The 140204-nt window shown below is 47.3% G+C and overlaps 5 protein-coding genes across 10 annotated transcripts; 3 read left to right on the top strand and 2 right to left on the bottom strand.

The window, feature by feature from the left end:
* The first annotated feature begins 27078 nt into the window (after positions 1-27078).
* Positions 27079-50397, top strand: RLF (RLF zinc finger). Its single transcript, XM_065041587.1, has 8 exons — positions 27079-27271; positions 30694-30848; positions 32749-32830; positions 36310-36442; positions 39460-39662; positions 41773-41909; positions 44068-44209; positions 45168-50397. Exons 1-8 carry the CDS (start codon positions 27116-27118, stop codon positions 49839-49841), a joined length of 5682 nt encoding a protein of 1893 aa, XP_064897659.1. The 5' UTR covers positions 27079-27115; the 3' UTR covers positions 49842-50397.
* Positions 50398-61881: 11484 nt separating this feature from the next.
* Positions 61882-72359, top strand: ZMPSTE24 (zinc metallopeptidase STE24). Of its 2 annotated transcripts, XM_065041586.1 has the most exons (11): positions 61916-62051; positions 63858-64004; positions 64098-64180; positions 65835-65921; positions 66286-66402; positions 68559-68711; positions 69250-69391; positions 69981-70141; positions 70457-70561; positions 70640-70783; positions 70917-72359. In XM_065041586.1, exons 3-11 carry the CDS (start codon positions 64100-64102, stop codon positions 71139-71141), a joined length of 1215 nt encoding a protein of 404 aa, XP_064897658.1. In that variant the 5' UTR covers positions 61916-62051; positions 63858-64004; positions 64098-64099; the 3' UTR covers positions 71142-72359. The 2 variants fall into 2 exon arrangements, with proteins under 2 accessions (XP_064897657.1, XP_064897658.1); XM_065041585.1 differs by lacking the exon at positions 64098-64180 and having other exon boundaries at positions 61882-62051.
* Positions 72360-74552: 2193 nt separating this feature from the next.
* KDM1A (lysine demethylase 1A) lies at positions 74553-98941 on the top strand. 2 transcript variants are annotated; one of them, XM_065041583.1, is made up of 20 exons: positions 74553-74881; positions 77232-77397; positions 80653-80712; positions 83256-83389; positions 84382-84460; positions 84972-85064; positions 85451-85557; positions 86024-86105; positions 86267-86361; positions 87568-87710; positions 88193-88283; positions 90467-90601; positions 90927-91000; positions 91250-91361; positions 91556-91688; positions 92823-93010; positions 93267-93381; positions 94254-94381; positions 96122-96268; positions 96737-98941. In XM_065041583.1, exons 1-20 carry the CDS (start codon positions 74591-74593, stop codon positions 96920-96922), a joined length of 2559 nt encoding a protein of 852 aa, XP_064897655.1. In that variant the 5' UTR covers positions 74553-74590; the 3' UTR covers positions 96923-98941. The 2 variants fall into 2 exon arrangements, with proteins under 2 accessions (XP_064897655.1, XP_064897656.1); XM_065041584.1 differs by lacking the exon at positions 80653-80712.
* Positions 98942-101197: 2256 nt separating this feature from the next.
* LUZP1 (leucine zipper protein 1) lies at positions 101198-122512 on the bottom strand. Of its 2 annotated transcripts, none has more exons than XM_065041581.1 (4): positions 122375-122512; positions 106482-109650; positions 104344-104508; positions 101198-103811 (listed from the first exon to the last, which is right to left on the bottom strand). In XM_065041581.1, exons 2-4 carry the CDS (start codon positions 109551-109553, stop codon positions 103776-103778), a joined length of 3273 nt encoding a protein of 1090 aa, XP_064897653.1. In that variant the 5' UTR covers positions 109554-109650; positions 122375-122512; the 3' UTR covers positions 101198-103775. The 2 variants fall into 2 exon arrangements, with proteins under 2 accessions (XP_064897653.1, XP_064897654.1); XM_065041582.1 differs by lacking the exon at positions 122375-122512 and adding an exon at positions 119252-119360.
* A 6395-nt stretch (positions 122513-128907) lies between these two features.
* HTR1D (5-hydroxytryptamine receptor 1D) lies at positions 128908-139026 on the bottom strand. 3 transcript variants are annotated; one of them, XM_065041579.1, is made up of 4 exons: positions 138140-139026; positions 135513-137429; positions 132201-132241; positions 128908-131338 (listed from the first exon to the last, which is right to left on the bottom strand). In XM_065041579.1, exon 4 carries the CDS (start codon positions 130531-130533, stop codon positions 129406-129408), a length of 1128 nt encoding a protein of 375 aa, XP_064897651.1. In that variant the 5' UTR covers positions 130534-131338; positions 132201-132241; positions 135513-137429; positions 138140-139026; the 3' UTR covers positions 128908-129405. The 3 variants fall into 3 exon arrangements, with proteins under 3 accessions (XP_064897651.1, XP_064897650.1, XP_021137333.2); XM_065041578.1 differs by lacking the exon at positions 135513-137429; XM_021281658.2 differs by lacking the exon at positions 138140-139026 and having other exon boundaries at positions 135513-138100.
* Positions 139027-140204: the final 1178 nt, after the last annotated feature.

Raw genomic sequence — 140204 nt, 5'->3', positions numbered from 1 at the left:
TATGTGTTGCCCCGAGATCAGATAAGAACCATGAAAAACTCAAGCAAAATTAGACCTATGCAATGTAACAGCTATAGATCATTTAGGACAGAACTATGGGGATTCGTTGAAAGGGGCAGGTATCCCCCAACTCTTGGAAGAGACACTAATTGACACACCACAGTTACAGGCATGATTAATTTCTGAAATCCTGAGGCAGTCAGCAGACCTTTCATATCAAACTATGATAGAGATGCCTGAAACCAACACAGCAGCCAAATTAAATTAATTAAAATGTTTGATGTATTTGGAGTTAATAGAGTCAATCTCCCTAAAGAACATGGTCCTCCTTTTATGTAGGAAGGAATTCCTTGCCAAGCTCTATCTCCACAAATTAGAAAAATTCCTGGGGGTAATTTCAAAGGAATGTTGGTAGCCCTAGATACATTTGGACTGGTGTAACTACACCAAAAACTCTGGTTGTGATATACAGATGATGAAGCGTTTACCACTTGCACAAGAGAGATGTTTTTTCCTGAATAATTGAAATACAGACAAAAATCCATTTTTACTGATCCTAGTAACTCAATTTCATGAGGTTCAAAACCTCCTTGTGGTAGGTCTACAACCCAGATGTCCCAATTATCTGTCACATCTTTACCACCAACCAATTGTTTCTTGTTTCCAGGAACAAGCCAGGTATCTAGTGGAACTCCAACCAAGCATGTTGAAAAAGGATTGGTCGCAGATGCCGTAGCTGAACAGATTGAGTCTTGACCTGTCATGTTGGCTAAGGTTATCCAAATGTTAGTCTTTGGCTGAGAAGGAAGCCAAAAAGCATCTCTTATGTTTAGCACTATTAGAGTAATGCCTACTATGCATTGCAAAATCCATAACATCATTGAACTCTGTATGAATAATCAAAGCAGTTATATTATCCCAACAGGTTAGAACTAGTCAGTCTTAATTTTCCCCCTCTATGTTACTAATTGTATGTTAGGTATCTAATCAGTTTCACCACTAGATAACCGCTGCTTCTGCTTCTCGCGTCTCGTTGCTGTTTCTGACTTCTGTGCTCTGAGCAGTGTTTTCTAGCCAGGGTTTGATCCACTTTGCCGGAATCCAGTGCGATCGTGACGCATATCCCCATCCCCATGTTACCAAGTTCCATGGACCTTCCCATTGTCCTGTATCTCCATTTTTTACCCAAACTTTTGCTTGTCCCTTTTTGACTTGCTCTAAACCTCCCGTTAAACCTGCACCATGAGTTACCATGGGAGGAACCTTTTCTCCCCTGGGTAACCTAAGGTAGTTCATAACATATATTGCTTTTTGTAATCACTCTTGAGGTGCTAGGCCAACCTCCCCCTTCTTTTTGCAACAGCTGTTTCAAGGTGTGATGTGTACGTTCCACAATAGCTTGCCCCGTTGGTTGATGCAGTGTCGCTGTCGTATGGGTAACGCCCCATAACGATAAAAATTGAGTGGTAGCCCGAGCAGTATAGCCAGGACCTTATCTGTTTTGATTTCTTTTGGGATACCAAGAGCTGCAAAAGCTGCCCTTAAATGTTTTTGAACATATTTGCTAGACTCTCCTGCCTGAGCAGTATCCCAGATAACGTGAGAAAAGGCATCAACCGAAACATGAACAAACTTGAGACGTCCAAATTCTGCAAAGTGTGTGACATCCATTTGCCAAATCTCTAAAGGCCCAAGACCTCGTGTGTTAACACCTCCTGAAAGCCCACCAGAGCAATTTTGACAATCAGCACAGGACAAAACAATGTTTCGTGCATCAATCTCAGGAACATGAAATTGTTTCTGTAGGACGCTAGCTGACTGAGGGAAAATATCATGTGAGCGACGAGCTTGAGCAAACCTGTCTACAGAAGGACCCGTCCAAGCAGGTGCAACTGATTTATCTGCGCGCTGATTACCTTCGGCTAAGCTACTAGCAATGCCTGTATGACTTCTGATATGAGCGATAAAGTAACGATGTGTTCACTGATCCAGTAAATCCCATAAAATTTTAAATAATCTGTACTGTACTAAAGTATCAACATTCTTCAAAACTGCTCTTTCTAACCGCAGTACAACCCCTACAACATAAAGTGAATCACATACTACATTTACAGGTTGTTTGTCCCACATCTTAAAGACTTGAATTACTTCTTGTAGTTCTAAGAGTTGAACTGAACCTTCTAGATCAGCTAGCACAAGGTACTTCCATTCTCCCTTTTCCTGCCATGTTATTGCAGCTTTCTGTGCACAACCTCCCGCATCTGTAAAAACAGTGACACCTCTTACCGGATTCAGAGACAGAAGAGGCATCTGTTCTATTTGAAACGTTGCTAACCACCCCATAAGCTTATGTGGAGGGTAATGCACTCTAATTGGTCCTGAGTAATCTAACATTGCAGACTATAGAGCTATAGAATTCTGTAATGCCCATTGCAAATATTCAGCTGACAAAGGTATGACTACATAATCTGGTTCTTTCCCACTTATTTCTACTATACAAGATCGACCTTTTATTATCAATTGTGCAAATGTTTCTGTTCTCGTAACTACTGACCGTTTGGGTTGAATTGAGAGGAACAGCCACTCCAAAATTCTGAGTGGGTCAGATTCTTTCAAAGCAAAAGGATGTGCAGAGTTATTAATAATCATTAATCCTATTTCTTGTTCTGGATCCCATCTGTATGCATAATGATTGGAAATTTTTTGCATCATGTTCACTAATGCTCGCTGTACTTCAGCATTTGCTGAGCGTGGAGCACCAACCCCACCTCCTCCCTGCAGTGATTTGGCAATTGGCAGTAAATCATCATTTGTAATACCACAACAGGTACGAATCCAATCCAAATCATCCATCATTTTTTGAACATCATTTAAAGTCTGAATGTTACCCCTGATAGTCAATTTTTGTGGATGAACCGCAGCCTTAGTAATTTCCCAGCCTAAATATTTCCAAGGCTGTGTTTGTTGAATTTTTTCTGGTGCAATTTTTAAACCTCTGGTCCCTAATTCTTTTTCTAGTTCTGCAACTATCAATTCAATTTGAAGTGATTTTCCAGTAATCAAAATATCATCCATGTAATGATATATCATCAATTCTCTGTGTTTGTCACGTAGAGGCACCAATGCCCAAGCAACATATGACTGACACACAGAAGGTGAGTTTTTCATGCCCTGGGGTAAAACAACCCAATGATATCTTTTCACAGGTTCTTGCTTATTAACTGATGGAACTGAGAAAGCAAATTTTTCATAATCATCCTCATGTAACGGAATGGTAAAGAAACAGTCTTTCAGATCTATTACTAACACATCCCATTCTTGTGGAATCACGTTAGGGGATGGTAAGCCAGGCTGTAGTGTTCCCTTGTTTTCCATTACTTCATTAACTTTTCTGAGGTCATGCAAAAGATGCCATTTTCCACTCTTTTTTGGAATTGTAAAAATCAGCGTGTTCCACGGACTCGTGGAAGGTTGAATATGTCCTAATTGTAACTGTTCTGAAACTAAGTCATTAATTCGGGCGATCTTTTCACTTGATAGTGGCCACTGATCAACCCACACTGGAGTCTCTGTTTTCCATTTTAATTTTAGGATTGGTCGCCCTTCAGTGACCGCTATCAAAATTTTTTTGTCCCAGTTGTAATTATTGCTCCTAACTGGCTAAGAACATCCCTTCCTAATAGACAAATAGGAAGTGGCAGGGTCATACAGTGCAATGGCTGCCATCCTCTAACATCACCTGAATAGCCTTTGCACTCACTTTGGTAGCTTGCACACCACCCACACCCATGACTGGTAAGCTTGGATTGTCTAATTCCCAATTAGAAGGTCATTGTTCTAGGCTGACAACAGTAACATCTGCACCAGTGTCTATACACATTGACAGACAAAGTTTTCCTCCATCAGGATGTGACAATGTCACCTGTTATGTAGGTTTTTTCTTCTGAATTTCCAATGCCAAATAGAGTTCAGGAGGTCCAGTAGAACCAAAACCTCCCTCACCACGTTCCTTGTGTTGAACTTTTGGAACTGCCAAATAAAAAGGAATTAACTGTCCAATTTTTCACCCTTTTGGAATATGAACTGGAGGAAAAAGTGTCCGTGCCATAATAGAAATCACTCCGGTAAAATCAGCATCTATTATTCCCGGTAAAACAAAAACTCCTTTTCTGGATGTAGAAGATCTCCCCAGCAGTAGCGCACTTAACCCTCGACCCAAAGGTCCACGCATGTCAGTAGGAATGCAGCAAACCTGTGAATCCACCAGAGTTGTCTCCACTGCTGTTGGGACATCCAGTCCTGCACTCCCTGCGGCGGCGGCGGCGCTGCTGTCCAAACAGCCTGCCTGTGAGGGCTGCTGCTCTGGGCCATGGCGCTGCCCTCCCCGCGCTCAGTGACCCGTTTAAAGGTCTGCCATCCTTAGTAGATCTTGATCTGCAATCCACAGCCCTGTGTCCAAACTTTCGACAGCGAGTACAGACACCTGTGCTAGCACTACTTGATTCCTTTCTCAGTTGTTTCGGCTTACTTGCTTTACACTGCGCTTTTATGTGACCCGATTTTCCACAATTATAACACAAAGGTCCTGATTCCTGTTTGCCTTTTTGAATTAATGGCTTTATGGCTGCTGCAAAAGCACTAGCCATATAACCAGCATGCTCTTCTGGTGTACCCACCCTTGAACCTGTCTCTAGCATATCAACTGAAGTCAAATTCTTTGGCATCGCCTGTAAAATACGCTTACAAGCAGGATTAGCATTGTCCACTGCTAAGGTCACAAGCAGTGATTCACGAACTGGATCAGTTAACTGCGACCTTTCCAGTACTTCACGTAAACGCTCTAAAAATGACATGTAGGACTCATTTTGACCCTGTTTAACAGTAGTATATGGAGGTATAACTTTTCCATCTTGGGGCAGCGTTTTTAATGCTTCTCTAGCTAAGTTCATTGATTGAGGTAATATTGGTGCAAGCAATCTAGCTTGTCTTTGTACATCAGCAAAGTCTCCCTGACCTAAGAGCATATCAACTGTCACTGTTTTCAGTGGATCTCCATCCCCCCTTTCTAGATTTTGTATTGCTGCTTGCTGTACCAAATCATACCAGTGTGTTCGCCAGAGTAGCTGCTGAATTGGTGTTAGTATCATTTGCATCAATGTACGCGAATCTGAAGGAGTCATAAGATTAGTAGTAAAAATATTGTCAATAAATGCTTGAGTATAAGGTGACTGTAACCCATGTCCTTTTACCGATTTCCTCGCCTCCTTAATTATTCCCCAAGGAAAAGAAGCCCAGTAATTAGGTTTCTGTTTCCCGTCATTCCCTGTACCCCCCAATATCACAGGATACATGGACGGTAAAATTTCCCCTTCAAGCAATGCATTTTTTATAACACCCTGCCACCTCGTGGTAGGATTGCCACCCACAGCACCCTCCGCAGCTCCCGTACCCCCCACCGCCCCCCCAGAATGCTTATCAGAAATGTTCTGTTCCAGTCTATGCATTATCATGTCTTCTCTGTTCAGCTGATCTTCTAAATAAGCTTGTTGAATCTGTTGTTGTCTCTCCAAACCTTCCAGTTTCCGAATAAGCTCTTGGGCCCATTTAGGCTTATCAGGAAACCCAGGATGAACTGGAGGTTCAGGAGCAGGCGGTGTAGACGTCGGCAGAGGAGGATAAAACAGTTTCTTCTTCGTTGAGTCGGTCGGTGCTTTTTGATCTATTTCCACGTCCTCGGTATGCTGGCTCTGTTTTTTCGGTGATTCTTCTTCCAGGGGAGGTGCAGACTGTTGCTCTATCGGCACTTCCTCTGGGAGTGAATACCGTGTTGGATCACGAGCAAAAACTTACAACTTAGTTGGCATTTGAGCTGGAAATGCCTGTTTTGAGTCACTAAGGCTTATAACAGTCTTTTCTTCTTTTATAGGACTTAATGGTGCAAATGCACCTTGGGTAACAGTCTTTTCAGCTTTTAACTGTTTCAGTGTGGTAATTATCAGTTGTCAGGCAGTTACAAGGCCAAGAATATCTTTTTCTCCGCGACCGATCACCTCCCACAATGCAGTTCCCACTTTTTCCCAAGTCTCTATTTGAAAAGCTCCTGACGGATCGGCAGGAAATCCATTGGCCCTGCACCAAATTAATAGTCTTGTGAGGTTACTCTCCTCATATTTCACCCCTCTCCTAGAGAGGATATGCGAGAGGAGACGCAGTATTGCTGCTTCTTTAGATACGTTCTGCGCCATCTCCGCTCGCCCCCAGCTGCTCACCTCTTCGGGTGTCTGTTGCAACGATGTCGGGTCCTCTATTCCTTCTCTGCTGCTCCTGCAGCGATCAATCGGGAGGCACACAGCCCACATCCCGGCCACGGTCCGGCTGCGCCGACTCCAGCCAGGGCTCGTTCCTCTCAGCAGTCGTCCCCTCGCAGCAAATTCTCCTTGCGGATCACGTCGGGGTCACCACTTGCAAGGGCGAAGAATCATGGACTCCACACAATCCAATGTGAATTTAAGCGAAGCCGTTTATTACTTGTTATAACTCTCCTTAAATATCTTTTGACCTGTCCACGCGCTGTCCACGCATCAGAAGGCTGCTTGTAATAAGTCAATAGCTACTGTTCCTGCACTGCAAGCTAATAGGTGATTGGATTATACAATTCTAAACAAGCTCTAATATTAAACAAAATGTATCTATATTACAGCCCGGACATGTTCCTGTGCGACCTCACCTGGGCGTTCCTGCTCCAGCAGGGGGATTGGACTGGATGATCTTTTGAGGTCCCTTCCAATCCCAAACATACTGTGATACTGTGATACTGTGACTTGCCGACTCTTTTCTTCACTAGACAGTCTTTCTTTTGTTTTACCCAAGGTTGTACAGAGTCACGTAAGACATGTAGGCTGCTCGACTCTTGCTCTCTTGCTGTCTTGCTGGATACAAAGGCCTCAGAGGCCTGTTCAGTTCAATTCCATACAATGTCCATTAACTTCAAGAAAATCACTCAAATCTCCCACAGCGTCTCACTACAATCGAGGAAGAGCCTGGAGCGGCGCAGCCGGAGGCAGATCAGCTGGACTGAGATCCAGGCACAGGCGTACGGACGTTCCGCGGACAAATTTGTCGAAGAAATCACCGGGAAAGGTGAGCGGCTGGGGCAGGAGGAGGGAAGAGCGAAGCTCCTCCTGATATTCTCTCTCTGAGAGGACTTAAATATGAAGAAAGTAACTTATGTAGACTGGTGGTTTGCTGTAGAACTAACGGCTACCTGGCAGAAACCAAGAAGGCTTTTAAACTTGAACTTTGGGACGATATAGGGCAGATATTACGGTATAAGGTCAGCAATGGAGATGAAGAAGCTTTGGGGCGCTGTCGGTAACCACAGCATATGCTCCAAGACTCACCGCTGCTCTCCAGCGGGGTAACTGTCCTCGCTTTGTGCTCCCCGGGCTCCATCACAGGCAGAATTGGGGATGCAGGGTTTGGGAGCGCAAGGTTTCTGGGGGCAGGATTTCGGGTGAAGGGTTTTGGGGTGCAGGATGTGAGGGTGCAGGGTTTGGGGTGCAGGATCTGGGGATGCATTATTTGGGGAACAGGACCTGGGGTGCAGGATTGGGTGGTCCAGGGTTTCGGGGTGCAAGTTTTTGGAGGACAGGATTTAAGGCTGAAGAGTTTTGGCTGGCAGGGTATTGGGGTGCAGGGTTGGGGGGGCAGAAATTGGGGTGCAGATTTGGAGAGCTACAGGGGTCGGGGGGTGGGATTTTGGGGTGCAGGGCTAGAAAGTGGAGGATATTGGGGTGCAGGGTTTAGGGTGCAAGTTTGGTGGTGCAGGATTTGGGGGGCAGAATTTGGGGGTGCACGTTTGGAGCGTTGGGGATTTTGGGGAGCGCAGTTTGACAGCAGAATTGGGGCTGCAGGATTTACAGGTTCAGGGTTTAGGGGAGCAGGATCCTGGGGTGTAGGATCTGGGGGTGCGGGGTTTGGTGCTGCAGGATTTGTGGGTTCAGGACATGGGGTTGGAGGATTTGGGGGTGCAGGGTTTGGGGGTTCAGGGTTGAATGCAGCAGGATCTTGAAGTGCAGGGTTTGAGGTGAAGGGTTTGAGAGGGAAGGATCTGGGTGTTCAGGGATTGGGGGTGCAGGGCTTTGGGGTGAGGGTTTGGGGGTGCAGGTTTCAAGTCTTTAGGAACTGGAGGTGCAGGATTACAGGGAGCAGGGTTGAGGGGGGCAAGGTTCTGGAGTGCTGGGTTTTGGGGGGCAAGATTTGGGGGTTCCAGGGTTTTGGGGTGCACTGTTAGGGGATGGAGTATTAGTGGGTGCAGAGTTTAGGGGTACAGGGTCTGGGGGCGCAGGATTTGGGTGTTGATGACGTGGGGGTGGAGGATTTGGGGGTGCGGGTTTGGGGGGGGCAGGTTTTGGGGTGACGGATCCTGGGGTCCAGGATTTGGGGGTTGCAAGATCTGGGGGTGTACAGTTTAGGGGTGTAGTGTTTTGGCTGAAGGATTTTCCAGAGCAGGATCTGGGGGTGCAGGGTTGGGGGGGCAGGTTTTGGGGTGCAGGATTTGGGGTTTGAAGGTTTGGGGTGAAGGGTGATTGGGTGGGTAGGGTTTTGGGTGCAGGATTTGGGAGGGAAGGATCTGGGAGTGCAAGATTTGGGGTTGCTTGGTTTGGGGCTTAAGAGTTTTGGGAGTGCAGAATTTTTGGGTGCAAGGGTTGGAAGTGCATTGTTTGGGGTGCAGGATCACAGTATCACAGTATCACAGTATGTTTGGGATTGGAAGGGACCTCAAAAGATCACCCCTCAGTCTCCTCTTCTCCAAACTAAAGAGCCCCAGCTCCCTCAGCCTTTCCTCACACAGGAGATGCTCCACTCCCTCCAGCATCTTGGTGGCTGCGCTGGACTCTCTCCGGCAGTTCCCTGTCCTGCTGGAACTGAGGGGCCACAGCTGGACACAAGATTCCAGGTGTGGTCTCCCCAGGGCAGAGCAGAGGGGCAGGAGAACCTCTCTGACCTACTGACCACCCCCTTCTAACCCACCCCAGGTACCATTGGCTTCCTGGCCACAAGGGCCCAGTGCTGGCTCATGGTCACCCTGCTGTCCCCAGGACCCCCAGGTCCCTTTCCCCTACACTGCTCTCTAACAGGTCATTCCCCAACTTATACTGGAACCTGGGGTTGTTCCTGCCCAGATGCAGGACTCTACACTTGCCCTTGTTAAATTTCATCAGGTTATTCCCCGCCCAGCTCTCCAGCCTGTCCAGGTCTCTGATGGCAGCACAGCTTCCAGTGTCACCACTCCTCCCAGCTTGGTGTCACCAGCAAACTTGCTGACAGTCACTCTATTCCCTCGTCTAAATCGTTAATGAATATATTGAATAATATTGGCCCCAGTACTGACCCCTGAGGCACTCCACTAGATACTGGCCTCCAACTGGACTCCGCACCATTGACTACCACTCTCTGGCTTCTCTCCTTAAGCCAGTTTGCAACCCACCTCACTACTCTATTGTCCAGACCACACCTCCTCAACTGAGCTGTGAGGATGCTGTGGGAGACTGGGTCAAAGGCTTTGCTGAAGTCAAGGTAGACCAGTCCACCGCTCTGCCATCATCCATCCACCTTGTTACCTTCTCATAAAAGGCTATGAGGTTGGTCAAGCATGACTTACCCTTGGTAAAGCCATGCTGACTGCCCCTAATAACCCTCTTATCCTTGATATGCCTTGAGATGGCACCAAGGAGAAGCTGTTCCATTACTTTCCCAGGACAGAGGTGAGGATCTGGGGGTACAGGATTTATGAGTGCAGGGCTTAAGGGGGCAGGATTTGGGGATGCAAGGTTTGGTAGTCCAGGGTTCTGGGGTGCAGGGTTGTGGGGTGCAGGATATTGGGGTAAAGGGCTTTGGGGTGAGGGTTTTGGAGTACAGGGTTTGCATGTTCAGCAACTGGGGGTGCAGGATTTTGGGGCACAGGGTTTGAGAGTGCAGGGTTTGGGTGTTCAGAACGTGGGGGTACAGGGTTTGGGGGTGCAGGGACTGAGGGGAAGGATTTGGGTTGCAGGTTTAGGGGGTGCAGGATATGGTGGTACAGGATTTAGGGTGTAGGGTTTGGGTGTGAAGGGTTTTGGGGTGCCGGGTTTGGAGGGGAAGGAACTAGGGGTGCAAGATTTAAGAATTTAGGGTGTGGGGGTGCAAGTTTTTGAGGGCCAGGGTTTTGGGGTGCAGGGATTTAGGGGGCAGGATCTGGGGTAAGAGGAGTTGGGGGTATAGAGTTTTGGGGTGCAGGATTTTGAATGCAGGGTTTGGAGTTTCACTGTTTAGAGTAGCAGGATCTTGGGGTGCAGGACTATGGGGGTGCCGTGTTTTGAGGGTGCAGCATTTATTTGGGGGTGCAGGTTTTGGGGGTGCAGTGTTGTGGGGAGATGGATCAAGGTGCAGAGTTATGTGGGTGCAGGATTTGGAGGTTCAGGAAGGATTTGGGGTGCAGGGTTTGGGGGTCAGGATTTGTGGGTGCAGGGGTCTGTGGTGCAGCATTTGGGGGTGCAGATTTCAGAGTGCAGGGTTTTAAGGTGCAAGTATTGGGGGGGCTGGATTTTGGGTGTGGGGCTTGGGGGACAGTATTTTGAGGTGAAGGGTTTGAGGGTTCAGGGGTTTTGGGAACAGAATTGTGGGGGCAGGGTCTGGGAGTGTGGAATTTGGGGGTGCAGGGTTGGAGGGTGCAGGGTTAGGGGGTGGAGGATTAGGAGGTGCAGGGTTTAGGGGTGCAGGATCTGGGGTGCAGATCTGGAGGTTCAAGAAAGATTTTTGATGCAGGGTTTTTGGGGGGTGGGATTTGGGGGTACAGGGTTTAGGGTAGCAGGATCTGGGGTGCAGGATTTGGGGGTGCAGGCTTTGGGGTGAGGGTATGAGGGTGCAGAGTTCTGGGATGCCAGGTCTAGGATTTCAGGATTTGGGGCTGCAGGGTTGGGGGGTTCCCGGAATGAGGGTGCAGGAGTTTGGGGTGCAGGGTTATGTGTTGCAAGGTTTTGGGGTGCCGCATTTGGGGATGACGGCTTTTGAGGTGAAGGGTTTGGGGTTCAGGACCTGGCGGTGCAGAATTTGGGGCTGCAGGGTTGAGGGTAGAAGGATTTTGGGGTGCAGGGTTTGGGGGTGCACTGTTTGTGGGTGCAGGATTTGGGGTTGCAGGGTTTGGAGGTTCAGGAAATGGGTTGAAGGATTTGGTGGTCCAGGGTTTTGAAGTGCAGCATTTGGGGTGCAGGGTTTTTGGGTACAGGATATTGGGAGGCAGGATTTGTGGGGCAGTTTCAGGGGGAAGGATCTAGTGGTGCAGGATCTGGGGATACAGAGATTTGAGGTGCAGTGTTTGGAGAAGGCCCCCGGGCTGAAGGATTTGGGGGTAGAAGATTTGAGGGGTGCAGGGTTTGAGGGGTTTAGGATCTGGGGGCAAAAAATTTTGGGGGTCCGGGGTTTAGGGTGCAGTGTTATTGGAGTGCAGGTTATTAGGAGTACAGGACTTTTGGGGAGCAGGGTTTGCAGCTGCAGAGTTTTGGGGGTGCAAAATCTGGGGGTGTTTACGGTTTTGGGGTGTAGGATTTGGGGGTGCAGATTTTGGAGGTGCAGAGTTTGAGGGACAGGATTTGGGGTGCAGGTTTCACGTGTTCAGGAACTGAGAGCACAGGATTTGGGGGTGCAGGCTTTTAGGGAGGGGTTTGGAGGGGCAGGATTTGGGGGTTCAGCGTTTTGCGGTGAAGGATTTGGGGATGCAAGGTTTAGGGGTCAGGGATTGGGGGTAGAGGGTTTGGTTGGTAGGGCTTGGGGGTCAGGATTTGGCGGTGCAGTGTTTGGGGGGGCAGAGTTTGTGGGTGCACGGTTTTGAGTGCAAGTTTATGGGGACTTGAGTTCGCGGCACAGGGTTTGGAGGGGGCAGAATTTTGGGGAGCAGGATTTTGGGGTTCTGAACCTGGGGGTGCAGGGTCTTGGAGTGCAGGATCTGGCAGTGCAGGATTTGTGGGTGCCGGGTTTTGGGGGTGCATTGTTTGCAGTGGCAGCCTTTGTGGGTGCAGGGTTTAGAGGTGCAGGGTTTGGGGTGCAGGGTTTCATGATGGAGGATCTAGGGGTGCGGGATTAGGGGGGGGATGGTTTGGGGTGCACGGTTTGAGGTTTCAGGGTTTAGGGTTGCAGGATCTGGGGGTTCAGGATGTGGGGGTGGAGGAATTGGGGGTTCAGGGTTTAGTGTAGAAGGATCTTGGGGTGAAGGGTTTGGTAGGGTAGGTTTTGGGTAGGTTTTATTCTCTCCATCTTTTCTCTTTTTGTTCCCATCAACTCTTGACACAGACCTGACCCCCTGAGAATGTTCCAGAACATGCTGACACAAACCCCGGGGTGACCCTTGGGTTCTATGACAATGTGAAAATTGAGTGTGCAACAGAATATGACAATCACTGTGCTTGGAAAACACCTTGAAAACACTTTGGGGTGACGGTTTTTCCAGAGCAGGATCTGGGGGTGCAGGGTTAGGGGGGCAGGTTTGGGGGAGCAGGGTTTAGGGCTTGAAGGTTTCGGGGTGCAGTGTTTGGGGGGCAGGATGAGGAGGTGCAGGATTTAGGGTTGCAGGGGTTTGTTGGCAAGATTTGGGGGTGCAAAGTTTGGGAGATCAGGGGTTGGGGGTGCAGGGCTTTGCGGGGGGAATTGAAGGTTGCAGAGTGTGGGTTGCATTTGTTTTGGCGCAAAGGATTTGGGGGTGTGGGGTTTGGTGGCCAGGATCTGGGCATGAGATATTTGGGGTGCTGGGTTTTGGGGGTGAAGGATCTGGGGTGCAGGGTTTGGGGGTTGAGGATTTGGGGGCTCAAATTGGTGGGGGACAGAATTTCGAGGTGCAGGGTTTTGGGGTGTAGGGTTTGGGGCTGCAGGATGTAGGAGGGCAGGATCTGGGGGTGCAGGACTATGGGGGCAGGGTTTGGGGTTCAGGATTTCGGGGTTCAAGGTTTTAGGAGGACAGGATTTGGGGGTGCAAGATCTTGGGGTGTAGGAGCTTTGGGTGTGGGATTTGAAGGAAAATGCTTTGGGGGTGCAGGGATTGGGGGTGTAGTGTTTTAGGGTTGCTGGTTTTGGAGATTGGGGCCATGGGGGTGCAAGGTTTGGGTGCAGGATTTGGGGCTGCAGTGTTTTGAAGTGCAGGGCTAAAGGGGGCAGGATTTGGAGGAGCAAGATTTGGTGGCTGGGGGTACTGGGGTGCAGGGTTTTGGGGTGAGGGATTTGGGGGTCGTGCTGTGCGAGTGGAGGATTTGAGGGTGCGTGCTTTTGGGGTGCAGAGTTGGGGGGGACAGATTTGGGGGGTGCAGAGTTTGAAGGCGCAGCGTTTGTGGGGCAAGGATCTGGGGGTACGGGGTTTGGGGGTGTAGGGATTAGAGGTGCAGGGTTGGTGGGTTCAGGATGTGGAGGAGGAGATTTGGGGGGCAGGGATTGGGTGTGCAGGGTTTAGGGGTGCAGGCTTTTGGGGGGACAGAGTTTGCAGGTGCAGGATTTGGGGGTGCAGGGTCTTGGGGTGAAGGGGTTTGGGGCAAAGGGTTGGGTAGGGCAGGATTTGGGGGTGCAGGGTTTGGGACTGCAGGAATTGGGGGTGCAGGGTTTGGGGGGATGGATTTGTGGGTGCAAGTTTTCGGGTCAAGGGTACTGGGGTGCACGGTTTTGGGGTGGAGGATTTGGGGGTAGATAGTTTGAGAGTGCAGGGTGTTGGGAGAGGATCTGTTCGTTCAAGATCTGCGGGTGCGGGATTTAGGGGTGTAGGGTTGGGGGGTGAATGGTTTGGGGGACAGAATTTTGAGGTGAAGGGTTTGATGTGCAGGATCTAGGGGTGCAGGATTTGGGTTTCAGGGTTTGGGGGTGCAAGATATGAGGGTGTGGGGTTTGGGCGTTCAAGATTTAGGGGAGCAGGATCTTGCAGAGCAGGGTTTGAGGGCTGCAGGGGTTTGGGGTAAGGGATTTGGGGTTCAGGTTTTGGGGGTGCAGGGAGTTGGGGAAAGGACTTGGGGTTGCAATAGTTGGGCGTGCAGGGGTGGCAGGTGGAGTGTTTCAGGCATCAGGTTTGGGGGTTAGAATTTTGGGTGCAGGATTTGTGGTAGCAAGATTGTGGGGCGCAGGGTTTTGGGGTGAGGGGTTTGGTAGGGCAGGATTTGGGGACGCAGGGTTGTAGGGTTTGGGGGACAGAATTTCAAGGCGAAGGGTTGGGGGTGAAGGATCTGGGGGTACTGGGTTTCGGTCAGCAGTATCTGGGGTGCAGGATTTGGGGGTGCAGGCTTTGGGGTGAGGGTATGGGGGTGCAGAATTCTGGGGTGCCGGGTTTTGGGGTACAGGATTTGGGGGTGCACATTTGGAGTGATGGGGATTTTGGGGAGCGCAGTTTGACAGCAGAATTGGGGGTGCAGGATTTGGACATTCAGGGTTTACGGGAGCAGGATCTGGGGGTGCAGGGCTTGAGGGTTCAGGACATGGGGTTGGAGGATTTGGGGGTGCGGGGTTTGGGGGTAAGGATCTGGGGCTGAGATATTTGGGGTGCTGGGTTTTGAGGGTGAAGGGTTTGGGGGGAAAGACCTGAGGTGCAAGATTAGGGGTTGAGGGTTTGGGGGTTCAAGTTTGTGGGGGACAGAAATTCGGGGTGCAGGGTTTTGGGGTGTAGGGTTTGGGGGTGCAGGCTTGAGGGGCAGATTTTGGGGGAGCAAGGTTGGGGCAGAAGGGTTTGGATGAGCATGATCTAGGGGTTCAGAGTTTTGGGGTGCAAGATCTAGGAGGACAGGATTTGGGGGTGCAGGATTCAGGGGTCAGGATTTGAGGGTGCAGGGTCTTGGGGTGAAGGGGTTTGGGGTGAAGGGTTGGATAGGGCAGGATTTGGGAGTGCAGGATTTTGGAATGCAGGGTTTGGGGGTTCAAGGTTTTGGGGGTGCAGGGTTGGGTAGGGCAGGAATCGGGGTGCAGGGTTCGGGCAGATGGATTTGTTGGTGCTGGTTTTCGGGTCAAGGGTTTTGGGGTGCACAGTTTCAGAGTGGAGGATTTAGGGGTAGAGGGTTTGGGGATGCACGGTGTTGGGGAAGGATCTGTTGGTTCAAGATCTGGGGGTGGAGGGTTGTGGGGTTTGGGGGACAGAATTTCAAGGTGCAGGGTTTGGGGTGAAGGATATGGGGGTACAGGGTTTAGGGTAGCAGGATCTGGGGTGCAGGATTTGGGGGTGCAGGATTTGGAGTGAGGATATGGGGGTGCAGAGTTTTGGGGTGCAGGGCTTTGAGGGGAAGGATTTGAGGGTGCAGTGTCAGGGGGTGAAAATGAGGGGGTTCAGGGCTTGGGACGTGACAGGATTGGTGGCTGCAGGGTTTAGGATTTCAGGATTTGGGGTGCAGGATTTTGGGATGCAGGATCTAGAGGCTCAGGATTTGGGGGTGCAGGGTTTGGGGGGCAGAGTTTGGGGCACAGGGTTTGGAGAGGGCAGAATTTTGGGGAGCAGGATTTTGGGTTTCAGAACCTGGGGGTGCAGGATTTTGGGGTGCAGGATCTGGCAGTGCAGAATTTATGGGTGCCGGGTTTTGGGGGTGCATTGTTTGGGGTGGCAGGATTTGTGGGTGCAGGGTTTAGAGGTGCAGGGTTTGGGGTGCAGGGTTTCATGATGGAGGATCTAGGGGTGCGGGATTAGGGTGGGGAATGGTTTGGGGTGCACGGTTTGAGGTTTCAGGGTTTAGGGTTGCAGGATCTGGGGGTTCAGGATGTGGGGGTGGAGGAATTGGGGGTTCAGGGTTTAGTGTAGAAGGATCTGGGGTGCAGGGTTTGGGGTTTGAGGATTTGGGGGCTCAAATTGGTGGGGGACAGAATTTCGAGGTGCAGGGTTTTGGGGTGTAGGGTTTGGGGCTGCAGGATGTAGGAGGGCAGGATCTGGGGGTGCAGGACTATGGGGGCAGGGTTTGGGGTTCAGGATTTCGGGGTTCAAGGTTTTGGGAAGACAGAATTTGGGGGTGCAAGATCTTGGGGTGTAGGGCTTTGGGTGTGGGATTAGAAGGAAAATGCTTTGGGGGTGCAGGGTTTGGGGGTGCAGGTTTCAGGTGTTTAAGAACCTGGGGTTGCAGGATTTGGGGTGCAGGGTTTGGGGGTGCACTGTTTGGGGGAGCAGGATTTGGGCTTGCAGGTTTGGAGGTTCAGGAAAGGGGTTGAAGGATTTGGGGGTGAAGGGGTTTGAAGTACAGGATTTTGGGGTTTAGAACCTGGGGGTGCAGGGTTTTGGGGTGCAGGATTTGTGGGTGAAGGGGTTTTGGGGGTGCATTGTTTGCGGTGGCAGCCTTTGTGGGTGCAGGGTTTAGAGGTGCAGGGTTTGGGGTGCAGGTTTTCATGATGGAGGATCTAGGGGTGCGGGATTAGGGGGGGGATGGTTTGGGGTGCACGGTTTGAGGTTTCAGGGTTTAGGGTTGCAGGATCTGGGGGTTCAGGATGTGGGGGTGGAGGAATTGGGGGTTCAGGGTTTAGTGTAGAAGGATCTTGGGGTGAAGGGTTTGGTAGGGTAGGTTTTGGGTAGGTTTTATTCTCTCCATCTTCTCTCTTTTCGTTCCCATCAACTCTTGACACAGACCTGACCCCCTGAGAATGTTCCAGAACATGCTGACACAAACCCCGGGGTGACCCTTGGGTTCTATGACAATGTGAAAATTGAGTGTGCAACAGAATATGACAATCATTTTGCTTGGAAAACACCTTGAAGCTCAACAAGTCCAACCATAAGCCCCTTGGCACTGCCCCATGTCCCTCAGGAGCTCAAGTGCAAACCCCTCCAGGGATGGCGACCAGCACTGCCCTGGGCAGCCTGTTCAGTGCCCAACAGCCCTTGCTGTGAGGAAAAGTTTCCAGTCTCCAGTCAGAACCTCACCTGGTACCATTGGGGCCGTTTCCTCTCATCCTGTCCCTTGTTCCTGGGGAAGAGTCACAGAACCCTGTTCTCTTGGCACTTTGTGGTGTGGCCCCAGGCCCCGTGTGCCCCACAGGCCTGGCTCCTGCCCATCCCGCAGGCCCGCAGCTGGTCCCGCACACGGCGCTGCCACCGCTGCCCCCGGCACTCCCGCTCTGTCCCACGCCCGAAGGCTCAGGCGGGAACGGCCGCGGCGTCACCACGGCGACCGGACGCATTCCCGCGCTGCGGCACACGGTGCCCGGCCAACCAATCGCTGCTCGCTGCCTCAGCCCCGCGCACGGCCGGCCGTTGGCCCCGCCCCCTCATCCCGTCATCCCCTCAGGGGAGGAACTTGACACTGTTATTAGTTAATTCCAAGTTCATCACGCAAATGTATCCACAGTACACTATAAAATTCTGTGTGTGCACACAAAGCACCTAAAAACATCCAACTTCACGCTTTTTCTATGGATAAACAACGTTTAATCCAATTCCTTGTATTCCTTAAACACGTGTTCATTAGAGCATAAGCAAAACAGCGCTGGGTGCGCGGGGGATTCGCTCTGCCCAGCATGCACACCTTGAAACAATAAGAGGTGTGCTTAAATACAGTAAGGTGTTACATATTCATAATGACCCCAGGAACGCCTGTACATATTCATAACCTTTCCCGCTTCTTATTAAAATGAGTCTCAGAGAACCATTTCCATAGTCTCCTCCTTGACCCTCCCCTGTTGCGCCTGCGCAGTGTCACTTGGTGAATTTGAGGAGGGGTCTTTGGATGAAGCTCCTTCAGCTTTGTCGCTGAACTTTTTACCTTTGCCTCATTATGTTGAATTGACTGGGACCCAAACTGCCAAGTCGATTGAAACCGGACTGGCGCCCCCTTTTTCTGTAAATCTTCGTTATGTTGTCTCCTCAAGTTTACAGCTCGGTGCAGTAAAACTTCTTATCTTGGCATTCAATGGGGGTCTGTTCTTCCTAACCTAAAGCTCTAAACTAAGCATTTATTGTGTGGCTAAGCCTTAAAGTGTTAGTTCATTAGTAGGCACCCATTATATGTTTAGTTAACCCTTAAAATGTTAGTTCCCTCTGTCAATATAACTTCATAAGCAAGTTTCAGAACTTTTCACATAGAACTTAACCACCTTTTCCTTTTTCCAGGTTCAGAGTCTGTGCCTCATTTGGTTATATCTGTAAACATCAAACATCTTAGCATGAATCACAACTGCATTTCGCACATTCTGCAACTTCTGGATTTTTTTTTCTCGCGAGAATGTGGGGTTTTGGGGGGGGCGGGCGGTGCTTTGTTTTGTTTATATTTTTGTTTTGCTTAGATTTTTGTTTGTTTTTTTTTTTTGTGAAAGTTTGCTGGGGTGGGGGGAATTACTAAAGGTTTTATGCAGGTTGGAGGCTGGAGAGTGTTTTTGGACAGTGTCTCCAGCCAGACTTCAACTGGCCACACTGTTCCTGACGCAAGCCAGGATGCTCTTGGCCACCTGGGCACACGCTGGCTCATGTTCAGCCGCTGGCACCAACACCCCCAGGTCCTTTTCCTTTTCCAGCCGCTCTTCCCCAGCCTGGAGCGTCCATGGGGTTGTTGTGACCCAAGTGCAGGACCCGGCACTTGGCCTTGGCGAACCTCAAAGAAGCGAAAAACATATGACTCACAAATAACCTAAAAAAGTCTAAAAAACGCATGCAAAAACAACCAGTTGTAAACAACGAAGCTCAAATAACAACCAGCCTCAAGCAACATAAACCAAATAACCTAAACCAACCTCAAACAAACCAAACGACCTAAACTAAAACAGCCTGAACCAACCAAACTCAACGAACCAACCTCAACCAACAATCCAGAAGCCATAACATGGAAATAACAAACCTGAAACCACCTACAAACAATCCAAATGGCAAAGGAGGCATCTTTGGACATCTCCAGGGACACTGGTGATAAAAAGAAGAGCGAGGGTCCTCTGCAGCCAGAAATGGAGACCTGGTTGCCCGCGACATGGAGCAGGCTGGGGACTCAATGGCTACACGGCTCAAGTGCCTGGGACCTGGGACCCTTCTTTTGAGTAGATTCCCAATCACAATGCAATTTTATTCTGGTAGCCGAAGCATTTTGTTTCTCTCCTGTCCACAACAAGGCTGCTTCACACATATCTCTTACAGAGGTGTGAAGAGTCATCGAGGTTTGTTCTTCCCCTGTCATGAGCGCTCTCCAGCTTACTTGTGAAAAATCTCATAGCTTACTTGTGAAAAATGAACAGGCTTAGCTGAATTTGAATTGACCTGGACAGGCTGGAGAGTTGGGCGGGGAATAACCTGATGAAATTTAACAAGGGCAAGTGTAGAGTCCTGCATCTGGGCAGGAACAACCCCAGGTTCCAGTATAGGTTGGGAAATTACATATTAGAGAGCAGTGTAGGGGAAAGGGACCTGGAGGTCCTGGTGGACAACAGGATGACTGTGAGCCAGCACTGTGCCCTTGTGGCCAGGAAGGCCAATGGCATCCTGGGGTGTATTAGAAGGGGGGTGGCTAGTAGATCGAGAGAGGTCCTCCTTCCCCTCTACTCCGCCCTGGTGAGACCACACCTGGAATATTGTGTCCAGTTCTGGGCCCCTCAGTTCCAGCAGGACAGGGAACTGCTGGAGAGAGTCCAGCGCAGCCACCAAGATGCTGGAGGGAGTGGAGCATCTCCCGTGTGAGGAAAGGCTGAGGGAGCTGGGGCTCTTTAGTTTGGAGAAGAGGAGACTAAGGGGGGACCTCATTAATGTTCATAAATATATAAAGGGTGAGTGCCATGAGGATGGAGCCAGGCTCTTCTCGGTGGCAAACAATGATAGGACAAGGGGTAATGGGATCAAGCTGGAACACAAGAGGTTCTGCTTAAATTTGAGGAAAAACTTCTTCTCAGTAAGGGTGACAGAGCACTGAACAGGCTGCCCAGGGGGGTTGTGGAGTCTCCTTCTCTGCAGACATTCAAAACCCGCCTGGACATGTTCCTGTGCGACCTCACTTAGGTGTTCCTGCTCCAGCAGGGGGATTGGACTAGATGATCTTTTGAGGTCCCTTCCAATCCCAAACATACCGTGATACTGTGATACTGTGTAATTTGAAATCAAATGCCCTTTGGGTCCCAAATCCCAATAATGTAAATTTCTACTGTTCTGACATGCTGGTGCCTCTAATTTACAGGGGACCAGTACAAATTTCAAACATCTCCTGTGGTTCCTCTAGATACCTGCATGTTGGAATGTCAGCAGGGAGTTTCAGAGCAGAATTGTGACTCACATCTTGCTGTTCAAGGCCCAGAATGGAAATAAAAGTTAAATTGCCTTCAACTTGATTGTCCAGCTGGAATCATCAGCCTCAAGTTTTGGGGATCCCCCGAGCCTGAGCCGGGATCCCCTTGTGATCTCCAATCTGGGCTTTACTCAGCATTTCTCAGAGCATCAAGTGATTTGGATGAAGAGCACGTTTCATCCTTGATTTATGTCTGGTTCAAGGATTTGGCTTTTGGATTAATTGTGTTTTGATTATTAGAACTAATTTTAACTTCTGTTTGGGAAGGTTTGATTCTTTTATTCATTAATTGTTTGTGATGCCCTGCACTGATATTATCCCATTCATCCATCGCCCCTCCTTGTTGATTATTTTCATTTATCATCACCGTTGTTTACTACTCTAATTCTTTGTTCTCAACTGAGAGCGAATTCTTAATTATTGTCCGATTGGACGGTTCCGTTCCCCACCCAGAGCTCATTCTCAGGAAAGTAATTCTTTATTAACATGACCTTCTGTGGAATAATTACTGAGAGGGCAAATTATTGAAACTAAATACCAAGGATGCACTTATTGAGAATAAAGCTCTATCCACATCTTCAGCATGTGACGCAGAGGAGAAGAAATCTGTCCAGCTTCACAGGACTTGTGGGACCAGTCGACAGGCTGAGCCTGGGATCAAATAGGTCGAGCTTATCTTCCCCACCCCCAGGAGGGCGCTCTTGGGTAAGATTTGTGCACATAGTTACACCAAGTTTAGATTTCAAGCTTGTATTTTGGAATTATTAACAGTGCTATGTAGTCAGTTTAGAATTTATGTATATATAAACCAACCCTAAAGAACCTTCCCAAAGCAGCATAGAACGAATAGCCCAAGGAAAAAAAGGCAAAAACAAACCGCCTACAGAAAACAACACAAATCAACCTTCACAGAATGACGTAAACCAGCCTAAACCAAGCAACCTAAACTAAAGAACCTAAAGGAAGCTCACCCAACAAACCTCAACCAAGTGACCTAAGACAACCAAGCTAAAACAAACCACCAACAGAATCCAACCAGCCTTAAGTGACCTGCAAACAACCTACAAGTCACCTATAAACAAACTAATTCAGCACAAAACAACCAACCAAAAAGTCACCCCTCAACCAACCAGCCTAAAAAAACCCCACCCAAAACCAACTAATATAAATGGAGCATAAATACAGCGTGAAACAACCAAACTCAACCAACTTAAATCAATCAACCTAAACAAAACCACCCTGAACCAACCAACCTAAACCAGCCTCAACTACCTAAACCAAATGACCTAAACAAACCACAACCAAATGAAGTAAACCAACCTACACCATACTACCTAAACCAGCTTAAAGCAAACGACCTAAACTGACATCAACCAACCAACCTAAACCACCCTAAACCAAACAACCTAAACCAACCAAACTAAAAAAATCTAAACAGCCTAAACTGACCAACTTAAACCAACCAAACTAAACTAACATAAAACAAGCAGCCTAACAACCTAAACCGACCAGCATTAAACAGCCAAAATGAAATAACAGGAATGAAACAACCTAAACCAAGCTAAACCAACCTAAGCCAACTTAAAGCAACCTAAGCCAACCTAGGCCAACCTAAGCCAACCTAAGCCAACCTAAACGAACCTAAGCCAACCTAAGTCAACCTAAACCAACCTAAGCCAACCTAGGCCAACCTAAGCCAACCTAAGCCAACCTAAACGAACCTAAGCCAACCTAAGCCAACCTAAACCAACCTAAGCCAACCTAGGCCAACCTAAGCCAACCTAAGCCAACCTAAATGAACCTAAGCCAACCTAAGCCAACCTAAACCAACCTAAGCCAACCTAGGCCAACCTAAACCAACCTAAGCCAACCCAGGCCAACCTAAACCAACCTAAGCCAACCTAGGCCAGCTTAAACCAACCTAAACCAACCTAGGCCAACCTAAACCAATCTAAGCCAACCTAAACCAACCTGAGCCGACCAGCATAAAAAACCTAAACCAACCAACTTTAAATGTCAACTAACCTAAGCGAGCCGAAATTAAACAAAACCTAAATCCAGGTTTTGGGGTGCTCTTAGGGTGCTCTTGGGGTTCTGGGGTGCCCTTGGATTTTTTTGAGGGTGCCCCTGGGTGCTATTAGGGTGTGCAGAGGGGTTTTGGGGTACAAATGGGTGGCCCTGGGATTCTGGGGTGCCCATGGGGTGTTCTTAGGGTGCTCAGGGGTGCTCATGGGGGGTTGGGGTGCCCAGAGGGGGTTTGGGGCACACATGGGATGCACATGGGTGCCTCTAGGACTTTGGGGTGCCCATGGAGAGTTCTTAGGGTGCTCAGGGGTTTTGGGGTGCCCAGAGGGGTTTTGGGATGCCCATGGGTGTCCCTGGGTGCTTATGGGACCCTTGGGGTGCCCAGAGCGGGTTTAGGGTGCTCACGGGGTTCCCCTGAAAGTTTGGGGTGCCTGTGGGCTGTTCTTAGGGTGCTCATGGGGGTTTAGGTGCCTCTGGAGTTTTGGGGTCCCCTGGGTGCTTTGGGGTGCCCATAGGGGGCCCTTGGGTTTTTGGGGTGTTGTGGGTGCTCTTGGGCACCCAGAAGAAATGTTGGGGTGCCCCTGTTTTCCCCACAGGTGCATTTGCGTGCCCCATCTCCCCCCAAAAATTGCTTCCTCCCCCCAAAGAATGGGACCCAAATTGGGTGCTACCCCCTGCAAAATGAGCCTGAAAATTGTTTTTTTCCCCCACAAAATTGGGTGTCACCCCCAAACAATGGCTGCACAAACTAAAAAATGGCCCCCAACGTGGGTGTTTCCCCCCAAAAAATAGGCCCCAAACTTTTTTTTTTCCCCAAAACCATGTGTTTCCTCCAAAAAATGGGTGATTCACCCCAAAAAATTGTGTTAGAAATTGTTTTTCCCCTAAATTGAGTGTTTTGCCTTAAAAAATGGGCAACAAAAATGGTTTGTTTCCTCCCCAAAATTAGGTTTCCCACCAAAATTGTTTTCCCGCCAAAAATGGACCTCAAATAATCGTGTTTTTCCCCCAAAAATTGTGTTCCCTCCAAAAAACGTGTCTTTTTCTCCCCAAACTGGGTGCTACCCCCGAAAAATAGGACTAGAAATGGGTGTTTCATTCCAAAAATGGGTCCAAAAAAAGGGGTTTTCCCCCAAAATGGAGTGTTTTCCTCAAAAAAACGTGTGCACTTTGCAAAAATGGGTCAAAAAATTGGTGTTTCTCCCTAAATATGGCCCCAAAATTGAGGTTTTCTCACCAAAATTGATTTTTTTTCTAAAAAAATGTGTTTCTCCCCCAAAACGGGCCCTACCCTGCAAAACAGGTCAAAAAATTAGTGTTTCCACCCCAAAAGCTTATACATTTTTTTTCAAGATTTGCCAAGTTTGGGCAAAACTACCCATTTTCTTGTCAAGATTTGCAGATTTTTGCACAAAATTGCAAAGGTTTGGGGCGAGATTTGCAATTTTTGGGGAGGGCCAATTGGTATTTTGAGGCAAGATTTGCACATTTTATGGTTAAAATACAAATTTATTTGCAAGATTTTGGAAGATTTGTGATTTCTTTTTGGCAAAATGTCCTGGTTTTGTTGAAAACAAGTTTCTCTTTTGGTGAATGTGCCTGTCAGCTCAAGCTTCACATCAGCTGCATTTTCCTGGAGAACCAGACCCATGTGTTGGTAACACAGCAATGGAATGTGAGGTTATGGATGAGCACGGATGGACATCTGGAGAGAGGGGCAACGAGAAACCGGTGACCAGAAACCGACCAACGAGTGTAACATCCCATTCACGTGATACTTCAGATAAAAGTGGGAGAGCACGAGGATCTCGTCCCTTTTCCCTATGGCGACATTAGCAGAGGACCTTGCGAGTCGTCCCTGCGAACCGAGGCCAGTGACAGGCTGAATCCAGCTCCGGTTGGCTGCAGAGTCCAGTCCAGGACTTCGGGTGCCGGCTCTGCAGTTGCCGGGACTTTCAATATTGGTTTTGTATATTTTGTATTATTTTCTCTATTTTTATCATTAACATTAGTAAAACATTGTTAATTTTCCAACTCTCTTCTCTCTGTCCTTCTTTCCCTCCCGATCGCCTGTGCTGAGTGGGAAGGGGGAGAGGAGGTTAACAATACACCTGCCATGGTTTATTGTCACCTCGCAATCTAAACCCTCGACACAAAATAACAAAGTTTTGGGGAATTCCTGTGCAAGATCTGTAAATGCTTTTCAAAGTTACCCATTTTTATGCAAGATTTTTCAAGATTTGCACATTTTTGGTGAAATTGCACTTTTGGGGCAAGATTTGACACGATTTGCCAATATTTTTTGCAAGATTGGAACTAATGCAATTGCAAATCACCAATTTTTTGCAACATCACACATTTTTTTTGGAGGATTTTCAAATATTGGCAAGATTGCAATTTTCACAATGACAAAGGTTTTTGCAAGATTTTTACAATATTTGCCCCTTTTTTTCCAAATCGTAATTTTTTTACACATGATCTTGCAAGAGTTGCAATATTTTTTAGTGCAAGACTGACAATTTTTGTGTGAGATCGCCAAATTTTGTAACAAACCACCCATTTTGGGGGGTGAGATATTCCATTTTTTCACACGCTTTTCCAATTTGTTGCAAAATCTCAAATTTTGGGGGCAGGAGTTTGCAAAATCTCCAATTTTGGAGGCCAAAATTTGCTGGTTTTTTGCAATGCTTCCAATTTTTTTGCAAAATCTCAAATTTTTTGCCCAAATTCCCCTGATGCTCCCCATTTTTCCAGCCACTGAGGTCCATGTCCAGACTGTGTCCCCCCTCCATGCCTGCAATGTCACCTCCTTTGGGTTTTGTGTGGTGGCATCTCCATGGGGTTCACCCAGCACTGGGTTTTGGTTGGTGACACCCCCTCAAGGTTGTCCCCAAGTTGTTTTTTGTGTGGTGGCATCTCCATAGTGTTCACCCCACACTGGTTTTTGAGGTCACCACCTGCTTGTCTTGACCCCACGTCACTCCAGGGCTGGTTACACCTCCCCGAGGTTGTCCCCGCGTTGGCTTTGAGGTGGTGCCATCTCCAGGGAGTTCCCTCCCTGTTGGTTTTCAAGTGGTGGCATCTCCTTGGGTTGACCCAACGTTGAGTTTCGGGGTCACCACCCCCTTGTTTTGACCCCACATCGCTCATGGGGTGGTGACACCTCCTCAAGCTTGCTGTCCCCATCACTTTCCCCCCACTCCACCAATTCCCCTATTTCCTCCCCATTTCCCCCATTTCTCCACATTCCCCCCATTTCCTTCCCATCTCTTCTCCCCCCACCCCATTTCCCCCTATTTCCCCCCATTTCTCCACATTTTCCCCCATTTCCTCCCCATTTCCCCCGCTTTGCCTCAGTGTGGCCCCACCCCCCATCCCTGGTTGAAAGGGTAGGGGTGAATAAAGGAGATGATAGTTCCTGTGGTTGGTTGAGTGGTTGAGAAGATGCTGGGGTGGTTCATTGGGTGGCTGGTTGAGAAGACAGTTGTTGGTTGGTCGGTTGGTTGGTTGATTGCTCGGCTGGTGGTTGGTTGGTTGATTGCTCGGTTGGTTGTTGGTTGGCTGGTCAGTTGGTTGGTTTATTGATTTGTGGCCCAAACAACCTAAACTACCCTAAACCATCCCAACCTAAAGCAACGCAACCTAAACCAACCCATCATAAAACCCAAGAGCCGAAACAGAAACACTTAAACCATCCTAAACAATGTAAATCCAACCACCCTAAATCAAGCCTAAAACCACGTACATACACCAACCTACCTAAACCGCCTACTGAAATGAACCAGCCTAAAATAACCAACCTGAAAATAGCCTAAATGACCTAAATCTAATGACCTAAAGCGAATGACCTAAACCAAAATAATCAGAACAGCCTCAAGAAAACCAACTTGAAATATCCCACCTAAAACAACCAACATCAAACAACCTAAGCCACAGATGAACTCAAGTACCAACCTTAATGAACCAGCCCCTGATAACCACTCTCAAACCACCTGCTTCAAAAAACCCATCTCAAAAAACCAACCTGAACTGAGCTATCTAAACCAAAAACCCAAACCAAGCAACACAACCGACCCTAAAGAACCTTCATAAAACAGCATAGACCAAATAGCCTAAGAAAAACAAGGAAAAAAGAACAACCTAAAGCAAACAACTCAAATCTATCTTCAGAAAATGGCGCAAAACAACCTAAACCGAGTATCCTGAGACAAGCAGCATACACTTGGGAAGAGAAAAACTGCCAGCAAAGCTTAACTGTGTTTCTTCTCTAAAATAAGCATTTTTTGAAGCTAAATGGCCATGCCTGACGACAGAAGTACAGAAATGAAATTCTGGTTAGAATCACAGAATCATTTTGGCTGGAAGAGACCCTCGGGATCATCGAGTGCAACCACAACCTGAGTCCAGACTAACCCATGTCCCTGAGAACTGGCAGTTTTCCTGAGTGTATGCTGCTTGTCTTGGGCTACTCGGTTTAGGTTGGTTTACGTCATTTTGTGAATGCTGATTTATGTAGTTCAGTTTTGGTGGTTTGTTTTCCCTTGGTCTTATTCGGCCATTTGGTTTCCGTTGTTTTATGGAGGGCAAAAACCCCCAACCTGCTCCTCATGAAGAAGTCAGGGACGCCCCTGAGCCAAATTCTCAAATTAAAAAGACTAAAAGACGAAAGACTTTTAAAAGACTAAAACCAAAGTAATTTTTCGTTTCGCCTCTCCCGCCCGCGCAGGCGCCTCGGGGCCGGAGGAGCGCGCTTTCCGCCCGCGTCACGTGACGCCACTCGCCACAACCCGCTCTGCCCCGGATGGCGCCGGCGTCACGTGCGTGCGGGTCACGTGAGCGCTGCCTACGCGCAGCGGGGCCGGGCGCAGATGGCGGACGCTGAGGCCGAGGCGGCGGCTCCGCGGCCCGAGATGCCGCGGCTGGTGGCGGCGCTCCGGGCCCGCCTCTGGCAGCTGCAGGCGGAGCTGCGGGACCAGGAGGTGTCGGAGGCTTCGTCCCGGGCTTACTGCCGGGGATTCTGCCAGGTAAAGGGCCGGGTGAAGCGGGTTGGGCCGCGGCGCGGGCCGCAGGCCCTAGTGCCGGGCAGGGCCGGGCCCGCCGGCCGCTCTCGCAGCGCTGCCGGCTCGGGGGCTCCGCTCGCTGCCGGGGCCAGGCCTGCTGCCCTGGGGGCTGCTCCTGGGCGGCTGGCTCGGCTGGGGACGAGGGTGGCCGTGGTGATGGTAATGGCTGAATCGCAGGGACAGTCACAACCATTTTGGGAATCCCTCCCCGGGAGAGGGGACACACGCTGCAGGGAGGTGACTGCACCGTGTGCTGAGGGCACAGGGGACGTGAGAGAAGTTCTGCCCCTCTGTTCTGCCCCGCTGACACCGCATCTGGAATATTGTGTCCAGTTGTGGCCCCTCAGTTCCAGCAGGACAGGGAACTGCTGGAGAGAGTCCAGCGCAGCCACCAAGATGCTGGAGGGAGTGGAGCATCTCCCGTGTGAGGAAAGGCTGAGGGAGCTGGGGCTCTGGAGCTGGACAAGAGGAGACTGAGGGGGGACCTCATTAATGTTCATAAATATATAAAGCTTTGGTGAGTGTCAGGAGGATGGAGCCAGGCTCTTCTCAGTGACAACCAGTGACAGGACAAGGGGCAATGGGTGCAAACTGGAACACAGGAGGTTCCGCTTGAATTTGAGAAGAAACTTCTTCTCAGTGAGGGTGGCAGAGCCTGGCCCAGGCTGCCCAGGGGGTTGTGGAGTCTCCTTCTGTGCAGACATTCCAACCCGCCTGGACACCTTCCTGTGTAACCTCATCTGGGTGTTCCTGCTCCATGGGGGGATTGCACTGCATGAGCTTTCCAGGGCCCTTCAGCCCCTCACATTCTGGGATGCTGTGATCGACAGCATTGAGCATCCCCAAGCCTAGAGGTAAACTTCCTTACTGAACAGCCGCAACCCCATCACTCCCAGAGCTCTGTGCTCCAGGTGTTTACTGTGACCACCCAACTCAGCATCTGTGGTGGAAGTACCATTTGATGGGATTGTGTAGGAAATCTACAATTTAGTTATTAAAGAACAACGCACGGTAGCAATTGACCTGGGCAGCTCCAACTCAGTGCATCAAAACATTTTCCTGAACTTTGTAGCTTTACTTGCTGGTGACCCAGGACAAGGCACTTCACCCATTTCTCTTCTGTAAAATGAGCATGTACTTATCTCCTTCATTGAGACATATCATGAATCCCCATTTGAGAGCTATTTTTTAGCTCTACGCATGAAAAAAAAAGAAAAAGCACACGTCATCTCAGGGACACCTGCCCCAAAAATCAGTTCAACTCCAAACCTCTCTAGTGACTGCCGGGGCAGAAGGAAGAGAGACAAGACCAAGAGCATCTCTCCTGGGGAGCTGCTCCCCGTGAGCCCTCGCCTGGGGGTTCTGTGGAGCGGGCGGGTTTGCTCAGCGCAGCTTTTCTGTCCTTCACCTGGGATCCAAACTGCGTGTTTTGCCTGGGGTGGGATCTGCCGCACAATGCATCACTGAATGAGCTTCTGTGCCCTCTTGGTCTCGTCTGAACACTTGCTTGGTGACACTAAGGATCAGCAGGGTCTGAATCGAGCCACTATCGTCCGGAAGAACTCAAATCAAGTCACAGTGATGGAAATAACTTGTCCTTAAATAAGTTATTTCAGTTGCCAATTGGTTTTTTTGCATCACCCACGACATCATTTATCACGAGCTATAAGTTTGAATAACTGTCAGGTTACTGGGTTGCAGAGCTGTCCCTGTTGAATTTCAAGAGATTGTGGTTTCTAAGATAAAAGTAAAAATAAGAAAATCTGGTTTACAAGCTGGTTTACCCCTCAGCACATCCAGCTGCTGTCTCTGAATGGCAAAATCAGCTGCCAAATGACACAAAACCCTGTTGGTTCCTTTCAAGTGGTACTGGCCTTCACATTCTCCCATGTTCCATCCACAGGTCGTGCACTTTGCCATATGATTCTGGGAGGATGTTTAGCTCTTCACCTACTGAAACAAGACAAGGAGTTCGTTTGTTAGGTTGCAAATCTCTGTTCAAACTGCAGGTGCTGCTCTAGGCTGTTGAGATCCGTGATCTCGCTGTCACCTGCGTGACTCTCCACGTTTCAGGTTTTACTAAGATTATTCCCAGTGGCATTCGTTCATCAGGTCATTGAAATAAATATTTGGTAGAGGTTGCCAAGGTGATCAATATGTAGAGAGAGGTCCAGTCACCCAGGTTTGTTTGGTACAGATAAAGCTTCATAATGGAGTTTGATAGAAAACAGTTGCTACCTAAAAATACCAAAAGCAAACTGAAACCCGTCTCACAAAAAACATAGACCTGTTTAGGTCTTAGTGCTGTTATTGAATGGTGGTTTCATTTTAGAATACTGTGATGAAAACAAAATGGTCTGTCTTGAGTTGCCATCTCTTTGGGACAATTCTGATTGTCATGGAAACATGAAACTGAAAACATGGAACTGATGGAGAACGTGAAACTGGAAAACATAAACCTGATGGTCTGTTACGCAGCAACTTCAATGGACTGTGAATTTGTGATGTTATTGTGCAGTCAGGAACTAATTTTGCATCTTGGTTTCTCCTCCTGTCTGGAGATGTTTGTGTGTGTTGCACAGAGCTTGAGCAAAGGTCTGCCCTTGAGTGAAATTGAAGGAATTCAACTTAATTTTGTATTAACAATTACCACTGATGTCTTGTCTTAAGCTTATTAAGCTACAGCAGAACATGTGTAGAGAGAAGCTGAATTTTCCTTGGCCTAAATATGATCTTGGGAAGGAGCTGCAGCTGAAATATTTGGGGACAGCGATGGATTTGCTGTCCCGTGTGTACATCAGTGATGTTCACAGTGATCTATTTCTTATAAGTTTAAAATGTTCTGATTTTATCTTGTACAGAGACTGCCAGGAGACGTCTGTACTAGACAACTAAAACTTGTACTCAATACCAGATTGTTTGTGATCTAAGTGTCCATCAAAACAGTCGAGTGCTGAATCTGGCTCTTTAACTAGATGGGTTTTTTAACGGGTGTATTTTTAGAAAATACTTGTGTGTTTGATCTTCCATTAATGTAGTCTCTGGGTTGACTAAACAGATGATTTGTTGTAGTCATTGAGTATCTCTAGGGATTGCATCTTGACATCTTAATGCTTCCAATGCCATATCTAATTTCAGTTATATTATCAAATCTTTCATGAATCTGTTAGAGAAGCACTTGAACTGTTTAGTTGTATGGTTGATAAATGAAAATATTTTGAATAAACAGGGGAACTGTTGAGGAGAAAATCTACCGTTTTTAAATAGCCGCCAGAGTCGAAACTTATCACTTCCAGAATCCTTCCACTGTGTATGTTTGATGCTGCATATTGATATTTGGTTTTTTAGACAAAAAGAAATACTAACACTATCTCGTTTTCCTGCAGACCCTGCTCCAGTACGCGGGCAGCCGGGGCGCCTCGGAACATATTTTACCTTTTTTGGAAGTCTATCGAATCTCCATCCAAAGTTTTGCAAACGCGCGACCTTACTTGACCACAGAATGTGAAGATGTTCTTCTGGTACTCGGCAGACTCGTGCTGTAAGTTTTCAGTCGGTATATTAACGTTTTTTACAGTTGTTGCTTTGTTATTAGTTTTGCTTTGTGGTCTGGAGTCAAGTGTTCTTTTCCAGATGGATTTTGCAATAAGCTCCTTGCTCAAATGCTTCTTTTTTTTTGCGATGTACTAAATTGCAATATAGGTCAACAGCTTCTGCTAATATAATTTCTTCCACTTTTAGGTGTGAGGAGGTAATTTGGATATTCAGAAAACTTTGTGGCAGAGGAAAGCCATAAAAAGAGAAACGAGATCTCGGTGTCATCTGGTCTAAGCAGCAAAACTGGATTTGACTGATAAAACCGGTCGATCTCAAAAATGTAGGGCTGTGCCTCACCTGCTGGTTGTACCCACTGTGTGTAATTAGTCGTTTCGGTAACTCTAAGAAGCTTAAAATAAGGAAAGTTTTGGAATACAACCCAAAGATGAACAGAATTCTGAAAGCTTTTAAAGTTTAATTTTTGAAATTTCTGTCTTAACAGCGAATGAGGTATCAAGCGATTACAGAATAATGTTGATTTTTGCCTCAAGCTTTTCCTTCCAAAATAAGAAACTCAAGCAGAGGAGACCTTCTCCTGGAAGATGTTTTGAAGTTGAGTGTTCAAGATGAATTTATTTTTTAATAATGGAAGCGTTCCAGCACCTGTTACAGTTTATTTGCAAAAATTGTGAAGTAGGTAGGATTGGTTGAGTTTAAATCTGGAAATGAGGTGTGCATCGAAAGGTTTTTCAAAAGCTCATTGGCTGTGAAGCTTGCAAATGTTTTATTTGATGGAGAGAGTCATGCATGAAAGTTGCACACACATCTAGTTGGTTGGGGTTGTTTGGTGGTTCTTTTGTTGTTGTTTTTCTGGTTTGGGTGGGGGTTTTGTTTTGTTTTTCTTATGTTAAAAGAGTTCAGCTGCTGTGAGACTTTGTAAAGTTGGTTTTTTACAACCATCTGGGTCTGGACAGCTGATGAATTAACTTGTATTGCCGAGCTTGAGCACAAGGGAAAAGTCAGTCCTGATTATTTTATGATGTTGAGACCTCTGACAGTTGGAATATCTGGTGATCCTGCTGCCCACGTGTTCATGGGCATATTAACGATTGAGATTCTAGTGCCTGACAATGCGATTAATTACTGCGTGACAGTGATGAAAGTATCTATCAAAAGTCGGGAGGAAGGGGGAAGGGAATTGAAGAATTAAGGAATTGGGTACCATGCGGTTTTGAAACTGACATTTGCTTTATGGTCATCTGTTTGTTTTCCCCAAGCTAATTTCTTCTTTCTATGGGAAGGCTGAATATGTTGTCCTGTCATTCTTCTATTTAATATTTGAGCGTGGAAGTTTAGAAGAAAAAATAGCACAATTTGGAGCTATCTAACAATGAAGATGTAGCTCATAGCATTTGTGTGGAGTCTTAGACCAGTTTTGTTTCCTTATATTGTCAGAATTAACGAGAACAATTTTGCTGTGTGTGAATCTTGTGGATCCCTAGACAGAGTGTCATAGTTAACACATTTAGTCTGATGAGGTCGTGTTGTTCTGTGCAGAAGAAATAAGGGGATGTTTCATACCTGTGTTGTGTAGATAACTGAGCTACACAAACACAGGAGCTCCTGGAATTAATGAACTGGGAATTTTACACTCTGGTCTGTTTAACTCTGACTTTAATTTGAACATCTTTGTGTTTAACAATGCAGTTGAGGGTTTTTTTGTTTATTGAGCTCTTGAGTTTGCACCGTAGGTATTTGAATGTTCTCCTCCCACGTTATGAAACATGCTTCAATGTTACCGTCATTTCTTCTCTGAATGCAAAGTAATATGTGCCACGGATGTTATTTAACCTAACAGCAGAACGTGTTCAGATAACTTGCTTACTTACCTCTTACTTTTCCAGGAGTTGTTTTGAGCTGCTGCTTTCAATTCCTGAAAGTGAATTGCCGCATGAGGTGTGGTTGGGATTCCATCAGTCCATACAGGTGAGTGTTCCGAATTTCTTTTCCAATTTTCTTTTTTTTTTTAAAAAAGAAAAGGATTGGAAGGACCTCAAGGATCACCTGGTCCAGCCTTGGCACAGGCCTGGTCTAGACAAGCTGGCCCAGCTGAACCTTCAAAGTGTCCAGCGTTGGGGAATCCATCACTCCCCTTTAGAGATTTTTCCAGTTTTTCTCATTGTGAAAAATTTCCCTCTTGTGTCTGGTTGGAATTCCCTCAGGAGCAACTTGTGCTGGTTGCCCCTCGCCTTTTCCACGGGACTCCCTGTAAAACAGTCACATCTTCACCCAGAGCCCCGTCCAGCCTGGCCTGGGATGTCTCCAGGGATGGTTCATCTACCCCGTCTCTGGCCAACCTGGGCCAGGCTCTCACCACCCTCAGGGCAACAATTCCTCCTCATGTCTGACCTGAATCTCCCTCCTTTAGTTTAAACCATCACCCCTTGTCCTGTCAGGACAAGAGGTGTCTTTATTCAGGCTGAATATGTTGGAAACTGTTAAATTCCAGGGGTAGAAGAGTGACACCAGCCCACATCTCTCATAGAATTCCAGGTGTGGTTACAGCAGATGTGGGACAGGGGGATTTCTTTCAGATCTTCCTGCTCTATAACAATATGCACGGGTAGTGAGAGGCAATGAAACTTCAAATAAACTTTCATCCCAGGACTGAAAAAGTTAAGGGCTTGGATTCCAAAGCAGCAAGGTGTATGGACTATTCTAAAGCTGCATACGGAGAACTTTTGTGACACTGTAGTAGCTGCTGATTGCTTTAAATGGACTGAAAAATCCTGGTGTCTTCAGTAAACTGTTGCAATGAGTATTTTCTCCTTAACTTTGCCCATAGGCTCTGACTGTATTATCCTTTCCCTGACGTCATCTACAATGAAACGCATTGTGTCTTCAGGGCCTCTTTATGTTGTCCTATATACTTCAACTTTGCATTAGATTTCTTCAAAGTATTTGTAGTAGATTTTTGTCAATATTTCACAGAACGGCTGAGGTTGGCAGGGACCTCTGGAGATCATCCAGTCCAACCCCTCTTCTAAAGTGGGAACACTGAGATTGCATCCAGGCAGGTTTTGTGAATCTCCAGAGAAGGAGACTCCATTATTATCATCATCATCATCATCATCATCATTATATTCTTCAGTAGGTCCAATAATGAAAGGGTCAGCTAAGCATCTAGAATAGGGTGTATTGTCGCTAGATAGCTACTAATACATAGTTTTTCCTATTTGGTATTCCAGATGTCCTGCAGTACATTTCAGTATATTAGAAGACTGTTAATTTGAGAAGTGATTTGTTTTCTTATGTTTGTTAAACTTTTTCTCAACAGTAAGAGTGGGGAATGTCTGAGTTATGGGCTTTTATTCAAACGATCCACTCCAAACCCCGTAAAAAGAGTATAGTCATTTTAATCATAGCATCGTGATTCTGTGATTAAAATTATTATCCTCTTTTTCATTGTTATTGTTTTATTAAACCTGGTTTAATTTGCCAACCCATAAGTTTTAGGCATTAGGTCTCTCATTCACCTGCCTTATTCTGCTGATGTGCCATTGAGCTGGGTGTGTCAACGCTTTAATTTTAAAAATATTGATGATGCTTTAATTTTTAAAAACAACCCCCACCACCCCTCCCCTGAGGTTCTTTGTACTGCGTTTGGTTTCCTGGCCCAGCTTGGGACCAACAACTGCGTTGCTGTTCGGATGTTTTTTGATAACTTCAATAATTGAAAGAATGGAGGTTGCACAAACTTCAGGTAGTCCTTTCAAAGTGAGGGTGTTTCAGACAGCTTCCCACAAACATGTTTTACAGAATTTCTCTTCTATGGGAGTTGTCTGTTGACTCACTCACTGCACAGGAAGAAGAGTCCAGCTCCAACTGGACAAAGGTGAAGGCAGTTCTCAAATTTCCCTCTTCACCCTCTCGTCCTACGGTTTAACAGGTTCTCTGGTGGCCTTTGCTGGACTTGCTCCACTGTGGCAAATCCACACGCTGAGCGTTGGGCTCCAGCGGAGCCTCCAAAGTACCACATAGAGGGGAATAAACACTTCACCAACCTCCCGGTAATGCTCTGATTGAAGCTGTTCGGCATAGTTTGCAGTAAGGGCTCCCTGCCGACCTGCGCTTAAATTACAGGCCAAACTGGAAGGTAGCGACACGTTTCTGGCCTCTGCTGGTACTTGGGGTTGGGCCACGTGCAACACTTTGCGCTTGCACATGTTGAATTTCAGCGAGTTCAGCGACGTTTTGCAGCCTCTTGAACGTTTTTCTGACATTCCCTGCAAGTGCCATCCAAGTTGTGTATGAGCTGTGGATTGGCGGAGAATGGGCTTTGTCCAGTTGTTCAGACAATGAATGAAGTGTTGACCCCTGAGAAATGCTACTAGGAAACAGCTACCAGTTGGGTTTTGTACAAAGGGTTGCAAGACTTCCAAGCGTGGCAGCTGAGGTGATTCTTTTTCACTTGCATTATTGTCCACTTTTCCATACTTTAATAATTTGGTTTTCAAGATACTACGGGAGACTGTGAAACCTTGCGAAGTCTGACCGCTCTAATGTCATCTGCAGCCTGGCATCTCCTCGCAGAAGGTAGTCAGGCTGATAAAATGTGACTTGTACTTGGCAAATCCTGACTGTTCCAAATCACATTTTTGTTCTTTGGGGTTTCCAGGAGCATTTGTCTTTCTGGGAACAAGTTACACTGATGGGCCTGTAGTTCCCCAGGGTCTTCTGCTCCGCAATGCCCCGTCCTGTTGAGCTGTTCTCGCGCGTTCCTTGGCTTGTCTTTTGCTTTCAGTCTTGCAAAGCGGTGGAGAAAGCCAGGTGGATACTGGTGTCCTTCAGTTCTGGCTCATCCTCTCCAATTTCACAGCTCATTGTTTTCTAGAGGAGCAGGCAGGGAGGTGGTTGAAATAACCAGCTTTGTAGGAGTATATGCGTCTTTTTGTGGTCCTGTGATTCTCAGAGAGGTGAATTTACTGGCTCATCTCACTCATGTTAATGCCAAATGTAAAATTTTACGCTCTCGGCTTTTTGTTATTAGCTTTGAAAACTATTCAGTCTTCGTTCTGATTTCTTCCATGGCACTAAATGCTTTGATATAAAATCATCCTTTGTGTTTTATACAGTAATCTCTGTAATTTTGCTTATATGTACACATGTACATGGAGAAACATAAAAATTGTGGAAGAGTTACAACTGCAGAAGAGGCTTTTTGAGTTACACCATTTCAGTGAACTGAGTACTTAAACGTTGTGAAGTTTTGCTGTAGGATTAGAGAAGTGACAGGATGTTGTACTGTTAAATTCCCAATTCAAACATGTCAAAACATTCAGAAGAGTGGTGCGAAATTGTTAGAACATGGTCAAAGATTAGGACATAATGTAAAGTGACATTGGTTTAATTTTTAGCAAAGACTTGGAATGACTGGTGTGTGTTTGGTTTTCCATGTTTTGTAGGATTCACATGATGCTTTACTAGAATTTGGCAACAACAACCTCCAAATACTGGTGGACATCACAAGGGAAGGCGTATGGAAAAATCCAGTTCTTCTTAAAATTCTATCCCAGCAACCAGTAGAAACTGAGGAAGGTAAGAAGGTGATTTTAGAGATTATATGTGGTTATTAAGCAATTACTCAGTGCAGTTTTGGTGGGGAAGTGGTAATTTGAAGTCAGAGGAGAGTTGTATTTTAAATTGCATTGCACAGTAGTATTTGTATGTTGCTAAGTGACGTTTCTGATGAAACTTTCTCACTGGCACTCTGAATAATGTGTCCTTGCTGATGCATCTCTGCTTGGGCTATACTATCCATCAGTTTGAGTCTTTGAAACTCCTTTTTTAAAAATTTATTTCTTCTTTCTTCATCATAAAAGATACAGAAATTTTGCTCCCTGGGGCGGTTTATTCTTCGTAACTCCGTCCTTTTAACTGTTTTCCTGAATGCTTCACAGAGCAGGAATTGTGTGTGTCCCCACCTTTCGGAGGCATCAAAGATGCATGTGGGGGGATTAAACAATCTTGAACCTGACTCCGGAACCCCTTATTGGACTAGTCTGTCAGAGGAAGGTTTCTCAAGTTCAATCGTAACATAAGGAGTTAGACAGTTTAAATAAAGGGCAGCTCAAAGAAGCCAAATATCTGCCGGGAATGTTGCTTTTTACTGAGCATCTTGCTTTTGTGGCAGTCTTGGAAACCTTGGTTTGGGTTGTTTTTTCGCTTGTGTTCAGGCTGTCAGAAGAGGTAACGCTTCAGTAGTTAAATAATTCTGTGTCCTTACATTACAGAGGATGGAGGGGGTTTTTGTTTGGTTGGTTTTGTTGCTTTGAGCCTCTTGGGAGACCGAAAGCGTGCTGAACAGCTATTGAAGGTTTGCAGGGGATTGTAGGAGAGAACATAGTGCTGGGAAGGACAACACGGGGCACAGGTGGCAAACGCAAAACCCACGGCCCGAATCCTAAAATTACATTTGGCCTTTTGAAGGCAACCGTGAGGCTGATGTGGCCCCTGGTGAAAATTAGTTTGACACCCCTGATGTAGGGCATAGGATTCAATCTCCTGTGTTGTTGCCAGCTATTCAGTAACCTTCCAGAGAAATCAAAATAACGCATATCGTGAGCCGCTGAGTCATAAAACTCTAAAATGTTACAGAAAGAGAGAAGTAGATTGAGGGCGTATGTAAAGTTGTCTCTTTTCTCAGAAGGCAAGAGGCAAGTGCCGGGTTTGTTCACCCTGCGCTCTGGTGCAAAGCAAAATGAAAACTTAAAGACATCCTGTGCTCTATACCACAAATGATGGCATGGAAAATCTTCAGGCTCCTAAATTGTGCTACTAATGTAACTGGTTTATCCTCTTGACGTCATCAGACAAGTGTAATTCGGTGACTACAGAAGTTACTTCTGAAGTACCAACTGATCTATGAAGCTGCACCGTACCATGCGTTGTGATCAGTCAAATCTCGTTGACTGGGTTTCCCTTCAATTTCTTTGTTCAGTCCCTTCTTTTCTCTGTGCCAGGAAGTCAGATGCTTCTGTAATATCTCACTAGCTAGATGTCTACTGGATTAACTTAGTTGTTTTTTGCCTTCAGAATCAGATCGAGTAAATAATAGAATCATTTTGGTTGGAAGAGACACTTAAGATCATTGAGTCCAACCATAACGTAAATCTAGCACTAACCCCTGTCCCTCATGTTCATCTGTCCAGCCCTCCAGGGCTGGTGACTCCAGCACTGCCCTGGGCAGCCTGTTCCAATGCCCCACAGCCCTTTGGGGAAGAAATTGTTCCTAAATCCAACCTCACCCTCCCCTGGCGCAACTTGAGGCCGTTTCCTCTGCTCCTGGCGCTTGTTCCTGGGGAGCAGAGCCCGACCCCCCTGGCTCCAAGCTCCTTTCAGGCAGTTCAGAGATCAGAAGGTCTCCCCTCAGCTCCTGTTCTCCAGCTGAACCCCCCAGGTCCCTCAGCCGCTCCATCACACTTGTGCTCCAGCCCCTCACCAGCTCCGGTCCCTTCTCCCAACTCGCTCCAGCACCTCGAGGCCTTTCTTGAGCCCTCAGGTGATTTTGTCACCACTGGCACTGTCATTTTGTGCACTGAGGTGATCCCACCACCCCTGGGGCTGCCGTTTTGAGCCCTGAGCTGAGGGGCCCAAAACTGACCCCGGGATTTGATGTTTTTCCTCCCCAGGCCCCCGCACATGGACGGTCACTGCCCTGGGCCTGCTGGCCACACTGTTCCTGACACAAGCCAGGATGCTCTTGGCCACCTGGGCACACGCTGGCTCATGTTCAGCCGCTGGCACCAACACCCCCAGGTCCTTTTCCTTTTCCAGCCGCTCTTCCCCAGCCTGGAGCGTCCATGGGGTTGTTGTGACCCAAGCGCAGGACCCGGCACTTGGCCTTGTTGAACCTCAGACAATTGGGCTCAGCCCATCGATCCAGCTGGTCCAGATCCCTCTGCGTGGCCATCCTAACCTCCAGCAGGTCAACACTCCCACCCAGCCTGGTGTCATCTGCAGACTGACTGAGGGTGCACTCGATCCGCTCGTCCAGATCTTGGATAAAGCGACTAAACAGAACTGGCCAGTACTGAGCCCTGGGGACACCGCTTGTGACGGGCCAACAGCTGCACTGGGCTCCGTTCACCACAGCTCCTTGGGCCCTGCAGCCGGTTCTTTCCCCATCGCAGACACACCGTCCAGGCCATGAGCGTGTCATGTCACAATCCTTCCAAAGTACCACAAAAATAACATTTTTACCCTCAACTTCATTTTGGTTAGTTGGGCATTATGTGGGGGTTTAACAACTTCAGTTGAAAACTACATAATGCTTTGAAATGTGGTGCTTTGGAATATTATGCTACAATTGAAGTTGAATATTTCAAATCTCAACCGAAGTACTGGTACCTTGTTCAAAATACTGTATGATCTGATCAGCGTCCATATTTCCTTATTCCATTTATCGCTGTTGCTTTTTATCACACCTCAAGTTTCATAAGAAGACCGACCACACTTAAGTTTGTAATAAAATCAAGTGTGAACGCAATGAGACAATTTCACTTAAGTGTCAGCTGTAAATTGGTGTATTCTCAAAGGCTTTTTTCTTTTCCTAGCCAATAAATTGATTACACGAGAAGGGCCTTCCTTTCTGCAGATGCGAATCAAACACCTGATGAAGTCAAACTGCATCCCACAAGCCACGTCCTTGTCCAAATTGTGCGCTGATTCGCCCGAAATCGCCAACGCTTCATCTTTCCGTCAAGCCTACATCACCTGTGTGTGTTCGATGCTGCCGAATGAAGACTCCATTAAGGAGGTTAGAAATCCATAGTCGCTTTTTATTGTCTGTTTATTATATTTTAGAATTTCTTTCTGCAACATTAAGAGCTGAAGAATGCAACTGTTGCAGCAGAATTCCAAAAGAGGAATTATCTGTTGCAGACTGGAAAGAACATTGTATTAACTCTGGTGTTGATAAGTATGCATAAGCTAGAACACAGATTGATTAATTGAACCAAATTATGGTAATCACTTACTTAAACCTTTCAGGGAAAAACGAAGCCACTAAGCATCAAAGCAGTATCTTAAAACAATATGTTTTTGTTACTTAACTGGACCTGTAGCCAACACTGTGGAAAGTTTAAAGGCTGTGTGGTGTTACAGTGCCAGAAAGTTGATGTAAATAATTGGCAATATGAGAATTTGCATGTCATGTACTGTATGTGATATGTAATTTGCTTGCTTGGCCCACGGGTGTTGTGGAGGTGACGCTCTTTATAGATTGCTGAAACCAGAGACGTCTGAAACGTCTTTGTTTTCGGAAGTTGAGTATTGTGTTATATCCTCATGTTCTGTGTTGTCTTAGGTAGAAAGCTAATCAGGTCTAATCACAAGTGGGGAAAAGAGATAAAAGATGAAGAGCTCCAAGAAGAGAGGTGGCAACAACCCAAAACCCAGTGTGGGGGATGAGAGAATTCACTGTAATAAAATAGAGTTAAGTGACATTTTGAAGTGCAGAGTAGGAACGGGGCTCAGCTGTAAAGGGTGAATATGAGTGCAGATAGCAAAGGCACTTGTGTAACAAATACGATTATTTAGCTATTTGTTCATAGGAATCTCAAAGGAACAGAACTAAGAATTGCTGTCTGGGTTACTGATTCTAACGTTTGGCTTGAATTTGCCATTTTTATTGAACGAATTAAAGCACTAATTAAAGAGGTTCTCCTACAGAGTAGTCAAGAACACTCTTTACTATCGCAAAAGGCATGAAACCCCAAATGTTTTGTAATTTAAGCTGGCTTTCTCTGCAAGGCAAGTGTTCTCTTCCCCATGTAACTTCCAGTTAGGTTGGAAGATTACAAGACCTTAACCTAAGTCTTCCTTTCTTTGCAAGCTCTCAGTACTTTGCGCAATGTTGTTGATATCAAAGATGTTATTTTATTACATTGTGAGGCAGCAACTCCCACATTCTTGCAGCTGTAGTAGCATTATTTAATGTAAGAAAGATAATATGCTGCTGCATTTACAGACTTGAGAGCATGTTGTTCCAGCTCAGCTAGGGAGGAAATTACAGTCAAATTAAATGGCTTTTAGTGGGTTCATGGTGTATCTCCAGCAAGTCTCCATAAGTAAGAAATATTAATGGGATGTCCTACGAAAAAACTGGGAGGAGGTTTTTCTGATGACATAAGAAATGAGATATTTTTGCAATGTTAAAACTTCTCCTTCCAACTAAAATGACCCAGAAAACAGAGCCAAGTCTTACATGTTTGTTTGAGCCATGGAGTGACTTTGAGGAGTAAATTGACATCCTTCTTGTTAATGAACGTGGGTTTGTTATTCTCATTTGAAATATCTTAGCACTGTTCATCCTGTAGTCTCTGAAGTTCAGTTGTTGATGCACTGACAATTTTTGGTTTTCTGAAAAACAGGACCTGGAAGATCAGGCTTGTATCAACCCACTGCATTTTGCATTATTTAAGAAGGTGGGCCGCAGTATTGAGGAGACGGCAGTGTACCGTTGTGGAAATTATCAGAGACAAACCTCATAATTACTTTTTGGTCTAAAAATACTTGGCTTATAACCAAACTGATGCCCTATTTTGATCCAGGGATTGGTACCACCTTTAAGTAGGCTTTCCAGAACTTCGATGGGAACCTCCTGTGAAGTTGTAGATAAACTGTTGCCTGTTTGTATTTTGCTAAGCTGAGCGAAATGGAAGATAGTCCCAAAGAAAACTAACACTGAGAAGTGATCTGAACTAACATATGTGAGCTCCTCATGCCGTTCTGTAGCTGAAACGTGGGGTATGAACTCTCGGTGTTCAAATAAAACAGTATTTTGTTCATGTGTTTGAGACCATTTCCTTTGATACACTAAACATGCTGATAATAAGTGTCTTTTCTTTTAATTTTCTCTCTTGAAGATTGCAAAGGTAGACTGCAAAGAAGTGCTGGACATCATATGCAACCTGGAATCTGAGGGACAAGAAAACACTGCATTTATTCTTTGTACAACATACCTTACTCATCAGCTTCAAACAGGAAATGTGTATTGCTCTTGGTAAGTAATTAGTTTCACTGTTATTCCTAAATATTCCTCGCTGGCTTCAATGCAAGAAAATTGAGCTGATACAGCACAAACATATGTAGAAGAAGTTGAGAAGTACATCAGACACAAGTACTTTCTGGGTAACTTGTGACAAAAGAAGTAAGGGCTCATCTCGCTGCAGTAGTAGAGCAGTTAGTCAAACAAGAGTCATGCTGATGTTTTTGTAATTTCTATAACTCTGAGAACTGTGGTTCTAGACCTCGGCCAAATCGCGACTATATAATTTCTTGGGGGAAGAGTCCACCACACTTGGAAATCCTGGAGACTGACTGGTTTTCACTGCCAAAATGTGTCATTAGAGATGAGAATAGAGCCACGTCCAAAGAGATACGAGGCTGAAGTCTATTCCGTGATCTCTTTTTAATGAGGAAAAAAAGAAGTGAACAAATAGACCAACAACAGCCAATATTCTTTCAGGGCGAACTCAGTGATTTGCTGTTGTCCAGGAGACCTTCTTGATTGACCTCCACCTGCTTTCCCTGTGACAGACGCAGCTCTAACGATTATTTAGCCACAAGGTAGATTAATTCAAGTGGCTGGTATGACATAAAACTTTTAATTTGGAGAATTACTTTTGTCAGATCAGCCAGATTAACTGCCAAGGCATGGGATTACATATTACAGAGGCAGTGGATATTATGTCTCGCAAAAATAAAGAGGCCTGTGCTTTCTACAAATTGTGGTGATCACCAAAATAATTTCCCGGTTTTGGCTGGGATAGAGTTAATTTTTTTCCTTGTGGCTGGTACGGTGCTGTGGTTTGGATTTAGGGAGAGAATAATGTTGGTAACACACTGATGTTTTAGTCACAGTGTCAAGGCCTTTTCCATGTCTCTTGCTGCCTCACCATTGAGTGGGCTGGGGGTGCACAAGACATTGGGAGGGGACACAGCAGGGACAGCCGGGTTTTTGGAAGATGCTTGTTCCAAATTACAGACTGATCGTGAGGCCTCAATGTCGAGTGACCTGAAAGAGGCCACATGCAGTGAGTTGCAATGAGCTTGAATAGGAAACCCCAGTTGTCCAGAAATCTTGGGAGAGATTGTGGGCTGGCCAGAAGGCCAAGATTTTGGAATATTAGCAGAGGAGGAGGTGACACATACTGAAGAGGCCCCACTGGATAATGAGCTACCAGAAAATAAGAAGCAATGTGCCCTGTTCACCCATGGGTCCTGTTGTATTGTGGGTGTAAAAGTGCCATGGAGATGCTCATATTGCAAAGAGTTGGGCCACTGAAGAACATCAGAACAACCAGCAGGTGGATCAGGCTGCTCAGATTAAAGGTGGATCTAATTGGGGAACATATGGGTGAATTCTTCATAGCTCAGTGGGCCCGTGACACCTCAGGCCATCAAGGAAGAGATGTAACGTACAGATGGGCTTGTGAACACCATTGCACAGGTTATCCATGAATGTGTCACCTGGTTAGTTGACACTATGGGATCTACTCAATGATCTGGTGCTGGTGGTCTCATGTCCTGTAGAAGGACGTATCAATGGTATTACAATAAGAACCACCCAGATTGATGAAGAATGAACTTTGAGCAAAGTGCAGTAGTGAAACCAGAGCTGAGCTCAGCATCCAGCACCACACACTGTGCTCTGACAAACTGTTGTGACAGATGGAGCCCAAAGGAATGGACTCAACGGACACTTTAAAGGGATGGCCTGTAGACTGAGAGGATGACATCTGTATATGTCAAAAGACAGGAGGGGTAGTTCTGGCTGAGGTGGAGTTAATTTTCACCTAGTAGCTGGTACAGTGCTGTGGTTTGGATTTAGGATGAAAATAGCATTGATGCTATGGATGCTTTTGTTGTTGCTGAGCTGTGCTTGCACAGTCGAGGCGTTTTCTGCTCCTCACACCACCACAGTAGAAGAAGTTGCTGATATTCTGGGTTTCTGCCTTTTTTCCCCACTCTAGTTCTACTTTAGGATTTAGAAGTAAAACACCTTGAATTATACTGTTTGTATCTTAGTTTCTTGTAGGTCTGTCTTGTTCTCAGGTGTCTCTTCCTGACTACAAATAGCTGTTAATTACATTTCCAAAAGTGTCTGGACTCTGGACAAATCTCCAGTGTTCTCACATTCTTCTTTCCACTCTTTGCAGGGAACTGACACTTTTCTGGAGCAAACTGCAGAGGAGAATCGATCCTTCTCTCGATTCCTTTTTGGAGAGGTGTCGTCAGTTCGGCATCATTGCCAAGACACTGCAGCATTTATTTTTCTTGATAAGAGTTATCCAGTCTGAAGTAAGTAAGCTGCATTTACAGCCATAATTTATTGGGTTTTTTGAATAATTCTACTGACATGAAATAACAGCTTCTTCCGGTGTTCATACTTTGTGGTTAAGTGCCTAATAACTTACTAATAAAAATCTTCGATCGATGTGAAATAGTTTGTTACTCTGAAAATAGAGCATTATGTGAACAAAGCAGAGCTGTGTTTGACCTGATCCCTGCTTAGAAATGTGAGGCACAGCAACAGATTTCTGCAGAATCTCAAACAGACGGAAACTTGGCGCAAATACCTTTTCCTCAAAATGTTTGACACAATCGCCTCTGGACCTGTACCTTCTGTTCTTCAGAAACTTGCAGGAAGTTTCAAAAGATGCTTAACAGCAATTTTTATAAACTCATAATCTCAGTTTGAGGAGTAATGCAAAGACTTTACACTTAAATGGCAGAATTAACAGGATTTGAACTATCTTAGTAACAGTATTAAACAGATCGCGGACCTTCAATTAGATACGGGATTTTCCCTTTGGAATCTCACCATTTCCCAAAGGTTTCAGGTATTTCTGAAAAATAGCATCGTTTTGCACACATAGAGTAGAATTTGCCACATGAACTTCAGTTTTATGGATGTTTCAATCAATGGTACCCTCCCCAATGTGCTCATCTTTTTGCTTTCTTATATGGGCATGATAAATAATTACTTCATGCACTCAGGCTCAAGGAAACTTAAATTTTGTCCAGGTAGAATTTGGAATATATTATTTTTTTTTTAATCAGCATGTGAATAATATTTCTAGGTGTCTTCCTATGCTCAGTGGCTCGGGCACTTCACACTCACAAGCGTGATGTGTTCTGGACGGGCTGTAGTCTATTGGCCACTGTCATTGCACCTTTCTTTTCGTAGAACAGTTCTAGAGAGAATCTACTTATCAAAGAAAAGTAACATTATTTTGTGGCTGGTTTTTTTAAACAGGCGGAAGAAGCAGGACTTGCGGTGTCTGTTTTGTTGTGCGTGAGAGCCCTTCAGATCCGATCCAATGGAAGCGACGAAATGAAGACGTCGGTGTGTAAAACCATCGCCTGCCTTTTACCGGAAGACCTTGAAGTGCGAAGAGCTTGTCAGCTCACGGAATTTTTACTTGAGCCAACTTTGAGTGGATTTAACGTGTTGGAAGAGCTCTACATGCAACCAGATCAAAAATTTGATGAAGAAAATGCGCTGGTTCCAAATTCCCTCCGTTGTGAGCTGCTGTTGGCTTTAAAAGCATATTGGCCATTCGATCCTGAATTTTGGGACTGGAAGACTCTGAAGCGACATTGCCTTAAACTGTTGGGGAAAGCAGCTTCTGATTCCGAGGACGATGCAAGTTGTAATATGTCCATCAATGAAACCGACATGTTAGAAACATTCTTTAGCGACTACGATGAGACAAAAGAACAAAAATATTACGATGGAAAAGACGCAATGAACCACCCGAAAGAAAAAGCAAGAGTGAAAAAACCAATTGGTTCTTCAGAAAGATACCAGAGGTGGCTTCAATACAAATTTTTTTGTGTGCTCTGCAAAAGGGAGTGTATAGAGGCTCGAATTCTGCATCACTCCAAGATGCACATGGAGGACGGTATTTATACGTGTCCGGTGTGCACAAAAAAGTTCAAGAGAAAGGAATTTTTTGTACCGCACGTCATGGAACACGTTAAAATGCCGCCTAGTAGAACACACAGACACAAAAAGAAAATCATCCTGAAAAAAGAGAGATCACCACAAAAAACAAGCAGCAGCCCTCCCCCGGTGTTTCAGGAGAAGCCACAGCTGCCTGAAACATTTGAAAACGATGCACATGAATATGTCACCTTCAGCCAACTGGAAAACTGCCACCTGCAAGACAGAGACATCTACCCCTGTCCCGGGACGGATTGTTCGAGGGTCTTTAAACAGTTTAAATACTTAAGCGTCCACCTGAAAGCCGAACATCAAAACAACGATGAGAACGCCAAGCACTACCTGGACATGAAGAACCGCAGGGAGAAGTGCGCGTTCTGCCGACGGCACTTCATGACGTCCTTCCACCTGCGGGAGCACGAGCGCGTGCACTGCGGGCCCCAGCCCTACATGTGCGTGTCCATGGATTGTTACGCCAGATTCGGGTCGGTTAACGAGCTCCTCAATCACAAACAGACGCATGATGACCTTCGTTATAAATGCGAGCTGAATGGCTGTAATATTGTTTTCAGCGACTTAGGGCAGCTCTACCACCACGAGGCTCAGCACTTCAGAGATGCGTCGTATACCTGCAACTTCTTTGGCTGCAAAAAGTTTTATTATTCAAAAATTGAGTTTCAGAACCACCTGGCAGTGCATAATATCACAGTGTCAAACGGGGAGGTCAAGCCGACAGTGGCGCTCGAAGAGTCGGTTTCAAAAGACAAATGCAGATGTCTTCCGGAGACTCAATCTGAGAATTCCAGTCTGAATAACTTGGATCCCTCGGGCTCTCAGGAAATTCCGCAGATTAAGGAAGAAGTGCTCTCCGACAGTGAAGATCTGGACAGCGAAAGTAACTGCAGCCTCCATTGTGGGGACGCTGCGGTGAAGCAAGGGCAGGCGTCGCCTCTGCGGATTGAAACGATGGCTCGAAATCAATCGGTTCCGGGTTTCCTCATGTCGCAGGAAGGAGTCGTCCATCCAGCAGATGCGAAGCAACAATGTTCTGATGGGGCGGTTTGCGTGGATGAAAAAACACTTCCCTGTGGTTTCGGAGGCTGCTGTTCCACACACAAAAACTCCAGGAGTGTGCAAAAACACCTTCGCAGGGCCCATCCGTATAACTTCAAAGGTAAAAAAAATATGGAGGTGAAAACAAAAGACTTTCTCGATCTGCTGAATGATGCTCAGGACAGTAAATCCCCTACGGACGTTAGTACAGACTTGGGTCATAATTCAGACACAAACGCTGACTCTCCAGAAAGCTTGTGCTGTACGATAGATACTAAAGGAAGCAACGGCCTGAAGGAAGAAACTTGTCCTTCTTCCCCAGAGACATCTTTTTACGATAGTTCTAAAGAATCAAATATCGATGACAACATGTTGGAACTGATGTTAGGCTTGAAACATCTAAGCTTAAAAAATTCCAGCGTGCAGAATTCTTCGAGACACAAGCCTTTTCTGCGCTCCTTACAGTCCTGTTCATCCAGGGACACCAAGTGCTCTGAGTCAGATGAAACTACCTCAAAATTTCAGCTTCAAGAGCAACAAGATAATTTACCCAGCCAGTATCTTACTCAGCTGGCAGCCAAACCATTTTTCTGTGAGTGCCAAGGGTGCACGTGCGAGTTTGTGACCAGAGAAGCTCTCTTGATGCATTACGTTAGAAAGCATAACTACTCCAAGGAAATGGTTCTGCAGTTAAATATGTTCCAGCATCGATACTCGCCGTTCAAGTGTCACATTTGCCAAAGATCGTTTACAAGGAAAACACACCTTAGAATTCACTATCGAAACAAACATCAGATTGGCTGCGAGAGGGCAGTTCACAAGGTTTGTCCAAATGAAAAGTTTGATCACGTCAGCTTGTGTACAGACAACATGCACAAAAACAGCGCCATTCCGACACCCATCTGCGCGGCTAATGTCGAATTCGTCGACCGTTCAAACCACTCTGAGCAGCTGTGTCACCCGAAAAAGAAAGACTGTAGTTCCGAGACGGATTTGGAGTCCAGCGAAGAGATGGACAATAACGTAATGAGAAAAACGTCCAACGTGGGTTCTCTGGACAGTCACAGGGAGGAACTGGAGGCGAGACAGGGAAGAGGAAGCAAAAGAACAGTTGCTAAAGGAAACTTATGTTATATATTGCATAAGTACCACAAACCATTTCATTGTATACACAAGAGCTGCAACTCGGCATTTACCAACCAGAAGGGTTTGATTCGCCACTATCGAACCGTTCACCAGTACAACAAGGAGCAGCTCTGCTTGGAAAAGGACAAAGCGAGAACAAAGAGGGAGCTCGTCAGATGTAAAAAAATATTTGCATGCAAATTCAAAGAGTGCGGTAAACGCTTTTTATGTTCTAAAGCTCTCGCGAAGCATTGTAGTGACTTTCACAACGAACACGTAGAGGATCAAAAGCTGCTTTCTGACGCTGAATCCGCAAGATTTGCTTGTAACCAAGCCCACTGCCCCGCTGTGTTTTATACCTTTAATAAGCTGAAACGGCACCTAATAGAAGAACACGCCAACGAAGAAAAACTAAACAAAGATTTTGAAATCCATTGTGACCTTAATGGCTGTAATCGGATTTTCACCAATTACAGCCACTACTCCCAACACGTGTATTTCCGACACAGTGAATATTACGATAGTCTCTTTAGAAATGAGAGAGAGGAGGAAGACGATCAAGAGAAAGATAAAAGTGAACAAAGTTATTTGAAAGGCGGTCTTGACGTGAGCAAGCAGAACGGGAAGCAGTTAAAATCTAAAAGAACTAGCAGGAGTCGAGAAAAGCATTCGATTAACTTCAAAACAAAAGAGGAGGCGCTCCAGATGTGCAAAGAGAAGTCGAACCAGACCCAGTACCCCTGCATGGTCCAGGGCTGTTTGTCTGTCGTCAAGCTGGAGAGCAGCATCGTCAGGCACTACAAGCGCACGCACCAGATGACCAACATGTACATAGAGCAGCGGATGCAGAAACTCGTTGTTTGTGTTCAGTGCGGCATGATGAATGAGAAACAGTCCGGCTCCGAAACGGCATTAGACTCGGATAAAAAAGATCAAGAGGATAAACCGGCTAATCCTGAGTGCGTGCAGGAAGGTGAAAAACCTGCTGTTCCAAATACTGCCTGCGATCATCAGGATGGAAGCAACGAAGACCAAAAACCATGTCTGTCGAGTGGCGCGAGTTGTGACGTGAGCGACTTAACATATTCAGGCACTTTAAAATATAACCACAGTTCACAGAACGGCAGTTTTGAAGAGCATAAGGTCAGGGAGACGGTTACGTGTAAAACGGAAGATTTTTCTGAAAATAGCGAAAGAGAGAATAGCTCTTATTTCTCGAGTTTACAATTAGAGTTGCCGAGAGAGAAGGATCCAGAAGGATGTCAGCACAGTGCGGTTAATCAACATGCAAAGAGAAATGTACTTTGTGCTACAAAAGATAAATTTCAGAAGCCTCCGGTGTCCAAACCGTTTGATTTAAAGACGTATAAACCCATGGGATTTGAGTCTTCATTTTTAAAATTTATTCAGGAAAGCGAAGGGAAAGATGACGACGACGATGATGATTCTGATGAGGTGGTGGAGTGGGAGGCTCCAGTAGATAAGACCTTGCAAAAAGAGGGAGACGGTCAAGGGGATACACCAGTAAACAGCTTTGTAGATGACAAAAATATAATTTTAACCCAAAATAATCACGGGCAGCTGACAGAAATCCAGCCCTTGTTGTCAGAATCATCATCTGCCCCTTCTCTAGAAAATCTGAGGGCGATCTTGGACAAGGCGCTGACGGACTGCGGGGACCTTGCCTTAAAACAGCTCCATTACTTACGACCGGTGGTTGTTCTTGAAAGATCCAAGTTTTCTACGCCCCTCATTGACTTATTTCCCACAAAAAAGGCCGATGAGCTTTGTGTAGGGAGTACGTAAGTAGTTTTGCGTAGAGCGGATCGGCTCCACTACTGCTACATGGGGAGAGCTCCAAATTAGAACCGTAATCGTTACAGTGCACACTGTTTAGGTTTAGCGTAGACTGTTTAATTCAATGAATGTATAATATCTGTCAAAATATTGGCCGAATTAATTTAGCTCCCCATTTTTTTCTATGGATTTTGGTGCTGTTGAACACATCAGAACGCGGGGGGCTTCCTGTCGAAGGGTAAATGTGCATGATTGTATATGGAACAAGTACTGGGGTACCAGGGTTCGGGGGGCGATGGAGTTATTACTTGACTTGAATGTGCACCCCAGGGTGCTTCGTGTAACATATTGTACACTACAGCATCTTATATTTTTTTGAGTTATGAGTTTCAATAAATTACAGTTTTTCACCCATTTGTTTACTGTACAGTAAATCTTTAATGTGATTTACTTGTAATTTGGGACCATTGGATGATGTCGCTTAAGTTTTATGCATTTGTAGATGATTTATTGGACTGATGAACCAGTATAGATAGAGAAAAGTAAAGTATTACATCTTATTTTATCATATTCTCTGTGCTTTATTCAGACTTGAAAGAACGGTGGCATGTGGCATGTCCCAATCTCCATGAGGATGCTAATGAACAAGCACTAATCGCAGCCGCTCGTTGATTCTCATTGGGTTTCTTTGGGCTGGTTTGGGTTTTATACCGTAAGCTGAAAAGCAGCAGTGGGAAAGAAATGGAGAAAACCTTGGGAAATGATGTTTAAAACAGGTGGTGACTATTGGCTGGGTGCGGGAATGAAGAAGGTTAACGAAAAAATATCTGGAGAACTTCGTTACAACCAGCTCTTTAAAGAAGTTATTTGGACATCCTGACAATCAAAATTAGATTAAAAGTTGTACACCGAGCAGGAGAAATGTAACGTATTGCAAATCCTTTCCTTGCTCGAAACTCTTAAGCTGCTCGTAATGAAAGGAATACAGAGCGTGGATCTTCTCTCTAGCTTTTAAAAATGAAAGTTAGGGTGAAAAGGTTAAATATCGCAACCGAGTCAGACACCTGAAGTAGCTGAAGTGTGTTCCAAAGTGATTTTTGTCTCTTTAAAAAAGAGTTTAGATGCCAAGTTTGCATCATGTTCAAATATCTCCGGATGTTCAGGATCTCAGAAGAGGAAAAGAGGGCAACTACAAACTTAATAAACGTGATGACTGATGCGGGTGTTGTGCCTGGAGAGATACGAGATGCTGCTTCAAAGGCAGGAGACGGTTTTGTGATGCCTCCTTCGGGGAGCCGGGTCTGCCGGGAGGGCAGCACGCCCCTGCGTTCCCTGTGGCATCGAGCGGGGCTGACGGCAGGCGCGGGGGGCGCCGCTCTCGGCCAGGACCTGGCCCTGTCCTGGGCGACCTGGGGACAACCCAGTTTTTGTACGGAATTTGAAAGGTTAATACTCCTTTGTGTTTACACAAGCCCGAAACCAGAAAAAATATTAAAAACGGGAATTATTCCCATTGAAATTTGTTTACCTGGGCTGACAGCTCAGTGTGATCTTTTTACCTATATACACAAGACGACTTTGCAGAGGAGTTTGCCTTTATTGGTTTAGATTTCATTCCAACATCATTCGCTGGACCTTCCTCTAATGAATACTTGAGATTCTTGGAGAACCGGTTAGTGGGTTTGAGAACGGCACATCAGAACCTGACGCTGGGTGAGATTTCGCTTGAACTCCCTGATCACAGTTTCCTTCTCTTTCTTTATACACTTGACTGATACTCAAGTTCGATTGTACTTTAAATTGTGTTCTCTTCTATTGTTGCCTCTTCGAGTCAGCACTGGGAACTCTCTGCTCGTGATCACAGATTCCTGGTCAACAACCTCACAGAGTTGGTGAATTAATTCCTTTTTGTCATCGAAAAGGTTCTGGGACCACAGAAGTCCAGAAATACAGAACGGAAGAGTTTCTGCCTGGTGTGGTTGAAGCTTTACTGCGTAAAAGAGAAAAACCTGTTGTATAGACAAATTTGCATGTTAATAATGAGTTTTGTGGAACCGTCGTCCTGTAATCCCCCAGAACAGTCACACGTGAAACTTATTTCTCAGAGTTATTGTGCTCCTGCCAAATAAGAGCATCTTGCAGGCATTTTCCTCTGGTGATGTGGAGTCCCGTGCGCCACTGGGATTTTAATACTGTGGCCTCAAGGTGTATTCGTGTTTCTGTTGAAAGATACTGATGTCACGCTGCTGCTTCCAAGCTATAGAAATAATGTCTTAACCATTTCAGTGTGTTCCAGTCTTTGAACTCCACTTCTTTATCATCCACAAAATACCTGGCGAGGTAATTGATCAAAACTATATGGTTGGAATCCATATCCTGATCCTTATTTCTCCTTGGGTGTGTTTATCTGGGTTTCTAATTGCCTGGCACTGGCGGGTCTTGGGGAAGGAGGCCCCAAAAGGTTAAGTTTAGAGTTTTCCTATTTCTGTTTTCACGTTATTGTTTTCCTTCCACATGCTACCAGAACGTGCAGTGAGGATGTGGCAGTGCCAGCGTCTTGCTTCCAAACATCACTGCCAAAAAGCGTCTCTGCTGCTCCCCGGTCCCAGCTCTGATCTGATTCCTTTATCACGGCGCTGACACTTCTGTGAATTTATTTAATACCTTGAAACATCAGAAAATGAACATGGTAACATCCAATTAAACACCTTTCTAGCATTACAGTGCTCACGGGGCTGCAGCTCAAAGATACAAGTTATTAATGCTAATGAATGTGAAGGATTTGGATGTCTGCAACAGGGAGTCCCAGAGCCAGCAGCCAAACTGATGACTTTATGGAACGTGTGTTGTGCAAGTGTGTTTCATTTCAAAAAGGACTTAAAAGAGCTTGCTCGAGTAGAATTGGAGTCAACGATACCGCACTGCAAGGAGAAAAAAAGCAGCTGTTAGGAGACAGTCAAGGGACTGCTTGCAAAACACATCAAGGGAGAAAGAGCAGTCAAATACTTGTTTAGTCAGTATTAAAAACAAAAAGAAATTCCAAATTATTAGAGCAGCTTCAGAAGACCTTTTCTGTAGAAGCAGTGAGGAAAGAGACCTCTGGGAGCTTGTGAAAGGATGGAACGGAGATGACCGGCCTCAGCGGCAAAGTCTGCACCTATCCAATAATAAAGGAACTTGGATAGGAAAGCTGGGATGGGAAAATCCCTGTGAGGTGTTTGTTTGGCTGGGACTTGAAGTGACAAGTAAAACCAGGGGTTTGAAGAGAATCCGCTGCCTGGGATACGGACACAAAGGACTGAAGCGCAGGTGCAATGTGTGGATCCAACATAGTGCACTATATACAGCTGAAGAGAGGCTATAGAATGGGCAAAAAAATGGATTGATGCTCATTTTTAAACACACAAAGCAAAAAAAAAAACCAAACCCCACCCCCGTGCAGGTGTGTGTGTCCTGCACCTCTTCTGCCAGGAAAAGGATGTTTTTCCTTTGTTAAAACACACACATCTAGAACTTCTAGAAAGTTGCTTTGGGAAGACTCCTCATCGTTTCCCTCTGCCACCTGCCCTTGGCGCAGCTTCCCCTCCGCTCTTTCCCCTCCGCTCTTTCCCCTCCGCTCTTTCCCCTCCGCGCTTCCCCTCCGCGCTTTCCCCTCCGCTCTTCCCCTCCGCTCTTCCCCTCCGCTCTTTCCCCTCCGCTCTTTCCCCTCCGCGCTTCCCCTCCGCGCCTCTCCTCCGCTCTTCCCCTCCGCTCTTTCCCCTCCGCTCTTTCCCCTCCGCTCTTTCCCTCCGCTCTTCCCCTCCGCTCTTCCCCTCCGCTCTTTCCCCTCCGCTCTTTCCCCTCCGCGCTTCCCCTCCGCGCTTTCCCCTCCGCTCTTCCCCTCCGCTCTTCCCCTCCGTTCTTTCCCCTCCGCTCTTTCCCCTCCGCTCTTCCCCTCCGCTCTTCCCCTCCGCTCTTTCCCCTCCGCTCTTTCCCCTCCGCTCTTCCCCTCCGCTCTTCCCCTCCGCTCTTCCCCTCCGCGCTTTCCCCTCCGCTCTTTCCCCTCCGTTCTTTCCCCTCCGCTCTTTCCCCTCCGCTCTTCCCCTCCGCTCTTCCCCTCCGCTCTTTCCCCTCCGCTCTTTCCCCTCCGCTCTTCCCCTCCGCTCTTTCCCCTCCGCGCTTCCCCTCCGCGCTTCCCCTCCGCGCCTCTCCTCCGCTCTTCACCTCCGCTCTTCCCCTCCGCTCTTTCCCCTCCGCTCTTTCCCCTCCGCTCTTCCCCTCCGCTCTTTCCCCTCCGCTCTTCCCCTCCGCTCTTTCCCCTCCGCTCTTCCCCTCCGCTCTTTCCCCTCCGCTCTTCCCCTCCGCTCTTTCCCCTCCGCTCTTTCCCCTCCGCTCTTCCCCTCCGCTCTTCCCCTCCGCTCTTCCCCTCCGCGCTTTCCCCTCCGTTCTTTCCCCTCCGCTCTTTCCCCTCCGCTCTTCCCCTCCGCTCTTTCCCCTCCGCTCTTTCCCCTCCGCTCTTTCCCTCCGCTCTTCCCCTCCGCTCTTCCCCTCCGCTCTTTCCCCTCCGCTCTTTCCCCTCCGCGCTTCCCCTCCGCGCTTTCCCCTCCGCTCTTCCCCTCCGCTCTTCCCCTCCGTTCTTTCCCCTCCGCTCTTTCCCCTCCGCTCTTCCCCTCCGCTCTTCCCCTCCGCTCTTTCCCCTCCGCTCTTTCCCCTCCGCTCTTCCCCTCCGCTCTTCCCCTCCGCTCTTCCCCTCCGCGCTTTCCCCTCCGCTCTTTCCCCTCCGTTCTTTCCCCTCCGCTCTTTCCCCTCCGCTCTTCCCCTCCGCTCTTCCCCTCCGCTCTTTCCCCTCCGCTCTTTCCCCTCCGCTCTTCCCCTCCGCTCTTTCCCCTCCGCGCTTCCCCTCCGCGCTTCCCCTCCGCGCCTCTCCTCCGCTCTTCACCTCCGCTCTTCCCCTCCGCTCTTTCCCCTCCGCTCTTTCCCCTCCGCTCTTCCCCTCCGCTCTTTCCCCTCCGCTCTTCCCCTCCGCTCTTTCCCCTCCGCTCTTCCCCTCCGCTCTTTCCCCTCCGCTCTTCCCCTCCGCTCTTTCCCCTCCGCTCTTTCCCCTCCGCTCTTCCCCTCCGCTCTTCCCCTCCGCTCTTCCCCTCCGCGCTTTCCCCTCCGTTCTTTCCCCTCCGCTCTTTCCCCTCCGCTCTTCCCCTCCGCTCTTTCCCCTCCGCTCTTTCCCCTCCGCTCTTCCCCTCCGCTCTTCCCCTCCGCGCTTTCCCCTCCGTTCTTTCCCCTCCGTTCTTTCCCCTCCGCTCATTCCCCTCCGCTCTTCCCCTCCGCTCTTCCCCTCCGCTCTTTCCCCTCCGCGCTTCCCCTCCGCGCCTCCCCTCCGCTCTTCCCCTCCGCTCTTCCCCTCCGCTCTTTCCCCTCCGCTCTTTCCCCTCCGCTCTTCCCCTCCGCTCTTTCCCCTCCGCGCTTCCCCTCCGCGCTTTCCCCTCCGCTCTTTCCCCTCCGCTCTTTCCCCTCCGCTCTTCCCCTCCGCTCTTCCCCTCCGCTCTTTCCCCTCCGCTCTTCCCCTCCACTCTTCCCCTCCGCTCTTTCCCCTCCGCGCTTCCCCTCCGCGCTTTCCCCTCCGCTCTTTCCCCTCCGCTCTTTCCCCTCCGCTCTTTCCCCTCCGCGCTTCCCCTCCGCTCTTTCCCTCCGCTCTTTCCCTCTGTTCTTTCCCCTCCGCGCTTCCCCTCCGTTCTTTCCCCTCCGTTCTTTCCCCTCCGTTCTTTCCCCTCCGCTCTTCCCCTCCGCTCTTCCCCTCCGCTCTTTCCCCTCCGCTCTTTCCCCTCCGCTCTTCCCCTCCGCTCTTTCCCCTCCGCTCTTCCCCTCCGCTCTTTCCCCTCCGCTCTTTCCCCTCCGCTCTTCCCCTCCGCTCTTTCCCCTCCGCTCTTCCCCTCCGCTCTTTCCCCTCCGCGCTTCCCCTCCGCGCCTCTCCTCCGCTCTTCACCTCCGCTCTTTCCCCTCCGCTCTTCCCCTCCGCTCTTTCCCCTCCGCTCTTTCCCCTCCGCTCTTCCCCTCCGCTCTTCCCCTCCGCTCTTCCCCTCCGCGCTTTCCCCTCCGTTCTTTCCCCTCCGCTCTTTCCCCTCCGCTCTTCCCCTCCGCTCTTTCCCCTCCGCTCTTTCCCCTCCGCTCTTCCCCTCCGCTCTTCCCCTCCGCGCTTTCCCCTCCGTTCTTTCCCCTCCGTTCTTTCCCCTCCGCTCATTCCCCTCCGCTCTTCCCCTCCGCTCTTCCCCTCCGCTCTTTCCCCTCCGCTCTTCCCCTCCGCTCTTTCCCCTCTGTGCTTCCCCTCCGCGCCTCCCCTCCGCTCTTCCCCTCCGCTCTTTCCCCTCCGCTCTTCCCCTCCGCTCTTTCCCCTCCGCGCTTCCCCTCCGCTCTTTCCCCTCCGCTCTTCCCCTCCGCTCTTTCCCCTCCGCTCTTTCCCCTCCGCTCTTCCCCTCCGCTCTTCCCCTCCGCTCTTTCCCCTCCGCGCTTCCCCTCCGCGCTTTCCCCTCCGCTCTTTCCCCTCCGCTCTTTCCCCTCCGCGCTTCCCCTCCGCGCTTCCCCTCCGCTCTTTCCCTCCGTTCTTTCCCCTCTGTTCTTTCCCCTCCGCGCTTCCCCTCCGTTCTTTCCCCTCCGTTCTTTCCCCTCCGCTCTTCCCCTCCGCTCTTCCCCTCCGCTCTTTCCCCTCCGCTCTTTCCCCTCCGCTCTTCCCCTCCGCTCTTTCCCCTCCGCTCTTCCCCTCCGCTCTTTCCCCTCCGCTCTTTCCCCTCCGCTCTTCCCCTCCGCTCTTTCCCCTCCGCTCTTTCCCCTCCGCTCTTCCCCTCCGCTCTTTCCCCTCCGCTCTTTCCCCTCCGCTCTTTCCCTCCGCTCTTTCCCCTCCGCTCTTTCCCTCCGCTCTTTCCCCTCCGCTCTTTCCCCTCCGCTCTTTCCCTCCGCTCTTTCCCCTCCGCTCTTCCCCTCCGCTCTTTCCCCTCCGCTCTTCCCCTCCGCTCTTTCCCCTCCGCTCTTCCCCTCCGCTCTTTCCCCTCCGCTCTTTCCCCTCCGCTCTTTCCCTCCGCTCTTTCCCCTCCGCTCTTTCCCTCCGCTCTTTCCCCTCCGCTCTTCCCCTCCGCTCTTTCCCTCCGCTCTTTCCCCTCCGCTCTTCCCCTCCGCTCTTTCCCTCCGCTCTTTCCCCTCCGCTCTTTCCCCTCCGCTCTTCCCCTCCGCTCTTTCCCCTCCGCTCTTCCCCTCCGCTCTTTCCCCTCCGCTCTTTCCCTCCGCTCTTCCCCTCCGCTCTTTCCCCTCCGCTCTTCCCCTCCGCTCTTTCCCTCCGCTCTTTCCCCTCCGCTCTTTCCCTCCGCTCTTTCCCCTCCGCTCTTCCCCTCCGCTCTTTCCCTCCGCTCTTTCTCCTCCGCTCTTTCCCCTCCGCGCTTTCCCCTCCGCTCTTTCCCCTCCGCTCTTTCCCCTCCGCTCTTCCCCTCCGCTCTTTCCCTCCGCTCTTTCTCCTCCGCTCTTTCCCCTCCGCTCTTTCCCCTCCGCTCTTTCCCTCCGCTCTTTCCCCTCCGCTCTTCCCCTCCGCTCTTTCCCTCCGCTCTTTCTCCTCCGCTCTTTCCCCTCCGCGCTTTCCCCTCCGCTCTTTCCCCTCCGCACGGGTCGGCTGTGCTGGTGTTTCCTTTCCCGACCCGCCTGAACTCGGTGGAACTTTCCAAAAGCCTTTTTCAGCGCTGCTGCGGCCTTTGCAGCTCTCTCTCTGGGTACGCACTTGTACAGAGAGATGACGGGCAAAAGTTCTAAAGGGTTTATTTTGATACTGACTTTTGGGTGGATTTGCGAAAACCTGTTTTTGTAAAAATCAGGTTTATTGTTCCAGTAAGTGGCAGCTGATTCAAAAAAAATTAGAAAAAAAATGAGCCAAGCTGGCCTTCTGCTCAAATTCTCGATTTCACCGGGGGCGGGGAGAGCAGGAGGGCATCGCTTGGGAAAGGTAATGAAGCTCTAGCCTGTAAGTTCATGTTGTCCCATAGTGGGAAGAACGGCAGATGTCAGTGGATGCCGATGGGATTGCTGAGCAGCAGCAACCAGCAGGAAGTATCCGAATAGCAAAGACTGGTGGAAGATTTCCTGATATTATCAGATGGAGGCAGTTGAAAAGTATTTTGTGGAGGGGGAGCTGGAGATAGGGCAGGAGTTCAGATGCATGTGGGGTAACAATGCAGCATGTAAAAGATGTTTTGATTCCATAGGATCTGAAACTAGAGACAATGGAATGGATAACGCATCGTATCAATTTCAGCGTGAGATGTGCTTGTGTCAGAATAATACCCCTGCCCTGGCTTTCCCCAGCCTGTTTCCTTTTGGGTTGCCAAGGTTACACCAGGTCACCCCCTGGATCTTCAGGACTGTTAAAAGATCTGATTAATTAACCTGATTAATGATACAGGGCCCAGATGATGCAGAATTCCAACTGTGCCTTCCTCGATGGTCCGGTTAATGCTATGTTGATGGATTTGGACCTGATGTGGAAGTAAGGAAGGAGTAAGGCATCTTTGTGGAGTTCACCTGTGAGAATAGGTTGCCCAGGGTCACAGAATTGTTTAGAGAGGCCTCTCAAAATAATCTCCTTGGCCCCAACCTGCCACTCAAGAAGGATCAGCGAGAGCAGGTTCCCCAGGAGCGTGTCTGGATGGCTTTTGAATATCTCCAAAGGTGGAATATCTTCCACAACCTCTCTGGACAACCTGTCCCAGTGTTTAACGAACCTCACGGTAAAAAATGTGGTTTGTGTTCAGATGGAATTTGATGTTTTTTTGCCTCCTGTCCTGCTGTGGGCTCCACTGAGAAGAGTCTCACTCCCTTGTCTTCGTTCTCTCACATTAGATGTTTACACACATTGATGTGTCTTCTGCAGGCTGAACAGTCTCGGCCTTTCCCTGTCAGATAACACTCCAGTCCCTCCATCATCTCACGGCCCTTCCCTGGATTCACTCCAGCAGCTCCACGTCTCTCTTGCAGGTTTGGCCCCACCAGTGCTGATCAAAGGGAAATTTCACCTCCCCCGACATCCTGGCAGCAGATCCCCCTCCTCCCTCTGGCTGTGGCTGAGCTCGGCGTCCCTCCCGTGCACAAGCCTCCGGACATCAGTGGGCTGACATCGAGTTTTACTGCACTTTCTAGAGCATCCTTGCTCCAAAACTCGCCACTCTCTGGGTCAAGTTTGCAGCCACCAATGTGCTGCTCCTCCTTTGGCCTCCACTCTGTGAGGATCCTGCGCACACCACATGCTGCCAGAAAGCACTTGGTCAAGTTCAGAAGTTATTGACTGTGTGAGCCCACACGGGCAGGTCACAGGAACGACCACAAACCACAGACGCAACACAAAGAGCAAATTAATTTCCGTTGCCTCATTAACTGAGGGATTTCTGAAACAGCACCTGAGGCAGAGGTCACACAACGGAGATGCAGGAGCTGCAGAATATCTTGGTGAAGATCAATGAGCCTGCTCGTTTCACCTCTACATGGGGACTCATGTAGGTGCAGCTGACCACACTGCTTTGATCTTTGATCCCATGCTGTCCTGGTTTTGTGAAAAACAAGTTTCTCCTTTAGTGAATTTCCCTGTCAGCTAAAGTCTTCTTACTAACTGCTTTCCTGAAGGCCAGATACACGTTTTGGTAGACACAGCAATGGAATGTGAGGTCACTGCACCTATAAGGTTGGATGTACATCCCGCGAGAGGGGCAAGAGAAGTAGTGAACTGAAACTAACCAACCAAGTATTCTGTCCCATTCATGTCATACTTCATAGAAAAGTGGGAGATCACAAGGATTTTCCCTATGGCGACATTAGCAGAGGAGCTTGCGAGTCGTCCCTGCGAACCGAGGCCAGTGACAGGCTGAATCCAGCTCCAGTTGGCTGCAGAGTCCAGTCCAGGACTTTGGTTGCCGGCTCTGCAGTTGCCGGGACTTTCAACATTGGGTTTGTATATTTTGTATTATTTTCTCTATTTTTATCAGTAGCATTAGTAAAACATTGTTAATTTTCCAACTCTCTTCTCTCTGTCCTTCTTTCCCTCCCGATCGCCTGTGCTGAGTGGGAAGGGGGAGAGGAGGTTAACAATACACCTGCCATGGTTTATTGTCACCCCGCAATCTAAACCCTCGGCACGCCTCTTTCACAGGCCTGTTATCTAAACACAGAGAGAGGTTCTCCTTGTGAAGCACACGAGGCTAAACTACAATTAGTGTGGTTTATGTGTTTCTCTAGTCGCTTGAGCATATTTGCAACGCTCTTCCTCATTCATTATTCCCACATGAGCCAACCAGATTCACTTGGGAATTGTATCGTTTTTTCCCTTGCCCAACCCATTCTTCCCCCTCGCTACCAAGCCATTCCTCTGCCTCTTCTGCAGACACAATCCCGAGCGGGTCTTTCCCCGTTGGAGACATCATTGTCCAGCTCTTGCTCCTCAGCACCCTCTGCACTGGCCAGCTTCCACAAGAAATGTTTCCATCTGTTGTGCTCACAGCTCCCGTTGGGTTTCTGAGCGGGCCCTGGGAAACCACAACTCGGGCTTAACAAACATTTGCAACTGGCCTGGGCCAGCCCAGGAGACACCAGGGAGCAAAGTATAGAATTACAAGGCTAAATATTAATCTGTGCCTGGGAGGTGACGCAGCCGAACTGGGGCGCCCTGGATGTGGTTTTATAAGGGGCTCTTACACCCTTCAAATGCTCATGTACAACACGGTTTGACTGATCACTAATGCTCACAGTACTGATTACTAAGCATAGCAAGACTTTGCAAAATGACTGTATGTCGCGGTTGAGACGGACAAACGACATGGACCAAGTTCTTTCAAGATGAAAGTAATGGATGCCATTTATTGCTACAAGTGCATTTTTATACAGTTCTACCAGTTCATGTGTCTTTTCACCATTGGTTACAAGTTACAGCACTAACATCTCATTGGTTAATTTTTCTATCACCCATGTTATTCTTCTATCCCCTTCTCTCTCACGGGTACATCTCTCCTCTCTCCGGATACGCCTTCACTCCCATCCTTCTCAAGGGTAAATCTCAATATCTCAAGGCTGATCTCTACTCTTGTATTTTCTGTCAAGGATTCTACAGACCCGCTGCAGTTTCCCACAACTGTATTTGTGTGATTCTTTTCCAGATGATGCTGGGAATTCCAGGGCCTGACCCAGAATCTCCTTTATCCTCCATGGGCAACTCTGTGCCCCCAAGTCCTTATTTCCAGGGCTGGGCCGCCCTTTAGTTTGTTTTACTGGAGCATGAACGATACCAAAGTCTCCGGTAAAATTCCACCATCTCATCACATTGCAGTGAACTAAAGTACAGGTTAACAATTTAACACACTTTCCTCTAGTGCTGGTGGATATAATAGCTAGGGAAGGGAACATCCATAACATCAGTCCCCGTATCTTCGCACCAGAGCATCAGGAGAGGATTGATGGCGTTTCTAGTGCTGGATCACAGCACTCCTGAGTTCGGGCAGCGGGCGGCTCAGCTCTGTGGTGTCTGTTTGCGGGGAAGCCTTTTGACCCTCAGCCTCAGTTCGGCTCCTCCGTCAGTCAGCAGAGGGGGGCAGGACGCGCGCCCTTTTCCCCGAAGTGGCGCACAGAGAAGGCTCGTCCCGCCGCGTTGCGATCGCACGCCCCGCGTTGGCTGCGTTGGCTGGTTCCGTCAGGTTTGTGTCACCAGGTGGTGATCACCTTGTGCACGTAGCGCTTAAATCACATCAGGCTACGGACTAGGGAAAGAGCAGGACACAGAAACACAGAGGAATGCCGAGGAAGCGGCGCCTCAGGATGCACTAACCCCACGTGTGACGGCTTTTCCAGCACAGCATCATCCTGTTTTGTGGGCATCGCTGCAGCTCCCCCACCGCGGGAGCCGCCCCGGGGTGGCTCCCTGCCCACACAACCCCTTCCCGGGGCACACTCGGCCCAGTCCGGTGCCCTTTGGCTGGAACATCGGCCGCACCGCCCGCCATTACCGCCGCGAAGCGCCCGCCCGCTCCCCGCCCTTCCGCAGCTCCTCCGGGCCGCCAGGGGGCGCCGCAGCGCTGCCCGCGGCGGGAAGGGCGGAAGGAAGCGCGGGGAGCGGCCATGGCGCTGCCCGGCGACCTGTGGGCAGAGCTGCCGGCCGAGAAGCGCATCTTCTGCTCCGTGCTGCTCTTCTCCTGGGCCGTCTACCTCTGGGAGGCGTTCCTGGCGCACCGGCAGGTGGGGTCAGCGGGGGCTGTGCAGGGCCGGGGGGCTCGGGGAGGGCCGGGCCCTGTCGCGGTGGCGGGGTGTGCGGTTCGAGGCCCGGCTGCGGGGGAAGGACCCGCCCGGGGGGTCCTGGAGGGGCTGGAAAGTGCAGAGAAGCCGCTAAGTTAATGTAGCCTGTGGTTAAGTTATAAAAGAAGCACCCATCCTGAACCAATTGGCGTGATAAATGCTTTCTGACCACCTGCAAAACGAGATATTTTTCAAGTTTTAGATCTTTCTGGAAAAGAGGGAGACTGAAAATTAAGTAAATACATTGTTTAGCAGCAGAGAGCTTAGTTTGTATTTAACTAATCATTAATAGACGTATTGTCAGTAAGCAACTAAGCAATTATAACTAACATCACAGTATCACAGTATGTTTGGGATTGGAAGGGCCCTGGAAAGCTCATGCAGTGCAATCCCCCCATGGAGCAGGAACACCCAGATGAGGTTACACAGGAAGGTGTCCAGGCGGGTTGGAATGTCTGCACAGAAGGAGACTCCACAACCCCCTGGGCAGCCTGGGCCAGGCTCTGCCACCCTCACCCCAACAAGTTTCTTCTCAAATTTAAGCGGAACCTCCTGTGTTCCAGTTTGAACCCATTACCCCTTGTCCTATCATTGTTTGCCACCGAGAAGAGCCTGGCTCCATCCTCATGGCACTCACCCTTTATATATTTATAAACATTAATGAGGTCCCCCCTTAGTCTCCTCTTCTCCAAACTGAAGAGCCCCAGCTCCCTCAGCCTTTCCTCCCACGGGAGATGCTCCACTCCCTCCAGCATCTTGGTGGCTGCGCTGGACTCTCTCCAGCAGTTCCCTGTCCTGCTGGAACTGAGGGGCCACAACTGGACACAATATTCCAGATGTGGTCTCCCCAGGGCAGAGCAGAGGGGCAGGAGAACCTCTCTGACCTACTGACCACTCCCTTCTAACCCACCCCAGGTACCATTGGCTTCCTGGCCACAAGGGACCAGTGCTGGCTCATGGTCACCCTGCTGTCCCCAGGACCCCCAGGTCCCTTTCCCCTACACTGCTCTCTAATATGTAATTTCCCAACCTATACTGGAACCTGGGGTTGTTCCTGCCCAGATGCAGGACTCTACACTTGCCCTTGTTAAATTTCATCAGGTTATTCCCCGCCCAGCTCTCCAGCCTGTCCAGGTCTCTGATGGCAGCACAGCTTCCAGTGTCACCACTCCTCCCAGCTTACTTCTTAGTATAGATGCATGTCAAAATTTTCAAAGACATTTTATTTCAGACACATTAAGTGGAAGTTAATACACCCGAAACCAGAAGATGCTCTATAGTGGCAAAGACTCCGTGAGCACGGTCTGAAAACGTAGAAAGAAAAGCAGAACCACTTTTTATTCTTTGGCAGATCATCAAAGTTAAAGTGGCTCCAGTTCACTCTGATGAAAAAAACATCTAATTTTATGGAAAGAAGTCTGTTACTGTGGTTGACATGTTTTTAAGGCCTTTTATTTTAATTGGTATTCAGCTTCCAATTTGTAAATCACTCTGAATGTCTTCATTTCAGCTTGTTATCCTGAAAAATAAAAATGAGGGTCCAAATAGCTCACACATAGGTCATGGTTGGATTTGATGATCCTGAGGGTCTCTTCCAACTGAAGTATTTGTTATTTTGTGTTGCTTTTTTCTGTCTGTTTGTCTCAACTCTCCATGGTGGCCCATGGAATCACCTTACGTGTCGCTTTTACATGTTCTTTATCTCAAAATGTCAGATATAGACTTGAAGTTTCTTTTCCAATTTTCCAGAGGCGGGTGTACAGAACGACGACACATGTGCCGCAGGAACTGGGACAGATCATGGATTCGGAAACGTTTGAAAAATCTCGTCTGTACCAGCTGGACAAAAGCACCTTCAGCTTTTGGTCAGGCCTGTATTCCGAGGTCGAGGGCACCGTAAGTACCGGAGCTGCTCTTGCATTCATACGATCCTTTTCACTAGAATTATTTTAAATTGTTGCAAATATGGACCTTTTTCTGTATTCGAAGGGATGCAGCCGCTTTCATTTTTAGATAAAATTGAAGTCGAAGGTAGAAAGAAAAACCTGTGGGAACGGGAAGAGCAAAAAAAGGTCAGTTATGAAAACAGGAGTGCAAAATACTGTTGAAAAATGAAGCTGTTCTGCAACTGCGGGTTAGTGGTCCTGCCTGCCGGAGGGCTTGGACCAGATGATCTTTAAAGGTCCTTTCCAACCCAAACCACTCTGTGATTTTGCCCATGTAGGAAAAGCACAACCTTCGCTTGCTCCCTGATCTCATTTCTTCTTTGTGGCTCCATTAATATAAGATTTTCTTAGAGCTAAATCATCTACAGCTGTATTTTCTTCCTGATACCCTTGCAGCAGGGTTTCTTCGTTGGGGTAAAGTTTTACATCTTGGTGCTTGGTGCTTCATTCTTTGCAGGATTTTCCTGGACTTTCGTAGAGTTTCCATGATGGATTTGATGTTAAAGTTGCAAAATTTGTGGCCAAACGTTCAGGTCCCATTTGGAATTATGTGAGGGAGGTGTGGTGGTGGAGTCACCATCCCTGGAGGGGTTTAAAAGATGTGTAAATGTGGCATTTAAAGACCTGATTTAGGCCGGATTTGATAGTGTTGGGTTAATGATTGGACTCAGTGACCTTAAAGATCTTTTCCAGCCTAAGTGATTCCACAATTCTGTTCCACAATCCCCTGATCACAGAATCACAGAATCAACTGGGTTGGAAAAGACCTCAGAGATCATCCAGTCCAACCCTTGGTCCAACTCCAGTCCCTTTACTAGATCATGGCACTAAGTGCCATGTCCAAGCTCAGTTTAAAACCCTCCAGGGCCGGTGAGTCCAGCACCTCCCTGGGCAGCCATTCCAATCCTGACCACTCTCTGCAAAGAATTTCTTTCTAATATCCAGCCTCAATTTCCCCTGGCAGAGTTGAAGCCCATGGCCCCTTGTCCTATTGCTGATGCCTGGAGAAGAGCCCAATCCCCACCTGGCTAGAACTGCCCTTCAGGTAGTTCTAGAGAGTGCTGAGCTCAGCTCTAAGCCTCCTCTTCTCCAGACTAAACAAGCCCAGCTCCCTCAGCCTCTCCCCATAGGGCTTGTGTTCCAGTCCCTTCCCCAGTCTTGTTGCTCTTCTCTGGACCCGCTCCAGCACTTCAATCTCTTTCCTGACCTGAGGGGCCCAGAACTGAACACAACACTCCAGGTGTGGCCTCCCCAATGCAGAGCACAGGGGAAGGATCACTGCCCTTGTCCTGCTGACCACACCAGTTTGGATACAGGACAGGACACCATTGGCCTTCTTGGCCACCTGGGCACACTGTTGGCTCATGTTGAGCTTCCTGTCCATTAGTCCCCCAGGTCCCTTTCTGTCTGACTGCTCTCCAGCCACTCTGCACCCAGCCTGGAGCGCTGCAGGGGGTTGTTGTGGCCAAAGTGCAGCACCCAGCACTTGGCCTTGTTGAACTTCAGCCCATTGGAATGGGCCCATTTTTCCAGTCTATCCAGTCTATCCTGATGTTTAGGCCACGTGCAGCTCTTTCTTCATGTGTATGTGATGAGGAGTTATTGCTCCGTTCTGTGACGCTGAGCTGTGTCTTGCTCAGAATTCATCCTGGGATCATCAGATTCCAGCCGAGCGAAGTAAAAACTTCCCTTATTCACCTCGGCAGGTCGTTATCACGCTGACATTTCAGCAGAATAAGACAAATCTGTTTCATGTTGCCTCTGTGGTTTTGTTTTCAAGATGATTCTCCTCTGCGGGGGAATTCCTTTTCTCTGGAATCTCTCTGGTCGGATCTCTGGTCGTGCTGGGTTTGGACCAGAATATGAGGTAAGGAGTCTTGACATTTTAGTGAAGATTTGGTCCATGAGCTATATCATGATAATAATTTTTAATTTTAAGCTTGCATTTACTTGAAGTGAGATTCAGCTACAGGTACAATAGAGTAAAAAGAATTTTCTGGTGAACAGAACGATTGCGTGAGCCTGAGAACTGATAACAGCATATGACTTTTAAATTAGCCAACTAATTAAAATAGCGCTGTTTGTTAAAAACATATGAGGGTCAAAACTACTTGAGTCAAAGGGTTTTAGGGGCTTTTACTTTGCGTGTTGTCTTTTTACTAAACCTAAACGTGATCTTCCTGCACAGTAAAAGGGTAAGAAGTTTGAGATTTATTTTTGTGGTTGTTTAGATCGTTCAGTCGTTGGTATTTCTGCTGCTCGCGACGCTCTTCAGTGCGGTGACCGGTCTCCCATGGAGTTTGTATAACACGTTTATCATAGAAGAGAAACACGGCTTCAATCAACAGGTATCGTAGATCACGCTTACACTGACCTAATGTATCAGCCTTAATTAAAATAGAGAATTCAGCTCTTTTTTTGTACTCGTGTACTCACTCAACATCAGCCCTGGCTCTCTGAATGTCTCTCACCACCTTAGTTTAACCTGTTCCAGTATCATTGAGATCACATTTTCCTTTTGGGAGAGGAACCTCAATCTGGGACACATTGGCCATTTCATGCCAGATCATAAGACTTGTTTTCTGCTTTTGGACCCAGTCTACAGTTTCATCTTACAGTTTTTATGGAGGCAGGAAGACTTAGCTCGACCCAAAGAAGCAGAATCAGTTTGTTTCGAAACTGGTTATATTCCTGGTATATTTTTAAACTGATATTTCTTATTCCTTCTTATAAAACAAGCAAGACAATAAATGAGGAGAAGAAGCACTGATGCAGTTTGTACCCTCTCTCAATCACATTTAAAAGAGAAGCACGTAGCTCCCAACCCAGCCCCTAGTATTTTGGCTCACGTCAGTTATTTAGTGGTGAACATTTTGATTCTGCTCCAGTCTTTGGAAAGCAAATCTGAAGATTGTGCTAGTCATAAGCCTTGTAGCCAACTCAGAACTCCTTCTTTTATACTCTGGTTAGCTCTCTAGTCTTATAAAAAAAACCCCGTGCTTCTAAAAACACAGGTGTCCCTTCCAACAATCACTTTTTTCTCTCACCAGCAAGTAAATACTTGTCAGAATGAAGGTGCACGTGGCCGTTCATATCCCAGGCGGCTCTGAGCCGTGGTCCTGGAGATCTCCTTCCCTTCTTGGTGCCAGATCTGCAAGCTCTATTTCTGAGACACAAGAATCCGATGACTGACAGTATTGAGATTGTAAAGCGCTAGAATTGGAGCAGATGGATGGAGAGCTTGATTTGATCAGGCCTTGATCAAGTCCTATCTCTATGCAGAGGGTCAAACACTTAACTTAGCAGCTTGAGCTTCTTTGAAAGTGTCTTTCAAGAGCTTGCAGAATCCACGTGGTTTCTCTGCGCGCTTCAGAGGGGAAGGAGGATTCTGGGTGTAGCCTCTGAACATTTTCCCTGTGGGGCAGAGCTCTCTGGGTGCTTCGGTCATTGCGCCTCATCAGATACAAAAAGGAAGACTTGGCACTGACTCCTGTGAGCATTCAGTGCTTGATTGAGCCACCTGTGTGGCATCTTTTATGAGGTTTATTTCACTGCGCTCGTCCTCATGCCAAGAACCGGAGGCTGAGTCCCGCTCCCATGCAAACTTTGAGGTACCACGTGTCTTAGAACAGAGTCAAGTCTCCGTCTTTTATTTCAGACTAGCGGGCTGGGTCCTTTTGTGAACGAGCCAAATTCACACCTGGTACTGGCCCAGGGTTTGGAATTTCTAGCGGTGGTTCTCAGTCTTCAGGTGGACTCGTTCTTCCACCAGAGCAGCTTGTTGAAAACCAAGATTTGTCTTGAAGTCATATCTGCTGTAGAAAGCGGGAAGGAGGTGGTCAAAGATGAGACGCCGTTGGATTTTAGAGCTCTGCTCCTAGATTGTGAAAGAGCTATTAAAGTTATGCTAATTTTAAAACCTAAGTCACTTACCTGAGTAGTAACTGCTTGTCAGTGGAGGCTTGGAGTAAAACGCCCAATATATATCTGAAGGTCTTTAATATGACTTCTTTATATTTCCAGTTGAGACAATCAGCTTAGTGGTAACTAAAAGTTAAGATGAATGGAGGCAGCTGTTTAAAGACGAAATACTTTACGGTAGCTACGCTTCCTGAAGAGTTTCCTTTGCTCTAAAAATCCTGTAATGTCGAGGATACAGACTGGTAAAGGAATTAAGGGACAGATATGCTTAAACTTTTATTTCTTCCTTTAATGAAGTGTATATGTGAACATAAAATAAGAGTTTGGGTCAGATCTTACCAAGGAAAAGTGCATCCGATTTGGCTTGGGGTCCATATGGATGTGGAGCCACAGCTCCCAGGAGACCTGGTGAAAAAGCTTCTTCCACCTTTTGTTAACAGGCCCCGATTTCAATCACGTCGGTCTTGCTGGTTTGGGATTCATCTTATTTTGTTTCTGCACATCCGCTGAAGGGCTCAGTTCATGAACCGCCGCGGCACATCGATATTTACACTGAAAATACACCCGTCCCCTTTCTTTGCAGACACTGGGGTTCTTTCTTAAGGACGCCATCAAGAAGTTTATTGTCACTCAGTGTATCCTGTTGCCAGTGACGTCCCTTCTGCTTTACATTATTAAAATAGGAGGAGACTATTTCTTTATCTACGCCTGGCTCTTCACATTAGTTGTTTCCTTGGTGAGTATGAGAAAATTGGGTTTTCTCCAAATTCAAGACGCTTTAGAATAGATGCCGGAAATCCAGCCCTATGTGTTGATGGGTTTTGCTTTTTCTTAGATATCGAAAGGGCACAAGTTCAACTGCCAAGGCAGAATGTGCTTTGGTCAAGAACATTTCGTGCAGATTCTGATCAGTGCTTCTTAAAGAATTGTTCTTTTTCTTTCTTAAGTCATCATTCAGCATTTGAGCTACTGCTCCGTCCATCTAGTGCAGTCTTGTGGCTTGCAAAATGGGGGAAATATTAGTGTCTCATGTGATATCTGGCTCATATTTTTAAGTCTTTAGTCTTAAAGGCTTTAAAGACTGAGTTTTGATAGAAGGATTAAGCTAAAATTTTAAAAGAACTGGTAGTTTCAGGATTGAAAGAAAAGACAGGATTTTCTGAAAGTGAAGAATGTTTTCCATAGCTTCCTTTAGCCCAGTCGTTGACGACTTTTATTTTTGCCATCTTTTCTTTAAAAGAATATCTGTATTTAATATCTGTATGTGTTTGCAGGTGCTCGTTACAATCTACGCAGACTATATTGCACCTTTATTTGATAAATTCATCCCGCTTCCCGAGGGAGAGCTCAAGCAACAAATTGAAACCATGGCCAAGAGCATCGACTTCCCATTGACCAAGGTGTATGTTGTTGAAGGTGGGATGGTTTTTAATAAAAAGACTTTGTCATTTTGAATTTGTGGCTTTTGAGCTTTGATTGTGGGTGCTGTACTAGGGCTGTTGTTTATATTCCTCAGCTATTATAATATTGTCTAAATATTGTAATAAATTGCTGAAGGTTCCCATTACCACACTGCGGGTTGGCTTCTGAGGGAAAAACGGATATTTTTGGGTCCTAAGGAGTTCATGCAGCTCATACAAATACCTTCAACTTGAAGTATCTTTATCTTTTGCTGCAAAAACCAGAGCAATCCCATCCCATTGGTGGGGAGCAGTGAACGAGTGGCTGCGTGGTCCTTGGTTGCCAGCTGGGGTTAAACCACAACACAAACCAACATAATTTTGAGGAACTGCTTGATATCTCTAGTTCATCTTCTGCTTACCTGTTGCCAACTTCTCCATCCATATCTCTTTTGAATCATCTTTGCCGGCACATTGAAAGAATTGTTCGTTTGGGGACCTTAAGAATTGCTTTGGAAGGATCTGTTCTATGTTCTGTGCTTTGGAAGGATCTGTTGCCTGTGATTATTCAGATCATGGTCTTTAATGTCAATTTTCCCCATCAGGTTCCAAGCGTTCTTCTCATAGCAATGCTTATTTTTATGGATTCTTCAAGAATAAGCGGATAGTTCTCTTCGACACCCTTCTGGAAGATTATTCTGCGTTGAATAAAGAGCCAGCAGAAGGAGAAGATGGTGAGAATGAAGAGACAAAGTCTAAAACCAAAGTGAGTTTTTCTTGCTTTTTCATTGTGTTATTTACATGAACTCATTGGTGAGATATTCTCTTGTGTTTGCTCAATGTATCAAAGATCCTGAGCGAGTTGCTAAAAGCCAAATCCTAAAGATTTCAACACCAAAGTGTCCCTGAGCTCCTAACTGGAATTTCTGGAGCTCCGTGAGTGGTGCAGATGGCACCAAAGAGACGTAGAAACCCACTGGTTGGGGGGAACAACCCAGGAAAAAACAAACTAATTGGTAAGAAACGTCTTCAGTTGCATTCATTCATGCCTGATGCTACTTCTGCTTCGTTATTGCCTCAGAATAAGAAACAGGGATGTAAAAATGAAGAAGTTCTGGCTGTGCTTGGTCACGAATTGGGTCACTGGAAACTGGGTCACACTGTCAAAAACATCATCATTAGCCAGGTGAGTTGTGATAAACTGCTGGTCTGTTTACTCCATAATGTTTTTATCTTCGTCAATAACGTTGTTTCCCTTCTCTAGATGAATTCCTTCCTCTGCTTCTTCTTGTTTGCTGTGTTAATTGGTCGGAAGGAACTCTTTGCTGCATTTGGGTTCTATGATACTCAGCCCACCCTGATAGGCTTGATGATTATTTTCCAGTTCATTTTTTCACCTTACAACGAGGTAAATTATTTTCAAGACGTATCATACTATTTAAAAAAAGTGGGAAGGGAGATAGAGTCATATTTACTGATATTGTAAGGGACGTACAGGCAGTTGAATCGTAAAATAATTTTGAATACGTTTCTGTCCGCAGGTTCTCTCCTTTTGTTTGACTGTATTAAGCCGACGATTCGAGTTCCAAGCAGACGCATTCGCCAAAGAGCTTGGGAAGGCTAAAGACCTGTATTCTGCTTTGATCAAGCTAAACAAAGATAATTTAGGATTCCCTGTCTCTGACTGGATCTTTTCCATGTGGCATTACTCCCATCCGCCCCTCCTGGAGAGACTTCAGGCCTTGAAAGACGCGAAACAGGAGTGATGGGAGTCGTTGATTCACCGGTAGCGCTTCCATCTTCAGAGCAAAGTCCAGAGCTGCTTTTAAATTTCTTTTTTAAAAGGGGTAATGCCAGTTAAGTGTGATGGTAACAGCACCACAGAGCTGAGAATCCTGAATTAAATTATCAATTACCTTTTTTTCTTTTTTAACAGAAACAAAACTGTGGAACTTAATTTAGAAAACGTACCGGGTAAGGACCTTCCCCACACACATGCACTGGCTTTTATCTCCATATCATAGTATAGACTTGAAAAGGGAGGAAAACGAAAGTACAGCCTTCAAAGCACCTATTTCTTCAGTTTGCTTTTGATCCTTTTCCCGTCCTCCGCGTTGTGACGCTTCCCCGTCTCAACCTTCTTCACAACGAAGAGGGTTTGAGCGACGTGATTTCCTGTAGAACAACATTTGTACTCGCCAGTCCCTGGTTTTGTGTTTTCAAAAAGCTGAATGCAAGTACAGGCCTTTCTCCTGGATTCGTGTCTGTCGTCATTGAAAAAGCTACTTAATAAAACCTCCTTGGCTACATTTTTGGCGTATGTGGAAGTGTCTGGTTGCTCAGACAGTGAATCAGAGCCAAACTTTCATTCAGAGGGGGTTTGTCCTCCTTCCATTAATACGAATCCAGCTGAAATAGCTGGATACTTAGAAAATATTCCTCATCATTGCTCTGATATAACCAGCCCAAGACACAGTTTGTTCATATATATTAGTGAAGGGCAAACGAAATAGTTGTGGAAATGGCTTCTGCATTGATTATTTCAGACTTTTTTTATGAAAGGTGGAATTAAATGTACTTTTGCTGTAATACAAGTGTGTATGTGCCATAGAAATGTTCTGAACTGAATGCACATACTTCATGTAAAAATGAGATTTTTATATCTGCAGTAAATTAAAAAGTTCTGCTGGCTCTGCACAAAGAGACGTCGAAGCGAATTCTCATTCTTCCAGATGTCAGAGTAAGTTACTGTCAGATTAAATTTGCTTTTCTGGTGACAGGGAAAAATGCCTTAAAGATGATGGGCATGATGTCTCAGGTGCAACAAGACACAAGATGTTGCTGGAAGTCCTTTGTATGCCTTATTCTAATTGTATTTATACCCTGGTGAATATGAAGTTAAGCTACAGATATGGAATTAGGTGGCAGTTTTACAAATATTTGTCATTCTAACCACATTTAATAAATGGCCCTTAAAAAAAAAACCAAACTAGTGTTAACTCGAATCTGTCAATTCAGAAGAGTTAATTAATATGTCAGGTTTCGAGTTTGAGATGTTGGTTGATGTAAACCTATGGAAAACATGTTAAATGTGCTCTGAGAAACCTAATGGGCAAGACACATGGTTAAAACAGACTCAATAGTTATTTTTGTGGCTACTACAACACAAACAAAAGGAGAGTATAATAATGAAGGAAGCACGAAATACTTGAAACTCCTTGTGTTGCAGGTGAAGATAGTGTTGGTTTTGGAACTGCCTGTCACTGTTGGGGGTTGGTGTCTGCAGTTCTCCCAGCTGGGTTTCATCATCGAAAGGTTCAGCGCTGGTTCCAGTTTCCTCCAGTCGCTTCTCAGCACGAGCCTTGTTGACCTTCTGCCTGTGAAGACGCCTGGAACGCGTCAGCTCCGCGTCGCAGCCCTGCGATCTCTGTGTGTCGTGAGAACGGTTGAAATCAAACCTCAATCCTCCTGTGCAGCTGCTGCCGCCCCAGGGATCTAAATCCTCCTCCAGTGTCCACGCAGGCACAGGACCAGCCTGGTGACACCGTCTACTAGGATGAGCCACGTGTCCCTTCTTGTTCGTGACCAGTTTTGAGGAGACAGGCAAGAAAAATATCAAGAGTGGGTTTTTCTGGAAACTTTAGCTGATAATTCAAGGCAAGGGAACCTGAGCAGAACATTTATCAGCAAGTTTGCTGGTGACATCAAGCTGGGAGGAGTGGTGACACTGGAAGCTGTGCTGCCATCAGAGACCTGGACAGGCTGGAGAGCTGGGCAGGTAAAAATTGAATGACATAGAACAAGAGAAAGTGTAGAGTCTTGAATCTGGGCAGGAACAACCCCAGGTTCCAGTGTAAGTTGGGGAATGACCTATTAGAGAGCAGTGTAGGGGAAAGGGACCTGGGGGTCCTGGGGACAGCAGGGTGACCATGAGCCAGCACTGGGCCCTTGTGGCCAGGAAGGCCAATGGTACCTGGGGTGGGTTAGAAGGGGGTGGTCAGTAGGTCAGAGAGGTTCTCCTGCCCCTCTGCTCTGCCCTGGGGAGACCACACCTGGAATATTGTGTCCAGTTGTGGCCCCTCAGTTCCAGCAGGACAGGGAACTGCTGCAGAGAGTCCAGCGCAGCCACCAAGATGCTGAAGGGAGTGGAGCATCTCCCGTGTGAGGAAAGGCTGAGGGAGCTGGGGCTCTGGAGCTGGACAAGAGGAGACTGAGGGGGGACTCATTCATGTTTACAGGTATCTAAAGGGTGAGTGTCAGGAGGATGGAGCCAGGCTCTTCTGGTGACAACCAGTGACAGGACAAGGGACAATGGGTGCAAACTGGAACACAGGAGGTTCCACTTGAATATGAGAAGAAACTTGTTGGGGTGAGGGTGGCAGAGCCTGGCCCAGGCTGCCCAGGGGGTTGTGGAGTCTCCTTCTGTGCAGACATTCCAACCCGCCTGGACACCTTCCTGTGTAACCTCATCTGGGTGTTCCTGCTCCATGGGGGGATTGCACTGGATGAGCTTCCCAGGGCCCTTCAACCCCTCACATTCTGGGTGCTGTGATCTGCCCAGACGCCGACAGCTCCAGTTCCCCATTCCCTCCTTGCCACCTTTTCCTTGAGAGAGAACAGGATGAGAAGAATCCCAGCCCAGTGCAGCCCTTGGAAGGAGCTGGGATGACTGAAAATTGGAACATTTTATGGAAAGGGGCACAAGTGTCTCCTCTTCAGCCACCTTGGTGGGCACGTTGTGACCCGAGCTGTGGATCCACCATGTCCACGCAGGGCTGCTGTGGCCACAGGGCCACTCGTTTTCCTTGTCACCAACAGGTCCTGCTGCTTTTTAGGCGAGGAAACTGTGGAAGAAACACATCGGTTCATGGGGGTGATGGCGCTGAGTGACCCCGTGGGCGCCGAGTGCGCTGGCTGAAGGGGTGGATGCGCTTGAGGGATGCAGAGCTGGCACTGAGCTCTGCGGGGCCAGCTGAGGAACTTGGGAAGAAGAATAAAATTAAGAAAAATAAATCCCTTGGGGACTCAGGGCGACTTTACGTGTAGGACCATGGCGGGGCACCAGGCGCAGCGCCCCCGCGCCGCCCGGAGGTCTCACAGCCGCCGCTCCCCTTCACCTTCGCCGGGGGAAGTCCTCCCAGCGCCGGATGTGACGTCAAGAAGGAAGTGACGTTACGGTGGTGGTCGTCGCGGCCTCCTTTGTGCGGCCGGAGCGATGCTGTCCGGGGGCAAGAAGGCGGCGGAGGCGGCGGGGGGTGGCGGGGAGGGCGGCCCGGAGGCGCCGCTGCCCCTGCCCGCCGCCGCGGGGGGCGCCCTGGGCTCGTCCGCCGAGGGCGGCGGGGCCGCGGAGCGCACTCCCCGCAAGAAGGAGCCGCCTCGAGCCTCCCCCCCGGGCGGCCTCACCGACCCGCCGGCCTCTGGCGGCGCCCCCGCGCCCGGCGCCGAAACCACCGGCATCGCAGAAACCCCCGAGGGCCGCAGAACCAGCCGCCGCAAGAGGGCCAAGGTGGGTGTGCGGGGCGGAACGTGCCCCGGGCCTTGGGCTGCGGCGCGGCTGCCTCAGCGCGGCTCCATCGGCGGCGGGGACGTGTCCGGGGCTGCCCGGGCTTCACTGGGCGCGGGTGCGTGTCCAGGATAAAGATGAGATGCACAGGGAGGCAGTGGGGGTTGTCAGAGCTCACCCTCATAACTCGGGTCCCAGGGGGTTTGTGGGGCTGCCTGGTCAGATAAATAACACAAACTCACCTCCCGTTGCATATGAGTTCTTACCCATTTTTAAGAGCACATTAATGTTGTAGAGTGTCAGGAGGATGGAGCCAGGCTCTTCTGGGTGACAACCAGTGACAGGACAAGGGGCAATGGGTGCAAACTGGAACACAGGGGGTTCCACTTAAAGATGAGAAGCAACTTGTTCCTGGTGAGGGTGGCAGAGCCTGGCCCAGGCTGCCCAGGGGGTTGTGGAGTCTCCTTCTGTGCAGACATTCCAACCCGCCTGGACACCTTCCTGTGTAACCTCATCTGGGTGTTCCTGCTCCATGGGGGGATTGCACTGCATGAGCTTTCCAGGGCCCTTCAACCCCTCACACTCTGGGATTCTGCGATAAAGATGAGATGCGCGGGGAGTCAGTGTGAGTTGTCAGAGCTCCCCCTCATAACTCGGATCCCCAGAGCTTTGTCGGGCTGTCTGGTGAGATAAACAACATAAAAACACCCTCCCATTGCATCTGAGTTCTTAACAATTTTGAATTTTTAAGAGCACATTCGTGTTGTTACTGGGTGTGTGTGGATGAGGCTTTTGTGTGTAAAATGATGCTTGTTTTGCAGGGTTATAAAGGTGAGTGTCACGCTCAGCTCCTCAGCTTCTCCCAGCTGGAGAGCTGAACTGGTGCTGTGTGAAGTGTGAGATTTAGCAATGAAATCTAAAGGCCACTAACAGCTTCCAGTAGTAAATAATTCTCATATGTTATTCTGAATATCTGAGAGCAGTGCCTTTAGTTTTGTGAAACTTTTTATTGGAAACCTTGTTGCAGAAGAGCTTGGAGATCCGGGCAGTAAACAAAGCTGGGCGTGTTTGATACGGAAGCTGAAATGACTTCTAGGAACAGTGGCATTGAATATCTTGATCTTCAGAGCTTTGACGTGATGTGGTAGCTGGACTGGTCCTTTGCATATAGAAACTGTTGGGTAGATCGGGCCGTTACATTTTTTAAAGGGAAAGAGGGGAGGTGTGGGTTGTACGTAAGGAAGGATTTTGTTACACTGAGGGTGGTGAGGTGCTGGAACCAGCTGCCCGGAGAAGCTGTGGATGCCATGCTGTTGGAAGTGTTCAAGGCCAGGTGTTTTACTGAACTTAGGCTTCCCCGTGCTGCTTTGAATCGTGCCCATTAATGCCTTTTCTTAGTGGCTGAATATCGACTGTGAAAGATTTGTCGTTCTTTTGGTGAGAAATGCAGTTGGTTTTGTTATCTCACGGTACAACCTGACCTGTAGGATGTTGGAGGTAAACTGGCTGGTATCTTTTTATTATTCCCGTGGCTGCATATTGTCAGAAGTAATTTTTTCCCCTTTCCAATAGGTAGAGAAATTCAATAGCCATATACAAAGCTTTCTTAGGATCACAGAATCATTTTGGGTGGAAGAGACCCTCGGGATCATCGAGTCCAACCATAACCTGACCCTGGCACTAAACCATGTCCCTGAGAATCTCAGCTAAAAGCCTTTTAAACCCCTCCAGGGATAGAATTACTTTGGAAAAAAGCTTTGATTTGTTAAACAATATGAGCTGCGTCCCTTCTAGGTTATGTCTTGGGCTTTCCGTGTTCTGTTAGGTTTGAGCTGGTAAACATGATTTATTTTCAGTGGAGAACAAAACAAAACATCAATGGCAATAAAGGATTTTCTTTTCTTGTGATCAGTCACTAGTGTGACCATCAGAGTCAAATGTGATCCTGTACCAGGGCAAAACAAAATCCTGTGTACCGTTTTGGTCACCTCTGACAGATAAATTCAAGTTGGAATGTATGAATTAGACACAGAGGCGATTTGTTGTTCCTAAGTTTGACAAGGAGGTGATGGAACGGGAGAAAAGTTAAATGATGACATAACAAATACACAGAAACTGGGCTCACGTTGAGTAGGAAGTTCCTGCTGTTGCATGGCTTTTTAGAGGAGACGAAAACATGTGGAACTTGTTCAGTTGTTCAATATTTTATAACACAGTAGCTGTAATAACACAGGACGAGGTAACTCAGGCCTTTTCTTGGAGCTGTGAGCAATTTTGTTGCTTGCAATGTTCATATTAGTAGTGAGACTTAAGACACCTTCAGTGAGTTTATCCTCCGTTCTGCTTTTCCCAGGTGGAGTACAGAGAGATGGATGAAAGTCTTGCCAACCTCTCTGAAGACGAGTATTACTCGGAAGAAGAGAGAAACGCTAAAGCTGAGAAGGAGAAGAAGCTGCCACCGCCACCTCCACCAGCCCCTGCAGAAGAAGAGAATGAGAGTGAGCCGGAGGAACCGTCTGGTGAGTAAAGAAAGCTCCTCTGACACCACTCTCCTGGATTGTTGTTGAAATTAAGCGGGCTCAGGTGCAGCATCCTGCATCCTGCGCCTGGTTTTGAGCTGGTTTCGGGTGATCGTTCGGCAGTGTGTTCTTTGCTGAGCAAGGAGGGGAAAAACTTAGAAGAACAGGTGGAAACACGCGTGACCTAGTTACAAATTAAGCCAAACCTCTCCTACTAGATTCTTTGCCTCATCTTTGGAAGCTTATTGACCAGAGCAGCCTCTTTAGTGTTTGCTGCTCATGTACCAACATTCACTTATTCGTCCGAGAGAAAAAGGATTGGATTTACTGCTATGGAGGAGAATAGATTTAATCTACAGCGGCTCCTGTGGCTTTAAACTATGATTCTGATCTTAAGTTCTGGTTGGATGCTGTTTATTGAAACTTTTGCCATTTCATCGCTGGTGTGAATAACTCTTAGTTCTGCTGCTCTTAGTTGGCTACTTTTTGGCTGGCAGGTTTGTGAATGTAGACAAGGGGACTGGGTCAGTTTACGGACACTCGCCTTCATTTTCCTGAAATACATTAAAAGCTACAACTCTTTGGCTTTGCCCCTGTAATCTCTCCTCAGTTGCAGCTTTTGGCTCCTGGCTTGATACAGGAATGACTAAAATATTTGCCATGATAAAAATCTTCATCTAAATACACCCAATTTTTAACCAGGCTGTATTGAGCTGCTTAGAAATAAGTAGATTTCAGGTTATCACATCCCTTCTCCATTCCTAGAAATGAAACAGTGATGTAGGAAGATGCCAGATTTTTGGTTATTTCATCATTAGTCTTGCTGTATTTTTAGAGACTTCTGAAAATATATTCATTGGTGGATCACTCCATCTTTATCTTCATTAATATCAAGAGCATCAGGTTGTCAAGTGTATTGAAACTTCTAATTTAAATAGTTGCTAGCAGGAACAGGCGTGGAGTGCTGTATATAGGACCAATGATTATCATTGAGGTTTTCTCTCTGTTTCCTATCTTTGGAGCAAAGTACAAGCGTTCAATAAGAAATACTAAATAGGGCAGTAATCCTAGAGCAGGATCCCATATTGCGAATTAACAATATACAAAAAGTTCCCTTGTGTGTTGCTGTTAATTTATTCTCATTGCAGACCTTAATAATTTCCTTCGTATGTTTAAAGCCTGCAAAACCATAAGTAATTCAGTACAGATGTAAAGCTGTCCTGTTAGAGGTGATGACCTTTAGTGATGAAAAGCCCAGTTGTGCAAACAAAGCAACAGTGGCAGTAGCTGGTATTTCATGAGGCTGTTCTCACAGTGTACAGTAGAAGGGGCTTATTAAGTAGGTGATAGAAAACCAGTGGGTTTATTTGGGGCCGGTTCCATTAATGTGGGCAATTCCAGCAGTTTGGGCTGTGCAGATTGGTATAATGTGGATTGTCAAGATTACCGTGTGTTACTGCAGAGCAGTTTTAAAAGGCATAACAGCATTTCACAATTATTTCTTTCAAGTATCTCTCCTTTTACTTGACAAATAGCAAAAAGCTTCTAAACTCACTTTGTGCTGAATGACACTTGTGGTTTTGTTTGAAATTAGGGAGCTCGCTTCTTTCGGTTTTTCTCCTCTCATCATCTTTTTCGTTTGCCCTCACCAGATTGGATTTTCATTTCTATAACCCCCTGCAGATTTATTTTCCCAGCCCTAGTTTGGTCGGTGTTCTCACTTTGCGGTGATCCTGTGTTTCTAGCTGCTGTTTTCCAGGGAAGCCAGAGATGCGTATGATGCAGATTAATGTCAAGTGAATAATCAAACTTAATCTTGTCTTTCATCTCTCTGTTTTCCCAAATAAGTTCAGTATTTGGTGGTAATTTGTGCCACTGTTCCTTAAGCCAGTGGATGGTTGTATGAAGTGGGCTCCTTTGTAGACCTGTACTCATTATCTGCTGATTTGGCAATAACGAACGCCACAGGCTGATGGCAGCATTTTTCCAATTTCTTAACTTACTTTACTTTTCCTGTAAATTAGTGGCCTGTGTTGGAGTGTAAATATAAGTGTTTGAGTCCTGCTGGTCTCTCCCAGGATGGAAGCAGCTCTTGCAATATTCCCAGCAAAATCAAGTACTTGCAGCATAGGTAAAGTGAGGGCTTTTCTCTTGCTGCCGCAGGTACGCGATCTCATAGAATCCCAACTTTGGGACTTGTGAGGCCTGACAAAATACAATTATTAGTCACAGTCTGGCTTGGGAGTTTCTATCTGACCCGCTGGTAGGCAGATGGTGTCAAAGTACTGAGTGAAAATTTATTTCTGGTGTCAGTTCCTATCTTACGTTATAGATCTATAATGTTCCAGATGTTAATCCAGGTTATCAAAGGCTGAAAACGTTTGGTTGACTTTCTGTGTCTTGCTTTAGGGGTTCGGTTTGTAGTTGAGATAAAATTCTTTTGGTAGTGTGTCTGTGTTCCTAAAGACATCGCTCTGTTGTAGAAACACTCAGTTCCTGCTTGTTATTTAGTGCTGTCGGTGCCGCTATTTAGGATTTACATGCAGGATAAAGTAATTTTGAGGCTTCTCCGATCTCTTAGGTGGGTGCTTTGCCTTTCCCCGTGTTTCCAGCCCTGGATACATTGAAAGGCTGATGTGTGTCAGTGCTGGGTATTGATGACATTAAGGTATTGACATGTCTTTGGCTTCAGAGGTGGTTTTAGTGTGTTAGAACGTTGGTGGATTGAGGTCGCTGGAGCCAAAATTAGGTGGCCTGAGCTTTAAAAGAGAAAAAGAAAGATCAAGCTTCAAGGAAGGACTTATGGGGAAAACAAAAAAGAGAGAATAGGTTCTCTTGGAAGTACGAGAGTGGTTCACATTATCCCTTTGCGTATGGGGAGACTCCAGAGTAGCAAGGGTGAGCTTATAAAATCCTTATGGTTTGAGATCCGTTGAATCTGATGGTTTGCATCCCCCAGATCTTGGCAGCGAGAAATGTGATCTTATTATTCAAATCCCAGCTATTAATGAAGTCGATCATAAGTATTAAGCTGCCAGAAATGCTACATATTGTTTACCTCTTTATTTCCCATTCCACTAACACAGGTAACACTTTAGTTTGCTGCCGTAGGTTCCAGAAAATGGGATTCTCAGCCAAATGCATTGAGTTAGTTGGTGAAATTTAACCCCTACAACGCCAACTGCCGGGCCTTAATGTCCAGTACGGTTTAACTTCTGGAGTAAGGTCCCTGAGTTCTCCTCTTTCCTTCCACAGGGCAAGCAGGAGGACTTCAAGACGACAGTTCTGGAGGGTATGGAGACGGCCAAGCATCAGGTGAGGGTGGCGTTTGATGCTTGCAACTTTAGCAAGAGCCGCCAAGCCAGGGGTCGATGCTTGCAGTGCGCACGGGTGCGGTTGGCCGGAGTTTTTAGCCAGAGGTAGAGGAGTTCACCCACCTGTTAAACGAATTTCAGTCTGTGGAAAAGGCTGCAAGCCTTTGTTGAAATGCCTCAGGCCGATCTCTCATCCCTCCGCTCCTCTCCATGTTTAGAGGAGACCAAATGTGCCAAAAAATACTTCTTATTTAGCCAGTTTCCACCACCTAGAATGACACAAAAAACCCCTGGGCTTCAGCACAGTCCAACCTTTTTTCTAATTTGCTACACAAAAGCCTTTTTGCTCCTTGTTTTTGTTTTTCCTTCGGAAGGGGTTTGTGTTTGTGCTGCGTGCCAGGAGGTTTGGCAGTTGAGGAGGTTCATCGTCTGCTTCTCAGCGGACTGGATTGTGAATTGCATTTGCCATCTGCCCGAAGTACTGACACTAGAAGTATCGCTGAACCCACAGAATCGGTGTCTTTAGTGCCTAAAATGCTATTGAAAATCTTCTTCAACTCCACCACTTTGAGTCTCGCTTGGGGATTAAGGAGGAGGGTTTTAAGCAAAAGACTCGAAGGCTCCAGAACCTCTTCTGTCCCTCCACATTGCCCTTATTGAAGCAAATATCAAGATACTCATCTGAGTATCCTTGTTGTTGTAAGGAAAGGATCCTGGTTGTGCTTGGGATCTTAACATTGCACAGAATTTTCGGTGTATTCTAGATGAAGGCTGCGTTGCCTATTTCATTTTTAGGCAGGCATTGGCTGTTTGGAAATCGTGTATATGTTGCATTTTCTAGGTGTGCAGGAAGGGCCTGGGGTAGGGAGGGGATTTCTTCACCTTTGAGCTGTGTAGCTGCAGAAGTAAACTCGCAGACATATCTTTGCTAATAATCGCAAGGCTTTTCCTAAATTCTGGTGTCAAACCTTGTTGGTTGGTGGTTGTGTGGTGCTTTTGGTTTGTTTTTTAAATCCCGGTACTCACCTAGAGCTTTTCTGACATTTCAAAGTTCAGATGTTGCCGCAAACAACATGTGGCCTTAAAAAAAGAACAACCGAAAGAACAACCCGCCTTGGAGTTGTCAGGAGCGCCACTTTTTCTGCTTTCTCACGTTGGAGAAATAAATGGCAAAGGTTTTCGAGGAACTGGTGATTCACTTTAAATCCCTGTCTGAGAATTTGCTGGTAGTCGATCGCTGTGTGACAATTAGCACTTTTTAGCAAATAACCGGGGAAGGCACGTTTATTGTAGCGTGAGCCTGTGAGGGGGTGTCAGGTTCAGCATTTAGAATCTTTAACTCTGAAAATTGCAGTGCTGAGCTTTTTTTGCTGGTGATCTACAGCCTTGCTTAAGATTTGTTAATATAGCATCAGAGAATTGGTAACTTGGATTTACCCGCAGGGTTTTACGGAGTTCCCAGTTCATCATATGAACCCAGTGGCTCGGTGAAGGGCAACAGAAGGGGTGTTGGTTACTGGAGAAGCTGAAGTTCTGAAGCTCCAGGTTTCTATTCCATAGCTTTAGTGCCATTAGTGCCAAGAAGCCTTGTGGATGTGTCAGCTTTTTCTGCGGTTAATTTAATTTTCCTTTACTGCAGCGCTCTGTAGCTTCTGTCCCCAGTTCCTCCTTGTCGTAAAATTCCTGTAAGTGATCATAATCAGTTTTCTTTACCTCGAGTCGTCACAGATGTAGATCTTCCCATCTTTGCTTGCCAATTAATTTTGTGAGCTTTGCAACCATTTCCTTGCTTAAAGTTTTATCTTCACCTTTGGGGTGTAAAAACACTTGAAAGTTCAAGGTGTGTGTGAAAAGAAGATAATTTCTCTACCCAATACAGTGACATAAACTTCCCAACAGTTGTCTTGGTTTGTGTAACACACCACGAGCTTATATTTTCTTTGGTATTTATTATAGTTTTTTTAGCTATTCCACTTTAAGCAGATGATCTTCATCTTACTGCATTACTTGTAGTTCTTTTTCCCCTTGGCTTCTATCTTTCCAGATTGAACATCTCCTGCTCTGTCCTGGTCTTAAGTCACTTCTTAGGATGTACAAGGTTTATATTGTCCTTGCTGTATTTCACATCTCAGCATTCCATTTTGCTCAAGATCCACTTTCTGCACTCATATTATTGCTTCCTTGCCAGCGTTTGCATTGATAGAGGTGCCTTTACGAATGAAATCTTTCCGTAGAGCAAATGTCTCCTGCGTGCGTGTGTTCAACATGAATCTTTTACACGTGGAGCGCTTCAAAGTCTGAAATGTGGGGTCGTTCATAGGCAGCGCCTGGGGAGGGGACACAGGAAAGCATAAGTATTGTATTTAATATGAATATATATAAAGTATACAAAAGGAGAGGTTAAGGTGGGTTCCTCCAGCTGGAGGAGCTCAGTGCAAATAAATTCTTGAAAACCAGGTGAGAAGGGTCCGTTGTGCTTGGACCTTAGAGACATTTTGGCTTTATTTTAGCAGTTCCTGGAGGCAACTTGTCCTTTCGTTGCAGGTGTGGAGGGCGCAGCGTTCCAGAGCAGGCTCCCGCACGACCGCATGACGTCTCAAGAAGCCGCCTGCTTCCCCGACATCATCAGCGGGCCGCAGCAGACGCAGAAGGTGTTTCTGTACATCAGGAACCGCACTGTAAGTTTCTGCTAAATGTATCGGTGAAGAATGGGAGGACTTCGGGTACCTTGCAAAGGCTTTTTGCGAGTTCCCGTGTCTAACACTTGATACTTTTTTAGTTTTTGAGATGCTGGGGGTTTGTTTCCGGCATCGTGTTGTGCTTGAAGTTGCCAAGGAAGGTGTGGAGTGGCATAAATAATCTGTAGTATATTTACAGTATCCATAACAACCATCAAAACTGCATCATTCAGCTAATTTGCCTTTAAACAAACCAAAAGCTGATGCAAATGTTCTATTTGATCTCAGTTTAAGGAAGTCTCTATAGAATACACACAATATATGCAGCCAAGTACATTGCTTAGAACAGGGCCAACCTCTCAGCTCTTATTTTTCAATCTTGCTTTGCATTCGGTTGCTGTAATTCTGAGACATCGAGCTGCTCGTGTGGCTCATTCTCCAAACGCAATGGTTATTTTGCCAGCTTGGATTTCGTAAAAGAAATTGTACCGGTGAAGAAATGATACTCTGCTTCTGAGCATTCATAGCATTTCCGCCCCACTTAAAATATTGAAAGAAGGGGCAACATTCAAATAATTAATTGGGAAGTTCATTTACTTCAGGCCTGAAATTGAAACCTTGGTAAAACACCAGTATCGTGGGTTTTTAGATGATGGTTTTAAATTGTGACAACGCTTTTAGTTCCAGGATTCAGGGCTTGGGAGCCTTTAAAATCTTTTAAGTCTTGCACTGTTCTGTGTGTTCGTAGAGGGTCTAAAAATCAGAATTGTAAGAAGCGGTAATTTGCTGCACATACCAAGTTATTTAAGGCAGTAAAACGAAGGGTACAAAAGCTACAGAAGATGAAGACTTACGAGTAAATTTGCCTCAAATGGCCTCTGGAATGATATGCAAATCCTTTCTTAATCTTTCCTATTTATTATACTTGCGTGATTTCCACTTTAATTTGTATCTGCTTAATATAATGTATCTTATTGTTTGTTTAAATCCAGCTACAGCTCTGGTTGGATAACCCGAAGATTCAGTTGACATTTGAGGCAACTATCCAACAATTGGAAGCGCCTTATAATAGTAAGTCAAGTCTTTTACTGGAAAAAACGATACTGTACGTGTCATTGCTATTCTTTTTCAGTTTTGGTTGGGAAAAAGCTGCTCAGAATCAAGAGAGGTTATCAAATGGGTCCTTTTGCTGGTGTGTTCATGTGCGAAATGGGATATTGCAATATCCCAAACTACCTGAAGGGCAGTTCTAGCCAGGTGGGGATTGGTCTCTTCTCCAGGCATCAGCAATAGGACAAGGGGCCATGGGCTTCAACTCTGCCAGGGGAAATTGAGGGTGGAGATTAGAAAGCAATTCTTTGCATAGAGAGTGGTCAGGATTGGAATGGCTGCCCAGGGAGGTGCTGGACTCACCGGCCATGGAGGGTTTTAAACTGAGATTGGACATGGCACTTAGTGCCATGATCTAGTAAACGGACTGGAGTTGGACCAAGGCTTGGACTGGATGATCTCTGAGGTCTTTTCCAACCCAGTCCATTCTGTGATTCTGTGATACAATAATTCTTAAATGTTGCTTTTTTAGGTGACACGGTGCTCGTTCACAGGGTGCACAGCTATCTGGAGCGGCACGGCCTCATCAACTTCGGGATCTATAAAAGAGTGAAGCCCCTGCCAAGTAAGAAGCATGAAGTTCTATTCTTCTGTGACTTGTTAGGACAAATTTTGAAGTGAAATTTTTTTTAAGGTTTGTTGTGCTGAGAACAAAGGGCTCGAAAGCTCTCTGGCTGTGGGCGATGACGGTTTTTATTTTGGCCATTATTTAAATAAATCACTATGAGAAGGAAAAGGTTTGCAAATCCGTAGCTAATTTGGTGACTGTCACTAAAGATTTGTCCTTGTTCCTCATTTGAGTCATATAAGACAAACACAACGCTGTCCTGACATCTGTTATGTGCTTATGTGATGCTTGAAGTGTTGAACTTGTCTGTCCTTTCTGTGTTATGTACATGTTATGTACATAATTACTTGAGTTTTCCTCTTGTGATTTTTCTCTCTCCTCAGCCAAGAAGACGGGCAAGGTGATCATCATCGGGTCGGGAGTCTCGGGGTTGGCAGCCGCTCGCCAGCTGCAGAGTTTTGGGATGGACGTCACGGTTCTGGAAGCCAGGGTATGAATTTCTGTGCTATTTTATTTCTGTATTCGTTTACGTGCTTCTGATTTCATTAATAAAAATAAAACTTTACATTTTGATCTTAATTGGTAGCTTTTGGGGATCTTTGCCCAGTTGTACTTAATTTCTTTCTGTTGGCATCCTGCTGGCTGGACTGAGAGCAGGAAAGGCAGCTTTTTTGTGCCTTATTAAGTTTAAAGGGGTAGGAAAACGTTGTCATCTTCTTTTCCCCCCTGCTTCCCTGTTCTCCCCCCCTTCCACGTTCCCCCCGCCTTCTCCTTAACTTAAGCAGATGAGTTGAGATCTACATGTTCGTTTGCAGAGGTTCTTGGAAAAGCGTACATTCTATTTCTTGAGCCTTTGGCCGAGATGCTTATACCATGTTCCGTACGAGTTTCAGCGATTATAACTGATATGTATTGCCAAATGTTACCTGACGCTTAATATCTTGGGCTTTTCAAAGGACCGAGTGGGAGGAAGAGTCGCCACCTTTCGCAAAGGGAACTACGTTGCTGATCTGGGAGCAATGGTGGTAACAGGACTCGGTGAGTTGGTTTCCAAGTGGAAGACTGTAACATTTTTTACGTTTATTTTATCACGGATGTTGCCTTTCCAAAAGAATCTCCCCTTTGCCTTGAATGAGGTAATGCAGAATTTATTTAATTGCAGACGACCTTTGCACGAGCACTCTGTCAATGTTTTTCAGGAGGAAATCCCATGGCTGTGGTCAGCAAACAAGTGAATATGGAATTGGCCAAGATCAAACAGAAGTGCCCGCTGTATGAAGCAAATGGACAAGCTGTAAGTCTGGTATAGTTTTGGTGAACCCTTTAAAAAGAAATAGCTTCTGCGAGGAAATGGGTGAGGATACTGAGCTTCTTGCTAGAGGCCTAAAAAAGCAAACCTTGGCACCAACCTGTTGTAACCTGGCTCCTGCATGTGCCCAAGCGGTGCTTCAGTGTCTCGCGGTGGGCAAACGCATCCCTGTGTGATTTGAAGAGGCTCCCGCTGGTGACGCCACCCAGTAAGACACACAGAGTTTAGCTGCCCTCTCCGTTCTGTTCACCAGCCCCTAGAGCACTCACCATAGGATCAGAGAACGCCCCGAGTTGGAAGGGACCCACACGGATCGTGGAGTCCAACTCCCGTCCCTGCACAGGACACCCCACAGCTCACACCATGTGTCTAAGGATGTTGTCCAGTCTCTTCTGGAACACCGTCAGGTTTTGTGGATATATATTCCACCTTTGGGGATATTCAAAAGCCATCCAGACACGCTCCTGGGGAACCTGCTCTCGCTGATCCTTCTTGAGTGGCAGGTTGGGGCCAAGGAGATTATTTTGAGAGGCCTCTCTAAACAATTCTGTGACCCTGGGCAACCTATTCTCACAGCTCTGGAAAGGGAACTTAATCCCTCCTGCATCAGATCCAAATCCATCAACATAGCATTAACCGGACCATCGAGGAAGGCACAGTTGGAATTCTGCATCATCTGGGCCTGGTATCAGGGCACGGGCATTAATCAGGTTAATTAATCAGGTTAATTAACAGTCTGGTGTTCAACTGGCCATCAAGCAGAACCCCCAGGTCCCTGCAGAGCTGCTCTCTGGCATCTCGTCCCCCTGTCTGTATTATAACACTGGACCTATTTTAAAAAGGCATGTCACAAAATCTGTCAGCTTGCTTGTTGCAAACAAAGCTAGATATTGGTCATTGTTACTCGCATATAACATATTTCAGTCTTCTGCCACCCAGATGCCACAAATAGAAGCTTCATTATGTGACATTTAGTATCTGTGCATCTATCTGATCATGTATCTCTGCATTGCCCGTAACATCTAAACTTTTAAAGGTTGTTATGTAATATGATAAACATTAAGTAAATGAAAATGGAAGCTCTAAAAAGCAAATTTGCATTTTCTTGCTCAGCTGTGATGCAGTTATATTTTTTTCTTTTTGATTTATGAATAGGTTTTTAAGAAGAAACTTTGTTCTTTTGACTCCTAGGTTCCAAAAGAGAAAGATGAAATGGTGGAACAAGAATTTAATCGTCTGCTGGAAGCCACCTCCTACCTCAGCCATCAGCTGGATTTTAACGTTCTCAATAACAAGCCCGTCTCCCTGGGGCAGGCTCTGGAGGTTGTCATCCAGTAAGTAACGTCTCTCTTCGCAGTGAACTCCCCATTTTGCGGTGGATTTTCCAAAAGATACCTGAAACGATTGTGGGTAAGCACCACCCACTTAATACAGTGTTTGGTCTCTGCTGAATTGTAGTTTGCATATGTGTTTCTTGTTTATTGAGGCCAAGGGTGCCAAAGATGGTTAAAGAAGCCGACATCTTTTCTGAAAAGCTTTCTGAAAATCACTACTACGGTAACCGATGGTGAATAATTGACTTGGTGTACATACAGCCCACGCTAATGGCGTTTGCAATATGCCTTTTAATAATAGTAGGTAACTTCACCTTTATGTTTTAGCTAATCAGGTATCCCTTATTTACAGAAACTTGTATTACTAACATATCCCATGACATGTGCTGCATTGCATTACGCCGATTAGATTGTGATAATGAGTTTTCTTGATAACACAAGGATATTATGCTGAACTAGCTCTCACTTCTCCCCTTTTCCAGGCTGCAGGAGAAGCACGTGAAGGATGAACAGATTGAACATTGGAAAAAAATAGTGAAAACACAGGAGGAACTGAAAGATCTTCTGAACAAGGTCAGACGGTGACACGAGAGTGTTCTTCAGAAAGTAGCAAAATACACAAAAAAACTTCTGTGGAAAACTGTCAGAACAGACAGACGTGATAAACAGTGTGTCATAGGTTTCTTTAGAGGTCTTGATAGTGACTGAGGTTTTGAGGGGTTATTTTAAAATGTTGATGTTCTTGTTTCTAGGCCTAGTTAGGATGTTTGTGGTTGTGGTAAATTATGTATTTACTTCTCTGTGGAAGTTTCTCAAAAATATCTGAGGACAGCTTTCATATCCTAAGTTATTTGCAACATATTTCATCAGAAATAGCCTGGTCTGTCCTCTTGACACCCACCCTGAGATACTGATCCCATTGATCACATCCCTCTCAGTTTCTCCAGCTCAACAGCCCCAGCTCTCAGTGTCTCCTCATCACAAAGATGCTCCAGACCCCTCAGCACCTTTGTGTCCCTCCCTGGACTCTCTCCAGTCATTCCTTGTCCTTCTCAAACTGGGAGCCCAGAACTGGACCCACAACTGCAGATGTGGCCTCACAGGGCAGAGCAGAGGGGGAGGATTCCCCTCCCCGACCTGCTGCCCACACTCTTCCTCACACACCCCAGGTCCCATTGGCCTCTTGGCCACAAGGCGCATTGGTGACTCACGGTTACCCTGGTGTCCTCCAGAACTCCCAGGTCCTTCTCTGCAGAGCTGCTTTGCAGCAGCTCAACCCCAACCTGTACTGCTGCCTATGAGGATGTTGTAAGAGATGGTGTCAAAATCCTTGTCAAAGTGACAATGTGCACTGGTCTCAGTGCCATTCGTACCAGCCATTCGTACCAGCCATTCGTACCATCATAGAAGGCTATCAGGTTGGTCAAGCATGATTTCCCTTTGGCGAATCCACGCTGACGACTCCTGATAACTTTCTTTTCCTCCGTGTGCTTGGAGATGACATCCAGAACGAGTTGTTCCATCACCTTTCCACGGATGGAGGTGAGGCTGACTGTCCTGTAGTTTCCTGGGTCATCCTTCTTGCCCTTTTTGAAGACTGGAGTGATGCTGGCTTCCTCCAGTCCTCACACATCTCTCCTGTTCTCCACGGCCTTTCAAAGATGACGGAGAGTGGCTTAGCAAGACATTGAGTAACTCTGCCTTCTCTGTATCATCCATCACCAGGACACCCACCTCATTCAGCAGCAGACCTACATTTTCCATAACCTTCCTTTTGCTGCTGATGTACTTGAAGAAGCCCTTCTTGTTGTCTTTGACATCCTGGCCAGATTTAGTTCTAAGTGGAGCTTAGCCTTCCTCACTGCACCCCTGCACACTCTGACAGCCTCTGTATTCCTCCCAGGTGGTCTGTCTCTCTTTCACACTACATAAAACATCCTTCTTCCACCTCAGTTTTGACTGGAGTTCCTTACTCATCCATGCTGGACTCTTACTCCCTTCATTTGATTTCTTGCTCATAGGGTCTTGAGCGTGGACGAAGTGGTGTTTGAACATCAACCAACTACCTTCTAGAGCTCTAACCCATGAGATTCTTCCAAGTAGGACCTTGAAGAGGCCAAAGTTCGTCCTGCTGAAGTCCATGGTTTTAGTCGTACTTATTGTCCTACTTCCTCCATGCAGGATCCTGAATTCCACCACCTCATGGTTGTTGCAGCTGCCCCCAACTATGACATCTCCAACCAGTTCTTCTTGTTCTGTCAGGACAGGGTCCAGCAGCACACCTCTTCTCGTTGGCTCCTCCACCACTTGTTTCAAGAAGTTGTAACCAACAGTCTGTAGGAACCTCTTGGACTGTGCGTGCTCACTGTGTTGCTCACCCAGCAAACGTCAGGGGGATTGAAATCTCCCATGAGAACCAGGGCACGTGATTGCAAGGGTTTCCATGACAGTGTCCCAGTCGTGTGAGCTGTCCCACCACATCTCCGTAATAGCAATGAGATCGTGGCCCTGTGAACGCATGTCGATCTCTAATTCTTGTTGCTTATTCCCTGTGCTATGTGCGTTGGTGCACGCGGGTTTTCCTTGAGTGGTGCAGAGAGATCCACCGTATCCATATGTACCCTTGAGGATATGCCAGTAATGGCATAGTCTGAGATGAATATCCATTTTACACCATAAATTGCATGAAACCTACCTTCCCTCACATATTTTTTTTACCCCTTTGTTTCTCCCTTTTCCTACCGCGCCTGGAAAAGATGGTGAATTTAAAAGAGAAGATTAAAGAGCTTCATCAGCAGTATAAGGAAGCATCAGAAGTGAAGCCGCCTCGCGATATCACAGCCGAGTTCCTCGTGAAAAGCAAACACCGGGACCTGACTGCGCTTTGCAAGGTGAGGGGTGACACAGTTCAACACTGAATCAGTACTTTCTGAGGACTTCAGTCCTTAAAACACCAGGACTGTAAAGGACCTTCATGTTCTTCAAATCTGAATGTGTAAAATTCTGAACTGTTAGAATAGGCGTGTGTATATTCGAACAGCAGAAAGGCAAAATGTGCTGGAATCAGTGTTGCAAAAATAACCTGATTTAGATTTCACGAAAACCGTTAATCTTCCACTGATTTCTCTTGAGATCAGCTCTAGTCTGATGCTACACGATGTCTTGAAGTCTGTTTAAATGTAAACGGATTTTAATGTTGGCTTTTAATCTTATCAGGAGTACGATGAATTGGCAGAAACACAAGGAAAGCTAGAAGAGAAGTTACAAGAACTTGAGGCCAATCCACCAAGGTAAAGATACAAATTACGAAAACAAATACTCAGGAAAGCAGTTTTCTTACTACTTTTCAGCTTTCAGGAAGGGGGGTCCGAATGTTTGAAACAGAATCTCCTTGTGTTCTTTTTCTATTTATATTTTTCTATTTCTCCACCAAGGAGGGACTCAGGCAAAAAGGATTGGAAATGAATTTCCAAAAGCAATGCGTTCGCAATATCCTACTCTAGCAAACTAAATGTATTGTGTTTGGGTTTTTTTTCTAGTGATGTTTATCTGTCCTCAAGAGACAGGCAAATACTCGACTGGCATTTTGCAAACCTGGAGTTTGCTAACGCTACACCCCTGTCTACGCTTTCGCTGAAGCACTGGGACCAGGTAGCTGATCAATTTATTCATTTGACAATATACTAAAACCCTGAGCTTCGTTTATTTCGTTCTCTTGGCTAATAAACAGAAAGGATTTTGAATTTATTTGACTCTTTGGAAAAGAGCTTTGAAACTAATTTTGCCGTTGTGTAGATTTCTCTTGAATTCCATGATTTCGTGGTTTTTATGTGTCTTTGTTTTAGGACGACGACTTTGAATTCACGGGCAGTCACTTGACTGTGAGGAATGGATATTCCTGCGTGCCCGTGGCCTTGGCAGAAGGGTTGGATATTAAATTAAACACAGCAGTTCGACAGGTTCGCTATACAGCATCAGGTAAGTGAAACCAGCTCCTCCGGAAAACTGCTGATCATAGAAATTCGATTTCATTGCTTCCGGAAGCTGATGTGAGGATTGGTCTTGTAAAAAACCTCCCATTATATGTTGGTTGGAAAAGACCTTGAAGATCGTTGAGTCCAACTGTTAACCCAGTGCTGCCAAGTCCACCTGTAAACTGTGTCCCGGAGAACCTCATGTCCGTCTGTCCAGCCCTCCAGGGCTGGTGACTCCAGCACTGCCCTGGGCAGCCTGTTCCAATGCCCCACAGCCCTTTGGGGAAGAAATTGTTCCCAGATCCAGCCTCAGCCTCCCCTGGCGCAACTTGAGGCCGTTTTCTCTGATCCTGGCGCTTGTTCCTGGGGAGCAGAGCCCGACCCCCCTGGCTCCAAGCTCCTTTCAGGCAGTTCAGAGATCAGAAGGTCTCCCCTCAGCTCCTGTTCTCCAGCTGAACCCCCCAGGTCCCTCAGTCTCCATCACACTTGTGCTCCAGCCCCTCACCAGCTCCGCTCCCTCCTCTGCACTCTTTCTAGTCCCTCAATGTCCTTCCTGTGGTGAGGGGCCCAAAACTGACCCCAGGATTCCAGGTCTGGCCTCACCAGTGCTGAGTGCAGTGGCACAATCACTTCTCTGGTCCTGCTGGCCACACTGTTCCTGACACAAGCCAGGATGCTCTTGGCCACCTGGGCACACGCTGGCTCATGTTCAGCCGCTGGCACCAACACCCCCAGGTCCTTTTCCTTTTCCAGCCGCTCTTCCCCAGCCTGGAGCGTCCATGGGGTTGTTGTGACCCAAGCGCAGGACCCGGCACTTGGCCTTGTTGAACCTCAGACAGTTGGGCTCAGCCCATCGATCCAGCTGGTCCAGATCCCTGATTTTAAGATAATTTATTGGCCTAGATGAACCTTTAGGCCTATCCCAGTATGGCCATTTTCAAATGACACTTTCTGCAGTTGAGCTATGTGGCCGCTAACATTAACTTGCTTACAACTTAAGGAATTGCTAAGGTAAAGCTGCTCCATAAACCAAAGATTTTCTAATGGGGATGTGATTTACGGTACTTTCTTCAGTTTTTAATCCAATGCGCTTGCCTCCTGGCCTATTAAACGATTGATTCTTTTCTCCCCTGTCCAGGCTGTGAAGTGATAGCTGTCAACACCCGCTCCACCAGCCAGACCTTCATTTACAAATGTGACGCTGTGCTGTGCACCCTTCCCTTGGGCGTTCTGAAGCAGCAGCCGCCCGCCGTGCAGTTTGTGCCGCCTCTTCCGGAGTGGAAAACGTCTGCGGTGCAGCGGATGGGATTCGGAAACCTCAACAAGGTGATGTGGGCACTGAGGGGTCGCCATAGGTAGAATCTCAAATACGTGTGGAATATGTACAGCGGATGAGATGAAGAATTTTCTTTCCACTGCTGTTTTGCTAGATTTTGATGCTGAAAATTACCCAAAGAACTCTAAGGACCTCTTCTCTATTTCCCACACGTTTTTTAACATGTTTTTTACTCAATGAGTGTAATTGTCTTTATTTTGATGGTTTTCTGTGCGCTCTCCCTAACTCGTGGTTCTTTCTGTGTAGGTCGTGTTGTGCTTTGATCGCGTCTTCTGGGATCCAAGCGTCAATTTGTTCGGTCACGTTGGCAGCACCACTGCAAGCAGAGGAGAACTCTTCCTATTTTGGAACCTGTACAAAGGTACCTGTGTCTGGTTTTGGGGTCTTTGTGTGGTTTCAGATGTAGAAAAGAGCACTTTTTAGGATGCTTTTAGTGGATACGATAAGAAGATATTTGTTGGAAGACAAACGGTAGCTGGGAGCAGCGCTGACTTGCAAACAATTCTGTCGTAGATTAGGGCAGAACACGGACGAGTGTGTGTTTGCTAATTCTGAATTCCAGGCTATGTCTGATTTATTGAATTTCCCAAGAAAAGGGTGATTTGTCTCTGCAGCATTTTGGAATAAAAAGCCATTTCTTACTCCATAAGTCCCTTTGGAGCTGAGTTTCTGGCTCCGTGGAACATTGTCTGAACTCTTCCCCTCTTTCACGAACCTTCTTATGCAGGTGGGACTGGCACCCAGTTTAGTTTTAGCACATTGAAATAAAATTCATTGGGAGCTGCATTTTGAATGTGCATTTATTTGAACAAGAAAAAAATACATTGACCGAATTATTGCTGGAAAGTTCAGGGATCTTGTTGTGTCAAAGATGGCAAAAGAGCGAAAAACTTTGCTGCTGAAGTGACAAAAAATATTCCCAATGCCTATGGATGATAGGAAATCACGTTTTTCTAATTCCTTTCAATTGTTTGAAAGACCGGGCTCAGTCTTTCAGAAAGCGGAGTTTAACGGCGAGAGGAATCCAATATCTTTTTTCTCTAATAAACTTTCCTTTGCTAAGTTTAGGAGCTCGTAAACTTCTCCAGGAGAAAGAGTTTTCATTAAGTAACCATGCTCAGGCCTGAGTCACTTCTTGTCAATGGGAGTTTCTTGCCATTGGGTTTATTTTTGGTAATTTCATTTCAATAATTCAATTGTTTTTTTCTCTGTCTCCTTCCCTGCCCCTTCCAGCACCGATCTTGTTGGCGTTGGTCGCAGGAGAAGCAGCGGGGATCATGGAGAACATCAGCGACGACGTGATCGTGGGCCGATGCCTCGCCATCCTCAAAGGCATCTTTGGCAGCAGCGCCGTGCCGCAGGTTCGTGCCGATTTTTAATTAACGAGTGGAACTACTCGTTCAGAAACGCTCGGTCAGTTGATTTTTCCATCCCGGAGACCACAGGCTGATGAACCTACAAGTCACCTTCTCTGAACTCTCACAAGAACATTTCACTTCCCAGTGAGATCTCTCTCTCTCTGCAGGTGCTGTACATTAATGTAGGGTGTAAAAATCACTCCGGAGTGAACCAGGAGGAAAGTGTTTTACTGCAGCTCTTCCCCAATGGGGTTGTCAAGGTTTGATTGCGAGGTGACAATAAACCATGGCAGGTGTATTGTTAACCTCCTCTCCCCCTTCCCACTCAGCACAGGCGATCGGGAGGGAAAGAAGGACAGGGAGAAGGGAGATGGAAAATTAACAATGTTTTACTAATGCTACTGATAAAAATAGAGAAAATAATACAAAATATACAAAACCAATCTTGAAAGTCCCGGCAACTGCAGAGCCGGCACCCGAAGTCCTGGACTGGACTCTGCGGCCAACCGGAGCTGGATTCAGCCTGTCACTGGCCTCGGTTCGCAGGGACGACTCGCAAGCTCCTCTGCTAATGTCGCCATAGGGAAAAGGGACGAGATCCTCGTGCTCTCCCACTTTTATCTGAAGTATCACGTGAATGGGATGTTACACTCGTTGGTCGGTTTCTGGTCACCGGTTTCTCGTTGCCCCTCTCTCCAGATGTCCATCCGTGCTCATCCATAACCTCACATTCCATTGCTGTGTTACCAACACATGGGTCTGGTTCTCCAGGAAAATGCAGCTGATATGAAGCTTGAGCTGACAGGCAAATTCACCAAAAGAGAAACTTGTTTTCAACAAAACCAGGAAAGAACCGCAGTAAACCACTTTCCTCCTGGTTCACTCCAGAGTGATTTTTACACCCTACATTAATGTACAGCAAGTGAAAAAACTCACACATTAGTGAACTCTGCAGACTCTTGAGAAACGTGGATTCTACTGTAGATAAACATCAAATTTAGAGAACTTATTTAAGCTTATAAAATATTTTAGTGCATTAACTGATAATCCCCAGTTTAGGAATGACGCGGTATCTGGTCAGTCATTCAGACAAGAAAGCAGTTCTGGTTGTGATAAGCGAGGTCTCCAAGTGAGTCACTGTCTTTGCGCCCGAGGAGAGGAGATGAGGTTCCTGTCTCAGCGCTTGTATTTTTACAGGGTATTGTTCCTGTTAAAACTCGGTTACACGTTGGAAGTCTGGGCTGGTTTACGATTCACACCCATCGCTTTTCAATGTTTTGTCCATGTGGGTACACAGATCACAGAATCACAGAATGGACTGGGTTGGAAAAGATCTCAGAGATCATCCAGTCCAACCCTTGGTCCAACTCCAGTCCGTTTACTAGATCATGGCACTAAGTGCCGTGTCCAATCTCAGTTTAAAACCCTCCAGGGCCGGTGAGTCCAGCACCTCCCTGGGCAGCCATTCCAATCCTGACCACTCTCTCTGCAAAGAATTGCTTCCTAATATCCAGCCTCAATTTCCCCTGGTAGAGTTTAAGCCCATGCCCCCTTGTCCTATTGCTAACTGTCCCATTTTCTCTTACGCCTTAGCCGTGAGAGCGGTTTGAGTCCCGGTGATGCTCTCACTGTTGCATCTTTCAGGATTTTGTCTTTTATTCGCGCCATTTGCATTATTTTGTATTTTGCCTGAACTGGACAACTCGCGCTGTGTCAACAACTGAATTTTCCGTCTTGTCTCAGCCCAAGGAGACCGTGGTGTCCCGCTGGCGCGCGGACCCGTGGGCCCGGGGGTCGTACTCCTACGTGGCAGCTGGATCTTCTGGAAACGACTACGATTTGATGGCCCAGCCCATCACGCCAGGGCCGGCCATTCCAGGTGCTCCTCAGGTGAGACGCCCGATTCTTTCTAGAAAAACCTCCAACCAGTCTGATTTTTCTAAGCGATCTGCACACGTATCTTATCACAAGTTTTGTTAAGTTGCGTATTATTAGAACCTGGAAAAATAGGTCAGTCCATCCATGAATTCTGCCTTTGGTGTCGTTTGTGTGCTAGAAAAACTGATACAAGCCAATGAACGTAACAACAGGCAAAATTATTCTATGCAGAGTATAAAATACAAAAGTCTGCTTTTCCTCCTACTTTTTATGACACTGTCAATAGCTGGTTTAGGTTTCAGTTTAAAGAGAAGATGCTTATTGGAATGAATTGCTGGAGTCCCACAATCAGAATCCTTCATTCTTCTTAAACACGTTATCAGTTCAGCTGCAGAGCTGTAGATAAAACATTCAGATGTTGCTGCGGAATCTGGAAGAACGTGAACAGGCCTTAACCGTGTTCTTTCTCTGTTCCCCCAGCCCATCCCCCGCCTGTTTTTCGCGGGGGAACACACGATTCGCAACTACCCCGCGACCGTTCACGGCGCTTTGCTGAGCGGACTGCGAGAAGCCGGTCGCATCGCGGACCAGTTTCTCGGGGCCATGTACACGCTGCCTCGCCAGCCCACACCCGGCGTCCCCCAGCAACAACCCGCCAGCATGTGAGACCAGTCAGGGTGTCAGAAGTGGAGTGACGAGAGCTCGGAGCTGCCGCTGTGGACCCTGTGGGGTGAAGAGACTCAGAGTCTGTCCCAGTGTGTGCTGGAAGGACTCAGCCATGAATTTCTTTATAATACCGCTGGTAGAATGGCCTTACAAAAGCTCACCTGCCCTTGGACCAGGCAGGTCAGGGACGACTTAGACTCTGCAGATATTCTTTGGAAAGTCAGGCCTATAGCTGGAGGGTTTTTAGTTTGTTTTTTTTCCTACCTATACATGTATTTACAGTTTGGTACTTGCGCAAGCAGCTGGTCGCTACAAATAGTGTAGAATTTCTCTAAACTTTTTTTTTTTAATTGTTTTCTTGTGAAGAAGAATATTTTTGGACCAATTCTGTTCTTATCTGAGAATTTGGTGCAACTGTTTCCCTACCAGTAACAGCAAATCACAGCTCTCCCTGGTGGTCCCTTGGCTGCTACACCAGGCTACCACTAAGAGCGTGTTTTATTAAATACTTGAAACAAATTAAATCATCAGAATCTGATGTTTGTGAGTTAACTAGAAGAATTATTTGTAGTGGTTTATATAGAAGCAGCTGCTTAGACGGTGAATCAGCTGAAGGGCCTGAGCTCTCGGCATCTGTGTCCCTGCTGCTTGCGAGGGTGACGAGACGAGATGCTGTTGCAGCTGCCGTTGTTATGCTTCTGAAAATCGCTTTGGTTTGGCTGCTCGTCAGGGCCCAGAGCCTTCCTTTGGCGGCCCAGAGCCTTCCTTTGGCGGCCCAGAGCCTTCCTTTGGCGGCCCAGAGCCTTCCTTTGGCGGCCCAGAGCCTTCCTTTGGCGGCCCAGAGCCTTCCTTTGGCGGCCCAGAGCCTTCCTTTGGCTGCCCAGAGCCTTCCTTTGGCGGCCCAGAGCCTTCCTTTGGCGGCCCAGAGCCTTCCTTTGGCGGCCCAGAGCCTTCCTTTGGCTGCCCAGAGCCTTCCTTTGGCGGCCCAGAGCCTTCCTTTGGCGGCCCAGAGCCTTCCTTTGGCGGCCCAGAGCCTTCCTTTGGCTGCCCAGAGCAGTCTGATTTAAACATTTAGGTCCTTTTTCCCCTCCTTTCCTGTTAGAGTTCTTATTTCTTGCAACTTCTCTCATCCTCCCCTTTCTGCAGTTTCTCTCATCTAACCATGGTGTCTGTTCACACTTTTTTCTACTTTTCAGTTTTTCTGGTTTTGCTCCTTCTGCTTTGCTGGCAAGACCAGTACCCGCTCTTGTTCCGCGCTCCGTTAGATCCCCCACACTTCACAGGACTAATGTCCCTTCTTGTTTATAGCTGTGTTGTCTTTGGCTGCAGCCACTCCACCTTCCGCCATCGCTACTTCTTCTGTTTTCTTGTGTCTCCTCTGTCCTTCTGCACCTTGCCAAGGGTTTTACTGATCTGGGCTATTGCCGCCCGATAACCAGACTGTCCTGTTTTCCCTTTTCAAAAAGACATCCGAAAACTGGTGACCGCTGAAAGAAGGCGGAGGGGAAGCCCTGACAGTCCCCAGCTCTTTAGAAGGTTTGTGACAGAGCCCAGGGAACGGCAGATGTGCCAGAGGGGTCAGTGGGACATGAGGAAAAGGTTCTTCCCCCAGAGGTGCTGGACACTGAACAGGCTCCCCAGGGAGGTGTCACAGCCCAACCTGACAGTGTTCAAGAAGAGACTGGACACCGTCCTCAGACACACGGGGTGACCTGTGGGGTGTCCTGTGCAGGGACAGCAGTTGGACTCTGATCCTCTGGGTCCTCCCAGCTCAGGACACTCTGTGGTCAGATTGTGATTTTTGGGTGGGGTGAGTCTGCGTTTCTCAGCTCTGCAGATCCCCCTGTGGTTTTGTCAGGTGCTAATGTCCACTTTGCAATAAACTGCTCAGGGTCTGTGTGGTCAGTCTGTGTGTGGGATGGACAATATTTGCTGTGGTCTTGCTTGTAGTAGAAATTAATTGCAAAGTTCTCCCTGTTTTGTTATCTTAGTAATTATAAAAGTAGAGGAACAACTTCACCGGGGTGCTTCAGTTTCTTTTTTTTAATTATGAGTCTTTTTCTAGGTCTCTTGCTCTATTTCTAAAAATGTTCAGCTGAGGGTACTGTGGTCAACAAGGTGCTCAGGGTTTGTTTGGCAGCCATGAAGTGGCTCCATAAAGCGAGGTGACTGAGCTTAATTCCTCCACTTCAGATTCTTTTTGAAGCTGATGATAATTCCATGAGTTACTTTTCCCTCAAACAATATTTTAACAAAATGCCATGGGATGGTTTATTTTCATGTTTGCTGCTTTTGATGATTATTTTTTGTAGTTCCTCGGGCAAATGTTGCCTGGTTTAGTACACACGTCATAAAATAACAAGCAAAAAAAAATAAAGAGCAGTGGGGTGACTTGTTGACAAGCTGAAATCACTTGGCGTGTTCACGCTGAGGTGGACTCGTGGTGTCCCTGTGTCCCAATAGTTTCAGGACCTTTGAGTCTTAATTAGGGCTTTGAGATCTGGTAATGCAGGACCCACATCCAAATAGTTCTTACTAGTATGTGGCTGAGGTATTGTTTTATATATATATATGTATATACACACATATATATGTGTATAGATGTGTATACATGTATATGTATATATATGTATATGTGTATATATATATATATGGATGTGCGTGCATGGATGGATGTGCGTGCATGGATGGATGTGAATACATGGATGTCTATGGATGTGCATGGATGGATGTGCATACATGGATGTGCATACACGGATGTCTATGGATGGATGTCTATGGATGTGCATGGATGGATGTGCATGGATGGATGTGCATACATGGATGTCTATGGATGTGCATACATGGATGTGCATACATGGATGTGCATACATGGATGTGCATACATGGATGTCTATGGATGTGCATGGATGGATGTGCATGGATGGATGTGTATACATGGATGTGTATGAATGTGTATACATGGATGTGTGTATATGAAGCTCAAGGACCTTCTCTTCTGGAGATGTTTTCAGCCACTGTCCACTGTTACGGGACAGAAACATCTCCAACCTCATCAATGTTAGAAGTGACGTTTGGACAACATCCTCCCGTCCTTAGGAATTCTTCCTCACTCGCAGAACTGCCTCTTCCCTTCCGAATAACACGTAGGGAAGGGATGATGTTTAATCCTTCACCTCCCTCTGGTTGTCACGTTTCATTTCATTGTTCGCTCTGTGCAATCTCAGCTTTGCTGGATGCACCACAGGAGCATCCTGGATGGGAACTTGGCTTCAACTTGATGTCTAAGCCAGGCCTAGTTCTATTATTGCTGGGAGGATGTTGGTTTATTCTTCGTGTTTGTGGTGCAGGGAGGTGATGGGTCCTGGTCTGTGAAGAGGAGCCACGTGATGGATGGAGCTGAGCGGCTGCAGGTGGGTCCAGGGAGGCCTTGGACCAAGTTGGGTGAGCTCTGCAACAGCAAAGAGAAAAGAGACGATGCCTTTAGGGACCGAAAGGCCTGTGTGTCCTTAAACCTTGTTCCTGTAACCTGATGACAGCTGAACAGAATCCCAGTTCAAGTTGGATGCAGAGAACTTGAAAACAATTTCGTACATCCATCTGTGCAACGCGAGGGCTACTCGAGTTTGCCAAAGCGAGTAGATGGGACTGATCCAAAAGAACAGGTGAAAAAAGGCTTCAGAGAAAAGAGTTTTGTGGGTGAGGAGGATGAGGTGGTGAGCCAGGCCTTGAATCACAGACACGGAAAAGAACCACCCTGTGGTTCGCGCTTAAGGTGTCAGTGGGGGAGAAATTTGGAGCCAGTGTGGAAACTATGGACAATAACTGTTCACTTACACGTTTGCAGATCTTTGCTGCCTGTGGCAAACCAGACACGATGAATACAAGAAAGGTCAAGAGGTGCAGAACCACCTCCTGAGGGGTGTTCAGAAGCTGCCTTTGTGACCTGGGACAGAAGGGGGTCTCAGCTCAGCCAAAAGTCAGTTTTCTTAGACAAATATTTAACCGGAGGAACGTTTATAGGACTTCAATGAGCTCCACCCTGGGAGCAGCCACTGAAGCTAGTGGCTCCTAAAATGTATTTAAAATCTATTGAATGGAGCTGCTGGAAATGCATCCAGCTGTTCAGTCGAAGGGAATAAACTAGACAGAAGGAAAAGAGCGTTAAAGTGTGGTGCCCAGGGCCCCTTACAAAGCGATGTACGTGGTTATAGTGATGGGGGCTCGGGTGTTAATTGCACCTGTGTATTGCAAAAATACCACATCACCAACATGTAAAAAGAGAAGAGTTTTTATTGGTTATATACTGCAGAGCTGACAGCATTCGAGTCAGGAGAGACATGCAGATAAGGGTGTGTGTTTCATTTGGCATGCAGAATAAGGAGGTTGAGCACCATCTGTATCCTGGGGAGGAATGAGCTGGTTTCCCTCTATGCGCGTGTCGAGAGGGCGAACAGTGCTGAGAGCTCTAAGAGTTTTAGGGAAATAGGCAATACTGGAAAATTGGCTTAACTTGGATGAGTCTGTGAATTTCTTGCATTATTTGTCTTCTATTCCTTGCATTACTTGTCTTCTAACTAAGCTGCCCCAGCCCAAATATATGTCTGCATAATACAAAAAAAAATAGATTTTTGTCTTAAAAATACATTCCGTGCAGCCTGGAGCGTTCCCTCCCAAGGCAGGAGAGAGATCCTTTGGGTCCTTCGGTTACCGACCATCTGCAAACAATGGCTTCGTGTTTCATCGCGTACGGAGCTTTGCCCGCCCCGTGATGTGCAAGAGATGATGTCGACTGTGCTGGAGGTGACACCGCCGTGACTATTGCTTCAGTCCGGAGCCAGGACGTTGCCCACGTGTCTCTTGAAGCACCAAGGACCAGCAGCTCCGTTTCCTCTGTACACTAAATACATTTACAGCTTTGGAATTACTCACCGCTCGGCCTCGCAGCGTCATCAAGCCCGCTGGAAAGCCCGTTATATTTATATGCTAAAATTACAACCACTTCAATGATGGCAATATTTACACATAGATTCTATTTTACAGCCGTTCAAAAATGTGCAATTTGAGTCAAACACATCGTGTTTCCTGAAGTCATTGCTATAAGTTCAATAATACAATCAGCTCCTATTGCACTCGTGGGTAGAGGACGTGGCCCCTTTCGGTTTTTAAGGAGGGTTTTCTTTCTCAGTTGTGGTGAAAACAACCCGGTGTAGCCACCGAGTGACATCCGTGTTCACTTTTTAACAAGTAGTGAGAGTTCAAGGTAAAATATTGAACAAAGGACCGAGGCAGCTGGAAAAAGGAGAAATGATGCTGATTCCACCACCTGAGGAGCCGTGGGGTTGTGGTGTCGGTCGAAAAGCTGATGGGGAAGCCGAGTTTTAGTTTGGATTTTGAGTTTAAAAGCTTCTCCCATTACACTTCACGGTCATTCATCCCCTTGCCGTGTTGTGAACTGGTAACAGCAGGTGATATAATTTATTTTAATATAATTTAAGATTATTTGAGCTGCCACTTAGTACTAACTTAAAAGCATTATCTTTTTATCTCGTTAAGCAAATTGATGCTTACACATAGCATGAAATATAAAAGAATAAAATGAAGAGTTAAAAATAGAAATTTGGGAAACCATCTAAAAGCTGCAGAAGAAAATGCTTTTTTCTCAAAAATAATTTTTCCCTTCCTCCAAACAACAACAAAAAAAATCACCTAATTAAAACACTTTTATATAAATGTTTTCATAGATATTTTCCAACCAGCTGTTTTGGTTTGTTTGATTCATTTGCCTCTCAGAATAGAGGCGGGTAATTCCCAGATGTGTGGGTGTGGACAGACAGACAGACAGACAGACAGACGGTGGCTGCTGTGGGGGGTGAGATGTGGGGCTGAGCGTGGGCAGCACCGTCCCTGTGCCTGTGGGTGTGGAGCAGCCTCTGCCCGCCCCTGGGTCCCACACGTGGGGATGTGCTGCTCCACAAAGGGCGACAGACCGAGATCATGTCCACCCTATTTTTGGAAGGAACAAGGACATCCCGCTTGTCTGCAGAGTGGGATGGACACGAAGCTTCAGGTGAAGTCAGGAGGAGGTTTCGCTGCCGCTGGTTCAGCTCAGACGGTGATGAGCAGGTCATGCAAAGCTTGTCATGGAGACTGACAGCGATAAGGAAAAAACTGCTGCTTACAACATTTTCTGCTCTGCTTAATGTGTAAATCAACCAGGGGGGTGGTTTCATCCTGCCTAGACAAAGAGGGTGTGAAGAACATGGGCACTGAGATAACCACAACCAAAGCCAACAAGAAGAATGCAAACGCTCCCTAGGAACTGGCAGAGCCTGACAGAGCTTGACAGAGCCCAACAAAGCCTGACAGGGCTCGACAAAGTCCAGCAGGGCCCAACTAAGACTGACATGGCCTGAGAAAGCCTGACAAAGCCCAACAGAGCCCAACAGACCCTGACAAGGCCCGACAGGGGCTGTCCTGGGCTGGTGGGCTGTAGTCACAGGGATCATGTCTAAATGCAAGTGATCAGCAAGCAGTTCTCTCTTGTCCAGGGAGTACCATCGTCCAGAGTGGCTACAGTTTCCATATGGAGACAGACCTGTTGTCCTACGGAGATTGCAGGTACAGAGATGAGAAGTGGGAGTCCCCTGAGCAAAGTCTCTGCAGCTGCCTCTTCAGCAACGAATGAAGAAAAAGAATTAACTGGGAAAGCTCCTGTACCTTGCAAATCGCATTAGGAAACTGGCTTCAGCCTCTGGAGAGGGTACAAACAGGTGTGACACCCGTGAGCGTGGTACCATCCCACCTCGTGCTCCACTGTGCAGCGTGTTGGTTGAGTGGAAGGGAACACAGCTCATCTCCGAGATGTCCGGCAGGCACGGGAAGGACCCTGCAAGACACAAATCCACAGGCTCGCAGACTGGCCAGGACCTGCAGCTGCCTCTGGCAGCGCTTTTGCTCCGGGGAAGAGCATCACAATTGCCTTAGGGAGCTGGGTACAGGAGTCTGCTTCTGGCCAGCTGAATATAACTGTGTGACACCTCTCGGTGACCACCCAGAGCATCGCTGTGATGTCCCCTTCCTCAGCTACCAACAGGGACAACATCAGTTTGCCACCCTCTGCTGCAAACACCACCTGTCCCTACATGCCCATCAGCCACGACTGTCGCCCTCTGGGCTCTTAGTTTTGTGCAGCTCCACCAAGAGGAGCGACTCTCTAGGGCTCTCGGCTGCCCTACAAGCTTAGAACATAAAAATAAGGTAGAATAATTTACCAAGGCGATACAGTGGACACTGCAAAACCTCTTAAAAGGTTTACCCGCATTTGGACAAGTTCTCTGAATTACGTTACTGGGAGGTCAGTTCAGATACTGGATTCTTGCACTGTAACTCTTTTCCGGATGGCCCTTGAACTCACGTACCTGCTCGTCCGCCTGCAGACCCAGCGGGGCGTGGGGGTTGGATTCGGGGTCCGGCAGCTCCGTTTTCACCGCTGCTCTTCTCCCTGGCGTGTCCACCTGCGAGAGGTGCTCAGAAGAGCCGGACTGTTTTCTTCTGGAACTGGGCACAGCATCTTTGCCTTCATCCTGCGCAAAGGAAAACAGAGGGCTGTAAGTCGTGACTACGAAGGGGCCTGGCATAGTACTGGGTTTTTAGTCCTGGCTTTGCAGTGGGAGGTGCTGACTTGAGGCTCTTTCACAAAGGCCACCAGGCCAGCTCTGGCATGTCCTCACTCATGTGCTATCTCATGAAGAGTTTAGTGACTGAAGCAGTTTCTTAACAATATTAACTCTGAGTTTTAACCACCGCAGCAACCTGAATCTCCCATCTTCTTGGCAATGAGGATGCGATGTGGCCGTTTTCTGCACTGTTCTCCTGTTTTGGCATCTAAATGTCACTTTTAAACTTGGTAATCGTCTTGAATGTTTGCAGCGACATTTACGGATCCTACCCTGGGACTCAGATGCCTTAGGGCGGGCTGGGGCACCCGTGTCTTCTCCTGAGCAGCAGCTGGGTGAACAGGGGTCCCACTGGGACCTCCACCCAACTGCGGGCTAGAGATAACCAGGCTGCTCATTAAAGTGAGGTGGTAATTTTAATTTAATGAATGGCATTAATGGACCCAGATAATGCAGCAAGAGATGGGCACCTCTGTATTTCTCATCTAGTCGTTGTCTTTGGAGACGAGGCCACTGGATGGGCACATGGGTGCTCCATCCCCTTGGGCCTCTGACAGTGTCAGTCCTGTCTCTGCTGCCAAGCAGCACGAATTTATGACTCTCAGCCCAGACATGTGGTCTCCAAGAGGTGACGGCACCCCAAAGGACAACCAGCTGGTCATCAACAAGCTGCTCTGACCCCCACGATTCACACAAAACTGAACGGAACCTTTGGAGAAGTCACTGAGGTCCAAGGGAAGATGACAACAGTGATGTGCTGTTGCTGGCCGCTTAAGTAGAACCTTACGTGGAGTCAGCAAGGGTGAAACGGTGATGGATGAACTTTCTCCTAAGCAGAGAAGGAATGAAAGGCGGCAGAGCCCTGGATGCTGCCAGGGAGACTCTTTTCCATGAGATCCCTCCACTCTAAGGTACGCACACCCCACCCAGAGCGTTCCGTGGAGGAGAGGAAGATGTACTTCAGCAAAACCAGCACAAGCACAAGCCAAGCACATTTCCCATACAGGATTCTTAGGGCAAGCTCAGGCTTTGGACAGCAGAGCTGGGAAGAGGTGACAGCGAAGCCTTCACAGAAAAGCCAAATGAGCAGTTACCATAGGCTGCTGTCGAGCTTTTTGCCAGAGAAACGGCTGCATCTTCAACCAAAACACAAATCCCAGCAGAAACAGACGGCCTGTGATGTGATGCACAGTATAAGATGATACACTTCAGAGGCAGATTCCTTTTATTTTTTACTGAGAGCCTATGCAATAATTTGCGCTGTCCAAATACATGAGATGTGGTGTATCACCTGTGCACCTGCAGCCTTTCAGACCTGCAGACACGGGGGAGTTGGACACGAGGAACAGGTTCTTCACCCAGAGGGTGCTGGACACTGAACCGGCTCCCCGGGGATGCTGTGATCTGTCCAGGAGGTGCCTGGGAAGTATTTCCAGAGCAGAATCCAGCTCTGGGCTCCGGTTTCACGTGGAGCTCTTACCAAAGGAGCTTTATCTCCACAGCTGCTGTTAAGAGCTACAGTTCTACCTGAGGCACAACCCTATTAAAATCAGCTTGTTTCCTCGTTTTTTCATTACTACGCCAAGCTGACGGTGACACGCAACGCTGCTCTAAAAAGCAAACCACGTCCTACGTAACCTGTGAGTTCTTCTCCCATCTCGGCAAGAACAAACACTACTATATAGTTATTCATATGGTGTTCCGAGACCTGAGCAGATGGATCTCACTTCAACAAGTCTAAATTGGGTACCACACACACGAGATGCTCCACTGAAGACGGCGCGATCCGGGGGAGGGCAGCGCTTCGGAAATAAACTGCAAGGATTTCAAATCAGGCAACTCTCAACTGAAAACTAAGGATTTTAACACGGGATACTTACGGGCAGCGCGTTGCGGTGCCAAGCAGAACCTGCCGTGGGATCACTGGCGCAGCTCCGGCGTGTGAGCAGCTCGGATGCACTTAAGTTACTTTTGGTCCTTCGGGCCCCCAGTCCGGGGGTGCTGCAGGAATCGGCCGCGCTCCTCGCTGGGCTCTGCTCCACCGAGTTCGTTCTTGCGCTGCTCCTTTCCATTTCGGAGAGGTCCACTGAGGACCTACACGTGTTTGTAGCACTGGAAACTGCGCTTTTGGTTGGAGAGTCCTCCAGGGAATGTAAGCCTTGTCTCGTCCTCCAGGAGCTCCTCACAGTGACATGTTTCGTGTCGGATGAAGCTGCATCCGAAGCTCCATGGCTCTTCCAGCTGATTGTCTCCGCAAGCAGCTCGCTGCTCCGCTCCGCCAGCTCGGAAGTCTTTATCACAATGCTGCTCCTGGAGATCACTGTCTCCGCTTTACTCCTCGGCGCCGCCTCTCCAGTTCTGTCTGTCTCGGATAATTTCAGAGCACTTCTATTAATTGAGATCTCAAAAGGTGTGGGGTGATTGTTTGTTATCGGCGAAGGCTCATTTGGAGCGACTCTGATGTTGCTGGTGCTAACGTGCCGTTCCTTCGCTGATGTATCGGCGCTGCTCCGTGGAGCTGTTGGCTCAGAAGGGAAGATTGTGATGCTGCTTGTCATTTTATTTGTTACCGTTTTAAAAACAGACTTCTGCCTTTCTGCATCAGCCTCAGGAACAGTCCCTCCCATCACTGCCTTCATATCCTTTTCAACAATCGCAGGTTTAATAACAGCTTTTGATCTCAGAGCTTCTCTTGGGCTGAACGACCTTCTGGATTTAAATCCTCCAGTGCTGGCATCAGATGGTTTTATACACTTGGTGGAGTCTTCATCATTTGCAGTGTTTCTGTCATTTTCAAAAAGCGATGCTCTAAAAACTCCCCTGGAATTCGAGAACTGCTTGGAACTGACTTTCTTCCTTGTCTCAAAATCTGACTGAGCGGTTATTTTTTTGCTGCTTTCTGATTCTTCATCTGAATTTGGTTTTTCATCGTTACTCTGGATGGTTTTGGAGTCTGTCTTTAAGCCAGAATTTACATGATTCACTGCTGAACACTCCTCCATGCCTTCTTTATCGAGACCTGTGAGGATCTGCAGAATGTCCTCCTGACTTCTGGAGCGATGCGAACGCTTCGTTAACGTCGAAGTCTTCGCGCTTTCGAGTGACGCGTCTGCGGATTCTTTTTCCTGGGAGATTATTGCTCTTTTCGCCCTCCCCTCCGAGGGCTGTCTGTGCGACGCCACTAGCGCCTTCACAGTTTCTGCTTTAGAGAGGTGGAACTGGCCGGCCGAAGCGGCGCCGTTGGGACAGCCGTGGCTCCCCCGGGCCAGCAGCGCGTCCCCCGCGCACTCACCCACTTCTCCCTGACCTGTTTTCAGCTTCAAAGAAGCCGCCGATTCTCCTTTACCTGACTTTTCATCCGGTGTCTCGGCACCGCTCGGGCAGTTGCCGCGGAAGCCCTGGGACGGCTTTTCAGCCTTGGATCTCAGGCCCGGGTCACCGATGGATTTGGAAGGCGCTTTCCACGATTTCTGCTCCTGTGCGGCGGGAGGATACCGGCTGAGGACGGACGGCTGCTCTTTGGGCCTCCTCCCCTCGCTCTGTGCGACGCCACCAGAAGAAAAAGTGGAAACTAAAGATTTCTCTTCCAGTCTTTTTGTATCTGTGTCCAACAGGGCAGATGCACCAGACGCTCTTCCTGCTTTTCTGTTCGTTAAGCTCGGACTGGGCACCTGCTTAACCCCATGGCTGTAGCTGTCGTTACTGACACAGAAATCTCTGTTCCTCGCCCTGTCCCGGCGCTGCTGTGGCGAGACCTCCCGCGGCTTGTGCTTGGCCAACTCGGCCGTGACACCCCTGTATTTGGGCCTGTCGTGCTTTCCCCTGCTGGAAAAGTTCGTATCTTCATTTTCGACCTCTCCATTCTCCAGATCTTTCTGTTTCTTTATTTGCATTTTTATTTCTTCTAGCTGACCCGCTAAGAGTTTGTTTTTATTCTGTTCGCTCAAGTAACTGTCTTGCAGGTCGTTGTTCTTGGCTCTCATTTTTTTAAGTTCTTCTTCTAAAGATTCGAAACGTTTGATCTGAGTTTTAAGCTTCTCGATTTCTTGGGTGAGATCTTTCACTTTGTTGTCTTCCTGATTTTTATTCTTTTGATTTTCTGATTTATTCCTGGTCTCATTTTCTACATGCTTCAGGTAATCCACGCTTCCCTTCCTCCTGGTCTCCTTAGAGGGCAACGCAGAAGTCAAGTCGTCTTCAATTCTCAAATCGTTTCTGTCCAGGAGATTATTTGATGACCTTTCTAGCAAGTTGGATGCATTTCTAGTTTGATCTGCCCTTTTTAGTTTATTGTTCTGTTCTAGTTTCTGCGTTAGCTCCTGGATTATTTTTTCATTCTGCTTTTCTCTTTCATTAAAATGTTTTCTTTCTGTGATAAAGCTCAGCGCCAAGGACTTTAGTTTTTCTAACTCGCCTGTTAAGCTCTGCTCGGTTTTATCCAGCCTGTCCTCAGATGCTTCCAGTTCTTTCACTTTCACCCTAAGTACTTCTAATTCTGTAGATATCTTTTTGGTCAGGTTCTTCTCTTCGTTGAGGCTCAGACACAGCTGCGTGCAGTCGTTCTTGCTCCTCCCAAACGCCTCCTCCAGCTTCTCCAGCTCCGCCATCCTCCTCTGGAGATGTTCGATTTGTGACTTCAGCTCTCGGGTGAGACCCTCTTCCTCCTCAAGCTTCTCTTTCATCAACCGGCAAAGCTCTTCAGCCTTCCTTATCTCCTCATCCTTGCCCTCGATCTTCAGCACCCTTTTCCTTAGGGCCTCGACGTCGGCCAGCATGCTGGAGTTGCTGCCCTCGGCCTGAATTACCTTGTCCTGGAGATCGAGCAGTTCGTCCTCCGCTTTCTGCAGGTTTTTGGTGGCTTCCTCCAGCTCATCGAGGCGGCGGCTGAGGCTCTGCAGTTTGAATCGCAGGTGCCGGTTTGAGGTCTCCTTGTAGCTTGTCAATTCTGCCATGTTTCTGTTTTTATTCCTTTTGGGTGAAAGGTGCGGTCTTTAACACCTCGTGTGTTCCCGGTACGTTCCCGTTGCTTTGAACGGAAACGATCTCACCCTGAAAGAAAAAAAAAATGCTTAAAATCAATATAAGAGCTCAGAATAGAAATATTCTCGCTGTATAAATTAGAATATAAACATAAATATATAATAAATATATTTATTTATATAAATCCCAGAATCCCAGAGTGTCAGGGGCTGGAAGGGCCCTGGAAAGCTCATCCAGTGCAATCCCCCATGGAGCAGGAACACCCAGATGAGGTTACACAGGAAGGTGTCCAGGCGGGTTGGAATGTCTGCACAGAAGGAGACTCCACAACCCCCTGGGCAGCCTGGGCCAGGCTCTGCCACCCTCACCCCCAACAAGTTCCTTGTCATCTTTAAGTGGAATTTCCTGTGTTCCAGTTTGCACCCATTGCCCCTTGTCCTGTCACTGGTTGTCACCAGAAGAGCCTGGCTCCATCCTCCTGACACTCCCCCTTTCCATCTTGATCCCCAGGAATGAGTCCCCCCTCAGTCTCCTCTCCTCCACGCTAAATAACCACACAGCAGACTCTTGTCAGTCAGAAGATGCCTGTCCTGGTTTTGTTGAAAACAAGTTTCTCTTTTGGTGAATTTGCCTGTCAGCTCAAGCTTCATATCAGCTGCATTTTCCTGGAGAACCAGACCCATGTGTTGGTAACACAGCAATGGAATGTGAGGTTATGGATGAGCACGGATGGACATCTGGAGAGAGGGGCAACGAGAAACCGGTGACCAGAAACCGACCAACGAGTGTAACATCCCATTCACGTGATACTTCAGATAAAAGTGCGAGAGCACGAGGATCTCGTCCCTTTTCCCTATGGCGACATTAGCAGAGGAGCTTCCGAGTCGTCCCTGCGAACCGAGGCCAGTGACAGACTGAATCCAGCTCCGGTTGGCTGCAGAGTCCAGTCCAGGACTTCGGGTGCTGGCTCTGCAGTTGCCGGGACTTTCAAGATTGGTTTTGTATATTTTGTATTATTTTCTCTGTTTTTATCAGTAGCATTAGTAAAACATTGTTAATGTTTCCAACTCTCTTCTCTCTGTCCTTCTTTCCCTCGCCTGTGCTGAGTGGGAAGGGGGAGAGGGAGAGACTGAAGGGGGAAGGTGGGTGAGAGGGGGTTAACAATCCATCTGCCACAGTTTATTGTCACTCCGCAATCTAAACCCTTGTCAACACCTTAGAGGTGAAGAACCATAAACGAGACCTGGAAAACAGAAAATGCAACTGCCAGCTGTTGATGGGCATTGAGGAAGGGTGAACCCCATCACCGTCCCTGGAGGGGTGTAAAAGGAGTTTAAACAAGGTTCTTAGGGACATGGGTTAGTGCCAGAGTCAGCCCAGGTTATGGTTGGACTCGATGATCCTGAGCTCACCGGTCATGAAGAGCAGAAGAGAGACCTTGGAACTGAGTCACTGATCTCTGTGGTTGTCAGAGGCTGCTCAGAGGAGAACATGATTTAGAGGAACACACGCAAACATTTGAACGAAGCAGAAAATTGAACTCAGCCATTAATTGCATGAATGAATGACTAGTGGTGTTCTCCAGGGGCTGATGATGGTTTAATGTCTTTATTAACAACAGAGATGATGGGATGAAGCCAGTTCGTGGATGATACTGGACTGGGAGGTGGGGCTTGGTCCAGCTGAGGCCAGTATCTAGTGCAGTGCCCCAGGGGTCAGTGCTGGGGCCGGTATTATTCAATATATTCATCAATGACTTGGATGAGGGAATAGAGTGACTGTCAGCAAGTTTGCTGATGACACCAAGCTGGGAGGAGTGGTGACACTGGAAGCTGTGCTGCCATCAGAGACCTGGACAGGCTGGAGAGCTGGGCAGGTAAAAATTGAATGACATAGAACAAGAGAAAGTGTAGAGTCTTGAATCTGGGCAGGAACAACCCCAGGTTCCAGTGTAAGCTGGGGAATGACCTGTTAGAGAGCAGTGTAGGGGAAAGGGACCTGGGGGTCCTGGGGACAGCAGGGTGACCATGAGCTAGCACTGGGCCCTTGTGGCCAGGAAGGCCAATGGTACCTGTGGTGGGTTAGAAGGGGGTGGTCAGTAGGTCAGAGAGGTTCTCCTGCCCCTCTGCTCTGCCCTGGGGAGACCACACCTGGAATATTGTGTCCAGTTGTGGCCCCTCAGTTCCAGCAGGACAGGGAACTGCTGCAGAGAGTCCAGCGCAGCCACCAAGATGCTGAAGGGAGTGGAGCATCTCCCGTGTGAGGAAAGGCTGAGGGAGCTGGGGCTCTGGAGCTGGACAAGAGGAGACTGAGGGGGGACTCATTCATGGGGATCAATATGGAAAGGGGGAGTGTCAGGAGGATGGAGCCAGGCTCTTCTGGTGACAACCAGGGACAGGACAAGGGGCAATGGGTGCAAACTGGAACACAGGAGGTTCCACTTAAATATGAGAAGAAACTTGTTGGGGTGAGGGTGTCAGAGCCTGGCCCAGGCTGCCCAGGGGGTTGTGGAGTCTCCTTCTGTGCAGACATTCCAACCCGCCTGGACACCTTCCTGTGTAACCTCATCTGGGTGTTCCTGCTCCATGGGGGGATTGCACTGCATGAGCTTTCCAGGGCCCTTCAACCCCTGACATTCTGGGATGCTGTGGGAAGCGTGGCTGATAAAAAAGAGGCTCAATCTAATTAGCTGAAGAAGGAGACGTAAAGCAACATCTACAAACAAGTATGTTGAAAGTATCCATGAGGAGTCTTCTAGCAGGAGGCCCTTTAACTTTTGGCATAGTCAGAACTAACCCCAGTGCTTGAAAACAATCTAAACTGATCAGTATTACAAATAAAGTGCACATTTGTAACATTGAGGGGAATCGGCCAGTATTAAATATTATCTTAGACACAGTGGCTGATTAAGCTCAGACCAGAGACCACCAGGGGTAGTTCTAACATCAGTTACTCCGGCTGGTCATGACTGTTCTTCTCCAGTCTGTCACCGGGATCAGATCAGACGGGATGGTGCAGGATTCTAACACCTGGCTCACTGATAAAGCGAGATCAAAGACGCTGAAGGGCCGTATCCTGGAAACACTTGAAAAAAATGCCCTTCCGATGAGACACGTAGGAAGCCCGGGGAATCTCAAACCATCTGTTATTCAAGGCAAATATTGAGGCGAAATGTGTGGCCACTAAACACCCAAAGGGAGAAAAGATTTTTGTCTGTTCTAAGAGGTTCTTAATTAGAGCACATTAAGCCAAAAGCCAGTTTCACAAGAGAAAAACATGGCACAGAATTCAAAGTAGTAACTTACTAACAAACACTTCAGAATTTACCAGCATTCACTATTTAAATGACTCATTCTGATTCTCCTTTTCTGCATGGATGTCATTGAGTTTTCTGGTCTTCCTCAACAAGTGCATGCACATCCTAACTTTATTCATATTTATCATTATCAGTTGCATCCTCCCTGTTTAATACAGGTTGCGTTTCAGGGCTATTGTGACTTTGCGTGGTTTTGGCCGTGGCATCCTGTGAGTTCAGTATCTGGCAGATTCATAACTCTCCATCACTCTCTATGTTCTTAAATGTATTATTTTTCCTGGACACACAGTTTTATTCACCAATATCCACAGTTTTACAGAAACAGCAACTTTTTATTAATTTCTTCTTCTGCTCTAGAAGTTGTAGGGGAGGCGACTGTTCATGCGTACACCTGGAACCGCTCCCTGCACCTCCCCAAACGTTAGGCTGAGCTTAGATCCTCCCTGTTCTATTTTCTGCTAAATCACTGCTCAGAATACCTGTGGGAACCATATTTTCGCACCGAGCACAGCGTTTGCGCACACCTGGGGAAACGGAGCCTCAGGCAACGTGGTCTTAATTAAAGGGCTTCTGGCGTCGCACACGTGTGCGAGGGAGCGTGAACGCGTCGTGCTCGAACGCGGTGACGCTGCTGACAGTTAGCGCTGGTATCGGAGCTCAGCGCAGCGACAGCACCAGCGGGATCCTGCTCCCCTGCCCCACGGTGGAACCCAGCATCCTTCATTTGGAAAGCAAAATTTTTCTGCCATTTGTATAGAGGAAGGACGTGGGTGTCACAAATTGCAGCAGATGAGGACACTGGGGCCAGACTCTCGGCTAAAGGGAGAAGGAAAGTTTTTCTTAATTTGATTTTACCTTATACGAGCTCCTTCCAGCATCTGGGTCTCAATCCCACGCGATGCTGCGTAGTCGTGGGAACAGGAGAAAAATACTCCAGGAAAAAAAAAAAGGGTAGAAAGCAAGATATCCAGACTAAATAAGAGCCACTATGCGTCACCAACCCAACATGCCACCTGCAGGCTCATAACCATATCTTGGGGCACCTGAAGAAACACAGATGATGTGTTTAGCGGGGAAAGGGACACCCTGGCCCCACTGAACACAGGGGCAAAATGCCAAGTGACTTTTAGGGATGTCTGTATTTTCGGGGGGCGAATGGTCTCAGCAATGTCTGTATCTCACGGGAGAGGAAATTCTCAAAGTTAGAACCAGCTCGACAATCTGGAAGCGGTTTGAGTATTGACTAACGCAACGCTAAACTAGAGACACGTGAAATGATGAGACAGCGGCCAAAAATAACCACAGTGGCTGCGATGTTCAAGGAGACTAAAACAAAGACACCGAAGGGCATCTGCAGCAAGGTGGGACACTGCAGCAGGCTCTGCAGATGGTCACCGAGTCACGCCGACCCTATACCAACACTCCATCACCCACCAGACCCCTCAGCGTTGCTCCTGGCGTTACAAACGGAACTGAAGCTCTTGATCAGAAATGGATCGATGCCTTTAAATCCCCTCAGCACGCTACTCCTATCTGCCAGGTATCAAAAAATGTCTTGTACATACAGTGGACAAGTTACCTATTTGACAAGCTCCACTTTTCAAGAAAAATGCCCCATCCTGCACTGCAATCAAAGCTGAGGACGACAACGTTCTCCTTGGCCTCGGTGTCCCATGCTGCAACTTGCACCATCCTCAGGACCAGATTTCACTGTCATGTTTGATTTCACAAACACTATAGCGAGTCGCAAACTTGGCAGCGTCCTGCGGATGGCATGGGAAAAGCAGCCCCTGCTCAGTGCTGCCTTTGTAATGTTGAATATTCACCCCTCCATCTCTCCCTCTCTCCCAACTACTGCTCAGTCCTCAGTGCTGTGGGTTTCTGGCTTGTCCATCTCAGATGTGGGTTCATAAAGTGGCAACAAGACAAATACAAAGAAGAAAAATCTCTCAAGGTTGTACATCCAGGCACAGGGACCCGCTCTGAGCTCAGCAAGTCTCTGAGCCAGAACCCTGAGGTTGTCAGAATCCCCCCCTGTCCATATTCTCCTTCCTGGGACTCCATTTCCAGCCGTTGCTGGAGATGGGATACAGGGTAGATAAACCTTTGCTCTCATCCAGCAGAGCTCTCATCATTTTCTTGGGTTCTTGTCTTGTCCCATCTCAAACACCAATGAATTTCAAGTACTCATAACCAGCTCCGAATCCTTTTGCTCATTGGGCATAGGCAACTTTAACCTTCACATTCTTCCTCTTACTGGGGCACCGATACGTCCCTGTTGGCATTAAAATTACAGAGCATTGAACATTCCTCCTTCAAAAGCCCTCCCAAAAAAATGAGCTCACGGACCCGGCCACACGTAAAACTGGTTATTCTTGCAACTTTCTTCCTGGAGGAACTCAAGCAATGGTATTTGTAAGTTTGAAAACTTACATGCTCTGACAAAAACACAAGTTCCTTCGCTTGTGTTGCGGTTTGGATTCCTACACTTGGCCCTCGTCAGGGAAACAACAGATGACGTTCAGTGTAGATCAGCATTAAGTTACAGACACGGGGAAAAAACCACCCTAACTTTATATGTAAAACAACAAGCTTTCAGCTTACTGCAACCGTTGAGGAAAATACAAGCTCATTGTTCTACAGTGGGCAAAAACCAAGTCTAAGAGTATGAGTTACTAGGAAATAATCTGCTGCCAGCTAGAAAAGATACGCAATAAAGATGGTCAAGAGTACGATTCCTGCAGAGGAAACCACTGACAAACGAGAACTGTTTAAGCTGGAAATAATAAATTATTCAGGAGGAATGTGACAGATCTATAAAATTACGAGTAGTCTGGAGAAGAGGGATATGATAAAATGTTGGCTGTCCCTGCGGTCGCAGTGAACAAGGAGAGATGCTGCTCCTCATGACATGCGGATAAGCGGCTGGACTCTGTGGTGCTAAAAGTTTCCATGGGCAAACAGATAAAGTAACACCAGAGATGTCTTCTGAGGGTTAGTAAATCCACAGAAGCCACTTCCAGCTCTGTGCCACAAGGGGCCAGAGGCTGGGAGAGCACACAGGAACTACTTACCACAGGTTCTCCCTGTTGTTACCCTACAGCTCTGTTCTTAGCCACTGCAAAAATACTGGGCTAGATACACTTGTGGTCTGACCCAGGAAAAACGGGCTTGGGTAGGAAAGTCAAGCCCAGCCTATAATCACAAAAGGAGGAAAAGATCTGTCCTTCTAGATCCTGAAACCAGGATTATGACCGAGATGGAAACCACGGATGGTGGCTCCTCACGGTCAGGTCTCTGCCCTCTCTGGCAGGCCAGGCAAAGCAGCAGCTGCGCTTCACTTTACGACTTGCACCAGGTGCAAAAACCTCGGATCCCACCTTGCACAAGAGCGTGGCTTAACAGTAAAGGCTGAAGAACAGGCTCGTCTCATCCGCACGTCAGCCTCCAGCGCCGAGCAAAGAAGCCAAAGCAAACCCAGCACCCAGGTCTGCTGGTGAATCTTCTGCTCCTCAAGCTGACACACAAGGTGACACCAGCGACCTGGTCCCGTTCTTGGTGGTTTAAATACCAAGAGGACCGTGCATGGCCAGACAACTCGAGCTCTGCGCTTGCTTCTGTGTAGTTTAGCATTTAAGAAGAGCTCTGACTCCACACTTGGAGGCCCTGCAAGGAGGCAGCAACACATCATTTCACCAAGGGTCTTGTGTCACAACCCAAGACAAGACTGTCAACAGATTATTTAACAACCTCATTTGCCTTTTTTTATTTCCTAAAGTAGGTAGTTTGGTGCCAGTCTCAATGAACAAGACCCTGTTCTTCCTCAAGAGCAACACCTAATCCCGCTCGCTAGCCTAAACTCTGATTAAAGGAGACTGATCCCAGGTTAGGGAGGTTCTCATTTCTACAACCAAGCCGAAGGCAGAGTCTGAAGTATGAAAAACGTAAGTTTGTGAAAAATGTAGAAAGAATTTGGACATACAATTTATAGCCGCACCAGTAATTACTTTAACCCTTGTTAAAATGAGTAACGCGGAATAGCTGAAGAAGCAGAAGACATAAGGTATTTTGACCTGAATTAAAAATGATACTTCAGATTTTAAACAAATGCCTGAAATTTAATTTTTCATGAATCTTTACTAATAGCCCTTCAACACAATAATCCTCAGCAGACGTCTAGGACTAATTACTCTGATAAAATTCAATATTCAAGCACAAGCCTAGTTTTAACCACTCTCTTGTATATCCACTTTATAAACCGTCAGCATTGCTATCCACCCACCGAACACAACAGCCCTTCATCTACAAAGAAACATTATCTCCAAAATCCCCCAAACTGGTAGAAGTCCTCGAGTCCCCGGGAAGTTGCTTTTGGTGGGGGGAACCCTCTTCAGGGGACGCTGCTGTTTCCTTTGGCTCATCTGTGAGAAGCCTGACACCCGACGCAGCCTCCCCGATGCAAATTCAACATTTGCCCTGCTCAGTGCTGATGCAGAAGGTGAAACTGCATTTCCTCCCGCACCCCCTGCAGCTTCAGAATATATCTATTTTGTTCACTAGCAAATGCAAAGCCATATAAAAGGAGGGATTCGGGAGCTTGTGTGACTCTCTCAAATATGATTTCTTCGATGAAGACTCCAACAGAAGCCTTTTGTGCTCGGTTTATCGCTGAAAATACCCTCAGGTAACAAAAAAGTAAATAAAACAACTTTTATGAGCAGATCACAGCCTGGATCTTTGCAGGAATAAGAGAGCACGCTTCTAGCTGTGGGGACTTACACACACCAACCTCTAAATTAACGCTCCATGGACAAGGGGAGGCTCTGAAACAAGCTGCCAGGATGGCGTTATGACACTACGCAGACCTAAGCCTAAACCTAAGCCTGCTCTGAGGGGAGACTCAGTGCTCTTCACAGGTTAGGGGTCCAAGGTCTGGTCACCACCAGCTTCAAAGTTCATCCAGCTCCCAGCAGCATCTTGTCCGCAGAGCGTGAAAGGATCAGAGAAGCCAACCCAACTCGTTGCTATAACGGGAAAACTGTTCTAAATTCGCAGCTTCATGCTGCTAGAAAACCATCAATATTGAAATACCCTATAGACAAAGTTCTATGGGCTGCCTGCATTTAAATCCACTGGTATCTAACGGACAACAAACAACAGGTAACTCTGGACAGAAGACAGACAAATTCAAGACACTAATAAGGAAATCTGCAGGCATTAATTTATCCACATCCCATCCTAGAGGATGATCAGAGCCAAGATGGCACAGGCTTTTCTCACAGTGCATTTAAGAAGCAGGGAGTGAAAAATAAGGCACAAGTGGCAGCAGAGGGTCTCGCTCCAACACTTTTCCAGGGCACGGCTGGCTCCCCTCGCTCCCCCACGTTGTTATTTACATCCTTTCTCCCCTTGTGCTCCCCGGACTGCGGAAGGAAGGATGTTTCACAGGAAGGAAGGACTTGGCTGTACTGAGATGGGACCGCGCTGCGTCTCCCACCGGGATGTTTCTTTCTACAGAGGAGGGGAGGAGTGGGAAACCTACATTTTCTGTCTCATCTCAGTTGCCACTGAGGGCGTGAAGTTAACACCAGGCGTCACAGGAATGACCTGAGGCTGGAACAGCTCTGCTGGGGACAGGCCGAGAGCGTTGGGGTGTTCAGCTGGAGAAGAGAACCTCTGGGGAGACCTTAGTGCGGCCTTTCTGTGCTTAAAAGAAAGATGGGGCCAGACTTTTTAGCAGGGCCTGTTGTGACAGGACAAGGGGTGATGGTTTAAACTAAAGGAGGGAGGTTCAGGCTGGACATGAGGAGGAATTGTTGCCCTGAGGGTGGTGAGAGCCTGGCCCAGGTTGGCCAGAGAGGGGGTGGATGAACCATCCCTGGAGACATCCCAGGCCAGGCTGGACGGGGCTCTGAGCACCCTGAACTAGTTAAAGAAAGATCCACCCAACTCTCACGACACTCCAGATCCCACCTCCCCAGTGCTGAGCGCAAGAGAAATGCCCTGTTCCAAACTGTGCCTCTCGTTGCTACACTCTGCCCAGTGAAAAAAAACACCTAAGGACAACATGCCGAGAATTTAAGAGCAGTTTATAATACACTACAGCCAAATCTCACAGAGAAGCACCAACACCCACATGTCAGACGGGATACCTTTATGCTAAGACATTAATCACACTCAACAACACTAAAAACAACCCCAAACGGTAGCTATATGAACAGCAGAGGGAGAAGCTTCATCAGGTTTTCTTGACTGCCCCAAGTTCACATTCTCACCACTAGCAGTTATTTATCATCACACAGGAATTATCCTTCTCCAGTAAAAACAGATATATCCCCAAATGATTCACACTACCTGAGGAATTAGTGTTTTTTCAGCTCTGTTCCAGATCCTAGGTCAGGAATCTCCTATTCCAGTGGATTCCACTAAGATATCGCATGTAACGACAAGTTCTTGAAGCGGTTTCATCAGATTTTTCCCTCTAAGGTAACCCGCTGCACTCCCACGTGAGCACGGGCACCTTAAAGGCACAAGCAGCTCCGAGTGCTGCAGTGAAATCAGATGATCAGCGCCAGCCCGGAGCTGCTGCAGCCGCTCAGCTTCGCAAACACGACCTGCAGTTTCCAAACCAACCCAACCGGGAAGCCGCAACCCGGCGCCGCAGCTTAAAACCCAGATAATGCGTATAAAAGCAATTAATAGAAAAGGAATTTTTAAGGATGAGCACAGAAACAAAGCCTGATGGATTCTGCTGCAGCACTGCAGCAAAATCTGCATGCACGCTCGCTACGTGTCGCAGCAGAACCTGCACAACCCTGCACGACCTTCAGCTGTTTTACCTTCCTGTGGAAACAAAGGAAAACACGACAAGCCACGTACAAGGTAAAGAGAAACGCGCTTGAGGTGCAGCCTGACACATGAGCCCCAAGCTTCGGGGTTTTGTAACATTAACCACCAAAGGCAGGGCTGAGAAAGCCTCAGTTCTCACCTCCTCCCGCCGCTCCGCTTTCTCAGAGGGCACGTCCAGGGATGTGCATCTGGTCTTGGGCACAACACTGTTTGCAGGGTGTCCAAATGAAATCTGTCCTGCTGCTTCCGAGCCAAACAATCACAAATCCAACCAGGGAACACGGGTTTTCACGGCAAAACAATCTTATTTATATTCACAGACACCCCACCAACCATCAAGTTTTGCCAAAAATGGCTTAAGTTAATGAGTTAATCTGATACTAAGTGAGGTTTGATACTACGGCCCGGGCTGTGCAGCAGGTCAAACTATGACTTAATCTATGACTTAAAAACCATTTAGCCAAGTAAATTCAGAACTATCAATGTTTCTATGCAGGGGCTAGTCCAGATTTTAACCAATTTAAATCACTAAAGCCTACACTCTTCCCTTTGTGCCCTGAAGGTGCAAAAGCACCCCAGGCTCCTCCCAAACCAGAGCATTCTGCCGGCCCAAGTTCAGTACAGCTGATCAGACCCCAGACCATACAGCTCAGAAGTTACTTTGAGGAGAAGATATTTGAGGTTTGCCCAATCCAGCCAAATGGGCCCAAAATCATTGGGACTGAATAAATACAGGCACTTTTCCACTGAAGTCCCCGAAATGTGTGGTCTGTGCTCCTGCTGCCCAAACCTGTACTTTGGCAGCTTCGTTCCCAGGCGAATAAATGACCCGTTTTGTTCTTGGGCCTCTTGGTGTGGATCCTCACAGGTCCCATCAGCAGCAGAGCTCGTCCAGCTCTCACGGCAAAAGGCAGCAAAGCAGGCTGGTTATTAAGCATAACATTAAAACCCGTATTTTTCTAAACACCCTCTTTCCTCCCAGACATTCACCTTCCTGGATTGTGTTTCTATGAGAATGCAAACCTTAAATTTGCTGTAGAACCCCTGCAAGAAAGCACCGAAACGGTCTCAGCTCTGTTTTACGGGGAAGGAAACAGAAACCGCCTGTACGCAGCATTTATTTAGCACTCAGGTGAGGCTGCTCGTTGCACCTGCGTATCTCACCCCACCCTGGTGGGGGTTAAAGAGCACAGGGCGCCTTACAACCCCTTATCTGCCGAGATTAGGGCCAAAACCCACCAAAACCTACCAAGACAAAGGCAGAGGCGCAAAAAGATCAAGGCCTGAACAGCCACGTTTTGGCGGCTGACACCCAATGCCCCCCAAGTACATGAAAACACTCGTGTTTTCTACTCCACATGTGCAGATTTAAACACTACCCAAGACAAAAAGCCTGCATGACAGGCCTTAGACTTGTGAAAATAATGTGGTCTAACACTCTAAGGCACACTGGGACTTTAAACGTCACCGTTTCTGGTAAAAGCCACATTTGAGAGTATTCAGCAAGGGCTATTGTTGATTACACTGCCTCACATTAAGCAAATAAATTCAGTAATTTATTCTCAGTTGGGCCAAGTTTTCAGAGCACAGAGGAGGCCGGAGGGCGGGTGAAGAGCCCACGTTGCCATCACTTACTATGACTTCCTAGAAAGTAGAAATCAGTCAGATTGCTCTGTGCTGGAGAGAAGAAACTTTACCATTTATAGGATCATGGGGAAGCCGAGGCCGAAGGGCTTCCCAGACGAGAACAGAGGCACCGGGGTTAGTTAACAGGGCTCTTGAACCCCACCGCACGCATCAAAAGTCCTGATTAGTCGGGACAGTCACTTTAACTCATGTTTAATTGGTTTCGAGCCTTCAGAGGTAGCATCAGAAGAAAACAAAAATGCAGATTGCCGATGGAAGCGCAGTCGCCAAGGACAACAACCAAATGCCCGGTGTCCGCTCGCTGTGCGCGCCGGCACACGGGACACCCGGCAAAGCCGAGCTCAAGAAATTAAGAAATTTTATTAAGAGAAAAAGAAAGGTTTTGCAACGCTCCAGCAATTGATCCCCTCACGACGGGGGAGCAAAGATGGGTAAAGTCATTCAGAAAGGCATCGGAAAAGCTTTTTCGCAGTCCCTTCCAATCCCTGTGATAATTATATGATAAATGTGGGTGGGCTGGGGAAAGAAAGGGCGACTCAGAAAAAAAAAGTAGGCGACAGGAAAGGGAGTATGTGGCTGTAGCAAGGAAAAAAAAAAAAAGGTTATTCACAGGAACCCCATGCTTTTAGTGCCTGGAAACCTCCAAAATCTCAACGCCAGGGCCGGTTCCAGCCCTTCCCGCGGGCAGCCCGGCCCGGATCGTGCCCTTCCCGGGCGGGCCCTCGGCCGCTCTCCCGTCAGGAAAGCGGCTGTTCCGGTCCCGTCGGAAGGAACCCGACGGCGGCTCCATTTCCGAGCGGGAGCCGAGGCCCCAAGCGGACGCCGCAGGGGCCGGGGGGTGGGAGAGCCCCGTCCGCCGCCTCCGCACCGCGGGCGACCCGCGGAGACAAAGCGGATGCCTCAAATTCCTTCCCCGCCTCGCCGGTCTTGGCGGGGCTGCCGCACCCCCGCCCGCACCCCCGGCGCCCACCTCTGCCTTACCTGGGCGGCGGAGCGGCCGCGCTGCCCTCCCTCCCTTCCCGCGCTGCGCTCCAGCCCGGGCTTGGGCACCGCAGCCCGCGGGGGCTCCGGGCTCGGGCGGCGGGTGCGGGCGCTGACAATGAGGGGAGGGGAACGCGGTACCGGGCGGTGCTTGACGTCAACGGCAGCGGGCGGGGGCTGCCGGGCTCCGCGGGGCCCTCCCCCGGCCCTGCGAGAGGGCGGGGCGGGAGCGGCCGCCATTTTTGGGGGGAGCGGGTCGGGAACCTCGTGCGAGCGCCTTCGGAACAGGCTCGGGAGGGCGGCGGGGGGGCCGGGCGGGGGCGAGCCTGACACCCCCTCCCTGAAGAAGTTTTTCCCAATATTCAACTGAACCTCCCCTGGCGCAACTTGAGGCCGTTTCCTCTGCTCCTGGCGCTTGTTCCTGGGGAGCAGAGCCCGACCCCCCTGGCTCCAAGCTCCTTTCAGGCAGTTCAGAGATCAGAAGGTCTCCCCTCAGCTCCTGTTCTCCAGCTGAACCCCCCAGGTCCCTCAGTCTCCATCACACTTGTGCTCCAGCCCCTCACCAGCTCCATTCCCTCCTCTGCACTCTTTTAGTCCCTCAATGTCCTTCCTATGGTGAGGGGCCCAAAACTGATCCCAGGATTCCAGGTCTGGCCTCACCAGTGCTGAGTGCAGTGGCACAATCACTTCTCTGGTCCTGCTGGCCACACTGTTCCTGACACAAGCCAGGATGCTCTTGGCCACCTGGGCACACGCTGGCTCATGTTCAGCCGCTGGCACCAACACCCCCAGGTCCTTTTCCCTTTCCAGCCGCTCTTCCCCAGCCTGGAGCGTCCATGGGGTTGTTGTGACCCAAGCGCAGGACCCGGCACTTGGCCTTGTTGAACCTCAGACAACTGGGCTCAGCCCATCGATCCAGCTGGTCCAGATCCCTCTGTGTGGCCATCCTAACCTCCAGCAGATCAACACTCCCACCCAGCCTGGTGTCATCTGCAGACTGACTGAGGGTGCACTCGATCCGCTCGTCCAGATCTTGGATAAAGAGACTAAACAGAACTGGCCCAGTACGGAGCCCTGGGGACACCGCTCGTGACGGGCCAACAGCTGCACTGGGCTCCGTTCACCACAACTCCTTGGGCCCTGCAGCCGGTTCTTTCCCCATCGCAGACACACCGTCCAGGCCGTGAGCTGCAGCTTCTCCAGGAGATGCTGTGGGATACGGTGACAAAGGCTTTGCTGAAGTCTAAGTACACGACATCCACAGCCTTTCCCTCATGTACTAGGTGGGTCACCTTGTCGTATAAGATCAGGTTGTCCAAACAGGACCTGCCTTTCATAAACCCACGTTGACTGGGCCTGATAATGTGGTTCTCATGTAAGTGTCATGTGGTGTCACTCAAGATCATCTGCTCCATGACCTTGCAGGAGGCTCCCTCAGAACAGAGGGCCATGTGCCAGCTGGCACAGAGGTTTGTCCTCCAGGGCCTTTGTTGCAACTCCCCTTCTGTGTCACCCCTTGAGAAGTTTGGGGTTTGGCACTGAATCAAGTGGGGACCCAGCTGTGTTTGTTTCCATGTGGAGCTCAAAGGTGTTTAGATGGAATCGGAGACAAGAGACCTTCCAGTCTCAGAATGCATCGTCCCCTTCTGCCAGTAGGTATGTTAGCTAAAATTATATTTTCCAACGCTGCGTTTTATTTCAGGCAATGCCAAAGGAAGATGAAATGGAAAAAAAAGGTATTTTTTTTAATTTTGGCGTGTGCTAAGTGCGTGTGCTCCATGCCTGCCAGGAGCTGTGCACGTTAGATCCTGGGGTGCTTCTGTGTGCTTCTTGGATTTGCTGTGTTGGGAGACAACAGGGGCTGTACTCGGGTTCTTTTTTGTAGAGGGTTTATGGTGAAAATCATTGCTGCAGCATGATGTTGGCACCCAAGGTTCTTAAGTGTTTGGGACTGCCAGGACATCACTGTGATATCTCGTCTGAGTGAAGAAGAACCTGAAGAGATGTTGGGAAAGTGGTGTTATATGTTGGCCGTATTTTTATACCCTTCCTCAGCCATAATGTTCTTGCCATTGTCCTGATGAGTTTCCACAGTGAAAACAGCTGAAAGTGCCCTCCTGGATATGGATGGGTGCAGCCAAATAGAGACGATCCAACTTGGACGTCACTCAGAAGCTGAGCTCAGCTCTCCCCAGCCCCCAGAAATACCTGAGGACAAGCTGGAACGCAAGGGTGTTTAATTTCTGCCAAAGTGACCCTTTTAATGCAACAGATGGGTTAAAGCTGGGAGGGAAGCAGCCATCCCTTTCTTACCTGGGAAACTATCACTGTGGAGCAGCAGGGTCCTTTTCTTATGGTACTTGACAGAAAAAGTTATTTAGTTCCAAGATGCAGGGTGTAAGTAATATGGGCAGATGTGAGCAGAGATGATGGGGTGAGGGGGAATGACAAACACCCATAAAGTCGTGAATAATACGGGGAAGCAATAGGAGCTGTCAGCATGTCCGGCAGCAGAGGACCCATATGGGTGTAGTAGCTTTAAACAAACAAAAGTAGCTCGTGCGGTTTACGCACAGCTTGATAACGTGAGAAGCGGGTGGCTGCAGGATGCCGTGAACACCGGAGGCATGAGATTGAAAAGGGATTAGACAAGCTCACAGAGAACAGATTCCTGAGTGGCTATTAAAAATGTCTACCTGAGTCATCTTCCAGTTCATGAAGTCCCTGAACTGACTCTTCAGATATTCTTGCTATTCTGTACTTGCGCTGTTTCTATGGTGAATTTAAATGAGGTGTCCAAGTTGATCTAACAGCTTGCAGCTGATGATACATGCGGTTCTGCTTCCCTCCCTGCTTGTGAGTCTGTGCTGCTCCTGTTGCACCAGTTTTGGCATTTCTTCAGTTCATTAAACTGGCAGAAAATTAACACAGAGTGGACACTTTTCTGCCAGATTAGTGAGCTGAATCAGCCCACTGTTTTCTGAGCCGGTGGTATCCATGAAATCAAATTTTCTTGCTTTTCTTTGCAAAGGAAGACTGGATTTTTTTTTTTGGAAGTGGAGATTCTCCTGTTATTATCTGATTCCAGATAATCAGGCTTTAGGTATTTATATATATCTATATATAACTTATAGTCATGATAAGATCCTGATATTTACTGAATTAGTTTCTAAAAGCTCCCGGAGCACATGAAGGGCAAGAAAGTGACTGGAAGCAGACAGCAAGGATTTACTGAGAGCCAGTTGCACCTGACCAACCTGATGACTTCCTACAATGAGACAACAGCCTGCGTTGACAACAGGAAGGCACTGGGTGTTGTATTGATTGATCAAGGCCTCTGACGTGGTCTCTCCCACAGTCTACACTTGTAGGCAAGTTGGTGAGATTTGGACTGGATAACGGGAGTGTGAGGTGAATGAAGAACTGGCTGGGCTGTTGGGCTGAAGGTGTCATATCAACAAAATGAACTCCATAGTCAACAGGTTACATCCTTCAGGGATTTTGTATTGGTGAGCATGGCAGTGTCACGTCAATCCGCACACTTTCCATGACCATCCTCCCTTCGCGTTGCAAGACTCAAGCTTGTCCTGGGAGGACTGACCAGCTTCCACTTTCATTATCTTGCTCACCTTGAGTCGTGTTGACTCCTCATTGCTGACACTCATCCTCTTCCCCAGTTGTAGGAATAACACGCACTGAAATTTAATTGCGTGTACGTTCCATGAAATGCGTTTGTGTACTCCTGACTGCGGTCAACACAGCACTAATGACATGGTAAATACGGACATTGATCTCTGTGACATGATAGCCACCTTCTTTCAACTCAGAGCCTATTTATCTTTCATTTATAATCCTTAGCTAGTGTTTTCCAGTTCCATATCACTTTTTTTTCCTATATGAGTTCCTGAAGCACTAGATCAAATGTTTATCAGCATTAAGAATGGTGTCATTAGACCACATGACTTTTTTAAAATTACCCTATAATCTAATCAAAGAAAGGGCCTAGTTTGTTTGCTTTTGAATTAAACAGTCTTATAAAAGCCCAAAGAATAGTAGTAGATCATCCTCATGTGCTGTGATATTTTGCCATTCTGTTCGTCACTGGAAATCAAGAGTAGACAAGACAGGAAAAGGACAAACGCATAGCTGAACCAGACAGAGCAATGGGGATGGGCTAGTTGGCCTCTCAAAGGCCCTTGCAGGACCATTAGCTGTGTTTGATGATGCACATCAGGCAGGTGAACCATCAGGAGGAATTCTGTGGAGATATTTGGCCACCAGGTCCCTGAGCACAGGTAGGGGCTGTCCCAGGTTTCTCAGCTGGGAACTTTGCTTGGCTTTGGGTACTGACGCCAACCCAGATCTTTCCTGGAAATGCCAACCCCCTAAGTCAATGACCAAAATACTCTGCTGGGAAGCCTGTTTTTAAACAGTCACTCCCCAGATACTGAAGGATGAAGTTCACAGTTGCATCTGCTCAAGTAATTCTGTTGTGTATACCCATCTATTACTTATTAGAGAACAGACTTCCCCCTGTGTCTTCTGCTCTCTAGGTGTGTTCTAACTAGTGGGCGGTAATGGCAAGGTCTTGCTCTTCTTTCCATCTTTCCAGCTTTGTATATGTACAAAGAGGGCAAAATTTTCTAGCTAGGAACTGGGGAAAGTCAAGCAACTCATGATCCCAGGTAGAGAGGTTCCAGATGCCCATCTAAATAGAGGGACACTGTGTCCTTTGCAAAGAGCAGGGCCAGAACATCGGCATGGAAGCAGAGATAATATCCCTCAATCTAAGGGGATGATGTGAAGAGGAAGCCTTTTTCTCTAAGGGCTTCCCTAAGAGTGTGGTTTCCTCATCCCAAGCCTCCGTTTGCCCACTGGTCTTTAATCCATTTGAGCCATCTTCTCCTGGACTGTTTGCAATAGTGAAAGAATCTCAATCAACTGACCATTTAGAACCAGCTGTAAAGATACAGCAGGGAAACATCCAGTCTGGGATGTTGTGGTCTGGATGGGTGGACAGTCCCAGGACCTATGAGGAAGTGATTGCTGGGAGACTGAGAGACTAGAGACATAAATTGAAAAAAAAAAGAGAGCTTCAAACTGCAAGGAAAATCTTTTTTGCCATTAGGACAGTCGAGCACTGGAACAGGTTACCCGGAGTGGTTGTGCATCTTCATCCATGGAAGGCTGAAAAAACCCTTGAGTAACGTGGTCTGATGTCACAACTGGCCCTGGACTAATTTTGGACTAGCGACCTCCCAATTGGCCCAGTTTTGGACCAGTGACCTCCAGAGGTCCCTTACCACCTGAATTACTCTGATTCTATGTACTGTATGTCCCCAGACTTGAGCAAGATCTGACACACTTGCTGCCATTACTTCTATCAGTACGTCCAGTGAGATGTTGGCATGTGCTGCTCCAAGGCTGCTGGAGGAGAGACGAAGAAACTATCTTTGATTCTCTCATTCAAGTCCCCGAGGAACCTAGACCTTCGTTGTGGGTTCTGCCTGTGACCTTGGCTATCGTTTACTTGGTTTGTCCTTTATCCACTTGCAGAAAGTCTCCTCTGAATCCTTGTATAGGTGGTAGAGGATGCAAAGAACTCCAATCACGTGGACTCAGGAGCATAAAGTCTTTTTAAGCGTTGGCTCTTCCAGCCATGGCTGAGTGAAATGCTGATGTGGGTCACTAGTGTCCAGGAGGACCCGTATCACCAAGACCCATGATGGAAAAGATTATTCTAAAATAACACAGACTGTGTTCTCTGGGGAGGAATTGGCTGATTATCCATCTCCTTAAGGAGGAATGTCCATGTTCTGGAATACGCAATGTCCTCGGTTACCTAGGAGATCTTGCTCGACCTGGGCTGTGGTGGAGTATGTTAGAATGGCCACGGTGAATGGCAGAGATGAATTTTGGCAGGTTGAGAGGTGGAAGTGTGGTCAGAAGGACAATGGGATAACCCTTTCCAAGCAATACACACAGCTCATCTGCAGCGCGGACGTGATGTTTCTGCTGTAAGATGCCTGGAGGCTCTAAAATTTGAATTAAATTTGGGCTGCACCATTTGATGTGTTGTCCTGTCTGAGATTTCAAGCAAGACCTCCATGTGTCAGCTTCCCACCTGCTAAATCATAGAATCACAGAATCATTTCAGTTGGAAGAGACACTCTGGATCATCGAGTGCAACCAGATGAAGGAAATAACCCCAGAGATGGAGGAGTGCAGGTTAGAAGGGACCTCCACAGCCCCAGAAGAGGGTCCTGACATTGCGATCGCTGACAAATGTGTGTTTGACCCCTTCTTAAAGACTTCCAGACAGTGATGTCACATCCACCCCAATAACCTTAATTACTAAGAAAGTTTTCTTTCATTCTCTCACACTCCTCATTTATTTCCACCAAGGAATGAACCTTCTGGCTCGATTTTGAGGCCCCAGCCATTCCACACTGGCACTAAACACATTTTACTCCTTCAGTTGTGCATGAAAAAAAGCGTAAATAACAGAAATATAAGAGCGAGGTGCTTTTAGATAATTTTCATGCTATTTATTTTGTAGTGTTTCTGCACCAGCTATGATAAAATGTGTAAAAATTACTTCAAATAACTCATATTCTTTCTACGGTTCACCAAAAGCATAGCTTCAAATGCAGCATTTGTGAAACATCCACAAAATCTACAGACGTGCTATGTTTTCCATGCCCTGCTTATAGTCAGTTTCACACAACTTCTGAAAGACTTACAGGTTTTATCAATGTCAAATGAACAGGATACGTGCCATAGAAGATGCAGATCCTGTTCTCCAGAAACTTGCTCAGCCTTACATAAGTTATTAATATACAGCAGAAATACCGATGTCCTGCAAATATGCAGCAATACAGAATTCCAGACAGAAAGTAGCATATCGGCAAGAGGTTCCTGGTTACATGCACAGCACGGGGTAGCGGCAGAGATGGCAATTTCCCCTCCGCACCTCAGGAATAGAAGCACAGAAAGTTTCCTTGCACAAGGTTGGTAACGCAATGAGAAGCTCAAGGCAAACCCTTCTTGAAATGTATTAGTTTTTGGAAAGCCTGTTTAAATTCTTCATTAAAAGCTGTATAAATGACAGGATTAATCAATGAGTTTAAGTAACCTAACCACGTAAAGAAGTCCAACAGGATGGGATGAAACCAACAAGCGTCTTGGCAGATGGGTAGGACCAGGGACATGACAAAAAAAGGCAGCCAGCAGAAAATGAAAGCGCCCAGAATAATACCTAAAGTTTTGGTGGCTTTCCTTTCTCTTGCAGCAGAAATTCTCTTCCTTTCCAGGACACTATCTGCAAGTTTTATCTGAACATGATTGATAAATATTGGGGATCCACCTGGATGGGAATGCCCTTCGTGCAGGCTGGCGTTAATTGAGCAGAGGGAAGAGCCGGCAGAGCCGGTAATCAGGTGAGCGGTAGTAAATCGTTTCCCATATAGCGAGGGTGGCTTCAGAATCCTGGATCGCGCTGCTACATAAATTCTACCATATAATATTAAGAGGAGCACGCTGGGGATGTAGAAAGCTCCACAAGTGGAATAAATCGTGTAGGAAATTTGATCCGTGTTCACGGCGCACTTTGCGATTTCTTCATGAGCCTTCACCTGCCTCCAGAAAAACGGTGGCACGGAAATGCTAACAGAGATCATCCAGACCACAGCGATCATGAGCGCCGCGCGGCCAGCTGTTCGGCGCTTGGCATATTCCAGAGCATCCGTGATGGCCCAGTATCGGTCCAGCGCGATGACGCAGAGGTGCAGGATCGAGGCCGTGCAGCACGTGATGTCTGACGACAACCAGATGTCACACAACACCTGGCCGAAGGCCCATGTGTGGGTGACAGTGTAAGCGATGCTGATGGGCATCACGAGGACGGACACTAGAAGATCGGTCACGGCCAAGGAGCCGATGAGGTAATTTGCAGGTGTGTGGAGCTTTCTAGTGAGAAAAATGGTAATAACAACGAAAACATTTGCAAGGATTGTTGCCAAAGTTATAACAGACAGGAGGACTGACAGTGAAATCTTCAGCCCTAATAGCGTCCTTTCATCCAAAGCTTCGGTGAAATTTAATGACTTATTTTCTGAGCTCTGGAGAGCGAGCTCTGCTGAGCGGTTATACTGAGTCATCCTGTGCTCTGCTCTCACTTTTCACTTCCCAGGGATGATGAAGAAAGACGCTTACTTTTTCGCTAAAATAGGACTTTTCATATCAGAGTCCGACACTGAAGAAATATTAACTTGTTGAAAACTCCAGCTGACACAGTAGATGAGGTGCTCTCCTAAGCTAGATTTTCCATCACATCAGTGACATCATTGTTAAAGCAAAATGTCAACATGATCAACCAGACGTGATTCTGCTGGGTGGCACCATGAGCAGTACTGTAAGTGACGGGAATTTAGGTGGTTTTCATTTTCATCTTGCAGACAACTAAATCATTCTTTATTATCTTTTATTCACACCTCCTTTCTGAACTAACCTTCTGCAAAGCTACATAAATCAATACTGCAGCGCAAGAGGCCGAAAAAGAAACCTCCACCATGTAATTGATGCTGCTGTGCTTGGCACAAAGCTATTTTCCCTTCTTCTCTAATAGCTGAATGTCACATTTTTTATAAGGGACACTTTATTAGCACCCAAGATATAAACCAATACTGTCTGGATTCCTCCTGTAAACACAATTTCTCCCAGATTTGTAAATCAAGGCCTCTTTCTGAAAAGCACAGAGCTCTGTTTTCATTTGTTCCTCTGGACCATTTGAGTTTTCTCTTCAACATTCAGTCTTTGAATGCTGAAGTCAGTGGTTGGTACCAGAATTCAAAGCATTGGCACTGAAGCATGGGATGTTCTTGATCATGCTCATGGTGAACGATTGTAGTAACTTGTGGGGTGGTGGTTCCCTCAAAAGAGGAAGGATAGATGGGTTAAGGGGATCTGGAAAAAGAAAGCAAGTGTCTTAGTTAGAGTGGTGATATGAGTTGTAGAAGTTGATGTATACACTGCATACAATCTACAGGCTTCCCATACTTTTCTTTAGATTCAATTAGTGTAACCTGAAACCTTCATGAACCCGAAGAGAACATCCTAAGATGACCATGTTTGTGACACTGAATAGCGGTTCAACTCTTCAGAATTTTTGAACGTGGCCATAGTGTCCAAAGTCACCCGTCTCCAACAACGGCCCATGCGCTCAGCTCAACCCTGTTGCCTTTTTCTGAAGCGTCCCCAGCTCTGATACGTTCTTTGTGAGACAGAAAGACCAGAAAAACACACACAGTGTTGAAGATGCGGATACACCACAGATTTATACTGCAGCATAAAGGGGTCTTCTGTTCTCAATTTCTTTCCTAATAATTCCTGAGGTTTACTTTGCTTTTTTAATCATTACGTGGCACTGATCTGACATTTCCACAGAACAGTCCCAATTAATATCATTCCAAAGCCACGGGTGGTAACACCAGCATTTTTTCCTGCTTGCTCACTTTTTATATCTATCTGTATTGTATTCCTTCTCCCACTTTTAAACTGCGGTTCTTTGCAACTCTGTACAGTTAGTCCTTGTCTTTATTACCTTGAAGACCTTTCTTTCATCAGCAGATGTCATCACTCCACTATTCCTGTACTTTCCAGATCATTTAATATGTTGGGTAGCCTGAGCTTCTTTATTTACATTCTTTAAGAATCTCTGGCAAAAATGTCTCTTGAGAGTCCAAGTAGTTATATCAGTTGGACTCCACCCAATCTGTATACTCACCAGCTTTGCTTAATTTCAACAGATTTGTGAGGCACAACTTACCTGAACACCGGCCGGTCACACATCCCACGCAGGAGAAAAATCTAAAAGAAAAACACCAGACTGGTTATTAAAGACTGTGTGACTTAAAAACTAAAGCCAACCCCAATCTTGGTTTTGGTTACTGAGAAAAGTAACGTTGAGTCTTCCACATGTATTGCAAGTATTGTTCAGCGTCAGAACAAATCCAGCGATGTGAAATAAAATGAAGTGCACATCACCACTCACACGGTTACTTTCAGCCAAACGAATTAGCCTAGAGTTCAAATGAATTATTAATTTTCAACATACCAGTAAAGGGGACAGCCTGTAGATTGTATACAGTGATACATCAACTTCTACAACTCTATCACCACCAGGAGAAAGTCCTACAGAAACCAAACAGCGCTTCAGCAGATACTGAGTTACTGAATTGAGTTTTATAAATAAATGATGTTTTCCCGTGATGAGATTACCAAGGGAAAAGACCCATTTTTTAATACAAATGCTCCAAGTCAGGCATGGATCATATACACAGAAAGAGTGCATTAGATGTTTCTGCCCCACAAATATGGCTATCATGACTGAAAGTAATTTTCAAGAGTAACTCCAGGTCAAGTTTCCAAACCCTGCAACAGACACATCTTGTAGGATTTATACCGGGGTCCTCAAAACTTCAAGTAGCATAGATTCTTAAATTAAATAAATCATGGAACTCGTGGATACAGAAGAAGTCTTTTGATTGTGAGTCTTCCACCAAGAAATACGTACAGAAATACGACTGGCAAGGCAGCATCTACCAGAGATGTATCAATAATGGTGCAAGGCAGCCAGTCAATATTATTCATTGGTTTCAGATTAAAACAGATTGTGAGAGCAAATGGGCTTGACAGAATTTTTGTTCCCTACTTAGGGCTTTATCGTGGGTATTCACTTGTGCTGACATGAAAATATATTCCACATGTGCTAAATTACCATGAGGGTCTATAGACATATGCAGTATAATTAGTCAAAATAATCCTTCCCTTGTAAGCAGCATATAATAAATAAGTAGTATCAGGACTCCAGTTAGAGTGAGTATATTAGGATGTAATTAATTTTAATTACCATCTAGCTAAAATAAATATCTTCCCAATAATTTAATATTTCAGCTAAGTTACCTTTTACTCAAGAAAAAGTCGCAAACAGAGGTAAATTACTTTCCTGCTGAGAGAAAAAGTCATTTGCTTAACCTATACACACTGACTAAAAATAACAATAATAAAAATCTCAAGCAGTCGTTAAATTAAGTCAAGTACAAGGTCGTACATATAGGTAGAGCTAAATTTCTGTTTACTGAAACTCCAGTTGCTTTTCCATCCTTTTTGCAATGGATTCTATTTTTTCATTTAAATGTGGAATCCGCTATCCTACCTAAATAAAACAGACATATTCTGTCATGCTGAAACCTTGACCAGTAATGAAGCTGCTGACAAACAGCAGGTGGCACTCTGAACCGGAGGTTTTTAATAAGTTCTTGCATATTTCAGACACTTGCAGCGTAAGAGGATCTGTGGAGTCCAACTTGGAGACGAGACAGCATGAAATACATTTAGAAGAAGCTATAGGAACCTGCCAGTCCAGAGATCAAAATCAAGTCAGGATGCAGTTTCTGGGAGAAAAACAGTGTATTGCACAGAAAACTGAGATCCGCAGAAATGACAGTGTCTGTGGAAAAGTGAAAATGGTAAAATTGGTAAAATCTGTGAAATGTAATGTGAATAGATTTGCAAACATCAGTATAAAGGACTGGATATGTGGCAAAAGTAACCATAGTTGCCTAGCTTTGGATTAAACTGCCTGAAATAATAACATTTTGCAAAAGTTATAACTAAGACAGAATAAACCTGACAGAAAATAAAATATATATACAGAAGTGTCCCTGTTGCCCTGAGACGAGCTGCCACGTCCCTGGGAGAGAGGGGTGAGCACAACTGCAATTGCTCATTTGTTTTCCACCTAAGAGCTGCAAGGACGTCACGGTTTTTGGGAGAAGCCAAGAGAACCTGGAAGAAGTGGCGACCCTGAAGGCCACGGAAAGGCCACACAGCAAGACCTTCCTTCGCTGCTTTATTCTGTGCATGGCAGAGCAACTGCCATGGTTTAACCCAAGCTGCAACTAAGCCCCACGCAGCCGCCCACTCACTCGCTCCCAGTGGGCTGGAGAAAGGAATTGGAAGGTTAAAAGTGAGAAAACTCACAGGTTGAGATAAAGGCAGTTTAACAGGTAAAGCAGAAACTGTGCAAGCAAAGCAAAGCGAGGAGTTCATTTCACTGCTTCCCATCCCAGCATCTTGGACACTTGGAACAGCGTGAGAAGCTGAAAAGTCCTTGATTACTCAGCAACAATTGAAGCATCAGTGTGTTATCAACACTATTGTCATCTTAAATCCAAACCACAGCACTATACCAGATCCTGGTTCCTGATTTTTGCAGGTAAATGAGTCAAAATTCTTCAGACTGAGCTGAATCAACAAGAACATGAGTTTGCACCTGAATTTCTCCTGTGTATAGGGTGTAACAAAGCTACTATGTTACTGGCTGTGCTGGTTATTCTGATTATTTAAGATGTTTTTTGAGATCTCGGGTGTATTTCACATCAACACCAAACAGCTTTTTAATCCTGGAGTGGATTTCAAGACATGGAGCTCTGATACTCCAGTCATAGCTGCTTTGCACCCTCCTGACCTTTCTTTGCTCTGGGATGTCTTCATCAGCATTGCTCAATTCAGTTGTGCTGGTGTCCAGCCAATAAAGGGAAATTACAAACCTCAAATACTTTAAGTATAGATTAACCGCTGATCAATAACACTGCATTGTGTTGGACATAACACAGCAGGAGCTAGAACAGAAGAGTTCCTGTTTCTAGAGAAGCAGACATGACACTGCATATGTTCATGCAGCACAACTAAATCCCTAACGCTGAGTTTATTGTGACTATTTCAAATTCAATCAGCTATGCCTATTTTGTTTCTCCAATATAGAAAACAGTACTCTATATGATAAATTGCATACAGAACATTTTCCATTTTAAATAAGCAACTATATAGCTGGCAAGCAAATATTGGCAGTGTTTAACACCTTCTCTGCCCTTTGCCAACCTTCTATTTCTTTGTATTCTTGCAGGTCTCATTCCTTTTGTCCAGTCCAGAAGTCAAGAAGAATTAACTTTTTTCCCCAAAGTTGCCTACAGCTTTGCCTGGACAGGGATTGGTAGAGCGTTAGCTGATGCGCTAATACTTGCATTAAATAAACAGTCAAACCTTAAAAATGCACACAGGGATTTAAACTACACACCTGCAGAATGAAACGCAGCAATTCTACCGTGATGGGAACAAGGAGGCCCCGCGGTTGGTACATTTGGGTGATGAAGCGGATGTGGTGCTTCATGCGGTAAAATGACACTGGAAGGGTTCCAGCATACTAGGGAACAGGATTAAGACAATTAAACTCGATCTTAAGAACAAAATCAAGGTATTTAAATAATATAGAAACCAGTGGCTGCCTGATTGTGTGATGGGGAGTAACTAGCTCAGTAAAAGCCCTGCATAGTGTAGGACAGAAAAGTGAATATATGGGAGTAAACTCAATGAACAGAGATGTCTGAGCTAGAAAGGACACAGCTGACAGAGACGTTCAACAGTCTTTATCTGCTGTAGAACAGGAAGGAATTGTCTGTTCCCCATGACTAATATCACCGAAAGGAGAAGGATTTAACTGCGGCAAGACTGAGCCCTTAGGAAAACCTTGCAGACAGTAAGGGTTGAGAAAGTCTTGGGGACATTGACATCTCCATCACAGAAAGTGGTTAACAACAGGTCAAACAATCTCTCTGGAATGTGATTTCCAATAACCAGCTCAGCACTAAGGAAGCAAAACGGATTAGACCGTATAAAATCATGCAAAACTTCAGATTTTTTTTTTTTCAACGCAATACAGTGTAAACTCAGACAATTCAAAACTCACAAAAACCTAAGACAGCTCAAGCTTTGCACAACATCCCGGTTCAGATCTGGAACAGGCTCAGAACTCAGCGTTGTGGTGCTCCAGGTGGGCAGAACAATGACGGTAATTTTGATTGCCTTTGAGCACAGAGCGGTGAGCAATGACACAGAATAACAACTGTCACTGGGTGTCCCTGGGGCGCCAGAGCCCCCAGACTCCACCTTTTCAGAGCCACAATTCTCTCTCTGTGCTCATACAGGGTCAGTAATGGGAGCTGGCAGGACAGACAGAAGGAACATCTCAGTCTTACTTCAAGAAATATAATTCCCAGATTTCGAAGAAAGCTGGGAACCAGCATTGTTCACATCACAGAGAAAGTTTGATTTTTTTTTTATTGTCTTATTCTCTGCCATTTACTCACACTTGCTCAATTTCTCTCTGTGATACAGGGAGTGACCATCAGCTGCAAACAAAAGAGGACAATCTGTGATTTCAGGAAAAATAGCTGAGTGATGGCTGATGAGGACGCTGCCCTGAGACCATCAGGATCTGGGGTCAAAAGGCAAAACCAGAAAATGTTACAGGCAACATGAAAAACAACAGATTGACAATGTGTTTGATATTTGTTCATTTTCATATCTGAGAAGCGTGCGTGATGTGCAGCCTAAACCCTTTGTTATGTCGCCATCTTAACTTTGGGGAGAACACGAAAAACAATAGCAAATTTGTCTTGAGGAACCTCACAGATCAACCATCACTTCCTGAAACGATCCATTTAGCACTCCATCGACAACAGTTCCTGCAATGAGTAAGTTACAGTTCTGGCGAAGTCACCCCCACCATTCCGAGGGCAGTTGTGCACGTAGTTTTGCAAAGGAAGTTCCTTGCTCAGGGTTTACACCAGGCGCACAACTGGGAAGGGACTGTCTTGCTGGGGAAACGCTGTTCTCCTTGAAGTCCTTCTTCAGGTCTCACGCAGTGCTGCTCGCAGCATCCTGGAAAAATCAGGACCATCTCACGACTGCAGGGCAATGCTGCCCATCATTGGCCTTGGCTGGCTCCTGCTCTTTGCTGTGGTACCAAAGTTCATCCCAAAAGTGGTTCACATTCATAATTTGCTGTGACATGCAACACGGTGGCTACAAGTGAGGAAACAGCGGGCTTTGCCCCGAAGCTCCTGGCTCGAATACGAGCAGGTACATCAGCATGGAAGGGTGAGGACTCCAGGAGGACAAGATCAGAGGTGAACTCCTTGCTTTGCACTAGCACCTAAATGGAGGTGACATTTGGTTACCTGAAGCAGGACTGGGGAAGAAGCCAGGCAGCTGGGCCACTCGTGGGATACAAATGGTGTGGGATAACGCAGGGACAAATGTAACTGGACAAATCTCAGAGCCTCACTCACCCAAAGAGAATTCCACATCAATTTACACTTTTAAAGCAGTCCGTTCACCCAACATCACCCTGCACCTGGGGGAAGAGACCTGCAATATCCATCTAAACCTCGAAATCGCCTGTGAGACCAAAGCTTCACCTCCCTTCCAGTCAAACTTGCACGACAAACGCTGGAACCGCCGCCCCCCGGTGCTCGGGAGGGCAACACCGACCACAGAGCTCCACTCTCCCCATCAGCCGCCACCCACCGAGCCGGGGCGACGCCGCCGCAGCCCCGGCCTCCATCCCCTGCCCCCCGGCTCCCTCCCCGACTTCCCGTGGCGGGTCCCGGGGGCGGCGGCCACTTCGTCCCTGGAGCCGCCGAGCACGGCCCGGCCGCGGGGGTCGCGGCGCCGGCGGGGAAGCCCCGGGCGCCCCTTCCCTTTCTTGCGCTCCTTCCCTTTTTCTTCCCCTTTCCCCTCCGCCGGGGCCGCCGGAACCAACTTGGACCAGGGCCCGCGGGCACCCTCCGGCCGGGCCGAGCGGGGACTGGATCCCGCCCCGTCGCCATCTCCCCGGCATCGCCCCCGCCGCCCCGCGCTCACCTGCCGTCCCCGCCGTCCCGCCCGCTCTCCCCGCTCCGCCAGCGCCCGCCCTAAATACCGGCGGCCCCCGGGCCGGGCTCTGCTGCGCCGCCGCCGCGCGTCCCGCTCCGCTCCGCTCCCGCCCAGCCGGGGCCGGGGCTGCTCGGCGGGATGGGACACCCGCCCCGGCCCCCGGGACGCGCCCACGCCCCCGTGAGGGCAGACCCGCTGCGGGGTGGGCGCGGGGTGCGCTGCTCGGGAATGGGGTTTGGACCACATCGGACCTCACTGCTCCAGCCTGGCTCTTGTCCCCTTATCCCCCCTGGCATATCGTAGACCCTCGCGTTGTTGCCGGTGACTGGAAGATAAATCACAGCATCCCAGAATGTCAGGGGTTGAAGGGCCCTGGAAAGCTCACCCAGTGCAATCCCCCCATGGAGCGGGAACACCCAGATGAGGTTACACAGGAAGGTGTCCAGGCGGGTTGGAATGTCTGCACAGAAGGAGACTCCACAACCCCCTGGGCAGCCTGGGCCAGGCTCTGCCACCCTCACCCCCAACAAGTTTCTTCTCATACTTAAGTGGAACCTCCTGTGTTCCAGTTTGCACCCATTGCCCCTTGTCCTGTCACTGGTTGTCACCCAGAAGAGCCTGGCTCCATCCTCCTGACACTCCCCCTTTAGATACCTGTAAACATGAATGAGTCACCCCTCAGTCTCCTCTTGTCCAGCTCCAGAGCCCCAGCTCCCTCAGCCTTTCCTCACACGGGAGATGCTCCACTCCCTTCAGCATCTTGGTGGCTGCGCTGGACTCTCTCCAGCAGTTCCCTGTCCTGCTGGAACTGAGGGGCCACAACTGGACATAATATTCCAGGTGTGGTCTCCCCAGGGCAGAGCAGAGGGGCAGGAGAACCTCTCTGATCTACAGTGATGCCCTGGAAGGCAACAGAGGCACCAGTGATGGCCATGGAGCAGTTGTGGGTTGAGAACTTTGCTGGGTGGGCTCAGCCAGGCTGCTGCAGGGACACCTGTGTGGGCTGAGCTCCTGCATCCAAACCTCAGAGATGCAGCATGTTAATTCCAACTCCTTTGAGAGATCATGTTATTGCTTTATAATTGCTCTTAGTCGCTAACGAGAAATAAAATCTGTTTTTATGAAGATGCAGTAACTTTGTTCATGCTACATTTATACAAAAGCAATTCAAATAGAACCAAGGTCTTTAAAGAGCAATGCTCAAGTCACAGCCTTTTGCAGCATCATTGGCCTTAAATAGATTTAAATTAGACATTGCCAACCAGCTGTCTCCATTTCCTTCTGGCAGCTAATTTGCATATTGGATTATTTTCAAAAAGCAGCTAATCTCATGATTTTTGAGCACTGCCGATCGCCAGGCTGTGCCGCCTCGGTCACGTTGTCTCAGTGTGCTGAGCTGAAACTCGTTAGTGCTCAAAGGTTGGGGACTCTGAGCTCTGCTCCGCCGCAGCTGCCCTGGGGTCAGGCTCAGAAGAAACGCCACACTCTCCTCTAAATTTTCAGAGGGTTTTGTCCCAGCTGCTTCCAGGAACAGCAGCATTTCATCTGTTCTCCATCGCAATTTAGGACTTAGTGCATGTTTTTAAACCCAAAGATGTTTGGTACCGTGGAAGTCATGAAGCTGCAGCCTCGCTTCAGAATGAGAGGAAAACGGGGGCTTTTCAAACTGCACCGCTGTGGTGCGAACCTCATAAAAAACAAATCAAAAAACTCCCTGCAGCGTCAGTTCAGTGCCAGCCTGGGAGAGGACACGTGGTGGATCTTTTGAGCCTCCAGAGTTTCCTAGAGACAAGTGTAGCTACAATAGCTTTTCTTCGAAAGTCTAGAGAAGATGCCTCGGCTTATTTTCCTTCCAAACAACGTGGGTGCTGTTTCGTGGGTGGAAATGTGTTTGGTGCGATACAACGTGCAAGGAAAAGAGGTCGGCTCTTTTATATTTCCATCTGAGGAATAAATTCCACCCTCAGGGCAAGAGATACTTGAGGGAATCTTGCAGGGCTTTGCAGCAAAGAGAAATGAAGTGTCTGGTGGTTTTCCTTGGGCTGCCTGGGAA

The sequence above is a fragment of the Columba livia genome, chromosome 26 (assembly GCF_036013475.1).
Source record: "Columba livia isolate bColLiv1 breed racing homer chromosome 26, bColLiv1.pat.W.v2, whole genome shotgun sequence".
NCBI lineage: Eukaryota > Metazoa > Chordata > Aves > Columbiformes > Columbidae > Columba > Columba livia.
The sequence above is the reverse complement of the archived record's forward strand: the minus strand, read 5'-3'. Positions and strand labels throughout refer to the sequence as shown.

Excerpts from the sequence above, each read along its gene's own strand:
- RLF (XM_065041587.1), top strand. The coding sequence starts at position 27,116 with ATGGCGGACGCTGAGGCCGAGGCGGCGGCTCCGCGGCCCGAGATGCCG. Across the intron at positions 27,272-30,693 it reads ACTGCCGGGGATTCTGCCAG|ACCCTGCTCCAGTACGCGGG; the intron begins GTAAAGGGCCGG and ends GTTTTCCTGCAG. Across the intron at positions 36,443-39,459 it reads ACCAGTAGAAACTGAGGAAG|CCAATAAATTGATTACACGA; the intron begins GTAAGAAGGTGA and ends TTCTTTTCCTAG.
- ZMPSTE24 (XM_065041585.1), top strand. The coding sequence starts at position 61,935 with ATGGCGCTGCCCGGCGACCTGTGGGCAGAGCTGCCGGCCGAGAAGCGC. Across the intron at positions 70,562-70,639 it reads AAAACATCATCATTAGCCAG|ATGAATTCCTTCCTCTGCTT; the intron begins GTGAGTTGTGAT and ends TCCCTTCTCTAG. Across the intron at positions 70,784-70,916 it reads TTTTTTCACCTTACAACGAG|GTTCTCTCCTTTTGTTTGAC; the intron begins GTAAATTATTTT and ends TTCTGTCCGCAG.
- KDM1A (XM_065041583.1), top strand. The coding sequence starts at position 74,591 with ATGCTGTCCGGGGGCAAGAAGGCGGCGGAGGCGGCGGGGGGTGGCGGG. Across the intron at positions 83,390-84,381 it reads TGTACATCAGGAACCGCACT|CTACAGCTCTGGTTGGATAA; the intron begins GTAAGTTTCTGC and ends GTTTAAATCCAG. Across the intron at positions 91,001-91,249 it reads CTTGAGGCCAATCCACCAAG|TGATGTTTATCTGTCCTCAA; the intron begins GTAAAGATACAA and ends TTTTTTTTCTAG.
- LUZP1 (XM_065041581.1), bottom strand. The coding sequence starts at position 109,553 with ATGGCAGAATTGACAAGCTACAAGGAGACCTCAAACCGGCACCTGCGA. Across the intron at positions 104,509-106,481 it reads GGCACCGCAACGCGCTGCCC|GATGAAGGCAAAGATGCTGT; the intron begins GTAAGTATCCCG and ends TCCTTTGCGCAG. Across the intron at positions 103,812-104,343 it reads GTCTGCAGGCGGACGAGCAG|GGTCCTTCCCGTGCCTGCCG; the intron begins GTACGTGAGTTC and ends TGTGTCTTGCAG.
- HTR1D (XM_065041579.1), bottom strand. The coding sequence starts at position 130,533 with ATGACTCAGTATAACCGCTCAGCAGAGCTCGCTCTCCAGAGCTCAGAA.